This window comes from Vidua chalybeata, chromosome 12 (genome assembly GCF_026979565.1).
Source record: "Vidua chalybeata isolate OUT-0048 chromosome 12, bVidCha1 merged haplotype, whole genome shotgun sequence".
Taxonomy (NCBI): Eukaryota; Metazoa; Chordata; class Aves; order Passeriformes; family Viduidae; genus Vidua; species Vidua chalybeata.
The window spans coordinates 17,688,461-17,796,547 of record NC_071541.1 but is presented as its reverse complement, the minus strand read 5'-3'; the positions used below and the strand labels follow the sequence as shown (position 1 = coordinate 17,796,547).

Here is a 108,087-nt window from a genome sequence, read left to right as displayed (position 1 = left end):
CAGCTGTGGAGGTAAGAGATCACAGCTATTTAACAGTGGCACCTGAAAGGAAAATTAAACCCTAATTCTGCCACCAAATTATTTTTTTAACTACATGCTACTTATGTTGATGTAAAGTTAATGGACCCAGAAGCATTTCTAGCAGTGTCCTCTGATCAACTCTGGTCTTGTTCTTCCATTCCATGTCCGAAGTATATTGAATTTTCCCCTCTGCAGTTTCTACTGATCCCACCAGACAGAAAGAGCATCTATGGGCATTTCCATCCTTGTGATGTGAGCAGGCTGGAGCACACCTGGGTTTCTGCTCCAGTCATCACAACCCATGAGCACTGTGCTGATGTGGAGAGAAAGCAGAGAGACTAAAAGCAACCAGGTTAAAAAACAAAACAAAACAAACAAAACCAACCATACATACACACACACAAAAAAAAAAAAAAAAAAAGGAAAAGGAAAGGAGAAAAAGGAAGATTGAAGTGGTGAAATGTGTGCAGTGAAGAAAGGAGAGTGAGATGAAACAGGACAAAATGCTAAATGCCAAATAAGTCTTTAAAAATGCAAGCAATGTTGTGACCTTAGACTGGGTCATTAAGAATGAGGTTAGGTTGCAATAATTTACCATCTCCCTTTATTCTCCATCAATAATAAAGCAAAGTTACTTTAGGAACAGCAATCTTGCTTTCACAGAAGATGAAACCCAGACATTTTTAATGTGACAAAGAAACCCACAAACCAATACAAATTGGATTTCCTTGTCACTAGGTCAGTAAAAACCAGCTGACTTCCAGGTAAAAGTAGAGGGCAATGTCCAGTATTCATTAACCTGAACATGCCAGTGATTCAGGAGGCACAGCCATTTTTAATACTGATAAAAATAATTTTCTGTTAGCTGAATGCCAGGAAGTTGGTTCACTTCAAAGGACTCCTTACCATTTTGGTACAATCCACTAGTGCACAGGAGTTACACAGAACAGCTATTTATAGTAATTCCAACTAATACAGAGTTATCATGAACCAGCTTTGGGTTTTGTTCATAGTGTAAAGATGAAACACACAGGGCAATGGAAAAATGTGCTCAGCGAGTCTCTGCTCTGCCAGGCTGTCACTCCACTGTTTGCAGCGTGTGCCCCGTTGTTCTCAGCACTGCAGGCAGCAGCTCCTGCCCAGCACGGGGTCAGGACAGCCAAGGCTCACTGTGCCTGACCCCAGGGAGGTGCAGAACAGCCAGGTGTGCTCAAACCTCCAGCTGAACCAGACAGAAACATCCCCAGCACTGCCAAAGGTGGGCTCTTCCTTCCCCTGCCAGCAGGTACAGAGCGAACACTGAAACACTGACAAGCTCTATTGGGTATTACAAAAACTAAAAGCCCAACTGTTTTCAGTCTGAAACTGCTTCTGCATCAGAATAACTCTCCCCCAATGCCCCAAACCTGTCAGCACCACAATCCAAACAGCTACTGATGCTCAGCACTGTCACATCTCAGGTGTCTCTGGCTGCTCCTGATCCATATGGAGTCTAAGAGGTGTCTTCTTCAGAAACCCTGAGGAAGCAAAGTACTCTGAACTCAAGGAAGCAAGAGTCAGGAGATGAAGCAAATTTATTGTTCCAAATGTTGAAATTAGGGAGTATTTGAAATCAACAGCCACACACTTGATGAAAACCCAGTGAGTATAAATGAACAAATCCAGATAACCCTTAAATAAGTTACAAAGCTGTTGTGGGAGGGTGGATATATATCAGAGAGCCTTGTAGGTAAGCCATGGTTTAGAAAAGATGCCCTCTGCACAAAGGACAGGCAGAGAACAACATCACTGAGGTACAAGTCCCATTTCTCTCAGGCAAATTACTGCATAGATATCTAAGGTTTCTGAACAGCTTTTACAGCATATTAAGATAACATAATGAAAATACATTGTATTTGAAACCAAAGAGCAGCATATTAGACATGCACTGGTAGAAAACATCCTGTGTGCCACTAAAGATGTTAAAAGTACCATACACAACTTGGATGTTCATCTAAAAGCATAATAATTTCCTTTGACTTCATTTTCTGTGGAAAAAAGTCTACACGGTCATACATCTGGAATTCTCAACATTCAGCTGTGGTGGGTATGACATGAACGTAGAGGGTCTTCATGTTCAGGTTCTTCATAGAAACATCCTTTGTGATCTCTGAATGAAGGAAAGAAGAGAGAAACAACAGAGTCAGTGCTCTTGCTTACCAGGAGAACTATGAACTTTTTTTTTTTTTAATTTGCTTTATTCAGACATTTTTGCTGGTTCCACCACAGTGGGACTGGGACAGAAACTGCTCAGCTCAAAATTCCCTTCTGTTAAAGCCCAGGGCATGAAAGGAAAGGTCACTACATGTCAGGAGTGTCCCTGCAAGAGCAGGAGAGCCTGTTTTATGTTCCAAAGTAGAACTTTTTGAAAGTCTACATCAGCCCACAGCTCTCACATCCTGACAGAGCAGCAAACTAGTTCAGAAAACCCTAACACCATGATATGAAGTCAGTATCAACAGTACAACACAATGCACTGAAAGCCAGAGTCCCTCATAAACAGTTCATACGTAAAGCAAGGATTGTACCAGTATCTGCTGAAAAACTACTGCTGGAATCTTGCTGAGTATGCCTGAAGACTTTCTTACCATACAGGATAATTCCCTAAGTCTTCTCACAGCTACATGCACAGAGTTTGGAACAGGAACAGGATAAAAGTCCCAACAAACCTCTGAAGGACAGAGCACGCTTCCAACAGACTGACTCAGGGGTTGTAATTACTCAAGAAACACAAACACAGAGTAATCCCAGTTGTGTCTAGGGAAAGTCACCTGCAGAGCTTGCAATCTTTCACTATTACATTGTGAAATGTGAGGTTTTCCCAAGAAGCCTGGTGCTTGCTGATTTTGCTTTCAGCACCCATCAGCTGCCCCACTGAGAGCAGAGTGTCTGAATACTGGGAGGTACAGCCTTGGAACAAAAGTCACCCCAGTATCAAACACCCCCAGGGCCTCTGCACTAAGGAAGTTGAGAGTGATAAGAAACTTGGCAGGTGTAAGCACAGGAACACTGGTGAAACCCAGATTAGCCAGGACTGACCGGGGTCACGGTGTCACTCTGCACCCCAGAACCCCTGCAGACAACCCCAGCAAACACAAGATAACATAAAGATCTGGCACCAGTGTTAGCACAAAGGACACCTTAATAACACCCAGACTGGCTGGGGGTTTTCAAGAGGAACCCTTTTGCAGTGCCCTGCCCCATCCTGCTTTGAAAAATGTTTCATTTTTAGACTAACCACACAGAATCTGCACTGATTTTAAAAGCCATCAGTTAATCAGAAAACTGAGAAGTCCTCATGGATCATGGTGTTTTCCAGGAGTTCTCTTCCATTGTAATACCACCCTTTAAGCAGCTGAGTATCTGTCCACAGAGCTATAATCCAATTCAGCAATTAGGGCTTTATTCCCTCACTAACCTTCCTTCCCAGGAACATGTTCCATCAGGATGTAAGAGTCTGGTCTGCAGAAGCAGCCAAGCAAATTGTGAACTTAGGTCTCCAGGTCTCTTATTAAATATTTATTTTTAAGATCCTGAAAAATGAGGAACTTGCATGAACCTATTTCCAACAGTACTTATCACAACAATTAGTTTTAAAAACTGGAAATTTGATTTATCAATAGACTGTAGGGACACCTTCCTTTCTGTGCCAATGGCTCCACGGAAGGGCTTTGCAGGGAGCAGTGAAGTCTCCCCACCATTCCCAGTGTGGAACAATCAGGTACCTGGAACCTCTGTCTCTCCAGCTCAGGAATAAGCAACATTCACCACCTGGACATTTATTTTTGGAATGTTTTCCAACATTACAAAGGGGGAGTGAAAAACACGTTTCTTTCTGAAAAGCTGGTGAGTTTCTGTGCAATAGACAGCAGATGCCCAACTGCCTGGACTGAAAACATTTATAAAAATAACCTCTTCAAAACCAATAACTCATTTTCCAGCAAGTGATTGTTTTTCCTTTTTATTGAACAGGCACCAACCTTCCAATTTGTGGGTTATTTTCATGAAACATTTCAAACTGTTAACAGCAAATACATTTTTATTTTTAGAATAAACCACAGAAAAGCTACTCAAGAGACTGAACTTAGTTGTTCTGAAGGTAAGACCTTGAACAGATTGATCAGAAGATTAATAGGGGATTACAAAGCTGCAACAATATAGATAAACACTAATTGACCTAATGTTTTCTAGAGGCATCAAAGTGTTTTGTATGCAGCACTCATTTGTCATACAAAGAGATGTGAAGATAAAATACATCTGTACCAGTGCTTAAACTTAAAAAGTGTTATTCAAGGAGGTGAATGCTGCAAATTAAATCTGAGATAGCAGAAATGTGGCTACAAGGCATTAGCTGCACAAATAAACCTGTGGAACCAAGATCTCTGTGTTCTGAGTTTAAAAGAGACCAAATCTGTTGTTTTGGCCTTGGAGGAGTTATCAAATCTGATCTTTCACATCACTGTGAATTGTCACTTCATACACTTTAACTAAAGTTTAAACAGTTTTAGAGAATCCATGCTACAAATGTTACAGTGATTTAACCCATTTCCCTTTCATGTGAAAGCATTTTTAAAATCCTCACTTCAACTGAGCCTTAAAAGCTGTTTTGCCTGTCTGCAGATTTTCCTGTCCTGTCAGCTCCTTGCTTCTTTCAAAGCTCTGCAGTTTCCTACAGTGGTTATTTCAGTGTCTGAACAGAATCATCTGGTGCTGAACCAAAGAGGAACTGTGCCTAACATCCCTTGCTCCTGATTGCCTGAATCCCTGAATCCCCAGGTGGGCAAGGCTGCACACAAAAATACCTTTCAGTTTATGCAAACCAAGTGTGGTTCACCTTCTTGGTTTTTACCCTTTGTGCTGAAACACTCCAGGCTCCAGTTCTCTGTTAACACCACTCAGCACATTATTTTTGGCATTTGCTCAAACTATCACTAGAAAGTTTCATCAATGTCTGAGATCCATTTGAACTACAAAAATGGCTTTTGAATAAATATACTCCAGGTCATATGAAGTAAAAATTTTTTAAAAAACCAAAACCAAACAGCCAAAAATTCACAACAAAACCCCCCCACCCCTCCTTGCTCAGATTTCCACATATCCCACCTGAATCCTCATGGGCAGCTGAGTGACCCCAGCTCTCAGCAGCTGCACCAGAGCTGCCCCCTCCTGCCCTCCCCACTGACAGCACCTCCTGAGGAAGCTCAGCCCACCCTGAGATGGGCAGTTTGAGCACATGTCCAACTTCTGGACAAGGTAACATGTGATAATGCAATAAATGTCATGGATCCCTCCCAAACAGCTTGTAAACCACATCACTGTGACACACTGCAGACAGAATCCTTAGCATCATTTCATTCAGAGAGCTGAATTCTCCTGAATACAGGAATCCCTGTTTGGAGTTTTTACCACGTAGTTTGCAATCCGTTCTCTCTGTCAAATGAAGTCCCAAATCACTTTGGTCCAATTTTCAGCACCACAGGTGGCTCAAGCTTCAGTCACACCTTCCTCATGAATCAGAGATTTTTGTTTCCCATCCGTCAGTGGTTTTGGGGGGTTCTTTAGCATTTCAGACCTGTGAGCACATGCTGAAGCTTTCTGCTTCCCAGGTATCCCAAATGGCTGTGCCCTACAGAGTCTGACCTACCCACACTGCTCTAAGAGAGATCCAACACTCTTTTCCACCCACTCCAATGCTCCAAGACAATGCAACAATATGAATGTTAAAAGTTTGAACAGATGCTTAAAATATTCCTCCTGTAGAGCCACTTCCAGGAGGAGATTCACTATTCAGTCACTCAGCAGGGCACTGCCATTCCCACTGCTGACTGACCTTTACTGCAGGAGGAAAAAGCTTTCACAACTTGCCTTGGCCATTTCATGAAGGGAATGCATTACAGCTTAGAACTTCTACATCTGTATGTTTGCTTAAAGGATTTTACCATGCTAATATTGAATTGCTGGGCAAAATTACAATCCAGTGTGTGAATAGTGTGGATTTAGTAATTAAACTGGATCTCAAGTTACACAAGTTGCTTCTCAACAACAAATTCCAAGGATCCTCAGATGAGCAAACCACAGGTTTGTGCTTACCATGAGTTAGTGCTTCATCCAGGAATAACTTTAGCCTCCTGCTTCTGAGCCCAAAAACTTTTGCTGTCTCATGCAGAAGACCTTTGTAGGTTAATCCATTCTGACCAACAGGGTTTTCCATTAGTAGAGTTCCCACTGTTCCTTTCTGGCATTCTGGACAAGACAGAACAGCTGAGTCACTACTGGTAAGAAATGAAATTACTTCTTTTATCTGGGCAAATTGAAATTTAGGATTTCTTCTTCCATTTCAACTCTATTTCTTCATGATACTGAGAGACAAATTAGCAATACCAACCTATAGATAGTCATTAAGTTCATGAATTATAGAACCAGAAATGTAAGTGATGACTGACAGCTTGACCAACAGAAGAAAACTTCTTTACAGGATAACACAGAGACTGGGAAACATGAAATATTTCAACAGGACATGGAAACCACTGTGTGCAGAAGCTCACCAAGCACCTACTGATGATCAAATCCCCTGTAAAAACTACATTTTTGGCTCCTGCAAGCTCTCAGTAGTGTCAGAAAGGGCTCAGACCAGGGCAAGTTACTAAAACAACTCAGCTGCTCCCATGTGAGCTTTCAGAGTGCCAGATTAGCAGGTGGGAAGCAGAATTACACACACATATATTTATACCCGAGAAAAGGTGAATACTACAATTCATTTGGCTTTTAAATAGCACTAAGACATGTTTCACAGGCTGTTTCCAATGTCCTGGTGAAGAGCTGGCTTTTCATTCCAACTTGGTCTGTTTTAGACTCAGCCTTTTCCAATAAGCTGTACAGGTGAGCTGATGGTCAGAAACAGGGAAACAATGCCCAGGGGGCTCATGTTTAACTGCTGCCCTGGCTCTCCTTTTTCTCTCATGAACAGAGGAAGAAAATCTAAGTATAAACGTTGTTTTTATCAGAAAGTACACACTAGATAAAAAATAAACAAAATCACCATATCCCAATGAAAACCTACACCTGTGCAGCAGAACTTGCACGACAGCAAGCCCAGGCTGTGAAGGAGCAGCCCAGCAGCCCACATACCTTGTGGCTTTGCATTGATCAGCTGCAAGTTGATGTACTGGCAGAGCAGGGCACTGGGGGAGCTGGGCAGGGCAGGGGCTGACCCTGCTGTCACGTGCAGAGTCTTCCCACTGAGGCCCAGCAGGTCTGTCTGGTTGATCAGCTCTGCAACAGAAAGTGACACCAGTCAGGCCAGCCCAGGAGCTGACAAGGAGGCTGTCTCACTCCTGCCCCCACTGCAGCAGTGTCTCCTCTCACCAGCCCGTCCTCCAGAAAGAGCTTCTCTGGAAAAATGGCATTTGTGCAGAAATATTTGGTTTTCATAATAACACAAAGGGGGTGCTTCGTTTGCTGTGAAAATTAGCTCCTATATAACATTTCCTATACACATAGTGACTTATGCAATAAAAATAGTTAGCTAACTTCAAACAAGCAAGAGATTATTCACCCAAGCCAACCATTCCTACCTCATTGCATGAAAAGCTGTGATCTTTGCTTGCACCCAGACTTCCCTGGCCAAAGCAAAACTGGGAATTTGTTACTATGCAACACCAGGATATTTATTAAATATATTAAACTTCAGAAAAAACAAAAAAAAAAAAAATTCAAGCCATGGCTCATGAATAAAGTCCCCTACACGAGTATCTGTGTGTAAAGCCAGCACAGCTCATGATCCAGCACATGACTCCAGCCAGGCAAATGGAGAGACTGGGAGAAGGCCAGACCCAAACCAGCAGCCCTGTCTCCAAGGACATCAGAAGCAATCCATGAAGTGCTGAGAGGAGAAGCTGATGAGGTTTCTGTGACAAAAATGAGTTCTGCAGCACTGCCTGAGCCTTGAGGTCAAACAGAGCCACTGATGGGCATGGTATTAACGATACACAGGAATAATTTCACTCTCTGCTGCAAAGAGCTCCAGAAATCAAATCCAGGGAGAGCTGATGCATTTAGTTTCTTGTCAGAACTGTGTGTTCCTGTACATATGGAACAGGCACACCTGTCAGCTCCAGCCAACAGGTTTTCATTCCACAGCACCTATTCACATGTCAGGGAGCCTAAGCTGTACAAAGCTCATTTTCTATCAGTTCACATGAAAGAATCTCAAGGGGAATAATTTATAAATGTATACATTTCGTAGGTTTATAAACTTACAAATAAAAAAAAAACCACCTAAACCAACCACCAAGTTCCCAAAAAAAGCCCCAAACCCTCAAAAAACCTAACCCCACAAAAAGATGAACAGTAATCACTACTGAGCTACAAGCTCTCAAAATTCTGTCAAGTGCCACAGAGTGGCATGCACTGGGAGTGTTTACAAGACTGCTCAAGGAAGCAAAAAGACCTCAGGCTGCACCTAAGATTCTCAAATGTGTATTTTAAATATCAACTTTTATGCATTTATATATAAATTTATAACAGCTTAAAGAAAAAAGAAACCAAAAGCCAAGCACTGCTCTGGCCTGTCTCAAGCACAGGAAGGGGATTTGCTTTTGGTTTTATTTTCAGAAAAGCAAGAAAACAACTGAATTAACAAGTGGAGAGGAATTACCAAGATTCCATCCAATGGAAGGGAGCCAGGGGCAGGTTTTTCCTGAACCAGCACCATTTCAGGCCATGGGAAGAGAGAGCAGAGGGGGTGGCAGAGCTGGGAACACTTGGCCCCAGTAACTCCCAGTTTGCCATTCCCCTGTGGATCCATGCAGGGCAAGGAGGCATGAGCTGCAGTAATAGGGGTTTGCCCAATTAACAAATTAGCCTGTGGCATTCCAGGAGCACTGACATTCCCCAGGGAAGAGCTCAGGCACAGGGCTGTCAGAGAAGTCTGTTCACAGAACCCTCTCATAAGAGTAAGAAAAAAATGGATCACTTTTTCCTAGATATCAATAGACTTGAAGGCAAGCAGGTATTACAAGTGCTCATCAAAATCACTTTAAATGTCAGTTCTCCCTGCAACTGGGGTTTAAGTGCTAATGCTCTCCCCCTAAAGTACCTTACAGCCTCACAGCCTTTTAAAAATTGAAGGTTAAAAGAATCAGCCATTTGAAAATCATAAAGATGAAATAAGGCATGGATCAAAAAGTTTGTAGGGGGATTTTTGTTCCACCTTCCTTGCCCCTCCGTTTTTTTAAGCCCTACATGATCTACAGATGCATTTCTTCCCATAAGCACAGTGAAAGTGTTTTAAATAAATCTTTTTCATTATGGGCTACTTCCATGAAAGCTGAGTGCAAGTCCACAAGCTTTCCAGACAAGAAGCTTGGACTTTTCAGTAGTATACAGGAAAAAAAAAGTCACAGATAACTTTTTTTACCATCTGACCTGAGCCCAGGTTCTTTCCTTCAATTTTTTTTTTTTTTTAATGTAGAAAGAGACACATTCTATTTTCAGTTTTTGAAAGTCAGTACAAGTCCCAGAGCCTTGTTTGGGGCCTGCAGTTACTCAAAATACCTTGACACACTGTTAGGGAGGAAATGTTTATGCCATTATTCCAAATGCTGCACTGAAAAGCAGGGACAGGACCCATCTGAGCCTCCCTTAATATAAGAACTGCCTGATCCTGTGCCACGGCACAACCCTAAGGAAACCTTCATTACAATTAGAGAACAAGATAATAAATTACTGCAAGTACAGTGGACAGCCCTGGAAACCACAGGAAGGGAATGAGGAGCCAGAAATATGGTTTTACTGGGTCCCAATTTTATTAACACACGTGGGAACTATTCAGAAATTATCTGTCTGGAGTGCACAACCTTTCTCTGCAATTCCTCTTGGGCACAGCATCTGACTCCAACCCCTGCTCACCTACAGAGGCCCTGGAGTCACCATGAGACCTCACCTGAGGTTACCCACACCAAGGCTGGGCAGATAAAGCAGATGGACTCTATCCAAAGCAAACACTGGAATTCTGGTTCTGTTCTCTGACACCTTTCTGGACTGCTTTGCTGGCACATCCCTTGAGCTGTGACTCCCCAGGGTGCCACATCTGCTGACCAATACTTGGTTTGAGATGTGACACACTGCCACAAAAGCCAATCTGATGATCTGATCTTTCCAAGGGAATTTCCATATGTTTAGTAAGTGGGCAGGGAAAATACCCTGCTCTGCCCAGACCACTGACACACACTGAAAGGTGAAAATCAGCATGCCAAGATGGAAGTCCCAAAATGATTCCTAAGGAGTAAAAGTGACATGGAAAGGAAAGGAATAAAGCCTTTGTTACTACAGCAGAGGAAGAGGGAAGGTTTCAACTTTCTCCACCACTTCCCTTTAGAACTTCAGCATTAATGGACTTGTGCTGCATCTTTTTTGTCCTATAAATGGCAGAAAAACCCCAAATATGGGGTCAAACTACTTCTAAACTTAATGAGATGGGAGTTTTCCAACTCTTCTGGGCCTTCTGCAGGTCATCTCTTCCTACCTGTGGTGACAATGAACAGTACAAGTACAGACCCCCCTCTGCAGGCACACACACTGTTATCCCTCCTACTTGGAAAAGGATTTCAAGGAAAACCATTTCCTTCTTCAAAACACAAGTGGAACTTGAGGGAGATACTAAAGGATTTCCTCTAAATCCCCTCTGACTGAAAGCAAAGATTAATCCTTTTGTATGACAGGACTGTTCAGCTGAGCTGAGCACGACCTGAAAGATTTATCACAGGGAGCTAATGGATAACACCAGATGGGAAACCCCCAGAAATCCTCCTAGAAATATTCTCAGGACAGGACAATAAGGAAACTAAGGACTGAGATGGCAACTGTGATACAAAGACTGTTTCTTTATGGATGTCATTGTTCATTGACATGAACTGGTGATCCTCAGCAGCCTTGGGGGCACTCCAAATCAGCCAACTCAAGTACCTCCCCCTCAGATGTGCTTCAGTAATATTTCCATGAAAAAAACACTAATAAAAGGTTTTGTAGCCATCCAATTACCATTTTTATAGTGTTTTGGATTTTTTTTTTTACATTCTTGTGCCTTAACAAAGTTCAAGCTGCAAGAATATTCCAATAGGTTTTTCTAAAAAAAGAAGAAATGCAGAGCTCCTCAAGGTTCTCTAGGGTGGAAAGGCAACATTTTTCTTCTACAGATCACAGTTTGCATTCAGCTTTTCACCCTGCCTACTGAGGCATTAGGGAAAAGAAAGCATGGAAAGGCTGATGGCAGCTCGCCATCAAGATCCAGCATAGTCTGGGCCCAGTGGAAACACTGAAATAAATCACATTTTGTCCTGATGAGAACTGCAATGGAAGCAGGATAATAGATGAGCATCATTTAGCAGCAGCTTTTTGGGAACATGTTTATGTGACTATAAACAGAGTCTCATAAGCTAAGTATTATAAAATGGAATATTTCCTTACCCATTTTCTTGTCAATTTGATATAGCTAGCTAGATAGATATAAATTACACAGTAAATAATTATACAGTAAATGACTCCTAGCTGGTGCTAGAAACACTTTCAATTTTCCTTGTCATACTCCATTTACCTGTGTTTCCATTAAAAACTGTCAGTTTGGAATTTTTAAGACCAAAAATGCAGGAGACAGCATCTACAAGTCCAGTGAAGTTCAAGGTATTATCTCCTTTTGGATTTTCCAGCAGCAACACACCATCTAAAACCAAAATTAAGAAATTAAAATGCAGTTTGGAAGCAATATCCAAGTTCTAATGATTTTCTAATGATGCTAATTACTTCCAGTGAGTTTCTAAGCCAATTTAAAACTGGCAACACTGCATCTTCCCAATTTTTTTTAGTGGGAAAGGGGAAAGAAGTAAATAAAACAATAATAAAGAAAAAGATAAAAAGATAAAACGAAGAAATGGACTGATGGATACTTCAGGTTTATGGTGTAGAAGTTCTATTTGCTTTTATAAACAAGGCAGGCTCATTTGTGTATTACTGAAGTACCACTCAGTATTATATTGGTTAAAAGCTGACAGTCTGTGCCCTCTGAGATGGTCACCAGCTTTTCCAGTTGGATTCATTCTCACTCAGGGAACAGCTCTGTGACCATGTCCAACAAGGCACACTTATTTCCATACATAAACTGTCAGTACATGCAAGAAAAACCTCCCCAAGTGCATTTAGTTTTTTCTCTTTGTAATATATAACTCACCCTTGTAACAGCATGACTGCACCCATGCCCACTGCCCAAGACACGGGCCATTATCTAGTTTTAAGTATGCATTTCATCTCTATACTTCATACCTGAGCTTTTCAAACCATCTCCTCCACATCCAGGCCTCACCTCCTGCACAGTGCTACATACAGCAGTAATTACAAATTCTCAAGCACAGCCCCGAATCCAGAGAGTGCACTCCCCACAAAGACACCCACACACAAACTCTCCCTGGAGCAGGAGTAACAACTCCTGTGCCCACGGGAGCGTTTCCCTCAGAAGAAATCATGGACAGTGTGGTTTTGCTTTGAATAAACTTATTTTCAAGAATAATTTCAAGCTCCTATTGGAGGAGAGGCTGCACCATCTTTCAAATGAATTCAGGCTCCAGCATTCAGCACACCATTTCCAAACTCCCTTACAGCAGCCCTGAGAAACCAAGCTGGGGATGTTCATTCCTACCTTGCTCTGTCCCATTGACACAAACTTTGAGGTTGACATAGGCACAGGCTGGGCCAACAGACTGGCACACCCCCCCTCTGACCAGTGTGATTTCCAGCTCTGATCCCTTCAGCTGGGGAAGGAGAGAGATTAGCATTATTTCAGTATTGCTTATTAAACAAACACAGCAAAATATTTTCCTTCAATAAACAACACTAAGATCTTGCCTTGTTATACTAAATGTGATTTACAATAAAATAGGGATTTTTCCTACATTTTCCTTCAGTGACAGTGCTTCACACATGAATCTGCCTGTACCAGAGGTCAGAAAAGCAGTCTGATTTTCACAAGTGATGAGTAGTGATGACACCCTCCCAAAATACAATCCCAAAGCAAATCTGCCCAAGAGGAACACTCTTCCAGAGAAATTCAGAGTACTGACCAGGGCCCTGCTCTCAGTCACTGCCTGAAGAAACCTTCACTATCCCTGGGGGACCACTGAGAACCCTCTGGGTCACAGCTGCCTTGGCACCACCAGCCTTTGAGTATCTCCCCAGGAGGTACCAGTGACCCTGACAGACCTGGAGGCACTCCAGGAAATCCAGCATGGATCGTCCAAAAAAAGATCCAGAAATCACCCATATGAACAATTGGTACTAAAAGACCATTTAAGCAATTTTGTTTTATAAATTTAGAGATGGTGTTTGGCAAGAGACACAGTCCAAAGGGTGACAGACAAATTTGGAAGTGTCATTCTTTAATGAAGTCCTATTACAAAGTAGGGAAAAACACTTATGCAGCAACAAATGCCATTCTGTGTTTATCCATTCTACCAACAACTCAAAATTCATTTCTCAAGTACCTGCTTTTCTGCCCCAATAGTTTCTGAGAAACTGCTTTTTTTTTGTTGTTGTTGTTGTTGCAGCTTGGAGCAAGTCTTTGGGAAAGGAGCTCAGAATTAAAGCCTTGTATCAAAAATTGATCCAGGATAATTTCCCAGAAGTAATGTAATCACAATAAATGTAAAAAGAACAGAGTGCATTTCATTTTTCTTCCAGTCCTCACATATATTCAACATTAGGCAGACTACTGTTACTCTTCTGAGTAACTTCCAGAAATTTGGTGCTATGATCCTGCCACAGCTGACTGAACTGACACACTCACATGAAAGGATTTCTCAGGAAGGGCTTTCTCATGTCACTGCTCTCGGTGTGACAAAGGAGCTGCAGCAGAACACGGAGTCAAGCACCTGCCCTAAGCAATCCATCTCTGCAGGCCCAGCAACAGAAACCTCCAAGGGGCACTTGACAGTTGCACTGGGATCTCAGTCATCTGTTTCTCTCTGCAACATCTATTTTGAAGTCTAAGTGTGTGACAAACAGTTCAGAGGCACATCCAGCCCATAAGCACAGAAAGGGCTGCAGCAGGCACAGAGCTCCTCCACAAGGAGGTTCTCTGGGGTGACCGTCCCTGCCCATGGCACGGGGTAGAACTACATGATCTTCAAGGTCCCCTCCCAAACCCAACCCATTCTATGATTCTGTAACTGAGACTCCTTAAAATAAAATAATGATGAACAAGTGCATGAGTTCTGTTCTTCTGTGCCTCCATTTCCCACACACAGACTGCACCCCCTCAGCACTGAGGACTGGCAGTGTTTCATAGAATCCTGGAGTGGCTTGGCTGGAAGGTGCTTTACCTTGGTGACCATCTCATCCCACTCTTCCTGCCATGGGCAGGGACACCCTCCACTGTCCCAGGCTGCTCCAAGCTCCATCCAACCTGGCCTTGGACACTTCCAGGGATCCAGGGGCAGCCACAGCTTCTCTGGGCACCCTGTGCCAGGGCCTCACCACCCTCCCAGGGAACAAGTCCTTCCCAGTATCCCATCCCTCTGGCAGTGGGAGCCATTCCCTGTGTCCTGTCACTTCATCCCTTACCTCAAGTCCCTCCCCAGCTCTCCTGGAGCTCCTTTAGGCACTGGAAGGGCTCTGAGCTCTCCCTGGAGCCTCCTCTCCTCCAGAGAGAAGAACAATCCCAATTCCCTGCTCATGGTTTTGTCTGAAACACTCTCCCTGTCAAGGTTTCAAGGTGGCAGGAGGCCCTCTCAGCTGGATGCCCACAATGAGACAACTGCATTTCTCTAAACTGAGCTATCAACAGCCCCACAGAACTGGCTGGCAGAACAGTGCCATTTAGTTTAGTAGATTTTCTCTGAAATTCAGCATTTGTGCAAATGCATGGCCTGACCTACAAACCTTTCCCAGGGTCACACACTAACTCATCATCTCCACAACAGAAAGGACTGCCTGGTTTTGCTGACATCCAGACGACAGCCATCAGTTCTATCCATAAAAACCAGGTCAGGTGCCTGCTGTCAGGGTAGGATTTTGTCTCTACACACAGATCATTATTTATGACTAAACCAAAACATTCATCTTTCCACAATGGTTTTCTTCACTAAAATATACTAAATTAGATTTAGGTAAGAGCAAAATAAGCATGGGGGAACCATATTTGCACAGGCATGAAAGTTTTCACGGAAAGCAACACTGACCAGCACTAAAGCTCAGGTACAGGTGATTTGAGGCAGGCAATCAGACAGGTGATTCCCAGCACTGTATTTCCAGCTGCTTTCACATTCCAATTCAGATTTGATGTTGTCCATCAAAAGTATCAAATAAGTACTTGAAGATTTTCAGTGATTTCTCAACCACAGTATTTACTTAGTGTTTTCCCCGTCTGTCACTAGATGAAACTGATAGTTTTGAAAAAGGCCAAACAGGGCTTTGTTTCAAATCTGTACAACTTCAGAAGTGCCATTAATAACTATAAAACATTTCCTTTACACACACTATTAAGATGGATGAAATGTGCCCTTTCCTTTCAGCTATTCCCTGCCTTCTCAGCCATTCTGTAAATCAAATTTCAAGTCTGATAGATCCTACGCTCTTGTGCGAATTAATCTTTGTGGTGCAGCAGGACATTTATATTGAAGAATAGTTCATTCACAGCTCTGTTAGGAATGTCTTTTGAATAGAGTAAGTTTCAGTAAAACCACAGCAAAACTATCATCAAATATGTCAGAAGAAGCAATCAAAGAAAACAACAGAAATTGCTGCTGATTTGAAATATGAAACTACACTTTTACAACAGACAACTTCAGCAGCACAGGGCAGAAGAACAAACATCCTTAAATATTAAACAAGTTGGTCTTAAGCCAAATTTAGCCTCAAAGGAGTAGTTTTAATACAAGTCTATTAATCTAAGAAAATCAGAGCAACAACATTTTGTCTGTTCAAACAACACACTAATCCAAGTACAAATAACTGTGTATTAAGTTCAGACAAACAACTGCAGTTATTTACTTTGGTATCCAAGCAGCTTGATTTTCAAAATCACCACATATACAGAATCCAAGTCCTTTCTTTTATAAACCAAGAAAGACTAATACAGAAAATTATAAACAGAAAACAATATCTGCTCTATCCCACAAATAAATATTGACACCATTATTCTTTAACTGGAGCAGCTTGTTGGGTTAAAAGCAAATAAGATGAACTGTGCAAGCAATGCTTTTCCTCCTTACTTGGGTTGCTTCCTGGATGAGAACTTCCTTTGAGGTAGGCACCGGGTAAGGCTTCAGGTCTGCCTTTATTGTGGCAAAAATGAACTCAGCATGTTGTTGGATGACAGTGTCCAGGTATTCCCCCTCTGGCAGGGCCCTGTAGTACACTGTGATCTCATCTGTGGGGACCAGGTTCCTCTGCAGGACACACACACAAACACCATTAGTGACAGCAAAACCACACATCAAGAAAGGAATACTTGTCAAGTTAAAAAAAAAAAAAAAAAAGTATTTATCAAGCAGTTGTTAAAAGCTTCCACAAAAGACTTAGAAGAAAACAATCCTTCTACAAAAACACCAAGAATCTTAAAACATGGAAGTTTAGGCAAGTTTAGGTTTCATTATAGTGAAAATAAATTATAGTTTTATGTCATTACAGAACTGAATCTAAATCCAGTAACACATGGGAGAGTTTTCATGGCCACAATCCTTCCTGGTTATATTTTATACAGAAATAAATCCTCAAGTTTTATATATGTAAAAAACATTAAAATACATAAATCTACATCAGTGTATGTATGTATATATATGTATATATTTTTTTAAAACTACACACTACATAGGTGTGTATATGTATATATATATGTAAAATCTACACAGATTTTTTTTTAAATACATATAATGTAAAAAATATCTATTTTGGTAAAAATTTGTAGTTTTTCAGTCTGATGCTGAAGAAAGGTCCTTTCCAACCCAGACTTTTCTATGAGTCTGTGATTCATGCAGCCTTAACTGCACCCATCTCTTCCAAAATAACATGTCCCATGAAAATTTTCTCTACACATCCTTTAGAGCTCTTGCAAGGGAATCCAATCAGAAAGCCATACATGAGGAGTAAATGATACAGAGCTTCATGTTTAATTAAAAATGCAGTCTCTGCATATTGCCCAGACTGCTGGAAAGGAAATGAAAATGCCTTGTCCCAGCCCACTGACTGCTCACCTTCTTGCGAAGCTTCTGGATGCGATTGATCACTTCCCGGGCAACCCCTTCATCCACCATGGACTGGTCTGGCGTCACATCCAGCAGCACCAAAACCTGAGCAAATGCACAGAACATTGATGAACAGGTGACAAACTGGAAACAAGGTGGAAGTAACACTCTCAGGAGCTCAGGGTGCCTTTAGAGAGCTCCTCACGTACAAAATACGATAGCGGAGAGAGTGTTGAAGAGCTCCAGGATTCACACACTCCTGGAATGTGCTGAACTACCTGAACTAACAAACACAAGCCAGCTTTTACCTCACCGTTTTCCTACTATTTCCTGAGGAACTCTTCCCTTAATCAAAAAAAGAAAGAGAGGAAATAACCAATAAAATACCTGATCATCGGAGTGTGCCTCGAACTGGGCAGATCCCTCTGTCATCTGATACATGAGACGGAGATCTTCCCCATGCAGTTCATGTCCTTCCACAACAATGCTGCCTGCAGGGTTGGCAGATGGAGAGCATCTCTTATCATCCAAGTAAAACCCCCAATTTTAAATTCAGAAAGCTTTAACCAAGTTTCAGACTTCAAACATGTGCAACGTATATATTGGCAATGCAGTCAAACAGCAGTTAAGCACTAGTAAGCAGCAGTGAATTATCCCACATTTCCATTTTTCACACAAGCCCTTCTCCAGGCAGCAGAGCTCACTAAAACACAGGCACTTCGGCAACTGTTTGTGTAGAACCATCTGAATGGAATAAAACTTAAAAATAACCTCTATACTCCACCAACTCCGAATTTCCATTTAAGCAGTTTGCTAAACAGATATAGCTGCAAAATTCACACCCACTTGTAACTCTGGAATCAAAGGACTGCTTTTAGAATAAAAGCTACTGCACAAATACTCAGTTCCAATCTGATTCAGCCTCACAGAAAGCTTATTCTCTGCTTCATCTTGGCTTTACTTAAAATCAGAGAACATCCTGAGCTGGAAGGGACCCACAGGGATCACCGGGTCCAACCCCTGCACAGACCCCCAACAATCCCAGCCTGTGCATCCCTGGCAGCGCTGTCCAAACTCTCCTGCAGCTCTGGCAGCCTCAGGGTCGTGCCCATTCCCTGGGGAGCCTGGGCAGTGGTTGACACTCTCTGGGGAAGAACCTTTTCCTATTACCAACCCTAAACCATCTCTGACAGGAGGGAAGAATTTAACAGGAGAACAGTGTAAAATCAATGTCCATGACCATTTTTCTTGCCAAAAAAAAAACGGAAATAATGACCGCAAATTTCCTCCTCGTAACAGCTGAAAAGGGATAATAAGAGAGAAGGAGGCCTTAAGCTGCCCTAAGCCCACAGAAGGATACCCTGCCATCCTTGAGGGGTCTGTCCCACTACAGACCTGTCTCCTGGAACCTCTCCAGCTGCTCGCTGCTGAGCTCCTTGATGGCAGCCATGACGGGCTTGAAGGCGCCCTTGAGGCGCCGGCCCAGCACGGTGTGCTCGGGCTCGGCCCGCAGCCGCACGCCGTACTTGCCCTTGTCCGCAGACAGCGTCAGCGCCCGCACGTTCAGCTCCTGCAGGGACACACAGCACAGCAGCTCAGCAGCAGGGAAGCTGCAAGTGTCAAGGCGTGAGGTTTGTACAGGGTCGTCTCTATGGACCGAGTCATTGGGAGAGCAAACAAACCCAACCCTGAGCCCACCTTCAGCAGCAGAGCCCATCCCCACCCTCCGCCTCCAGGGTGCTCTTTGTTATTAACAGGCAGCTCTCACCTCAAAGCAGCTCCTACTCAGCAGCCCTTTTGATTTCCCCCTCACAACTGCTCGAAGAGCTAAACCCATTCCCTCTGTGTGCAGTGGTGGAGCCAATGGCCTGGCAGAGCTCAGGAGAGAAAATTCTGCTGGAACAGTCCTTTCAGAACACACAGAGCCAGGAAATCATTACCAACCGTTTCACGGTTCAGGCTGTACAAAATGGCCCCATTTTGTCTCCTCCTTACCTGTTCATTCCAGCTCCTCACTGCACAGAAAACCACCCTGCTCAGAAAAGCTTCTGGCTGTGTCCTTCAGCCAAAACAGCTTTATAAAACCTGCATGGACTTTAGGAGGGGCCCCAGACACTGCAGGAAGGTGTGTGCCCATTTTTCTGAGTTGCACGTGCAGATTTTATTCCCATATCTGAAGGGAACATACTGGTGCTGTGGGAATTTTTACACAACTGATTGAGAGGACAAGGTTATTTTCATATGGGGAAAGACCAAGGCTGGAACTCTTTGGAGAGGAGAGAGCTGAAGGGGGACATGACAGGTTGGAAAACATGAGGCACAGACATGCACGTACATTTCACCGCAATCCAGCAGGTGCTGTCTGCCAGGCTGCCCAATACTTGGAGCATTTGGTGTTTAATGCCCACTGGATGGTGGTGAGAGCTCCCATCACCATCCTACAGCACCACCAGGTGCACTTGGCAAACAAGCTGCTCCAAGGCATTTAGGAAGCAAAAGTAAATGGCAGCATCAGCATGACAGGACTAGCAAGTAGCCAAACATTTGGATTGAGAAATAATGCTTAAATACAACCTCTGAGCCGCAGCCTAATTTCCTAGGAAGTCCTACTGTCATGAGGAGCCAAGAACACAACTGAATCTAATTTTATTTAATACATCTTTTAGGAAATCTAATGAAAATTATGCACTTCAGAAATTCAGTTTCAATGGGGTGCTGCTGGAAATGAGCCCATGAGTTGTAAATGACAACCTCGTGGGGGAAAAGAAATAATAATTCAAAAAATAGCACAAATTGAAAAATTACTTTGGGCCTGATTAGATAAATCAGAGAAGCCAACTCCATCAGGACAAGTTTTCTGTACTAATTAGATTAGGAAATTATTCTTTCATACACATTATCCATTTAAAAACCCAGAATGGAGTCTTAGAAAAACAGGCAAATCTCTATCTTAGGTCTGTTTACATCAGTCTCGGAGCTTTGACTTAAAATAATTCTTAATTTTATCTTCCTAATTACTCAAAATTAGCTCCTTAACACATCTTTCAAGTCTCATGGGGACATACTGAGGCAAGCAGCCCTTCCCATGACCAGTGAAGAGCTGTACATGGAGTGCCTGAACATACAAGAGCCTTTAGCTGGTGCCATTTGCCCCAGCTATGCCCAGTCCTCAGAACAGAGACAGAAATGTCAGAAATGCCGTGCTTCAGCTGGGCTGGGCTCTCTAAGCAGGCAGCCTAAAAAGGAAAATAAGTACTCATTATGTAATAGTGTAAGAAATGAAAAACTGCTGGGCCCCCCAGCCACAGCTCCTGTCAGATAATGCAGCCCTGTCACAGGCTCGGTTCCTGGATTTGATGGAGAAGTCAATTTTCTGCTTTACAGCAGCCCTACACAGGGCTGGGGGTTGGAGGGAATACAAAGGTTGGATAGAAACAAGATTCTGACTGTGCACAGAGTCAAATTTACAGAGAAAACCTTTCCCTGGAAGCAGCTGGGGAGAAAAGTCCTGACCCAGGTTTGTAAAAGGCCTCAAATAGAAATGAACAAAATGCAACTGTGTCCAGTTGCTAAAAGCCTTCTGGGTTTATTTCATTTCATGAGCTTGGCTATTTTTGCATAACAACTCTATAATCTGGCAAGTTCTAATATTAAAATCCATTTATTTAAATGATTTGCTGTGTTCTGAAGACGAGAGAGGAGCACTGCAGATCAAAGACTACAGCTCCTTCTGCAAAAGCCATGAATGAAATTTCTGAAGAATTGACAAGTATATTTTTCCCATTCTTTTGTCAGCAACTACGGAAAATTAAATGGTGTAATTCTCCTTACCCATTACCTCTGGCATCTGCAAATTTACTCCTGGCAATCACTGAAGGTTCTAAAGCTCTGAATAGGCAGGAGGTTGATGAACAAAGCTGCAAATGCAGCCCAAGCAATGCTGCCCAGCCTGCCTGTAATCACTGACCTCTTTAGCTCTGCACCATCCAGTAAACAACAGGATTGATTGCCATGCAGTACAATAAAACATACACTAAGCTCCAGCAGCAGCATGTTGAATTTTAAGACACATAATAAAACCAGGAGAATAGACAGTACTTTGTGCTTCCACAAAGGCGTCTGAGCTTGTTTTAACTCATCTCTCCAGAAGACACTTTTGTGTGCAGTAGCAAAGGACTACAAATCAAAACATACTAATGTACAATCCAATTATGTAATAATTTAAAAATTATTAGCTTATTTTGTTACCTTTCATTAGCTATAGAAGCTGACAACAAATTCTAGCAACTACTCTTTTGGAAGTAATTTGAGGAAGCAAACCTCATCTCCCTCAAAACTCGATTCTCTACAATTTAAAATCCATTTTTCAGAACCAAAAAAATGGGACAGACATTAACCTAAATTTCACAGAATTCTGCTGTTGAAGAGACTTAGATATTGAAATGATTATAATTAACAATAACAGCAATTCTGAAGCAAGAGATCATAACTGCCAAATCTAAGAGCAATAATCAATAAGTTAACATGACAGAAAAGCTTTACAGTTCCACTTGCAAATCAATTACTATTTTTTAAATTAAAATTCCTCTAGTGAATAATTCTTAGGCATTTAACTCCCACGGTAACTAAAAGCAAGCAGCATACAGCACTGATGTAGAGGTCCTGTGCACTGAGCTGTGACTTCCTGAGCCAGTGCAGATTCCCCCAGCAGAATTTGTAGAGACTTTCCTTGGATGTGTATTTAGGCTTGGGGAAAGCTCATGTTGCTGGAATTATACGTAACACAAGTTTCAGAGGCACTCCTGTGCTTCATCTCCTGAATTCCCTGACTGGCATGGCTGCCCTCACTAAGACAAGTGAGGTGAGTGATCCTCTTTGGGAAGATGCACATTTTTGTTCTCTTTGTCAAGGTAAAGCAGCTGACCTCGACAATGGCAACTTCAACCATAACAGGATGGCATATTTTAAGCACATGAGCAGATGTGCTGTTACAGGTGCCTCACTGAAGGGAAGAAAGGATCCTTAAGCTCTCAAGAACAGGCACAGGATAATGAACAGGCACAGGATAAGGGCCACACTGTTTCTGCACAAGGGAAAACCCCCTCAGATCCTGTACTGCCAGTGCTCAGTGGGAACAGAACAAGAATTTTGCGTCACTGATCCTTGAAGATGGATTTCATGGCTTTAGAAAATGCAAACAGGTCAGATTCTAACAGCCTCTCAGTCCAGTGTGGTCAGTTTGTAGGATTAAGTATTTCTCAACACTAAACTGACTGGCACACGATCCACTGACATCCCCTTCATTACAGCTCTCCTGGAAATTCATTTCACCTGTGAGATGTTAATACAGTCAACAGGGGAGGTTGTTCAGGTAACCAACAGACACAATCCCCTTAAACATGAGGCTCTTACCAACAGACACAATCCCCTTAAACATGATGTTCTTACCTCAAGTACATACTTCTCTAAAGACCTGATGTTTTCCAGAGCCTCGGGATCCTGGTGGATAACTACTACTTCTTTCAAAGGATACTGGGGGAAAAGAAATCAAAACACAAACTTAACTACTCCATTTCCCCAGGTTCATCCCAAAGTTACAAAGCTGTTACACATTCCCAAGGCGATGTGAGGAGTTCTAACCTTGACTGGGATGGTTTTCCTGTCTCTGATCACTCGTCCCAGCTCAATCACAGACTGCAAACAAGAAACGGCACTTTCAATTTTTTTGTCGATGAGATCCTCCCTAGATTAGAAAGGAAACATTATAATTGCTGCATTTTCATCACATCTCTTTTGAGCAGATGGAAAACATTTTACCCCCTTCTCTGACATTTCCTGCAACAGACTCAATTATGCCCTGGCTGGGGCAATTTGAAAAATGAACAAACAGGCTTTTCCTCTCTCTTTGTGGAGAAAATGAGGAGGAAGTAACTTGCTGAAAACAAATAACAGAGCTATTTTTACATCTTTTGTTAGTACCTCTCACAAGGTGCAGAGGATTGAGTCATACAACCTATTCTAGTAATAGCCAATAAAAAGTACAATTTACATTAATAATATCATAAGAAGATGCAGAAAGATATTATAAATAGGGTACTTATAGCAACAATTAATTCCCTGTAACAACAATTCACTGCATCTCAATTTATCATCTTTTCCAGAAACTGCATTTGAGCTTGATGTTTTAGAGTTTTAACAACTTTCTGGGCTCAATAATTTTAACACCCTTCCATTTTGAGGTTAGGCAGGGTTGGGTTTTTTCTTACCTTTTGGGGCTTTTTTGGGGGTGGGGTGGAAAGAGAATTGGGGTTGAATTTTTGGCCTTTTTTTTTTTTTTTTGAGGCAATTAACATTTACATCTTGTTTCAAATGTACAAGCAGTTAAATGTTATGAAAATGTGTTTTTCCTGATTTGTTGAGTAGATGCACTAATTGGGCAGCTCCTTTAAAACCACTCAGGTATCAAAGCAAGAGCAGAGGTACTGCTTAAAAAGACAGATAAGAATAAAATTAAATGAGCACAAATACTTGCTGTAATCTAAGGAGCAGAAGTACTGGGATGAAAACCACAACTCCAGTAAGGACTGGCCAGAAAAACAGAGCTGGTGAAGCAAAACTTACAACTGAAATATGCCTGTTGCAGCATTAAGGCTTTGAGTTGCTTCTACCTCTTTTGAAGCTTTTGCTCTTCCAAAAGCCAGTCCCTGAGGATGATCCTCCAACAGCTTGGAAATGTGGAAATTACAAGATGGAACATTTTGTTCCCAGAAAGCTTCATACAGGATTATGTGACAGTATTTCAGTCTCACCGAACCACATTGCAGAGCCACAACACACGAGAGTATTTTTCAAAGACTGAATGCAAATCCACAAAATTTAATGCAACCCATCTGTTCAGACACTGAGCAACCAACCAGGACCTCGGTGGGGTTTTAACACAGGTGTTGAGTCAAGCTCAGCTGTGAAAGTGGCCACGTCCTTAAGCTTTATCTGCACTCCTCATACTTGTAAAGTGGTATTTTCTGTAACTGCATCCAAAAATCTCTATTCCTATTAATTGACAATATTGTCCTTATGCTGTATCAGAAAGTTTTCAAAGTAAATGCAGTGATGTGCTTTGCAACTCCAGGTGAAACTCTAACAATACTCTGGATTTGAAAAGGCTTTTTTCTATGGGACAAGGGAACAGCTGATACACAGGGGATCCAATAAATTCCACAAACTAGTAACAGACAGAAACCCAAACAAAATGCAATACAGAGAAGAGTGGTGCAAGCCTCAAATACATCCCACATTTGCATGATGCAGCAGCAAGTCAGCACTAACTGCAGTGAAGAGTGACTAAGCCACTTTTAAATGCTTCTGCTACGCCCATGCCTGAACTGAGTCCCTGCAAACAGCTCTCCATCCTTCCCTGACTCCATTCTACAGGAGCCCAATCCTATTCCTGGCAGCTCCCTGATGAGAGTGGCATTCCTTGATTACATATTCTTCACAGCACTTGCCCAGGGAACAGAAAATCAGCACCATCATTATGTCAATCTCCAGCTCCCTGTTGCAGTAACTCTCACTATTAAAGCTCTCACAAAGACCATACACCCTCCTCAAAGCATGCAGCAGCCATAAAAAGATACACCATTAGAGAAGGCTTAAATTTTTAAACTGTAAAGTATCAAGGTCAGGTCCCCTGTCCTTGAGGGTTTTCACACTGAGCTGCAATGCTGAAGGCAAGTTTTCTCTTTTATTTTCAGATACCCAGAGCAGACAGTGCTGCAGGAACTTAATCCACTGCAATACCAGTGATCTCTCTGATCCTTTAGGGCCTTTCACAGTTAGGCACTGCAGCTTTGAGCCAACATACAGTTTGAGGAGTAAAAAAGGATATTCCTGCCCACCAAAGGAAAATATTATGAATTGGGAACATGGATTCCTCCTAATTGCTTTCCTTCCCATCTCCAGTCCTTTAAGCTAACACCAATCTACTGCCTAAATATGGAGGGAAAATTCCCAGCTAAAATTGAGGGTGGAGTGTGAAGTGTACTGCAAGGGAAATGTTCTCCTACAGCAAAGAGAGTAAAATTCATCAGATTTTAATCAAAATATAAACATTCTGTGCTCATAGAAAAGAACATGTTCACTAGCATCCTAAAGTTTTTTCAGAGACAAAGGCATATCTATATTATTAAAGCAGTTTGGTTTCTTGTTTCGCAGTTTTAAACACAAGTTTAAAAAAAAAGTTAAAAAAAAAAAAAAAACAAACCCACAAACCCCAAAAAAGAACAAAAATCCCCCGACAAATGACCAAACCCCAATTTTGCCACTTAGGAGCTGCCTCTTACCTGACTTGGGGGAGCATGAGGTAGTGAATGCTCTCAGTGTTCTTCTCCTGGACCGAGGCTGGATCAATGAGTGTTTTCAGATTCTGGTACATCAGCTCAGTGATAAATGGAGTATATGGTGCCTGTAATGTTGCATTCAATCACCAGCTTTCCTTTATTGCTTGGACATTATAAATCAGTAATACCATGAATTACATATGGGCAGCTCAGCAAAAACAATGCTTACACAGTGTCTGCGACTGTGATGTTATTGAAAATGCAGACTGAAATAAATAATGGAATTCAGACTACTTATTTACCTCCTGCCTGATATTTACATATTATTTTTGGGCATCAGGGAAGAAATTATAATGTGTCCTTATCAATAAGGTGATACAGGCCTTCTTTTTACTACCATGGGGCAGATAAGAAAAGGGAAAGATGGAAAATGAACTGTGCTACACAAAGGTGCTTTTCTATTAACTGCTTTAAAGTGCTACTGAGAGTGGGGTGTAATTCCCTTACCATGAGTCTGCACATGGAGAACAAGACACTAAACAAAGTTTCCAAGGCCATAATACAGTCCTCAGTCCCATTCTCGCCCTAAAGGAAGAATTCACCAAGAAAAATAGCCATTTTAGGATCAGGAAATGCTCTTCAATAGGCTTCAAAAGTTTCCTATCTTAATGCAATACAATTGTTTTCCAAACTGTATTAACTTTGGCCAATTCCACTGAGCAAGTGTAACAGAATTATTGGGCATTTTGGTCAGTTTTTCCCACAAAGCAGAGAGGAGAGAGAACAGTTAATTTTTGTGCCACTCTCAGGCACAAAGTGACAGCATTTAAAGCCAAGATCTTGTGTGGAGCTGCCATGAATGCCATTCCCAGGGACTGCCAGGACTTTGTTGCCAGGGCAGGAGTGCAGCAGCTGATCCCTACCTTGAGCCTCCTGCGGTTCATTCTGACGTACCAGTTGGTCAGAACATCCACAAACTTCACCAGCTTGGGCACCACCGTGTACAGCCTGTAAGCTGCAAGGGAAAATGGTTCCTGCAGGTGAAATCTGCCCTCTGCAAGCTCCTCACTTAGAAACCACATCATGCTTTACAGCCTTGGTCTTAAACACAGCAGAAAGCTCTAAAAAATGACCAAATATTGCTCATTTTACAGCTGTATTTTGAATATGCACAGCATCCCTTTCATGCTCAAGACAAACACATTCCCCCCTCCCAAACTGCTTCCCTAATCCCACACAAACAGACATTATGGGAGCCTTATGCTTTTATCTGACTGGTAAAGAGGATAGTGGATAAGAGACTATTAATGGCAGGGGATTGGGCAAATCCTCCATTTGCACATGCTGCAAACACAGCCAAGGCACTGCAAGTTGAACAGAAATTATTGCAGAACCAGAAAATAAAATCTTCTTAATTACTGCCAACGCTTCCTCCTTTTGCTCAGCAGATTCAAAATGAGACACCTACTTCAACCAAGCCTCTCCCTGAATTAATTACAGTTTTCCACTATTTTTCTAAGTAACAGGGTAAGCTGAAATGCGAAGTAGCAGCGAGGCTGATGAGGTAAGAGATAAATAGAGGTGTATTTTCAAGTTCTGTGTAACTGAAATCATGGAAAACTGCCAGCACCAAGGTCATCCCCAACATCACTACACAACAAGGAAACAAATTTCAGCTGTACCTGAGAAAACTGGGGGATAAGGGGGACACACCTTACACAGGACTCAATTTTCTAAGGAAATTTTCTATGGAAAACTTTCACTTTTATGTAACTTCTCTAAAAGCCAAGAGCTTCTTGAGCTCCATTCTGAAGCAGTTTCATTAATCAAGCAGCTACTGAGTAAAATGGATCTTGGCTTTAAAAGCTCCACCACAATTTTCACTGTTTTGTAGAGCAGAAGTGTTTTTAAAGGCAAAGAACTGGGATTTAAACCTAAAAAGGAAATGCCCGGAAGATTCACACCATGGTGGGGAAGACATTATTTATGGGGAAATTTGTATTTCTAAAAAATCCTAACCTTTCCTCTAGCTATGCATTATTTAGTTAGGAGAGTTGATATAAACAAATTTTAAAATAATCAAAAAACCCACTCTTCAGAAACAGTGTATCTTTAACAAGAAATACAGTATTAACCTGTAAAAATGCATTTCTGTTCTCAATAGCTGTGACCAAATTGTGAAATCTGCTTTTTTGTGACTCAGGAAAAAGCCATGGATGTACATGGAGACACTACACACTTCTTTTCATTTCAGTCACCAGGAGAAAAGATGTTTTACTAAAATAAGTGCTTGTATTGGGCACTTCAGTAGAAAATAAAAGCCTAATAAGGTTTATTGATTTTTAATACAGAATATTAACATCCCTGAAACACATCAGCTTTCAGCACAATGTAGCTTGTGCCATTTTCCATGAATATTGGAAATGGGGCTGGGCCTCCTTTTCTCCAGCTGCACACACTCCTGGAAGGCAAAGCTCTCCCCATGCAGGACCAGCAGAGAGCTCTTCCCTCTCTCTGGAGTTTTTCCAGGCTCTCTCAAGCACCCAGAGTTGGAGGGGGCACAGGCTGAGCCCCTTCCCTGCCCCTCAGCCCATCCAGGTGAGGTCAATCCCACACTGACCCCACCTGGGCTGACACTGCCACCTCTCCAAGTGCCAGGACAAACTGGGGCAGAATTACCATAAGCTGGACTTAATGGAAACATTTTTCCAGAGGCAGGAGCTGGGTGTAAAATTCAGCTCCGCTGAAAGGCACTGGATGAAATGGAAGAAGCAGAACCCAGCTGCAGCATTTCCCTGGTCACTGGGGTCTCCAGCACTGCCAGTTTCAAATCTGTGTGTTCTTACACCCCATGACCTCCAGCTGCAGGAATTTATATTTTTATTTATCTCCTTTCTCAAGCATTTGACATACCAGTCACCATTATAATCTTCCCTTGTCTCCTCCTAACATTTTTCCTACTTGAAGTGATACGAAGTAGAAAATATTTTCAAAAAAAAAAAAAATCCCAAAATAGGTTTGTAAAAAAGATTAGAGTATCATGTCACAGTACACAAATTCACTTCATCTCATTAAGATCTGCCTGACTGAATCCAGAGTTTATGCAGAAAAATAAATTGGAAAATTCTGTTTATTAATCCCTTCCACATGAGACTGCCACTCGTTTGATAAGCACATGATGTTATCTTCATCTAACACAAGACAACAGAATTTCCTACCAACACTACTGCCTTGGAAGTCTTTGCATTATCATTTTCCAACAGGAACTCTCTTCTCCTGCTTGGAAGGATCTTCTTACTTTATAAAGATGGTCACTGACACATCCCTTTTTGTCAGCTTCATCTTCCTCTCAGAAGCCCAGAGCAGATAATTCAAGTTTCTGTCCCCATATTCACCTTCCTACAAATATTTCTGTTTAAACCATGCACTGATCCACGATCCCAGGTTCACAAACACACAAATGAATTTTCTGCTGTCCCTCAGAGTATTTTCCTCTTCACAAACAGCACATAAACTTGCATAGGCTCTGCTTATTTCTGCTTGGCAACACATGAAACTCAACACAAACCATCATCAAATTTCAAGGACAACAACTTGCAAGCCATATTTTCATCAATGAGAGCCAGCTTTTATCATATTGCTAGGTTGGGTAGCTTGAGGATTTTTTCTTCCTTTAATGAAATGTTTTTAGATGAGCTCATATGAATTCTGCTTGTACCAAATGAGCTGGTTCAGGTGTCACAGCCAGATAAACTGTACTGCTCTTGGTGAGAGTGACCATCACATCAGTCAGGGGGGAAAGCAAGAGATGAGTGCAGTGCAGGACTGTCCTGTGTCCTGCTGAACTCACATCTGGCATTTAGATATTCCCTTATTACCTGGTATCCCACTTAACACCTTCCTTCCCAAGCCCAAGGCTTCTAAAATTCTTCTGAGGGTAACTTAAGATCACAGGCATTGAGGGGGGTTATTTGTTTATTCATGACCAGGAGTGACAATGACCAAAGCCATCTTCTTTCCAGTATCTGGGCTTCCAGTGCCCTCAAATGCACCAAAACCTCTTCAAATCCCATCTGCGAGTTTATCAACTACTTCAGGGGGTTCTTGCAGCATCTCCTCTTTGCAATTAAGTGTCCCAATGTAAAGTGAGCATCAAGAGGTATGGGATGATGAAAAAGACAACATGCAGGAAAAAAAAACTGGACAGTATCTTCTTACAGCTATCCTAATACACTTATCCTAATTCTGCTGCACACACTCCCACAGCATGATTCCAAAGAAACCTTCTCTGTGGAACTATACCAGGGAAAAATTTATTGCCAGTGCTCATGTACCCATCAAAATTATTTTATTCAGCTGACTTGAGCACTGCCCATTTTATCCCTTTTTTTACAGCTTCTCCAAATTCTATTTGGCTTCCTTTTCACTGCTGTCTTTCAGTGACTATTACAATATTATTAATTGCTCCAAGCACTGCAGACGTTGTTACAGCAACAAGCTCCATCACCGAGCTCACAGGATTAGCTGTGACAAAAAAAGCCTCATCATTTTTGAAATCTCATGAACAAGCACAGCAAAACCTGACTTAACACCCATGAAAGAAGCATTCCATGGATTATGGTAGCTGCTAAAAGATTTCCTTCCTTTTATCAAAGTCTCTGACAGAATTTGGGAATCTCTGTGTGGAAAGGAAAGTTCTGCAATGAAACATGAAACACCCCCAGACCCCCTGAGCAAAAATGCATACCTGCCATTTCAGCTTTGAAGAACTGGATGAGGGACTGGGTGAAAGAAAGAATCCATTTATCCATGATGTTACTGCTTTCCTTAACTGTGTTCTCATTGTAAAGGAATTCTCTTCCCTCATCCTATCATCAAAAACACAAAGCACATTTCCAAGACATCAGGGTATGTAATCAAACCTCTATATCCAATTACCTGTCAGCTACCACTCTTTTGGCATCTTCCCTGAGTTACACTGGTTTCCTACCAGCAAACATTAAATTCCAGACACAGGTATGTAAGAGAAGGAGCTGTGGAAAACCTGTCTCTCTGCTGCCTCACCACCACCTTTAACTGCAAAGGAGGCTGGCGATTTGGGCCTGTTAAAGCAGATAAAAAGCAGTACCAATCCTCTTCCCAGCCTCCAGACACAGAGTAGGATGCCTGAATTTACACAGCTCCTTCATCCAGGAAGGTCTGAGGCATTTCTAAGGAATTCACTATGCAGATGGATTCTCTTTGGAGAGCAGGCCCAGAAACAAGACCATTACTCTTTTAAGAACATGGGACAATCTCAATGCATTGAAACACAGATGAATGTAAAATGAATGAAAAAATAGGTAGAATTTTTAGCATCCAACATGCACACAATGCATTTTTTCTGCTTTCCAGAGCATTGATGTTTGCAGCCATCTGAAAAATGGCATCACTTTGCTGCTTCTGCAGGGCCTTGCAAGCAAGACCATGTATGACTCTTTTCCACGTTCTTACAACAGGCTGGAAACATCTTTTTGTTTTTCTTTTTTTAATTTACAAAAAGTATTTAACAGCTGGTTTTAAAAGCCTTTAGACCTTCCCTTCCCTCAGAGCCCAGATAAAAAAAATCTTTTTGGATTATTAAACCCAGACACTACAGATCCACTTTCACAGTATAAAGAAGATTCATAGGAAAGAAATGCAGAAGAGGAACAATCCCAGTGTGAGGTCAGCAGTTATTAACCAACTACAATTAAAGGGGGAATTACAGTAAGCATTAAGTCACTATTATACCTGATCCAGGACACTGGGATTTTACTTTCTCTCTTGCAGGAAGCAGAACACAATGATGAAGTTGCTTAAACCTGTGCATGAAATCTAATTTAAGCATTATCACATCCAATACCACATTCTTTTGCCTAATATGGTGCATGGGAAGGATTTCACTATTTGGAAAGAAAAAAATCCATCTGCTGAATTACCAAACCTATCTCCTTAAGCACCTGGATTTTCCACTGGGGTCTTCCATCCTCAATTGAGCTGACATTGCAAGATTTAATGGGATCAGAGCAAAAAGCTATAAAGTTCACTTTAGACAATTCAAAGGTCACACAAGATAAACAAGTGTATTTTGGGGGTAACATCTAAGTTACAAATGACAAATGCTGTCTAGGGATCCTAAAAAAAAAGACTTGTTGAATATTAGTATCTGGAGTTAGCAAACTTTCTTCCCCAAAGAGGTTGCTAAAACAGGTAAATCCAATTGTTTAAGTCAGCTGTTTACTGTACTGATTTCTGAATTCAGCTGCCTTTATTGAGTCAAATGACAGCTCTTCACAGTGGCCAGGCTGCAACTGCATTTGTACTACAAGGTTTGCACTTTTCATTTAGCTCCCACTCTCCCATAAAAGTCTGCACTAAACCTGCTGTCATTAATTTCAGCTGAAATATTAAAATTGGTTTCAATAGAAACTATATAAAATACACATCAAATCTTCAATTTTAATGAAAAATTACTATAAGAAAGAAATTTTAATCTTGCTTTCACACTGAAAGTGTAGAAACTCCTGTCATTCATCCAGCATTTTTAGCAGACTTCAAATGTAATCTACAAGTCTAAAGCATTATTGCTTTTGTGATTTGCCTTTCTTTCCATTCCATTTCAGAATCTTTTTTCTAAGTTGCATTTAAATATAACTTTTTAAAAAATTACTGTCATGTTACAGAAGACAATCTCCTTGCTGTGGCTAATGTATTCAGGACTGAGTATTCCCAAGTTAAGCATTTTAATGCAGATTCATAATTAAAGTTCCTGTAAATGAGTTAGCTCAAGAAACTGTCACAGCAGCCACTACTGCAAATAACTTTGCTGACTGATTTGCACTTCTGCTCAGTGTGTGGTGCTGAGCACTGATCTCAGTGCAGAGGAACCTGCAGCCCAAGTGACAGATCCTGCTGGACAGGGGCTGTGCTGGCCTCACCACACAGAGCAACAGCAAAGAAAAAGAAGCAGCACTAAAGCAGGATCAGTGGGAACTGCTGCCTCCACCTGCTCTGGAAACACTGCCAGGAAAACCCACCCAGGTTCAGGAGGGACATCTCAGAAGGATCCCCACATGGCTTTAAGTGGTGTTCCCAGGGGGTGAGGAGCAGCAGGTAATTGCTCAGTGTGCCCTGACCCCACAAACACCAGGTCTGGAACTCCAATTCCACAAGTCTGAATGCAGCAGCAGCATCCCACAGATGTGAAGTAAACAGCATTCTAATATGAGAAATGAGAGCTGTCATGTCTTGGCAGTCCCTCACCTTCCTCTCCTCCTTTCTGTTTAATAAGTTTGGTCAAGAAGAGAAAGATGCAAGGGATTACAGCTTTATAAAGCATGGTACAAACAGCAAATAACAAATTAAGAGCAAGTATCATATACAGCCTGATCTAACTTAGAGCAAGGAGGTAAAAATCAGACGACCTCCAGAGTGCAGACCTCCCTTCCAGTCTGAATTTCCCTGCAATGCTGATTCCCTTGAACCCTGAAGAAGCAGCAAGTCCCTTGCCCCCAGCCCCCCAGAGCTGTACCTTGTGCTGCAGGACCTGAACGTTCTGCACCAGGAAGCGATAGGCGTTGTACCAGGGCAGGAACACATCCTTCAGGATATCCCTCACCCCCTCCTCCTTAAACCTCAGGTTTTCTGCTCTTACCACGGGAGAATTGATCAGGTACAACCTGCAAAATAAAAGCACAATACTTCAAACCTTAAAACTGCACATACTGATAGGGTTTCACAGGAAAAACTCCAAAGATGGCTGTACTGTAGGCATGTAAGAAACTGAACATAAAACCATTTACTAGTAACTCCTCCAGGAGTTTTTATGGGATGCTGTATACAGAATTTGAGTTGAAATTTTCTTTTTTACTCTCTGTGTTAACACATGCTCAGATGCCATCACAGTATAAAACAAGCAGAGAGTGCATGGTTCATCTTTAGGATAGTACCTCTGGTTTTGGTAATATTTTGAATTCCTTAACCACTACCCAATGTCTTTCCACTCAATCTTGTTCACCTCCTCAATTATGAAAAGCTTTGGCAGAACTAAGGAGCAAAATAAACCAGGCAAACCCAAGGAAAAGAGCAGAAATCAACATTTTCTGAAAGACAGTCCCAAAAGGTAACAAAGGATGTACCTCCTACAATACAAATTGTATTATATCCAGAGGCAGCTCTGAGGGACCAAAGCAGAGGATCCAGGTGACACCAACTACTTACACAAAGGACAGAAATGTCCCTCAGCTTCTTTGCTGCCTCTGAGTTAAAAAAAAAAAAAAAACTTTATGTTTTATCCCACCTTCTCCCTCAAATAAACATTCTCTCTTCAGAAATAAACTGGAATCTATCAAGTTAACTCAAAGAGAAACCAGGCCTTACTCAGGTGTCAAGAAAACTTGAATACAAACTTGATTAAGATACACTTCATTTAATTTTTCAAATATGAAAACCAAACCAAACATTTTTTTTCGTTTTAAAGATTGTGGCATCTTTCAATCCAAATTTATTAACCCATTTTCTCACACATTTAACCTTTTAAAATCATGATTTTAAACTAATATAACTTTACAGGCACTTCCTTTAGAAGGCTTTAAAATCTTAATGGGGTTTGACACAGCACATTCAAGAATATCAGACCATAAATTCTTCAGGAGAGAGGGCTTCTTGCATTAAAACTAATAGATAAAAATAGAGCTGCCAGAATAAACAGACAGTAATGCAGCACAGAAATGGGCTTTTTCAGTACTGGATTAAAACAAAACAAAAAATAATTTTAAACACATATTCATAGAATGGCTTGGGTGGGAATGGACCCTGAAGAGCACCCGAGTGAATTCATACCTGAATTCAAATTATAAACTTACAGAAGTACAGAACAATTAATGGCAATGAACTAGTAAGTCCTAACAACACTACAATTTAGGTCTATCCTTAAATCACATCTTCCTTCTATCACAATTATGTGCCACAGTTTGGTGGTGGTTTAGTATTGTTTTTGGGGGAGTTTGTTTGTTTTAATAAAGCAGCCCTACCCTGCCTTACAATACGTAAATGTTACAAGGAGAGTAATTTCCTCAGTTACTCCAATTCAAAGACACATTTATTGTATGGGCAGAGAAATAAGGCCCACAAGAAAACCAGAGTTCCATCAGTTTAGTTACAGCCATTCAGTGACCCACTGGGCAGAAAATAAAACCTTCCTCAGATCAAGCCAGTGTTACTGAGTTTGCTGGCAATGCACGAGAAAAAAGTGAATTATCTCCTCTTCACCCCTCTGAACTAGCAGCTTGTTGCATTATTTCTTCTGCATTTGAAGACCAGGTTGAGAGGAGGATGTAACTCCTCCCCTCTAACAGCAATCCTCACCCCAGGACAGAGGAAAGCAAAGGCTGGAAATACCAGGACCAGCAAATTCTTTCTGACACAGCTCAGCTTGGACAGGTCGCCAGCCCAGGTCTCAGCAATACTGAAATGTAGCTGGTTTGGCCCTTCTAACAGATTTCACTCAGGATTCAAATTTCATGAAGCCTCAAGTTGGGATGTTAAATTTACTGTGCTGTTATTTCTGCTGTTTGCCCTTTCTACTCAATTCCATATTCATTTCACCAACTTATATCTATATTTTCTGCTGATCTATTTATCAAGCTACTGCTGAGAATACTTCAAAGCTGGAGTTAGAATATACATATATATTTGTGTACTGCAAAAGCTAAAGTAACTCTGCAGGGAAACAGTGCCAAGGAAAAAACCTCAGTTGTAGCTTTTGCTATAAACAGAGAACATCAAGCACCTCAGAAAAGGCAGAGAACTGAATTGCAGAGCTCCTTCCAGAAATGAGCCCAGGCTGCAATGCTTTTTTACTCTCTGTGTGGGTGTAGGTATAAATAAATGTGACATTAAAGAATGAGTACACTGGCAGAAAAATGAATTAGCTTCTTAGAAATTAAAAAAAAAAAGCATGAATAATGGAAGTGTAACTTCTGGTGTTTGAGATTTTTTTTGGTTTGTTTATAAAAAAGGCAGGTTTTTTTTTTTTTTCAACAGAAACATCACCTATGATTTAAAAATCTCCAGTATGAGTAACTCCAGCGCTTTTCACTCTCATTGCAGCTACCAACTCAGTGCAACCCTATTTATTTGTAAAGAGCAACCTTGATTAAAGGTAAGAACTCCACCCATCTCTCCATTGTAAATATGTACTAGGTCTTTCAAATGCTGAAGCTTGTAACAATTAGAGCTTCACATTGATTGTGTTAAATTATCTAGAAGCAACAACCATCTTCCCCAAATAAACATTCAGCTTCCATTCAGCCCATCAGTTCTGTGTGCAGCTGTAACACATAATGCGTGAGAGTTGCAGGGTTTCTTATATGCACAGGGCTCTAGAGAAATGCCCAAGTAGTGCATTCCTGCAGTTATTAAAATGTCTTTTATGTACTTTTACCTCAAGGTACCACCTGATGCATGCAGTCAGTGCACCAAGCCAGAGTACCAAGTGACTGTGTAATTACTTCATGTGTTCCTGTAATTTTAATGAACCACTTGAACTGTGTTTAATCTCTGTTTGACCAGGACAATTTATCTACACACATTAGGCTGCTCCACTTCTGCTCTTCTGGTGCCACTACTATTAGGTGCAAATGATGAACTTACATCCACAAAAACAAAGCACTTTCTCTCTAGAAAATGTACAGTGCAAACAGGAGACAAATGTTTTGTGCATTATGCACAGACCCTTCTCTAAGCCAATGATTTAACAGTGACCTTGTAGTGTTGTTATCAGATATTTTATTCCCATTTTCACTGGCTCAGCTCAGGCTATCAGTGCTGGAAGAAGCAGATCCCTTGGGCTTTAGGGAGGGAGACATGCACTGCATCTATTGCCACTTTTTAGAGTCATCCACTCTTGCAGCTACTTTTGTCACAGTGGTCTAGAAGCTTCTAAAATTAACTTTTTTCCTGCTGCTAATTGTCAAACCCCCCACAAGCAGCCTCTTGGTATGGATCTGCCATGAGCAGGGAGCCAACACATCCCACAGAATATCCACCAGAGAAACCCTACCTGAGTGCATCAGCTCCATAACTGTTCACAATGTGCATCGGATCGGGGTAATTCTTCTTCCTTTTGCTCATTTTTTGGCCATCACTAGAAAACATCAGAATGTAGGCATCAATTCACAGAACTCTTCTAACACTTTTAACACTTATTTTAATGGATAAAGGAAAAAGACCCTTCAAATCCAGCTCAATTTTTCTGTCCTAGTATGTTCCTGGTGGCACAGATGTAATTCTATGTAACTATATATTAGCACATCGTTTCTGTAGGACTGTTGAACCTACAAAAACAACTGAAAAAACCCAAAACCCAACCCAAGAGGCTCCCAAGTTACAAATCTAAGCAGGAAATCTGTCCTTCCTACCCAAGCTGAGGAAAGATGCACTTGTTTTGAATTGATCCCTCCCGCCCACTGGCAAAGCTTCATTCAAAAATAAAGGGAAACAAATATAATTAACTTTAAACTACATCTAAAACTACATTTATCATCCCCTTTACTCTGCATAACAGGTATAATTTCTTTCCTATTCTTGTTATTCATCTTCTCTCTCCAAGAAGGACTAACCCTGCTGGAAAGGGACTAACCCTCCCAGTGCAGCAGATGCTGGGATATGTGAGCCTCTCACTCTCAGATGCTCTTATCTCCTGCAGCACAGATATCACCCTGGCAAGTCTTAACAGCTCCAAAGTCCATTTCACATTCCATTTACAATTTGCAGGTCTTATCTGAAACGTTCTCTGACAAAAAAACCTGCTCAGGAAGGAGCTGATTGACACCAACCTGGCAAGGACAAGGCCATTCACAATGACATTCTTGAAAGGAGGCCTCCCAAAAAGAGCAGTGGACAGCACCAGCAAAGTGTAGAACCTGGAACAAGAGACAACACAAATGTGACTTTATAAATACACCAAGCTAAAGCCTGCATGTCTTCTTTACAAAATTAATGTTGCATTATGCTGCTTTCCTCCAGCAAAGATAAATTTTAAGTCTCAGGAACATTTATGTGGCAAAGAGTCAGAAAAGGAGCTTATGGAAAGTAGATCTTCCTATTTGAAGCATATCATGCTGTTTGCTCTGCTGGGATCAACTAGTCCAGGAAGGCAGAAAAATAGGAAGCATTAGGAAGATCATGAGGAAGAAAACTGCAGCATTCTCCCTCTTTAGTAGAAAAAAGGGAATTCTGCCCCTGAACAAGTTTCCTGCTTGCTCATTGCAAAGCTGTGAGCATGACATCAGCCAGGACAAAACAGAGCACTCAGGACCAGCATACTTGTGTGTGTGTGTTTATTGTGTGTTGAGCCTGACAGACAATGGAACATAGTTTAAAAGTATAAAAGCAAGTTACCAAAAATGGGAGAAGCCTCCTTCCAATCCTGCCAAAGGTTTGACTGGAAGGAGGTTGTGGTTGCCTTCTTTAATCAGCCATCACTAGGAAATAAGAGAATGTTCCCACAACAAAGGGCAGCAGTGATTCCTGCCCATTCTTTTTGCTGTGTTTACAGTCACTCTATAAACTTGGACACACTGGAAATCAGTGCTGGAGCAAGCACAGGCACCTGTTGTTCACAGGCTGATATATGATTATATCTGGGAAATTAAGTGGAAGTACAGGATGATGTGATAATTTCACACTCAGGAGCCAGAGCCTTCACCAAAGGAGAGCTGTGTGAGCTGCTGGAACTGCACTGCTGGTAATTACTTTTAAGAAAGTAACTGGAGGGTGGGCCACAGCTTTCCTGGTTCAAAACAGGCATCACACTGACAACTGCTTAGCAACCTTCAGAGAGAAGGTGATTATAAAAAAGCTATAATAAGGCACAGGAGGTTATGTCTCAGAACTATGTATTTGCATGAAGATTTAGTGGAGAAACACTTCATGGGGAGGTGAAAAATCCATCTGTATGTTCCAAAGTTGTTTTTATCAAAAAGCAGCCTATAATTGCAAAAGCATTATTCTGACACTTGAGGGTCCTCTGCAGAGGTTGCTCTGTGCATTTATTAAGTGACTTCCATGACAACTCTGATGTTTATCTCAGACAGGCCCCTAACTCTCAAAATCACCTCAATTCACACTGCAGGATGTAAATCCTCTTTATTAAACTGCAGTTTAATTTCATGAATTTTAACCAATACTCCTCCACCTGCACACAAACATTTGCATTCAAAATCTCTGTCTTGATTTTTAACTTTCTTAAGAAAACCCCTAAACACAAACATCTGACTATTTACTCAGGTGACTGACACCTCAAGCCTACAGGGCTGAAAGTTTGTTACAAACACAGCAGTTTTTCCTCTGTACTTACTAAAAAGTTCCTCACTGACAAACTCCCAGCACTTTCTGCAAATTGGTCACAACTTCTCTTATTAGAGCACCTGAATTTGCAGGTAAAAAGCACAAAGCAGAACCAACTAGGAGAGATTTCAATGTTCTTTAGGAATTCCTAATTCCCTGTATTATGCAAGTTGTACAGGCAGACAGTGGGCACTGAAAAAAAGGATCCATGGATACATCACAAATTTTATGTTCGAATTGTCAAACCCAAAGAGCCTCAGCACAAGGTGCCTTAGCTGATGACAGCTACAAGACTGTCTCTGAAAACCTGTGATCCACATATTCTGATGGAACTCTTCCTCAGGTTGTGTTTTAAAATTCACTTCATTCACTCAGAATATTTTAAAGCAGTGTCTTTTTTTGACTGCACCTTATTTTTGAAATATCTTGTCCACAGACACATTTGTTTCCTGAAAGCTTCCTCAGTTCCTCTGCTGCTTCACCTTCCAGTCACCAAATCTCAAGACTGTTCCTAGGTATGTCCTTGCAGATAAACACCTTCACTCAACCAACAGCAAAAAGGCCATAACAGGGACAGAAATTCACTCCTTTGCTCTACTTTCCACCGAGGAGAAAACAGAGAGGGAATCTTTTCTCTTTTTCTTCTTGAATATGTGTGGGTAAATTCATGATCCTGTGGTTCATGCCAAACCCTCCAGCTATGAATTTCCCGTGGGCCACCACATTCTGACCATGAGCACAAATCTTGCCACATTTCCCTATACAGAGGGGAATAGGAATAGGAATTTCCCTATACAGAGCCTTTCCTACCACTCTGCCTGGAACCCAGGTCTTGCAACCCAGCCACTCTAAGATTTTGTCCTGTGGCTTTAACAAATATAGTTCAGCTGTTTCTCTATCCATGCAGAAAGTCATCAAAAATATCACTTTCCTGGACAATCACCTTTGTCACATTAATTTTCCCCTTGTCTCCCTTGATTTTTTTGTCCTCTTCTGTGGAGTGAAGCAGAAGCCACCAGACCTGCACCTCCTGAGCCTTTCCCCACCTCCCAGTCCTCACTTCACAGCAGCTGCAGTCTCTGACCTGACACAAAACCAATCTCCATTCTCAGTCTTCACACTCTGTACAGGATGTGCCAAATACAAATCACATCCTGTGCTCCCAACACTTCAGAACTCACCTGCTCATTGTTCTCTTAGACCTCACATCTTAATTCCTTCTGTCTCTCACAAATCAGAAGTGCTCTACTACAAATCACCCAACACTTGCTGGTAGCAAAGCTCCAGCTCATTAAAAACCTGAGAGAGGTGGGAGCAGCAGGAATTGAGGCAGGTGTTTTGATTTCCCACCACAAACAGGTAAAACACACCTGGCTCTGGGTAGGAGTCCCAGGAACTCTTACAGTGATAAGAAAAAAAAAAAACAATCTGCCCCAGACTGAAAAGGGAAAGCCTCCTCTTGCACCCAGACTATGGCACACAAGTCTGAGGGCACACAACAAATGTCTTCATCCTGAGTGCTTCCATTAAAAAAGAAAAAAAAAAGCAGTTTTCTATTTTTTCCAGATAAAAAGAATAAAGAGGGAAAATTAAGTTTTTCATTCTCCTTTTGCTACCCAACAGTATTTGATTGTATACTGAGGTATTTTTTGCATCACAATTAAGGGGTTGAAAAATGAAGACATTTCACTGCAATCATGAAATTTAGTTGTATTTGGCATCCTGCCTGCTTTGCTTGCTTGGTTTGTTGGGGGGGGGGGTGGTAAAGGAGGGGGCAAAGAAAAGTGCCAACTGTATTCCAGAGGAATTTATTTAGCTCTAATACCTCAAGTTACTGGATGGAAAAGTTCTGCTTGGACACAGTCACGAATCCAGAAAACACAAAAATTCATCTTAATCTGTCAATTTTCAGAGTCAACCTCAAACTTCAGACATGGACTAAACACTTTGCAATGCTAGAACTAAAGCTATGTAGGCATACAAGTATGTATGAGAACATTAACCACAGAAAATCAGACAAAATTTTTCACCAATGATTGAAAAGGATTTATCCAGAGTGAAAGCAGCAGATGCAGTTTACAGCTAAAAACTTTGACTTTTCTGTAAAATATATAATCTAAACAACCTAAGGTTTGATTTAATTTTTTCTGCACTCACATCAACCCAAAATTGAAATTTAATCTTGGGGTAAAAATTACCAGGCTCTACATTGGCTTCAAATCCTCAACACACTGACTTCCATTTCAATCAACTCACCTGCAGCTCTGTGATCATTCAGCTGTTGAGATTACCAGGCCAAAAATGTGCCCTAGTACCTAATTAAGTCTTCTATAAAAGCTGAGAAGTTTTCTTGCTAATAATGTATTTCTACAACAACTTTTTTTTTGTCACCAAGCTTTAGACTACCTTGTGTTTTAGTTTAAAAAATCAATTATACACCTACCTGTACAGAAACAGTCAAGTTATCTGTACAGCATTAAAGTCATGAAAGTATTGAAGTAAATTAATCACAAAATGCTATTAAATAAATATATTAATTATTAAGGTAGATAGCAAAGCATTGAAGTATTACACATAGGGCAATAACCTGGTGTCTGGGTGTGTATTCAATTAGCATCTGTTAAAGGTGGGGCAGTTATCCTCTGCTAACTGGGCAGTTTTCTTTATCTCTGCCACAGCCAATCCTCCCTCCAGGAGATCTCTGCTGTTCATGGCCACTGAGTGTCCCTGCATGGCTGAGAAAATTCCATCATCCCATGGGGAGAGGCTGTGCCCAGGGGAGGAGCCAAGCATTCCTACCTGGATCCAATCTGAGGCTTTGGGACACCACAGCAGCCTTTGCCCACTGCATTCCCAGAGGAGCAGCTTTCTGCCCCACTGCATTCCCAGAGGAAGCCCAGGCCCATCTCCAGCAGCCCTGGAACTTCAGAGCAAAACTCCAGCCTTGTCCAGGATCCTGCTCCAGCAGAAGCACAGCTGGCACTGCAGGAGGGCTGAGCCCCCATGGAATGGGACTGCTGCCACCACCCTGAAACATAGGGGAGTCAGGGCGTATTCTGACTCTGTCAGTTGGTTGTTTTCTAGTTTTTGTACTATTGCATTTGTATTTTTTAATTTTCCTAATAAGAACTGTTATTCCTACCCCTATATCTTTGCCTGAGAGCCCCTTAAGTTAAAAATTATAGTAATTCGGAGGAAGGGGGTTCACATTTTCTATTTCAGGGAGAGCTCCTGCCTTCCTTAGCAGACAGCTGTCTTTTCAAACCAAGACACCTGACATAATAAATGGCAGGAAATTACCATCCTCGTGTCTGGTCGATGCCCTCGGCGATGAAGTCGGCAGGGAAGGCGTCCTCGAGCTCCCTCCTGTTCTCGAAGGGGTAGTGCACCTGGGCGTAGGGCATGCTGCCGCTCTCGAACCAGCAGTCGAACACCTCGGGCACGCGGCGCAGCGCGCCCTTCCCGCAGCGCGACGGGATGCTCAGCTGGTCAATGCTGCGGCACAAACACCGCGTGAGAAACGACCGCTCGCTTCCAAAGTTCTCAAGGTTTATATAACGAAGGACTAAGTAAGGAAAAGCAGTCCTGGGAGCTGCCCTCGTGGCTGGCTCCTCTTCGAGATGGATGCTTTGCCTTTTATACCCCTTGGGGGTGCATCAGCCACCCCTGGCCCCTCCCAAGGTCTGTCAGTCAGCTCTCCTTTGCCGTTTATCGGTGGAGATTGCTTTCTTGTAAAGTGATTGGAGATCAGGTGTTGCCGTGCCACACCCCCCCAGCAACAAGCTTTTCCATTCCCAGCTGCCCCATGCAAGGGGCACATGTGCACACCTTTTTACCTGTCCTAGACAACCCAGGCTGTCTGATGGCAGAAATATGGGGGGAAGGGAACTATGGGAAGAACAGAGGACATCTAAACTATAATAACATAACTTACATCACTAAAGCTTTTCTTAATATTCACACAATAGTCATCCCTTAATTGCGAGAGCCAATTATCTCATTGTCCATCTATAACACCCAGCAACCCCCAACAAAACCACGCTAGGAGAAGTTCATGTCATGCTGGTATATTAGGATGACAGCAGTTTTGGCTTTCATTTGAATGACTTTTCAAAAAGGTCCTTCAAAGCATTTCCTTTGACAATCTCTGTAATTTTTGAATTAAGATTGTTCAACAAGTGTTTTTCAACAGAAAAAAAGAAAATTTCTATGTGTTAATTACAAGTCCTGTTACAACTTTTCTCTTCCCTAAATCTGCTTCCCAGGGTTTGGATAAAAAAAAAACCCAAGGTTTTTTTATGTCTGCTTATCTATTTCGAATACCCAGTGGAGAGTCTCTGTGACCCACCTTTCTCGATGCAGATCCGTCACTTTCACTCCAGACAGCTCCTCCAGTTCTGCCACTGAACCAACACAAACCACCTGTAGGAGAAATTACAGAAATTTAGCCAGTTATTTGTACACAACAGCTATTTTTTTTAATGTCAGACAGGAGACTTGCAATATCTCTTGTAGTAGTTGACAGAGCTGAAAAAAACCAATAAAAATTTTGTACAAGGCTCTCCTTCCTCAAATGATGTTAAAGACCACTGCCCTGATTTAATACAATTCATGTTACAAGAACTGGAGACTTGGAAGCAGCAGCATCTTGGCAGGTTATCAAAAAAATGTGGGATTTTTGGGGGTGGAGGGGGCTTCTCCAAACCAGATACAACCAAAAACCTCTTAAAAATCTGACTTTTGAACCTCTGAAATGACTGAGTTTTACACAAACAGGAGTTTCAGATCCCAGGTTCCTCCCCTAAAGCCCATTATCCATAAGTGTTCCATCCCAGGTAGACAAAACTGTACAAGTGAAGAAAGTGTCACAGCTACCAAAGGGGTTGCTAAGAAAGATTTTTCTTGGTTTTGTTGCATCAACACACTATTAAGAAAAATGCTGACTTCCACACCAGACTTGCACTGACATCATGAAACAATGATTCTGAAAAACTGTATGAGAAAGCAGAAAAGCAAAGCTTTCTTTTCCTTTAGGTTTTACTCAAATTGAGCCCTCCCAGAGCCCTGTGGCCTCTCTCATCTGGCAGGACTCATGAGCCACAAGCTGCAGTACAGGCCTTGATTTTGGAGATGCTGTCCCACATGCCATCCTTCCCATTTAGAATTGCCATGGAAAAACCCCAGGGTCTGACAGATCTGACAGGGAAGGAGTTAAATGTGGCACCATAAAGAAGCTGTAAATAGGCCAGACGTTTTTCACATGAAGTAACTTCTGAAGTTGCTCTTAAGATACAAAAAATCAGAGCACTGCTCAATTCCTTTAGCTAGTCTTACACATATGCATATGTATACACATGGAAATTGTGACTAACTGAAAGGTTTTGGTGTATTTAATTCCAAAAAAAAAGTCATGAATTACAGAAAAGACAGAAACTCAGTCTGATTTGGGTTTTAAGACATGATTTTCCCAGTCTGATCCAAGTGCTGATCTGCATTACTAATTACCATTTGCTATTGTTAAAGTACTTTGGAAATGTGATGTTTTCATTGCTTATCTGTCTTTTTTTTTCTGCAGGAAGTGAGGCAGGACAATGACTCCACTAGCAAGGCACAAGAGCCTGCAGAATGCACACAAACTACACGAGGGGCCTGATCCCAGGTAAAAATACATCTTCATCAACAATTTTTAACCCAGATCTGTTCTTCATTCATGTAGCCTCATAAGTAAACACACAGGCTCAAGTGAGCAGCAGCAGGTGCTTAGTTCAGCACTGCTGGAGGAAGAAAAGGTATTAACAGAGAAATGGGTAAAAAATGCCCTTGGATACCAATTACTTCACCTTCACGAACCTTTGTATTTGAATATACTTTCACACTAAGCTCTGGGAGAAAAGCTGCTCATTATTTGGTGCTTCTTGAACAAGTACTTCAATGCTAAAGCAAAATTCTGAATATTGATGCAGAACTGCACCCAGAAATCACTCATGGAAAAATAAACCGGAGTTCACATGAAAAATCCACCAACCCCCAGAGTAACACAGATGTCCCCCACTGAGTAAGACTGCCTCTGTCCAAGGCAGAAGGAAGGAGCTCCTCTGTCCCAAGGGGAGCTCGTTAGATACTGAAAGGCAAGAGGAGAAAGCAGCAAACAGATGCTAATCAAATTCCATGCCTCATTAGGCCGCACCCATCATTTCTACAAGGAGCACACACAGGCTGATGCTCCCCAATTAAAGCTCCTGCTCTGGGTACATCCCTTCAGGAGCCATGGCTGCCCCAACAGCCCGGGCCCTCCCTCTCCTCTACCTGCCAGGCATTTGCTCCTCCTCCATTTTATGGTTCACATCATAAAAAGCAGGTCTACCAACCATCATACAAAAGCAGCTCTACCAACATCTAACAGCAGCTCAGACTGCAGCAGATGGGCTGTGTCAGCACCTCCAAGACCTAACGTGAAAGCACAGGTCAAGGTTAACCCCTGCTAACAAAATGAACATTAGATCCAGGATTATCCATGTCCAGAGGAGCACAAATCCATCCAGCAGCAGTCATGGATCTCAACGTTCCTGTGGCACAGCCCTGCAGTCCCTGCTAGATAAAAATGTTTGTTTTTGTGGGTTTGCCATTTCAGCTCTGCCCAGTAGCACAGCTGAGGAGCAAGGAGTGCCCACAGAAAGCCCACACAGTGTCAGAGAGATGCCTGGATCCACAAAGCATCCCATGAATATTAAACAGGAGAAGAAATCACTGCTACAGTCAGCCAGAAGTGGCCCAGAAATGCACCTGGAGAGGTCTCCTCACCCTCAGGAGACAGAGCCAGAGCCCTCTCCTTCTGCTGGGCAGGACTGAGGGCACCCAGCCCAGGGTAGGGTTACCATGGGTGACAAGCCAGGAAATGATCAGGGAACTTCCACAACATCACTGAATAATGAACATTATAATTTGTATGCAAGTCCTATAAAATGAGCCCATAACTGCTTTACCAACTTGGGCGTTATATTAAAAAATTTTATTATCTAATCCAAATGAGATGTGTTCCTCCACTGAGGAAATCATTGGAATTTGAAAGCTTAAAATGATAAACTGTCTACAAAAATGTGGCAATAAACACAAGCTTCAAAATTTAACTTCCATTATGTGTCTCTACCTGATAATTATGCTAAAAGAAAACTAAAACAAAATTGTGCAAAACCAGTTATTGATCTGTAATAAAAATTCACTTTAATACCAATTAATTCACCTTACTGTATATTAAATAAGGAATTGTTATTACTTCTCCAGGATTTAATATGCAAAGCATAACTGCATGCAACAAAGTGTTCTTCTGAGAGCAAGGCATGAAGAGGCTGCTGTGCAATCCCACACCAGGCTGCCGTAACACTGGAGTCAGGGATTCTGAGGGAGTATCATTACTGAGAGAGCAGATGTCACCTAGGCTTTAAGTTCCACATCAGTTCCAGCCCTATTTGTTTTTCAAGCCATATCTCACACACACAAAAAGAGAGAATATTTAAAAAGAAAAAAAAAACCTAACTTGAAATTTAGCTCTGTTCAGAAGCTGTACTCAGCTATTGAAGCACAATATTCAGACTCTGGAGCAAACAGAAATGTGTAACAGCTATGGGCAGAAATAATAGACCTGTTGGTATTTCCATCATTATTCAGAACACCGAGCCCTGAGGAATATTTGCAGCTCGTTTCAAAGGAAAGGTCAATCTTCCAAGTTAGACATCATTTTGTTATTAAAATCTAACAAATCAAACCTACAAAAGCAAAAAAATCAGTACACACAGGAATACAGATATGGGGAGACTGGACAGAAAATGAAATATTATTGGAGTCAAGGAGTGGAAGTAATGAAACCTTTACACAATCTTTTTCAGCTGTGGAATGAAATACTCAGCCACAACACTGAAAGCCTTTTTATTACCTAACAGAAACTGTTATATCAAACAAGAGACTTAGCAATGTTGGATGAATGTGGAAAAAAGTGTGTATAAATTGTGAGTCCTCAAACGAAACTGTTATATGAGAGACAGAAGCACTTGGTTTGTCAGTAATTTACAAACACACTCACAGCACAAATAGATTCCAAATGCCAAGGCTTTCTTAGATACTTAAATCCTAATTGCAGGAGTAGCTCCCTCCCTCTCCCAATATCTCCCTGCCTACCAAGATTCCCACTGAAAAGCAAATAAAAAATGCTTTATGGTGCACATCTAAGCAGTGGCAAGTTTAAGATCATAAAATAGTTCTCTAGCAGATGTTTTCCTACTCGAGGTCTTTCAGGTCTAAAATGAAGAGTAAAACTTGCAAATCAAGAGAGAGAAAAAGAAAGGCTTGGGATGTTGCCATCAGTATTTACCTTCCCTGGACACCCTGACACTGATTACCATTTCCTACTTCCAGCATGAGGGAAGCTTTTCATGTGTATTTAATGGAACTAACCCAATGCAAAAAAAAAAAAAAAAAAAAAAAAAACCACCACATAAAAAATCCAAACCCACTTTACCTTCAGAAAGAGTTTTAAAACCATCAAAACTGTGTTAAGTGTTCACTTGTGCCCTCTACATTATGCTACATTGCAGGGTACCTTACAACTTGACAAAGCTCATTTCTAGCACTACCATTATACGTTTTCATCATTCCACTAGATTCATATTTTTACAGTCTGCTACATTCACATTTGTGGCACTACAAATATGTATCTTCACTGTTCTGCTGTGGTGGACTTGTTTTTATGCCTTCAGCAACTCATTTGGCTTGAACTAACCAACCACCAGAATATCAAAAGCAGACTTAAAGGAGTTTAAAAAAAAAAAAAAAACAAAAAATCTCCTCCTTGCCATTTTCTCACTGCATTTATTATTTCCTTTAGATTTGCCATCACTGCAAATTCTTCTGGGAAAGACAAGATTAATTTTAATGTAAAAACCAAGAAAAACTGCTTGCAGTTGTCAAGCACAAGCAAAGAATACCTGTACAGGTACACAAATGCACCCATAAATATGCACAGACCTATCACCTCTTACACACATATAGATGGGTTATACAGATCTGCTGTTACAACATGTAAACAGGACTTCAGGCTGCAGCAGCCAAAGAGACACCAAAATAAGCAAACCACAAGTAGAGGCAGGGGTTTTGCCAGCTGGAAGCTTTCATGTTCCTCACTCACCTCTTCCAAATCCTCGCTAACCCACAGAGGGATGGGGGTGCCCCAGTAGCGGTTCCGAGAGATGGCCCAGTCTCGAGCGTCCTTCAGCCAGTTCCCAAAGCGCTTCTCCCGCACGAAATCTGGAACCCTGGGCCAAAAAAAACAACAGCATTCACGTATCACTAGGTTCCACTTATAAGAAACCTAGGAAGAATTGGTTATATTTGATTTTATGCACCAAAGTTGTTCATTTCAGCATTGATTGACTTGGAGCACGTTCATGTTACAGCACTGGCTGCTGCAAGGCCTGTGGAGGTGCCGCCAAAAAACACAACACTGCCTTCTTCTGATCTCAGGTAAGCTGCAGGAGTGAAAAACACCAGATTTATTTTACCATAAAGGAACTCAGGAAAACATGTGCAACATAAAATAGATTCATTAGGGATGAAACAATGGCTGAAGTCCTCAGGACAGTCCAGCACTGGAGGATTATGGCTAAGGGTGATCACAACACTACTGTTAAATTACATACAGAAAGAGGAACAGCCACTGATTTTGAGGTTGAATGAAATTCCCATTATTGAAAAGCCTGGAGCAATAGCATCAAAAGGAACTTCGGATTATGTGTGGGCATCCAGGTACATGCACATTAATCAGGTTGATAGATCATACGAAAAATCCTTTCCAAGCTATTTATCATCTCACTTTGAATTACCCAATTAAGAAACAAAACACACCCCCAACCACAGAACCCTATCAATGCTTGCTAAAGCCTCATTTTGAGCACTAATGGGCACTGAGAGATGTTAAAGACAAATTTTCATTGTATGAAAGTGTCTTGGAGCTCAAAGGTTATCGCCAGAAGGCACTGCCCTTCGAGGTTCCTGGCTGTGCTAAGTGGCCTGGTGGTTTGATTAGAACCATTAGAACTCTTTATTCCCAGGAAGTAAACAAACAAACAACTATCTACCCAGTGATTATATGCAGATGAAGGAAAGCAATGGGTTTCACAGTCAACAGTATGCTCCCCTCATGCCTAAAGGTGCATTTCAAAATACCAAATTCAAATGAAACTCACAGAAAAAGGAACCTTAAGACAGTGTGAGACACACAGAAGCTGTGAATGAGCAGCTCACAACAACAAAGCAGCTCTGGAACTGAGCTTTGAGCAACCCATGGCAGGTTTTGCTGGGCTTGTTTTTCCAGTCTAACTAACAAGGTCCTTCCCAAAGTCTGAGCTGGATTAGGAGAGCCACAGTTTCCAAAGGGGGAGCAGCCAAGCTACAAAGCACACAGGGTCTCTTCCACCTTTTCTTTCTGAAGCTCTTGGTCCTCTTGTCAAGTATTTCTTTTTAAAGAAGAATTTTAATCACAGATCAGTCCCAAGAGTAACAAAGATGAAAGGTTCCTTTAGAGGAAAAATTAAAAGAAGGGATTAAGGAATTCACATAACACAGTGAGGTAGGATTTGGCCCATTAGCAGGACATTTACGAAATAAATGTGAACCATAAAAAAAAAAAGGTAAACTACTGATGAAAATAAAAGCCACTGTCTTTTAAAAGTTTTACCCATGATGAAGGCATGCAGAGATCTAAAGCTTCTTGATGCCAGTGTTGTCTCAAGTGGATAAAAAGTACCCTTAAAAGCCTCACTAAATATCAGCCTCAGGTTCCACAGCTTCCCTCGCTATTTCTGGAGTTACTTTCAGCTGCAAAGTTGTCTTCTGTAACACTTCTCGAACAAAAATCTAATATAAAAAAAATTTAAACAAACTCAGTGACTCATGTTTCACATGACATCTGTAGCCCTGCTTTGAAATTTAGAACGTATACAGGCTTTCCCGATTTGGTTCAGCGTGGGACTCATTACTATTAACTTTCTGCACTGACCTTAGGAGACCCTCTCTCCAAACACAAGTGGAAACTGTACAAAGTTCATTAGCATTTGCCCAACATTCCACTAATGTGGAAAACTTCTCTTTACATCACTCCTAAACTAGTTTCCATTTTTCAGAAGTTGTTAGACACTGATTAGCTGAAATTATTAGTCCCATTTAACATAGCTAGAGGCTGAGACAATCCCCCAATGACATTAAAATGCTAAGAGTTTCAACTCTGCCTCCTCAAAACACGCCTGAAAAATTAATTTTATCCCCAAAGTGGACATTAACCACAAAAATGTATGTGGTGTGATCTCGCTCTCTGAGCTATGAAAGCATATAATTTACCTCTTCTGGTAAAATTGTCTGACCCTGCTGCCAGTTTTCATTGGGACATAAAACACAAACCACTTCATCTCCTCAAACCACATTTGCAACAATGAGCTGTGGCTCTTTAGAGGTACAAGGCAGGAATAACACTGGCACAGCCATCAAGTCAAATAAAAGGAGCCTGTATCTCACACCCATTCTGAGCACATCACTCAGAGGAAGTGTTACTTAAAGCAGCTGGGTTTTGCCTGTGCAGAGATGCTGCCCATGGGTGCTGCCCAAGGGCAGACACAGCCTCCAGCTGGGATCCAGCTGGAAGAGGGATCTGCAGCAGGAACAGCCCTTCAAGTCTGGAGCCCATTGCTTTTACTTATTCTCACTAGATTTCGCTCCAGATAGCTCAGCTTAACACTTACCTACATCTCACATGGGAAAAAAATAAAATAAGAGGCACCTTCTACTCAAATATTTGATTAGGCTGGAAAAAAACAGAAGAGTATTCTCAATGATGTTGTTATTAACACCTGATCTTTATTTACACCAATTCCAGGTTAGTGCTCTTATAGAGTTTTTCAGGTTCTTTTCATCCTACTCTGAGATATTTTCTTGGTATATTTCTCCTTTTAAATTCTCATAAAGACATCATCTTGCCACAGGCATGTATTAGTTGAGGGAGCGTTCTTTACTATTCCATCTACACAAAGCATCTGGAAGATAAATGAAAAGCCCTCTCCCATATGCCAATGCACACATTCTTCATGTTTAACCACATATCCATCACAAACCCCCTTCAGGCTGAAAGCACAAATCTCAGGTTCCTGCTGCTGACCACTGAGTTTGCAGTCAGGTGTGACCAGAGGGTGCCCAGTTCTGCATGTTCAGACCCCCTGGACTGGCACTGACACCTTCACATCTCAGAGAAGATCAAGCCCCAGCACCCAACAGCTCCATGAGGCTGCAAGTGAAAAATCAAAGCAGCCCCATCTCCCCGAAGCCATCGTGCTGCAGCTCCTCAAACTGAGCTGTGAGAAACAAGTTTTTTTATTTCCCAACTGGCCTACAATTTGTTTGACCTTCAGATTTCTCTGCAAAATGACACAGATAAGATTTCATACTTCTTTCTCTGACATTTAGCAAGGTTAAGGAGACTGCTGCCTCAGCAGGTCAGGGAGCTCTTGATTCATGGGTGTGGGACAATTGCAATTTCTCCTCTTGGCACCCAGGACAGGGCACTAAATAAACTTCAGCATGCAGACACTGCAGCAGTTGGAAAGTTCAGGGAACTGAACTCCACAACACAAAGGAATAAATATTGTTTTGCCAAATCATAAATTAGGAAGATTCTGAATTAAAGTACGTCAGTTCCAACCTGTTTGAATGCCCATGTCTATCTTACTTTCCCAACATCAAAACTCTATCATACAAGTTAGAGATAATGAAAATTATTCATTTGCTGCGAATTTCCATGTCCATTTTTTGACTGTTTGTTCCTATTTTTGAAGCAGATGTGGGATTTTGCTTAATTCATGCATTGCTAAGTCCTCTGCACAGTCAACTCCCACATCCTTTCTTGGTAGCTACTCATTTTCTTCATGTCTAAAATAAAAATTCCATTTGACAAGCCAAAAAAACCCATGTAGAGCAAAGCAAAACCCAGTCTTTTAACAACATTTATTAACTTATTACAACAGGAACCATCCATCCTCTTTGCCTTCTCAGTCTATGCACCACTCAGCACCCAAGTCACACAAGCAATGTGGGCATGGATTTAAAAACAGCAAATATTGACCACCTTCAATCCCAGAGCAGAACTGAGTCTGCTGACAGTGAGCCACCACAGGCTGAGCCAATGTGTTCTCAGCACCAATAAATACTCAAGGAACAGCATCAATTAAAAGAAATAAATTTGCTTTCTGACTCTTGTCTCCAGAGGAAAAAGGTACAGGATGCAAATAAAAAAATATTCTAAATTATCACATAATCCAGAAGGAATCTTATTAAAAGGATGAAGACATCTGCTCCTTTTCTGTAGATATATTTTGAAGCTAATTTCTTGTGCTCATAACACAATTGCAAATACTGAACTCAGCTCCTTATTCCATCTGAGAGCTCAGATGTGCTCTGAGCTGGCTCACGGTTCCCCAGTCACAGGATGCAGGAACTGTCTCAAAGCAGCACCATCCCTCTTTTCTGTAAACACAAACAGCACTGCCAAAATAAAACACTGCCCCTGCACAAGCCTCGTGTTTTATCATCAGCTCAACATGAAAAGCTGTTTCAGATACTACATAAAGATAGGCTAATCCTTTCTCACTCTTCATTGTTCTTCTCACCAGCTAATTTTATTCATAATATTCTCTGCAAAACCACAGCACCTTTATGTGTTGGGTAAGATTTACTTCATAATTGCTAATTAAAGGAGTTAAGACTGTGAAGTTGATAAACAAAATACTACCTTAAGCAGTGGGAATTAGGGGACCTAATACCAGATTAAGAACGCTAATACAGCTTTGGTTCTGCGAGGATGGTCCCAGATCTGTCCTGCCCTTTGGCAAGCTGGTAACTTTTTAAGTGCCATCTGAAATCAGGAATCAGTTCTAAGTCTGGAAAAGAGAAACTCTTCCAGAAGACAGCCGAGTTGTATCAGCAACACTAAAGGTGATGAAGTAACTATTCTATGTCATCTTACTAAAAATGTACAGATTTATTTAAATTCCTAGCATGCCAACTGGGGGGGTTTATTTTAAGTGTAGAATTTGGCTTTCTTTTTAAACATTAACCAACCCTTAGAAGACAAAGGCTTAAATTCCATTATGTTAATTTACTCTAATAACATGCCTCCTTCAACATGCCCTCAAATTGATTTTTAATGGTTTTTAATTCAAAGAGATAAAATAAGCAACTATTCATGCCCTTTTGACACTTTAATTAGCGCCAATCTATATCATGGACCTAATTAAACATTGTGGGGGGCGGGAGGGAGGAGAGGGGAAGGGAGGAAAGGTCAGTGTGTGCCAGGCAGAATTTCCACTGCAGCAGCTCTGCTCCTCAGCCTGGGAGAGCTGCTGGAATGGTGCAACCCCACACGAGCCTGGGCTGCCTCCACCGCTGCATTTGCTGCTTCTGGTGCAGCTTACAGGGGCTAGATGAGCTGTGCTTTCAATCATTTTGATCTCCCAATGTTTCTCTTGCCTCTTTTCTCCTGGTTCCCATGGCAACCCCCACGTTGTGGTGTGACTGCAATGCTGCTGCAGACGCAGCCCCGTCACCGTCACCGCGCTCGGACGCGGCGGCGCAGCCCTGACCTCCAACGCTGGCACACACCCCACTAAAAACCCTGCTCCAGCTCCCTTCCACGACCCAGGCACCCTGCTAATTGCTGCTAGAACTCCTTATCTTACCAACAATCCCTGCAGCTCGAAGCCAGGGAGAAGGGAAGCTTCCACTTTCCTTCTCTCTGCACAGTTTCCTTGGGAATATTCTAACATTTCCTGGCACAAAGTACTTTTGTAGGGCATCAGCACTCAGGATCCATTTCAATCCACATACATCAATACATTTGCATTCCTATGACAGTGGCAGACATTCAACACACTGCTCGTGTCACAGATTTATCAGCTGCCCAAGAAAATCGTGCTGGAGTTGCTTAGTGAACTGGCATTTGGGGGGTTTATTTCATAAGCTTTTCCTTGAAGGAAAAAACAAGCTTTTGGTGACCCTTCAGTGGGACTGGAAAGGTACCTCTGCATTCATGGCATCATCAGCAATCTCTGCACAAGAGGCTCAGAGAGGAAACAGCAAAATTAAGGTGCAGAAGACAAGCCATCAAAATCCAGTGAACAAGCCTCCAAATTCACTTCTAATCCTCAGCCATGTCTGATAACAGACAGTAATAAAACCTTCTTTAAATTAGACAAACACAAGGCTAACCCTGCAGCATTTTTTTCCACCTCCTGCTGTAGGCAATGGCTCTAATTTGGGTTTTTCCTCGGGAAATGTTGCCATCTAGTGACTCCACGTTTCTGTACACATCACAATTGCTACTAGAGGGAGGATCTCATTTGTAGTCAAGATTCCTCAGTAAGAAAAGTGTGACTGATGACTCAAAAAGAAGAGTTACAACTGTATAGTGATACTAAAGAAAAGAAAAAAATTAAAAAATCTACACAGACCATACATTTAAAACTGTTCAGATGAAATGTATTAATATTAACAAACAAAGAAAGAAAATGTCATGAGACTTTCTATAAAACAAAAATAAGCAGCAGAAGAAGGATAAGGGACTCACTGATTTTCTTCCATTGCTCTACAATCCTGTCATTATTTAAAATTCTGTTGCCCTGCTACAGACTCAGATTCCTCATGTGAGCAAAAATGATCAGTTCAGTAAAATAAACATTTTCTTCCTATTGTGGATGGGCTCCACAGCCTCGGGGTTTCTGACACAAACAGGCATCATTGCTGATCACATCTCACCTTTTCACAGGTGGGAGACAGTTTTGTGGTCAAAGATTAAAATGACCAGGATGAAAAGCTTCTCCAAAGCTTGATGGGCTCGATGGACACATAAGAAGACACCTGGGCTCACCCAGGAGCTGCAGGGACTGTGTGCAAAACTCTCACTTCAACTGCACTCACAGAAATGTGCTGTGGGTGGCATTTCCAGCAAGTGATGGAAGTCAGGAAAATAATACCTTCAACCATGCATCAAGCTCTTTATTACAACCTTATTATCTGAATTCTTCAATGGTGAGAAGATGCCAGAACAAAAGGTTTGGCTTCTTTGAAGTCCCTGACTGTCTCCCATCACTGCTTTCCTTCCACTGATGCTCATTTTTCCACTACTCCAAGTGCTGCACATCTTATGCAAACAATGTCAGAACTGCACAATGTCTTTAACATTAGAAACTTGGCAACAGTCACAGGTCAATGTTTCAGGAGTTACTGAAGGATAAGGAGTTCAGAGCTGATATTTAAATACAAAGTCTTTTCTATCAGTCTGCAAGAATGGAAATACAACATCCACAGCCAGAAGGATGAGCTACAACAGTTTGGAATTCTCATTGTAAGTTGTACAGATTTATTGCTTACAGTAACTTATAAATTTTCAATTTACACCAACTTTGAACACTGATGACAGGAATTAGTCCTATATTGTAATTATAATCTAAGGTGGCCTGGTTTAGTCTGTGGGTACATAAAAAATGCTCTTCAAGAAACCATTTGAGAAAATGATGGTGACAACAATTAAGGCTGAAATCCAGACAGCACCTTGGCGCTGCATCCAACTCTCCTTATCAAGAGAATAGAAAGCCAAGGTCTGACAAGCCTGGATTTTACAGCAGCCAAATCTGCCTCTCTTCATCTTAAATACAGCAGTAGTGGGTGCCTGAATGCCAAACAGAAAATAACCTTTTTGATTTAAATTTTCTTTAAATAAAATCTCAGTTACACAGTAAAGAACATTCAGTAAGGGAACTTCAATTAAAGGCTGAAGCACAGCCCCCTAAATACTGTTCCAATTGTGCATTTTCATCAACATCCAACACAAGTTAATTCCCAGTCTGACTGCAATAAGGATGTGACAGAGCAGAGGGGGTTTCTTGGCTTCTGGTTTTACAAAAACGCTGGCATATTACTCATGCAACCATTATTGGAAGTGATAGTTAAATTCATTTTGAAAAATGAAAATAGAGTTACTGGTTTTAATAAATTTTGAATGACTGTGGCCTTATAAGTTGGGTAATTCACTAAAAAACTAATTAGAAATGCAATCAGGTTGCAAAGTTTGTCCAAGTATGTTTAATCTATTTCATCAGAAAGGATATCTATCAAGAGGGCAGCTATTCTTAAGGGACAATATACCTATCAGTCATTTATAGGAATAAAAAAAGCAATGCAGTCAAACCCATTTTGTAAAGGTTAATATAGTCTGAAAAGCATTTATCCCAAATTTTCTCATTTTCAGGACATGCTGAAACCCCAGAGAGTCCAAAAATAAAATTTTAAAAAGCTACATATTATTCCTGTGACACTTTCAGAGATCAAGTCCCTTCAAAAGCAGAAAAAGTAGGTTTTGGGAAGGAAGGAGTTCCCAAAATTTAAATAAATGAATACTGCAGAAGGCCAGCAGTCTCAATGCCAACTTCAGAAGCTACAGCCCAAACAAAACTGGCATCAATGGAGAACACATGAAGAAAACCTCAAAAACACTCCCTTATTTTTTATAAAAGCTGGATTTTAAAAGCCAACTTCAAGATTACCCAGTATTCAAATTACTAAGAAATCACATAGTGGAAATACATATTATTTATTAATAATTCTGTGATCATCCATCTCTACTTGTAGCTATACTGCCAACAAAAAGCTTCCCAAAATCCTTAACATCACATGGCTTTAAGAGGAGTCCTGAGGAATCAGTTTTATGTTCAATTATGGAATTGTGTTTAGACTCAGGAATTGTCTAAAGGACAAATGTCTCCTGTAATTCCAAGCATTTTGAAAATTGCTAAATGGTGTCATTGCCTGCTCTTCTCACCCAACCTTTGCTACAGAAGCTCCAACATTTGCTTCCACTTGTATCCCCTGTACTCAGCACTTACAAAATGTACCATTGAAACCCAAGTATGTGCATGAGGCAGGGTTCAAACTGATCAGTAATTCTTACTAATTAGTGTCTCCTGGATGAATGGAGGCCACTTAGCAGCTTCTTCCTCAAACTCTGCTTCTGGAAAAGCAAACCCCATCCATTCAAGCACTTCTTAACAGGATCATTACATTTTTTCTTCTGTTCATGTGAAAATTAAGTATGCAGGTCTACTGTCATCCCAACAGTGAAAGCATCTTGAGGAAGCTAATTAAAGCTAAGAACAAACACTTTCACCCCCTCTCCAGCTTATTTTTGCCCCAAAGGAGGATCACAGTATGTTCTGCTGTGGAAAACAGAAAACAGCACTTACTAATCCCTAAACTCTCCTGACACAGCCAGACTGGGCATGTGCTGCTTGGCAAAGCCAGGCTGCAGCATTTCTGGGCAGGCTCTGTTCTGGATCACTGACTTTTCCCACAGATCCCAGGATTTACACTGCCTGCACCACGTCAGCAGTTATGCAAAAGCTGCTCATGGAGAATTTAATTGCCAGCTACTGTCCATGAAAAAAAGGCAGCACAAGCTGTAATTGCTCACTGAAGGTTGAGTCACCTTCTCTACAAGAGACAAATGAGGTGGGAGAGGGGTGGAATCCCAGCTCTCCCTGCAGTCCTCATAAGGAAAGACTGAATGAGGTTGTAATCTCCAAGTTTTCCTCACTCACTGGGAGGTCTCAGCCTCCCAGGCACAAGTGATGGATGACAGGAAGGGAGATAAAAATGCAGCTTATGAAGGTTCAGAAGATAAGTTCCTTTTGTTACTAACCCACCACAAACCCAGGACTGACTCCCTAAAAGGCCACCAGCACCAACAGTTCCCTTTGACTGCACATAAAAATACATTTAAATTGTTATCTAAAGCTCATCTGCTGTTTTCTACACAGATCTCACACAAGTATTTTTCACACTCCCCATATACATGTCAAGATTTCATTTCTGCCATTAACAGAATTTTTTCTTTAAAGCTGTGTGACTGAGCTTACCTACAACAATTAGGGCAGCTGGGTTGAGCTTTTTGTGGCTGTTTGGGGGGGAGAGAGTGGGCATGGATTATTTTCTTCAAATGCACCTATGATGAAGTAATCAACCTTATCTGTAACAACTAGATGAAAAAACCCACAACTTGTCTAAAAATTAGTTTAATTTGGAACATTATATACACAGCACTAAGCTGCCTCTATTACTGTCTCAGGTGGAGCCTTTTGGGAAGCACATCCCTGCTTCTGCAGGAGGATTCTCCTCTGCAGTTTCTCTCATGCTGAATTGTTGAGGTTTGCATAACATGATTGGAGGGCACTTTTAATGACCCTGTAGTGTATTTCCCGGTAAATTACTGGGGAATATTCAACATTGATAAAACTGAGATAAAACACTGTTTAGAACTGGTCCCAGTAGCACTGGCTGAAAAAGAGTGGAAATACAAAGCAGAGTGAGCACAGGAACAGTGGAACTGCTTTGGAGAGCTCCAGCACACACCCCCTACACCCCCAGCTCCAGGGAAAGGAATAAATCAGATTTGTGAAGGACACTTTACCAGTAGCACTGGGCATTATTCTCCAGCAGCTTCTCCACCATGTGCTCCACCCTGACAAACCAGCTGGGCACAGCTTTGTAGATCAGTGGAGTATCTGACCTGTGCAGGGAAGGGAATAAAACAAACAAAAACATTTTTAAATGCTACATTATTTATAAAGTGTTCTTTAATATTTATTTTTGCACATGACAGTCCCCTTTCCACAGACTGAGCTCATTGCTGCTGAAATATTACCACAGTTAAAGGTTGGGATTTGTTTGGTTTGTTAAATTACATAAACTGTTACACTTATGTGAGCTACTATTTTGAAATCCAGTCCTGAAAAAAACTTTACAGCCTTCAAACCCAGTAACTCAAGGAATTTGTATAGCAAGAGCAATCATGAGAATGTTCAAACAATACTTGAATTTGAAATTTGTGCTCCTACATAGTACAACATGATGAACTTCAGTAACTATTAAGATGTGTCATATTTCAGTCTTCCACATGAGCTCATTCTGCCTCACTTTTCATGTGTACATGAGCCTGAAAAGCCAGGGAACGTTATGCTGTGCTTTTACTACTTGCATTTAAAATAATAATCACAAATCATAAAGAAGTAACAGCACCTAGGGTTAACCAGAAGAAAGTTCCATTCCAGGAGGAGAGGGAAAGCAAGAAATAAGCATATAAAAGAAGTTTTAAATATATTTTAACATATTCCTTACTTCAATAAGAACTAAAAGAAAATCCTTATGGGAGGAGAGCAGTTTCACAACTTGGGATTGCTTAGAAATGCAAGCAGGACTGGCCAGAGCACAGATTGAGCAATTTCCTAAATTACTTGGGAAAATCAGTATCTCCAAGCATCTGACTGTAGTGCCCCAACCCAGTCTGATTTATCAGTTCCATAATAACTGCTTAAGGTCTTGAATAACTGTCCAGGCAGCACATCCTTCTAAATGTGGGAGCCAACAGTGGGCACAGGTCACTAGCAGGAGCTCAGACATTTCTAATCCTACACATCCATCCCATTATTCCGTGATGAAGAGGGAGTAGAGCCCTAGAGGATAGGATGTGACTATGGATACAGAGAAGCAAACAACACTGAGACAAAAAGCTCATTCTCCTTTAGCATCAACCCACCCCACAAAACGCTTCTGAAAAATATTACTTTTATTTAAGTCACTTTGGTTCAGAACTTGGCAATACACAAAACTTCACCAGCAAAACCCCTGAGAAACTCCTGTTATCTCCCATGTGCAGTCAGCACTACAAACAGCCAAAGTTTAATCCATTTTACTTATATCCACAGCAAGAACACATTTGAAATCCACCAACTACTGCAGACTATGATGTAAATTAAAATTGCTACTATGCCAGCACTTGCTAAAGGTGTACCTGCCTGACCCACAAAAGAAAGAAAACCCACAGCAAAAGTTGTTCAGACCTTAAAAGCTGAACTCACAGTGCACAAAGCCCAACAATAGAAAATACATTGTTTCTTTTAACACTATATTTCAAAAGAGTTTTCATTTTAACTACAACCTGTATGTTTCCATGTGCTTAAGTGTTAAAGTGCCTATGACCTTAAAGGAAATGGTGACAGCTCAAAGCAATAATAATGTAGTTGTGTCCTAGCTATTAAATGCAAACCTACTGATGGTTTGCTACACAAATTTAAGTCTTAACAACTAAAAAAATGAGAACAGTTCAGTTCACTCGTCACACAGCAGCAAGATCCCAGTAAAAAAGAAAGCATTCCCCAAGCTACAAGGTGTTTTGGTTTCACTGAGTGTCTGAAGAATGATGAATTGCCATCACAAGATCTGAAGTAACTGGAAACAAGAAGAAAAAAATGATATTAAAAATTTCTCACATGGTCTTAACATGTTGGGGAATGGTGGCAGCCCAGCTCTGTGAGCAGAGCAGCAGGTGGGGCTGGCTGAGTGGCTTCAGGCAGGGAGGATCCATGACAAAGGCCCAGCAGGGGAACCACTCCCCACCCAACACCGAGGTTCTAACACCTGATAACTCCAAGCACCCACAGGGCTCTGTTCCTCCTACATGAAGGCAACAATAAAGGGGAGAGGGCAAAGTTTCCCCGAATATTTTTCTTTTGGCTGTACTACCAAGCAGTGCCTCAGCAGGAGACTGCAGAGAACAAAACAATAAAATCTACCCAAGCAGTGATACACCCCACATTTCTGCCCCTCATGACTGGTGAGAAGGGTGAGGAATCCAGATTCAACTGGATTTTACTGTAGAATCAAATCAGAAATACCCATTGCTGGGTTTTGTTTTCCATCAACACAAGGGGAAAACCACCCAGAAAAAGCTTGATGCATACAAAGTCCCTGCCTAACCATTCCTCTCTGTCCCAACTGACAAAGTTCTGCTCCCCTTACAGACAGATTCTTTAGGAACACATCAGAACAATCAAATCCCATTAACTGTGATCTCATTCTGTTTTCTTGTAATTTAGGACAGAAATGATCAATAATTGAGCCCATGCTATAAAGATGCTTCTTGGCTTTGCCTTCTCTGGCTGGGAAAAGTCAAAGTTCCACATTTGCCAGTGGAAGAACTTCCCAACACTGTTCCCAAAGGAATGGCAGGCAGGAGCTGTGAGGAACTGTCACATCCAACAGCTGCTGAACTGCTGCCCAGACCACACAGACACCCAAGATCTCACACGTGCACAGAGCAGTTCTGACCAATGTCCTCCATTTTCAGCAGTTCCAATAAAGACAAATTTAACTGAGAACTATCTATTGTGTCCTTACCAAGCTGTTGTGTTTTTCTTATTTTAAAGTTTAGTTGACAGCAAATTACTACCCAGAGAAGGACCCTGATTTCATGATATGTAAAAAAAAGAAGGCAAATTTCTCAACATCCCAAGGATTCGACAACTGCTTGGTTTCAGGGAAAAGCAGTAGTACATTAAGAACAGTCTGATTGCAAAGTTTTCTTACATTAATCAAAATAACTTATAACTATGCTCAAAGTTAAGAACTACTCTTCTACTTTTAGCATATTCCAATTATGGTTTGATTTGTGATGGCAGTGAAATGAGCTTTTCAAGTAGAATCCATTGTTCGGCTCTTCCCACCAGATAATTTGCTGCTAGGTGCTGCCTGCAACTTATCATCCATCAACAAAAATGTCAACAGAGTGGCAGGATTAAGGATCTTCTACAGAATCAGCACTTCTACATCCCTGCTTTTGTCTCAGAAGGCCATGACTGGATATTTGAGTTGCTACATAACAAAAACACAAGCTTTGCTTGATTTTGGGCCTGCCATTTTTCAAAAACTGTCCCAAATCATCAAGGACGTAACACTTGAAGAGCAATTTCCCTTCTTCATCTAGGCAGCTGCTAGAAACAAACCAATCTTGCTGTTCAAGAGCAAGCAAAGGTTATTTTTGCTATAAATTAAAGATAAATGTACCCTGCTAGAACACTTCACCTGGCAGAGTCAGAGCCAGACAGAGAGATGAGCTTTTATCACAGCTATTTCAGTACAGATGTTGTACACATCAGATAGGACTTAAAATCTTCAAGCTATTTCAGATAATTTGATATTTTAATTTAAGTGTGTCTTTGCTCATAGTAAGAATTTAATACTCTACTAAAAGATTACTGAAGATTTGGGTTTTTTTAATTTGATATTGTTTGGTGAGTTTTTACAACAGCAATTGTAGAAATTTCAAACCTGGGAGGACACTAATAAAAACAAGCTTCATTTCTAGATTAAATCTGTCTAGCCTGTATTCCTCAGAACCAAAACTTGTTTTATCACTGATACTGAAGGCCCATGGAGAATTCCACATGGAGACTTCCCCCAGAGACATCCACCTAGGCAGATGTTTCCACATTTTAAGCAGCTGGGTTTCTTTCAAAGAAATAAGTCATCTTCCAAGGTTCAAAAGAGCTATATTTTAGTTATACAAAGCTTTAACACAAACATCTAAAGACCTTCTGTGATATGCTTATTTGGATACAATTCAAAGGGTATCAAAAAAATCCTTTCCCATCACTCAGCTGCTTAAAAAATAACCTTTTTTACAAGAGGTGGTTAGTTAGGAGCTCTACACCGAGAAATGAGCAACACAAACTACAAAAACACACATTTAAAATCATAAATAGAAATTAAATTTCAGCACTACACCTAAATTCATCAGTTTTATGGCAAAAAAAGAAAAAATCCTTGATGACTAAACCAAAACTGGAGCTCTCCTGAATTAATAATCTCGGTTTATGTTACTTTTACTTTTGCCAGGAAAATTAAGCAAGGGAGGAGGAAAATATGGGAGAAAGGTGAAGAATCTCTCTGTTAGAAAGCTCAGCTCAAGGCAGGTGCAGGTGTGTGCTTACCTCCAGCAGAAGGGGTAGCTGTGCTGGAAGGTGGTGCTGTGGATCAGCCGGCCCTTCTCCTTCAGCCATCTGATGATGTGCTTATCTGCATCCTAAAAACACACATTTGCCTTGGAATACACATCTCACTAAGCTACCACAGGATTTGTCTCAGATACTCAAATTAATTAAAAAAAAAAACTATGCATAACCCAGCATTTACACACACACACACAAAGTTGCCATCAAGTTTATTCATTTCCTGCAGGGGCACTGAAAAACACTAAATTTGCAAAGTTATTTGCTCTCCAAACTCTGTTTGTTTACAGTGTCTTCAATGTGTCTCTGCCATATGGATAAATTAAAATTTATAAATTAAAGCATCAGTCCTTTTAAACACTTAACTTTCTTTCCATATACACACAACTGTGTGTAAAATTCAAATTTTCTGAAGCACCAATACAAGCCAGAAACTACATTATTTAATATCCTAATGACTGAGTCTTCTAATTTTGAGGCAGGAAATCACACAGTGCTTTTTACCTAATATTTGAACCTCCTGATACCACATTCCTCTAAAGTGACTGAATTTCAGAATTTGAAGCATATTTCACAGTACCTCACTAATTAACTGGGATTTACATACTAAGCTGGAAGTGAAAGCTGTATGTTGATAATTTAAGACAATCCACTGAGCATACAAGTGTCAATACACCATTAAGGGAAAAAATATACAAATATCTACATGTGAAAAATTCAGTACCATAAGAAAATTCTCCAAGAGCTTTAAATTCAGATTTTTACCAGCAAGAAGCTAAACATGGAGCTTCCAGTGTCCTCTTATTTGCCTTAATGCATAAAGCAGGAAGGAAAGATAGCTGATTGAATCCTCAACTTAATTGGAAAAGACTTTAAAAACTTGTATTGCATTTGTTTACAGGAACATGCTTTGCTACCAAACTGTAGCAGCAGGGCTAAAAGCAATTTTTCTCAGGACATGGAATTTAAGAGGCACTCCCTGCTAGGGATTTGCATCTAGAGCAATATGCAGCTTCTGTAGGTTCCTTTTCCAGGGATTCTCCTGCATCTACTGGCAAGTAAATTCCCACTGCAACACAGCTCACAAGTGGGGAAATGACTGCATTTCTACCTTCCAGGGGGTCACGTTACATCAACTGGCTGGGAGAAACTTAATGATGGCACCTGGAAATTCAGAGTTATCCAGAGGTGAGGGAGGCCCTGCACATGTGCCTGGAGACTCTGGACATGACATTTCTGTCTGGAGAAAGCTCAGAGTGAGAGAGAAGCTCTCTGGAGCAGCTGCAAACAGGATACTCCTCTGCCCTCTCACCACAGATAGGCAACATTACTTGCATATCAGCTTTTTTCTCAGCTGCTTAATAAACAATTCCAACCTTGTTGCAAATGTTAAAACACGTTTTAATTTCACCCAGATACCAGTCACACATTGAAAACAAGCCCACACAGGGAAAGGAAAGAAAGCTTCTACCATACATAAAATGTATCTTGAATAAAGTAGTAATTTACTGTCTCCAGGCCCACTGACCTTCACATACTGCCCAGCAAAGTCAGCCACTTCTGCTGTGAAGCAGCCTGATGCATCAACAGGACACACAGGCACAGAGTCCTTCTGAATGATATTAAAATCCATGCAGACTCTGTAATCATCCTGCAAAAGAGACAACCACCAAGCTGTAAGAATACAAAATGCTGGGTAAGATATCCATCCCTCAAAACAGAAATTAAATACTGAACAGAAAATGTGATGACTGGACAAGAATAGCAAAATACTCAACCTTCACTAATCCCAAATACTTAAGAGAAAGTCCTTTTTTATAGGATTGTAGTTTTAGTCATGCAGAAAATTATGATTTCTTCAGACTGTCACCTAGTACAGGGGATCTGTGCATGTTTTTCTATGCACATCAATGCACATACACACACATGCATTTTACATGTCTGAGTACACACATACACACATGGAGTGAACAGCTTCAGGCAACCATTGCATGGCAAAGGAACTCCAAGCACTCCATCCTGCTCCTGTCCCAGCCAGAGCCTGGATCTGCCCAGCTCTCCAGCCAACAGGGCGTTTTTCAGAAAGCAGGTTGTTTTAATCAATCTAACTCTGGCATTTCACATAAGCAGTCCCATCTTCTGAATGTCTTAACAATCCAAAGCCTTTAAAACTGTATTTCTCAATCTTTTTTGGCCCATAGGCAATGCTACTGACCAAGAACCACACATGGACAACATCATATTCTTTTTCCTGGCCAGTTTCCACTTAAATTTTTAATTTCCTGTAGCAATAAGAAGAAAAAAAAGAAAAAGTTGCTTCAGAGTTGCCTGAACACGACTGAACAAAAATGGCATCAAAGAACAGATTAAAAGAAAATAAGTAAGGGGATAGAAAAGTTCAGATTTTACCTTCCAGTCTGAAGTGAGAGTAAATCTGTATCTTACCCAGTCACAGCAATGGCTGACAGGATACACAGCAGCTGTTTCACAGGAGCTGCACCTAAAGCACCACTCAGGCTGCCCAAGGACAGCACCCCAGAGCCAGTGTGCAAATACACATCTCACAGGCCAGTGCTCCACAGCTCCCTGCATTCTCCTCCCCTGGCACTCACCAACACAGGTGAGCCAGCTCTGGAGTGCCAGGGCAGGGCTCCCATGCCCTGTCCCTTCAGCTCTCCCCACTATCCCTGAGGCTCCCAGCTCCCCCAGGCCAGACCTGTTCTATTTTAAAGGATGAAATTCATCCACAGACAGGGAAGTTGGCTGCTTCACGGACCAAAGCTTTACACATAGAAACAAATCCCTGCAGCTCCAGCACTGCCACCAGAGCACAGCCCTGTCCAGCAGCTGCAGAAAGCATCACACAATTATTGCCCCTGCCCTTGTCACCCAGCTCCTGCAGTCAGGACATGGCTGAGATCAGCCCTTCTCTGCTGGCCTTCGCTCAGAGGCGCTGGGAGCTGTGGGTTTGAAACACAGAGCTGATGTCAGCCCTGATTTGGCAGTGAGCTCTTAAAGGCTTTGAAGCAGCAGCCAGCACTCACTACAAAGCCTGGCACACTCAGAGCCCTGCTGAGGAAGGCAGCAGAGCAAACCCTGCCCCGCGCAGCACCTGCCTCAAGGTGCTTCAGCTCCACTTGCAGCACTGCTGCAGCCAGGGGCACACAAAGGGCTGTGCTGCTCTGCCTGTGTGCACTCAGCTCCCTGCTCCTGAACAACCTGAGCATGAATGGAATGAGCTGCCATTCGATTTAATGAAGATTTCCCTCAGGAACCACAAAGCAAGAATATATTCAGGCACATACAAGGAATCCATAAGTGTTAAGCTCAAATAAAAGCTAAGCTCAGTATCAGTTTTTTCCAGGATAGGAGCTACAGTAGTCATTCCTGTACCTCAAAATCCCTCAAAAGATTACACACAGAAGTTGTAATATACAAAATTAAGAAGTAGAAATTATTAAACAGTTCATTTGTGAGAAATCAAAAGCTTTTTTATGTGAAATTTTAACAAAACAACCAAAACACAAAGTCAGATGTTCACCTTCAGCACCCCTTAGCAAAAACCAGTATCACTTTTGCCAAAAGTGTCAGGTACTGAAAAAAAGTGCATCAGTGACAGATCTATGAACCTTGTGTGTCACAGCCTGAGCAGGCACTAGCAGTATCGCAAATTAAAAATTTGTATGCAAATTCAAGTGTTACTAAAGCTTTTTAAGTTGACTGCAGGTACATCTACATATGATGAAATGCCTGAGCAGCTGAATTTTAGTGTCATGTAAATCTGGAGGTACAATGAGTTTACAGCGTTTTTAATACAGGTTTGTCTTGTTCTGTGAGCTTTAATTTTGATGTCTTTTGAACTGAAATAATAGAGTACTCTGATATGGTGTGGCAGCTTTTATTTGGCAAAGGCAGCACATGAGACAATGAAACTACATCTGAAACTAAATGAAAGTGAATTTTTACTTTCAATTTTTTGGAGACATACACTGCTGAGCTATCAGCAATATAGAACATGTATCAGTAAGTAGGATTTTAAATAAATAAAGAAATAAAACCCTGACTTTCCAGCTTTATTTATCAAAGGGACTTACTTATATTGATGGGAAGGAACAGAGACAAGACTCAAGGCTTATTGCAAAGGATTGTGCTTTATTTCTTCTCCTCTGACAATCCTGGTCCAGTTATTCCTTTTCTATTCACCTTCACCTCAGCAGGAAGGTGCAGAAGAGCCAATTAACCAGGAACACAACCCTGTCTGCTGCCATGAACCATCTCCCATCTTTCAGCTAAGTTTGTCTAAAGGCCAACATGCAACACCAGCAGTATTCCACACAGAGTCTCCTATATAATAATGACATCCTGAACTTACACCAGGACCTCTGGGAGCTTTTCTGAACAGAAATAATCTCAGGGCTGTCAAAACTGAATTACATGCACCCCAAAAAGAAGGCAGCAGCTTTAAGTGCAACATACACTGTGCACTTTCCTTCTGAAGGCAGCACAGCCCATTGACTCAGCCCCTGTACCAGAAGTTATCTACTCAAACCTTTCCTTAGCTGATGACTGCCATGTTTCATTTGTGATGTCTGTGCACTTTTTCCTCTCACAATCTCTTATGTATTTTTTTCTTTGTGAAGCATTTAACTGTTATTCTCAGGTTTTTTTCTAAAAACAAATGTTTTATAAGTAATTGCTGATTTCCCAGGAGAGAGAGAATTTTTTTTCCTCTGTGTTTACAAAACTCAGTGGGCTTATTAAAAAAATCAAATAAAACAGGGCAGATCATCCTTGCTCTAAGAGGTCAGTCAAGCTTTCCAACAAGCTGTTTCCAATAAGTTTAACTGGACTGTGCAAATACACAAACCACTCCTAGAGCAGCCCAGGGAAAGCTTTTTCCAGAGCTCCTTCCCTGCTGGCAGCCTCTTCCCCTCCTTCCCTCCATCTCCCACACCAAGAGCTCCTGACTCTAAATCAACTCTCACCCCTCTGGAACATCCAAGATTCAGCTGCAGGGGAGAGCCTGAGGAGCAGAAGAGGGACAGGATTTACCCTCCTGAGGACACTTGACCAGCCACCACCATTTTCTTTATTAACTGCTAAAACAGCCCACTCTAATTTTCTTTATTCAGAGCTATATTAAGCTGGAACATCTTTTCATATCAACCATCATCCTGACAAGGGAAACACCACCACAATGGATGTTCCCTTCAGCAAAATGCAGGGAAAAAAGGACGGAAGAGGATGGGCTATTTCACATGAATACAAAAAGGCCTGTTGCTAACGCCAAGTTTCTCTGGAAATTATGACAGAGCTCGTGGTCCAGGGATTGCTAATTGCTAGGCACTGCAAGTTTTTTGAGGGCATCTTTGGATAATGGCTGAAGACAGGACACTCTACAAAAAGGACAATGAGCCCAAACTAGTGCATTTAATGCAAGTGTCTAAAAACTGAAATGATTAAATCCATGACAAATTATTCCTCCTAGCCTTAAAAAAGAACAGACTGAGGGAAGGGACAATAAAGATAGAAAAAAAAAAAAAAAGAATGGAATGCAACAAAATCCTTTCACACTAAGGGATAAAGTCTCAGGACAAAAGCAGTGAAAGCATTTTCTCATTCTCTAAAAGCCCAGTAATGAAACTGAAATGCTGAAGAGGGGCAGTGTGCTGAGCAGAACTGCTGTTCCCAACCAAAACCATTACTTAGCAAAGCCCGTTTTCACTACCAGTGCCACAGATCAGCCCTTCCCAAAGCTATAGCTTCAGACTCTGAGAGAAGCTGAGCTCAATGACATCCAAAAGACCCAGTGGAGAATTCAGCTCACACAGCACCACACAAACCAAAGCAAGGGACACAAAAATCTTCAGCCTAGCACAGGCACCAAGTGGAAGAGCTCATGAGAATACAAAGCTACATGATATTCTTACATTTTTAAGCAGCAAATAGGAAGATTTGCTTGATTCACCCTGAGAGACTCTCCAGGAGCTGGAAAGTCAAGCAATGTGTGCTAGCCAGAATTAGCATTAGAGATGTGTAGTTCATACTTACAGCACCAAAATAGGGAGCCTGATGGACAACGCCTGTGCCTTCCTCCTCCTTCACATAACCATCCACTACCACAGTAAAGGCACCTTTTTCTTTGCACTGTAACACAAAAATATGGTTTTATATAGATATATTTACACACATACAGCAAAACAGAGCTGTTCAGAACCTGGCAGAGCCACGAGCCACACAAGAGAGGGAAGAACTGCATCAAAAATCAGTGACACAGTAAAATGTGACATCCCTAACATGACTTAATGACTTCCCATAGCCCAGACACCTGTGTACTTCATTTAAAGAGTGTCAAGTATGATTAAATCTCACACCTCTCCAGAAGGCTTCCAAGTCAATTACTCCTCAATCCACAGATCTTCACACAGTCCTGTGCTTAACAGACTGCAAATCAATACACTCCTGAATGTGAGGACACAACCAAGAAAGGTACAAAAGTTTCCCTGCATTTTTGTATGTCCCCTATACCTCTGAATTAAATAAAAAATCTGCTTTTATAGTGTCAAATTTTCTTTATTTCCTCCAACTAAAAACAGAGAGAAGAGAAAACACAGAAAAAAAATTGCTAAGAAAAGATATGACAATTTTCAGTGTGTTCAGTATACAGATAATGAAAAATAAATGGTTATTTACTATTCCTTAAAACAAAAATAGTAAAAAAAAAATACTGGAGTCACAGCTGAACCAAATATGTTACAAAATATTAGGTTTGGCTTGTTCTGAAGGGAGCTATTTTGAGATAAGATTTCCATTCTAAATAAAATATTGTAGATGCCCCCATCTGCTCCTTACAAGTACAGCAGGACTCACAACATTTATCCATTCCAAACCTCAGATGCACAGTGCAATTTTCCAGATTCAGCTGTATTTGACTTGCCTCTAGAAATACCAGAGCTTGCTCCCTACAGAGGTTTTCCTACCTTTGCTGACTCCTGCACTTCTTTCAGAACAGGAAGTGTCTCAAATGGCCAAATCCCTTACAGGAGTTCCCAGCTGCCTGGCCAGCAGTGCTGCACCTCTCCTCTTTGAAAAACGTAATCAGTTTTTACTCAGATTTTTTTTTTACAACTGAGAAAAATTCTCTAGGTACTCTCCTATTGCTACATATTCTTTTATCACCAGTGATGCCAGACATAATGCAGTGCTTAAAAGCTGCATCCAGATAAATCTGATGCATCAGCAGGTTTTTAGCAAAGGCTTTTAACTCTTCAGTGGGAAACATGACATGTCTGTGATTGTTATCCAGGTCATTCCCTTGTGAAGACAAAGCTGCACTTAGGAGGTAGACAACACTCACCAGATGAGAAAATGAGAGAATATTTGTTAATATGTATTTGTTAATATGTACTGAAGTTTCTCTGCAATCTGAAATCAAACTTCTGTTTATCACCCAGTGTTTACTCTGAGTGAATTTAAAACTTAAAGGAAAAAAATAGAGAAAAAAGTCAACACTGTTTTTCAAACTTTCACCAGGATTTTAAAGTACTTTAATACAACCTGGAGTTTGTTGTTAGAACCTAAGATCTTTTTATAATATGAACAAGGAATACTCAGAATGGTTTTTTGTCTTTATATCCTGTATCAAACACCAAACTGGTTCATCTTACCTGAATAAAATATTCAAAAAGTGGTTTGTATTTCTTGCCTTTAAGAACAATACCAGGAAACCTGAGGACAAAGATTTACAAGAACATAAAATTAACAACTTGAAAACTTGGGTTTTTTTCTTATTTACTTCTTCACCTTCCTGACAGAATTTGATTTCAGAAGATGAAAATCATTTCCTTAAGTTTAATTCCCACCTCTGTGGTAACTTGGAGAAAAAACAATGTCTTTTCATGCATCTCTGCTACCAGTCAACAACTTGTACCTGATGGACTTCAATCAATCAATGTAAATTCATAAAGGAATTAAGCATTAATGACAAGCTCCTTATGGTAAAGCTGGGCAAGAATCTTCTGGATAAAACACAATAATCCTAACAACAAAGCCCTAAAGCTCAGCATGTCCAAGAGAACTAAATAATGACCCAAACCACCTGAAGTTTTATGTACAGAAGATTGTGACGCAGGGTATTGCAGCCTGTGAAGCTCAGATGCCTCAGTCCTTATTCTAAACTGGGCATCCAGACTCTCCACAGGCATCTCAGGGAATGATCCAACACAGACAGGACCAGCTGAGCCAGACAAGACATGGAAGGCAGAATGGAGCCTGCAGGTCTGGCTCCCTTCAGGCCCCTGACAGCAGCTGACAAAGGCAGCTGATTAGGTTGGGATTTGCAGCTCAGAACTCCCCTGAAAATGCTTAAATCATCCCATTTCAGGGGGAAAATCCAGCTAAAACATAACTTCATCTAATAGATGGGCTGGCTCTCTGACTGTCTCCCAGCTGTGGTCTCTCCCTACTCTGTCCTTGATCTACAACTTCCAAACAATGGTCAAACCATAAAACACTTGACTCCTTCAAAGTGGGGGGCTCTTCAAAGCTGTTTCACTGCACAGGAAGGACCTGCAGCAGCATTTACTGCCAGTTCAAGAGCAAGACTCCTCAGCTCAGCACACACAATATCCTCTGGGAATAGGGGAGATTTCTATTCTGAGCCTCAGCTTTGCAGATAGTTTATAAGTTTTTATATTACAAACAGCCTTAGGAATGTTTGAGGTGCTTAATCAGGATCAGATGAGAGAAAAGCATCCCAGTGCTCAGCCACACAGATGTGGGAATGCTCAGATACAGAATGTGAAGCACCAGAGTTGGCTTTAAAAAAAGTAGTTATACTCTTATTTACCACAAGTTAGAGAATGGTAAAGGTTGTGGATCACATTCCTGATTCTCATTTTGGGATCTGAAATACTTTGTTTGTCGAAGTCCAGAAATTCAGATTGAAAATTTATACAATGGTGCCTTCTTGTGACCTAAGTTATAGTAGTAAGATTTGTTTAATATCACCTCAGCAATCATTCACTCTCAGATCAGAAACCTCTGGTTTGGATTCTTTAGAATCCAAAAAGAGACAACAAGAGAAAACAGTGTGAAGAAATTAAATGCTTAATATGCCAAAATACTGAAATCTAACACAAGGAGAGGGAAATGCTCAACAAGCACATCCCATCTACCAGTGGTAAATAGAACAGGAAGCCACTCGATGGCCAAAATTGGGGTAATACACCCAAACCAACTCATGAGTGCAAAGCAGCCAGTTCAGGGGACTTCAGACACTGAATATTTTCCATCAGACCATTCCCTGACCTCAGCATGATGCCTGGTATAGATTAAGTTGCATCAATTTCTCCCTCAAGGGCCTGACTGCTTGAGAATTTAAAAGTGAGCTAAAAGAAAAAAAAAAGTTAAGAGCAGAAGTGGTGAAGCTCATTTCCATGAACTTAGATACTCACAGATCTAAATCTTTCACAGATCCATTCAACTACCAGCTACCTTTTAATTGTCTCACATTTCACATTTGAGAAAAATAATTATTACATAATAGGAAAACTAGAGCATGACCAAAACCAGAAAAGAAATCAGCTTGAGAAGAGACCATAGCACTAATACAAAAAGAATTAAAATATACTGCTCTGCAAAGAGATGTGCTAGCAGCCTTATAGATAGGCAGAGGTTAAAAAAAGAGGAAAATTTAAAAAATAATCCAAGATTGGGCGGGTGAGTGGTGGTGGTAGAAACACCATTAGTCAGGGACATAAATACAACACCTGAAATGTGTATCATTGCCTTAAAGAGCAGGCTCTTCAAATTTCTGATGAAGACACCACATCAGAAGAAGGCCAGAATGTTCTGTGCATTCCTGATATAGAATGACTGCAGCCACACTGAAGTTAAATTTGTAGTATTGCATTAAAAGAAGAATTTGGAAACAAAAGACAACAGATCAACAAATTTAATACATGAGCTATATATTGTTTCTTTTTTAAGCCTAGAGCAAGTGTATTTAAAATACTTAAGAAAATAAAATGGTTTTGATAGAAGGCTTAGTTGTTAAGACACTCTGAACAGGTTTCAAAAGACCGAAAAGGAACAGAGTATCTGTATTTCCCAAGAGAACTGAAGCACTGATGCACCTAAAACCCACTGAGACAGGTCCAGCAACCTGATTCAACTTCCAAGTGACTGAGAGTCTTTAGTAAGAGAAGTGCTGAAGAACATACAATGTGAATTTGTCAAGAACACACCACACAAAGCCAGAATTCTCTGGGCAGACTTGCTAGCTTAGATAGCAAGCAAGCAGATCAAATTTAGGTATTAATGTTAGTGAGAGTTTTGAAACTTTATCATTCCAATTCACACCAACAGTGGAACTGGAGGATACACCACCACTTCAAGAGAAAGCTGTTGTTAATTCAGTATCAGACCAAAAGAAAATTCCCAGTGGTGTCCTGGCAGGACCATCCTGACACTGACACTGTTCACTGGTTCCACTGATGACTCAGAGGGGAGGAAAAAGCTCCAGAGATCAGAAGTTCAGCCAAGCCTGAAGAATGAGAGCACTGAACATCATCTTTAGAAACTGAACACCAGCTTAAATTGGTACAGACCAAATGACAGATTAAGAGCATTCTCATAGAGGGGGGAAGGACAGAAAGCAATGCAGAAATAGAAAATTATTCAACTGTCACAGTGTGAGCCATCAGAACAGGAAATATTTTAAACATTCCAGGTCTGTATTTCCCTAATTTAATGATTACATACAACTGCTTGGCTGAAATATCCTCTATTTTTTCAATTTACAGCTTTCAACTGCTTGATAAAATACAAAAATAGAAATAACTGATGCCAGTGAAGATGGGGTGTTATTCTCAAAAACATTTCTAGTCTTTATTTTTTATTGTGGTTATGTGAGGTTTTATAGGGTTTTCTGAGTTGTTTGTTTAAATAAAGTGAGCAAACAAATATTTGTTTTATTTGACCTCCAACAGGCTGCTGGTTTGTACAAAATGTTTAAGAGAAGCCAAGACAGACATTTTGTCTAAAAGAGCTACAGAATTTAACACCTGCACCCCCTGCCCAGTCTGACTTCTTAAATAATTCCTATTTTTCCATCTAATCAAGATGAATAAGCACCCTGCAGAAAGCAATCACTGCCACTAATTAGAGAAGTAATATTTATTTGCTAAAAACAATGGGATTGTTTTGCCCATTTCCCTTTAAATCTTTACATGATGTGTAGAAGAAGGCATCTGGACCACACCTCCAGCATTTTCTCAAACTTTTACCTTAATGTAAACACAAAGGAGAGGGGTGGACTATGGAACCTTTTTTTCTCCACCATAATAGAAGGACCCAATGAAACTTTTTTCTCTTTGTAGCTTCTCATACAAGACCAATTTGTTCCAACAAATTTCAATTCCTTTTATAGATTTTTGCAATATAAACACAGATGCAGGGAAATCCATCTTCTTAAAAACACTTAAATTCTGATCTAGAAAAACACTGAAAGCTAGCAAGTATAACAATTGATGTACTTGCCTGTCAAGTATCTGATATTCACTGTCAGATTTGTACAGTGCCACCAGCCTGGACTCCATCAAAATGTAAATCTTCCCTGTGGCTTTATCTAGAATATAAAATAAAACAGGAGTTTCACAAATCTCAGTTTAATCCCCTCATTTGCATCATTATGAAACCTTTCAATACATGCAAGGTATTGTAATAATAAAACTGCCCAGAATAATCCTTTACTACTTCCCAGCTACCTTTTCCCCACACAGCCAGTTAAGGAACACTTTCCAAAGGCTAAGTTTAAACAGAAACCACAGGATAAAACCCAGGCCACTGATTTTCAGTGTGCTTTGTTGTTGCAGAGGCAGAAATACCTTGTCTATTATTGCTGAGTCAAATAAAAAAATCAATTGAGAAGTTACAGTAAATTGTAACTGAAACAGAGGGAAATGATTGGAAGCTGGACAATGATTGCATAAAATCAATATTATTAAGTTGTAAGGTAATTATTGCACTTTATGCAGCCTTCCTGAGATTTGCTATTTCAATTACATGCTTGGATTTCTTTATAAAAGTATATGCCAACAAAGGAAGTTAACATCCAAAATGAGTGAAATGTTATGAAGAAAACTCATTTTCTATCCCAAACCACCCTGATTTCCTAACTTCAATGACAAATTTTATTCAGGTTGCTACCCTGCCAACTTGAGGTCACTATCCCACAGCACTGAGCCAGAGACATCCAAACCCAACTCAAGGCCTCAGGCAAGTGAGGTTATTTCTGAAAATACACAATATTTCTTTTTAAGATGACCAAATTTATGTTAAAACTTTTGAAAACTGAAACATACTTAATTCTCTTCAAAGAAAAAAAACCTGAACACGTGGAGTTCACTGCAAAGGCCTGCACAAGCTCATGTTTAACACACAACAGATTCATGTGGCTATGTTGAAACTGGAAATTCCTACTCCCTATTTGACTTTATAAAAAAAAGGGGAGATGAAGGTATAATTAAAGACTACAAACACACACAACTATTTTTTATTATTCTTTATATTATTATTTTTTATTAATATATTTATTATTTTTTTTTATTATTCTTTATTTCATCTATCAGTATTTTGTAAGGAACAGTACTCTCAATGTTAAATAACAAGAGCAGAGCATCATTAGCCACATCCAAAGTGGATCTCATCCTTCAAACTATCCCTGATTCAACCCCAGGAAAGTTCAGTAAATTTAACATAAACCAGTCTAAAATACAAAATATAAGTACATATCCACAGGCACTGAAGGAAGAGGTGTTCAACACTTGCCTCTCAGTTTTACATATTGCAGTTCTGGGTTAACACAAAGGGCCAGATTGCTGGGCAAGGTCCAGGGAGTCGTGGTCCAGGCAACAAGAGCAACACTTGGATCTTCTTCCAGTGGGAAGCTCACGGTCACTGAAGGATCCTGAACATCCTGAAAAACAATTTAGTATGCCATGTTCATCTGTCATGTAGAAGGTGAAGTGGCAGCATTAAAGTCAGAATAGAGCACCAGTCACTGAATGTCTCATTACACCAGTGCAGTCTGCCAGTCCAACAAGGCCACAGGGTTAAAATCTCCCATTAGCAGGGAGATTTGGGGGATTTGCTACCAAAACACCAAAGGAAGACAAGTGCAGGTCCTATAGGCACCTCTTATAACCCCATTTTTGAAGTTTAGAACCAACCTCAAGGGTTAGGAAAACCAGCAGTTTCTCAGATACTGCTAAATAAAGCCTTTTCCACGTTTTCTTCTGCAGCCGGGGATTAGGTAGAACAGCCATCACATAAAACGATTCATCTCTAATTAAGAAGCTGTTGTTAACAAGGGGGAAAAAAACATTTGGGGTACTTAAAAAAAAGAGCATGTCAATATTTAAAAGTAAAAAAACCTCAAGGAAGGAGACCTTTGTCAGCTACTCTATACAACTTCACCTTCAACTGAGTCCTGAAAATCCCCTGAGAAGAAGTTTTTCTTTCGGCCAACTACAACCCTATTCAGTCACTTCACATTTCACATATGATGAAAAGCTGCTTGTAAAAGCAAGTCTAATCCTGCAAATGTGAAATTTTCCCTATGAAATTCTACATGCCAGCTCAGAGGGTGCCATGCACACCGACCCTAAGCCCTAACATAGGTCCTGTGGCCTCGGCACGTCTCGTGCGAGGCGCTCTGCTTTCCATCCAGCATCATGGAACAGTTAATGGCATCATGGGACAGGCAGCTATTTATGTCTGAGCTGAGGGCTGCTCCAGAGGGAATTTTCTGTGAACATCTGGTGCAGTCAACAGTAAAACATAAATATTACATAAGCCATGGCCCGTGCTCAATACCAGGCAGAGATGGAGCTCTCGGTTCTGGCGGTACCGAGTGCGAGGCAGCACTGCAGGCTCCTCACTTTGCTTTCTGAAGCACTGAGCTCACCCAGGAGACAAAAAAGCATAAAAACTAGCATGCAGGCTGACAGGTAATGGTGTTGTGCAGTGTTTTAGCTGTAAGAATTTCACCTGCAGACACCATTTCTTCAGTTGAATGCAATACCAGCTGCTGGCATTGATAACTCAGTTGTGCTTCAGCTCTGGTTCTGAACGTGTTTCTTGTGTCCCAGCGCTCAGAGGATCAATAAACAGTAGCCAAAGGCTGCTTTCCACTGTGAGAAAGGCAACAGCTGCCTCACACCCAGAGATGCCTGTGCTCACCAAGAATAAATCTTGTCAGCTCACAGACCCACAACTTCCAAACACCATTTCTGGCAGATGAGAAAGGTAATTTTTGCATGGAATGGCAGAGCAGCATCCCACCCACCCACACCTCTGGTTCTAGAGTAAGAAACAGCATCTAAATATTTCATTAAGACTCAAGAAGAGAAAAGAGCTTCAAGCTTTATGGAAAAACAGAACATAGATATACATACACACAAACCCACCAAAAAAGTCTTTGTTATAAAGAAAGCTCATTTATCTGAGTCTGTGTGAAATGTCAGCCAATAAGGGCAAGAAAAGTAATTATTTCAGTTGTCAGACAGTCACAAATATCAAGATATCTTTGCAAATCTCTCTTTCATAAATCACAAACTGTTTTTTCTTCAGTATAAATACCCTTCAGCAACACTGAAAGCTCTGGTATCTCTCTGGTATCTGTGGGCTGCATTGTACTCCAAGTCTATTTAAACATTTGCTTTAAAAACACTATTTTTGGCTAGAAAACGGGCCTTTTTTAGGCAAGATATAGAGACCAGATGCACAATCTGTGCTAGCTCTCTGCTCTCACAATGCAAGATTTACAATATAAGGATATGGAGGCCTGGGTCAGGATTGGAAAGAATACAAAACCTCTATCTACAAACTAATGTGGCATTTGGAAAATTGGGACACAAGTTCTGCCTTCACATACCTGAACATGAGTTTGTTCCAAGTCAGAAGTTGCACTTGCTTCATCTTGTCACTCATTTTTAAAGGAACATTTTACAAACCACAGTAAACCCTGCATTATATTGGGTAAAACATTTTCTGGTGTTTCCCAATATAAATTAATGATTCTTAGAATCATTATCATACAGCTACAGAGTCTTTGACATTCCTTATGAATCTCCTCACAGAAGATTCAAACCCTGCCAAAGACCCTCTTCTTGTCAGATGTGCACAGACAGAGACAACTGCAGCTCTCCTCTGAAAATTCAGCATGAAAATCCACCACTGCAATAAAGCCTTGACAGCACAGAGAGGGAGGAGTTTACCACAATAAAAACAACAAAAAGTGTGTACTTTGAAAAGTAGTAACCAAGAAAGAAGTCTAAGATCAGGTGATCCAAACAAATACAGCAAAATATGATCAAAATTAACCTATTTACCTAGATTTTTACTACCAATTTGGAGTGTAGCGACATGCTTAGGTACCACCAAGCAAAAAGTGCCAAAGCTTTTCAAGTTCAAACAGAAGAAAACTGAGAAATCCAGTTGCAACTTACCTTGTAGTTCTGATGGGACTCAAAGTTGGACAGGGGGGTGTTGCATGCAGTTGAAAAAGGCATGACCTTAACCCCTCTATACACCAGGCCTTTGTCATAGAGCTGCTTGAAAACCCACCTGGAAGTACACAAGGAACAAGGAATGACTTGGTGTTTCATAATTAGTAAATAAAGTGCAAAATGGGGTTTCAGCTCTAGCTGTAGTTTCTTTCTGAATGACGCCTTTTTTTAAAAAATCCACCATAAACTACAGGCAATATTTGCAAGTCAAAAGGCAGAGAGATAATTGATTGCAACTGCATTTCTGGCAGATTTTTAGCTTTAGCTGGTACTAGCAGCTTGGTATTCCATGCACTGGCTGCACAGAGATTAACCAGCAATATGGATTTGTGTTCCATCCAAGTACCTTCTCAGATTTCCTGAATACAAAGATCACCTGAAATTTGAACCATTTACAAGGCTGAAATCAGTCATAACTTAGACAAGAGCTGTAGTGACATGGCTGCTCACCTCTCACATGATCTTAAGTTTCTGCTGCAGCAACCAGTGCTACAGCAGAGACACAGATACAAATCAGAGTCACCTGCAACCCACCCCAAGTAAATCCTGATAATCTGACAGCATTTTCCACAGAAGGGCCCAGAGAACCACGAAAAATAATGAACTCAGTTTTCTGGTGCTGCAATTTAATGTTCTACTTTGAACTCGCCAAGACCACAGTCTCACACTTCTGCCTAGGAAATCATCAGTACAGCCTGGAGCATAGCTGGATCCTTATGTTTTCTTGAAATAATCAACACAGCACTTCACATTGCAAGTGACAAATTGAGTCAGTGCTCAAGGTGAATGGAAGTGGAAGAGAAACTCTTCACACAACAATTCAAGGTGTCCATGTGAGGAACAAACTCTGAATACTCCAGGGTTTCCTTAAGGATCATCAACATTTATCAGTTTCTCATGTCTCGCTGACTTGCACACTCAGTGGCACAGCCTGCAGGCTGTAAGGCAGGAGAGGGCAAGCCTTAAATAATCCTGCCAGCTTCAACTCACAAATCAGAGCTGCTGCAGAGCCTCGTCATCTTGAATTTCACAGAAAAACTGTTAAACTCTGCTGACTTTAAAAGCTCCTTTATTCAAACTGTGTTTTCAAACCATCCTGATCCCTTTTCTGGGTCCCTTTGCAGATAAATAGCTCATTGCTAAGCAACCAACCCAATCCTGGCAAGCAGCACTTCTTTCTGCAGGCTGTCATTTTGTGCTAGAGAAGCTCGACCTGTATTTCAGTCAGTGTCTTGTCTTTGATGCTTGAAATTATCATCTTCAACAAAAAACACAAGTAGACTATTGCACTGATTTTATATGTGGCCCAAAATAAGAATATCAAAAGACATGCCCTGGCTTGCTGACATGGAGTCCTGTGATGCCTTAACAGAATAATTATTATACTGCAGACTAGGCAGCTGGAGAAAATACAGAATGTCACACAGAAAAGATGTGCAGTCCACTCAGATCCATCCATGGGCCTCCAGTAAAAGTCCAAAACTCTCCTATGAGCGGTCACTAACATCAGAAAAATTATATGATCCAAAGCCTGAGATGGAAAAAGCCCCTGAGACCTTCAGCAGCATCAAGTTCTACCACAGAGGAGCCAAACCCAGGAGTCCCTCAGAGCTGTGCACTCCTACAAAGAACTTCCTTACACACAACTCCAAAGAAACCTTGTTCAAGCAAGAAATGTCACCAACAGGCAAGATGTGGCTGCCTGACCCCAACCCAAATCTGAAACATAGCAGTGAGTGACTGTTTTACAGTGGAGACTTGAAGTTTATCAACTTAGACTTGTATAAATCTAGACCAGTCTTTTATAAAAATGATCCCTGAATATAGTTTCACCAGCTTTTGGCATATAAATTTAAGCTGGCTAACTGCAAAAGTTTTTGTGAGAGTTATAGTAACTTTAAATGTATGCTTACCCCCTCAGAGCATAATCAATGCAGCCTGTGACAAATGACAGCATTCCTACTGAAGGTGTTCTATTTGCCTTTCAAAAACAGTAACTAAAACACCTATAGAAAAGGGCTCCACTTTACTTTCTATAGAACACTGCCTACTAACAGCACACAGAAACTACTCAGAGAAATACTGAATATTTAATTCAGCTGTAAATATAACTGTAAACTCAGGGAGCTGCTCAGGGAAGGTGAGCACTAGTGGAGCTGCCAAGCTCCCAATGCAGGCCAGCATCTCCCTCCTGTGGCAATCCCATCCCACTGCACTGCCTGGGCTCCAGCTGTGCACTCAGAGCAGGGATGGGCTTCAGAGCACATCCCTGCCCTGATCACCTCCCTGCCCCGAGCTCCTCACTCTTTGGAGTTTGTAACAACCTGTCCCCTCACACAGCCATTCCAGCAGAACAAACAGAATTATAGTTGAGTCAAGACTGCTGTTTGATGCCATGGCCCTCATTACCACTACAAAAGCTCTTTTGTTATCTTAAAAAGCACCTAAAATGGTTTCTTTAACTAAAAAGCTGCTGGGAGCTGCTGGTGTGTGACCAGCAGAGCTGCAGAGATATTCCCAAAGAGCTCCCTGCAGCAGTGCCCACCTGAAACACAGCGCCTGCCAAAGATGAGATGGTTCTAACAGTAAGAGTCACTTACAGGTGGAGATCATGTTTTCAGTAAAAAGTCATCACAATATTTTAGACAATAACCTCATAAAACATGGTTTAACCCTTATGTTTGAAAAATGTTGACACTTTGCAAGAAAGGGGCCCCAGGTTTTTAAGCCAAAATTGAAAATGCGGTGCCTTCTGAAAAAAATAATCTAAGGAAACCACAGAGTTCCTTTCTAATGAGAAAAAAAGCATCTACTCACAGAAGTGAGAAATCAAATCCTGTTCCTCTAATTCTGCTACATTTCTCCTCATATATAAATAAATTTAGTTGCATCCTCTTGGCTGTGGGAGCAGCACTCAGACCTTTACTGAAGAAAAATGCAGTTTGGGAAAAGGTGAAATTCTATGCATATTTCAGCTTCTTGTAAAGAAAGAATCTTGGACCCTAAAGGTGCAAGGAATGTTTAACTTTCAAAATGATAAGAGTTTGCTGTTCCTGAAGTGCCATGAGGTTCGAGCCCAGCCAATAACAAAGCCTTGCTCTCCCCAGAACTCCCAAAAAACCAGAACCTTCCTGCAGAGTTTGTTCATCCAACTCACACACACAGCAAACGGGTATAACCAAATTCCTGCAAAGGGAGCTTTTGTTTCCAAAAGATACTGAATCAGTCAATGCAGCACTGCAAACACCCTGGCATCCCACACAGCATCCCACATCTCTCACTACCCAAAAGCAAGCCACTTCTCAGACACCAGCATCCAGCTCACATCAAATTTGATCTTGGAGCTTCCCAAGTCCTTAATGCCATTCCTTTAAGGGATCAAGGGGCTCTGTTTGCAATGATCAGTATCTAAGGATTTTCTTAGGGTTTAAGAACTCCAGTCTTTCCAGAGAACTAACTCATAACTAACACTGACATATATAAAGTGCTTCCCCCCTTTTTTTTTCTCATTAAAGAAAAAACAGCAGGAACTGTGAACAGTTCTGTGGCCATTAGTTCAGCTGGATCTAGAGGTCTAGGACTTCAACATATCCATGGTACTTTAGGTAAATGGACAAAATTATTGCTGTGTGACCTCACATCAGTTCATATCAAGAGAAAAGGACAATTTTATAGCCTCTGTAGACCCACCAAACAAATCCAGGCACAAACACCACACCATGTAAGAAGGTCTGCCATTTTGAAGTTCAGCAAACACTGCATCCTAACAGCACCATGGGAAGCAGAGCTCCTGCGGAAAAGGTTTTCCTACAACTCATGGACAACACTTGAAAAACAAGAGGAAATTAAAATGAAAGCAACATGCAAAAACAGATACTTAGGGACAAAAAAAAAGTACTCAAAAACACTGGATGTGAATCAAAAAAGCATAAGTTTAAGTGGAACATGAATTCCAATAACAAGCATAACCTATCTTTAGAATAGCAGCTTGGAAAGACAGCTCCTGAAGAAAGTCACAAAAAGTATTTCTTTGTTCCAAGGCCTTGGAATTGTTGAGTACAGAAATTGTCAAATTCTATGTTAAACTACCACTGAAAGCTTTAAAGTCCTGGCATACAAAGATCATTCTGTTCCAGGTCTACCTTCCAAGCTGTAATCTTCAGAACTATGTGTTTGTTGAGAGATTCTGGATCAAGCCAGAAATGCAAAATACCTGTATAACAGAAAACTTGAATATCTAAAACTGATGTTAGACTTATCCCAAAGATCATCCCTAGGACTGCAGTGTTTTCCTCCTCCAAAATACAGGTAAGGAGATACAACAAGACTGGAATGGTGAGAAGGTAACAAGGGGACTAGAGAACTTAATGCACAAAAGAAATACAAGAATGAGGGAAAAAAATACAGGTAGCTCATAGAGAAATGGACAAACCACATTTCTTATCACCAGTATCTCTCTAGAGAATCACTAGTCATGGAGTACACAGAATGCAATAGTGATTTCTACTAGGAGAAATCTATTGGGAGAATTTTTGTTCAGAGATCTGTTGCTCTGAGATCATTCTGGTTTAGTGCTGAGTGCTGGGCCTGTCTCAGGGCAGGCTGGGTGTGAGCCCAGCTCTCCCTGGCACCTCCTCCCAGAGCTCTGCCACCAAGGGCTGTCTCTACCAGGCTCAGCCCGCAGTTGCTCATTTGGGCACTAGATGGTGACAGGAATCTGCTCAAGCCACCCTTCAGAGGAGCAGGAGGAGAGGCCAAGCCCTGGCATCACCCAGAAACAGCAGAGCATCCTCTCATCCCACCGGCTGCTTCCCAGGGAGAACTCACACCCAGCCCACACCTGTGCAACAACCCAGCACTGAGGACACTCATTTATAGTTATCCCAACTCCCAAAGGTTTCTTTCAGACCACCTCAGTAAGAAGTTTAAGCCCCCATCAGGCTCCTCTCCATTTCACTGCATGTGTCTTGTGACTGTACAAAAAAAGGCAAGAACATATTTCATGTTTGTGCCATGCCAGCTCAACATCACTCACTGCACTGTTCCAGTGAAGGGCACTTTTTAACTGAGATTGTCCTGGCTGCAGGACAAATGGTACAGAATTAGAACTTGGAAGTTCTATTGAAGTTATTCAATATGTGCAGTTGACTGAATCTTAACATGCAAAACCAGTGCAGTTTCACCTCTCACTAACACCAACTCTCAATCCTCCCCTGAAAAATTCTGCCAGGATACCACAATTCTACCAATGAATGTTTTGTTGTAAGTCAAAATTTAGCAGGCTGAAAATTTAGTTTAGTCAGTCATCATATGACATTACATCAAAATGCCAACAAGGTAGTCATTTCCACCAGACCAATTATAAAGATGAAAAAGAAATGCTCTCTAGCATTCTGAGCTTATTAATATTGTTTTGTAGAGATACTGAACAGATGTATTTGGTGTCTGAGTCCTAAATACTTCAAATCTAAATAATTTGGATCACATCAGCCACCACTGAAAACAACATTTATTACAAGTATTAGGTTATCTCACTGAACTCAACAGAAACAAGGAAGAAAACACCACATGCCACAAAGAAATTCCAGTTGAGGCCACTCCAGAGCTGCAGGAAAAGCTACAGACCAGAAAAAATACAACCTAAACAGACTGGCTTAGCTGATCATATGACTAAAGACAAACTCCTCACCATATTTTAACCACAAAACCTACAGCTGCCATGCCCACTACCATTTTCATAATAAGTTGTTGGGTTTTTGTTGTTGTTTTTGTTTGTTTGTTTGGGTTTTTTTGTTTGGTTTTTTGTTTGTTTGTTTTTTGGGGGTTTTTTTGTTTTGTTTTTTTCTGGGCCTAAATTCAGCATTGTACTCCCACAGACAGAATAACAACAAGGTAAAACCACTGGACAGGTGAATATGGTCTCCAGGGCAGTCAATGCAGAAATTAAGCTGCAATTTCTCTTTTGTACATAGCTGGACACCAAATTTTAGTGTCCATAGTTTAGTTTTACTGGACACCTAGAGGTTTTTTAAAGAATTTTAAAAGGAGCTCAGAAAAAATTGAATAAATTGTGAGAGAAGCATGCTTGAACCTACATCTCAAATTAACATTCCTGATGGACATGCAAAGTAACTTCAGTAACACCTTGTGGGTCTGATGATTGCCTGGCTAACCATCCAATTTATTGAACTTTTGGGAAATTTTGCATTACCCTGCCAAAAGCACCACTCTAAATACAGTGACAGAGCTCTCTTTAAGCATTATCTCCTTCAGCCCTGAGACAGTCCTAGGAGACTTTCCAAAAAAAACCTAATTTGTAAAAACAGAAAATGCATTTCATGACATGATTTAACAGAAACTTAACAGTATCAGGAAGCAAAAAAAGTACAAAATTAAGTATGCCTACATACTTCCTGAAATCTCACTGAGTTTTCAGATCCAATATAATTTAGAGTTTGTATCAAAGCAGGCATTAGAGGAGGTGATCTCTGTAACACAGGTCAAAGACCAGAAACTGCCTTTTAAAGAAGTGGTGGGAGAAACCAACCACCAAAAAAAAGGCTTGGGCTGCTGAGAGAGACCCTGCAACTAGCTCAAGGCAGGTTTGGTTTTTAATCCAGTTAAACAGGATTTGAGGCGCCACTAAGTATTTTTGTAATTTACAAAATGAAGGTTTCTTGTCAGTTTTGGCTTTATAATTATGCAGGGTTTCTTCAGCTGAGTGAGTTAAACATCTGCTGCCTTCCCACCATCTTTCCAATGCTCACTGAAATCTCACTGGCACTTCAGCCCTCTGCAGTGGCTTCAGGGACATCTAAAAGGTCTGTCAATCCAGTGTCACAACTTCATGAAACTAACTACACAATTAAAGCTGATTAGTAATGCTAGTATTACCAAATATTCAGTAATACTTTATTATGCACATAATTTGCTTTTTAATGGCTTTTTGTCAGCATATACCCTACTAAGCCTCTGCCTGAAATTCACCTTATCATTCTATCACCCAAAGGATTCACAGCTGCCATTGCTTCACTGTGTTAAACCAACCTGATCATCCTTAACCTGTAAGGTTGTCTTGTCTTTTGAAATTCCAACAGGCACCCTGAATACATTGCCAAAACACCCAAACTTTATTAAGCTCTGCACCAGGAGTCCAAGACAGTTGTCAAACTGTGCTGCCAAGAAAAAGATAACAGCAAATTCACAGCCTCCAAAATCAGGCTTGAAGAAGAGGTTTGGAGCTAAACTGAGCTTGGACAGTTTGCCCATTTGCAGCTGACAGTGTGAAGAACATCAAGAATGCAGAGCTAGAATGTAATTTCCTAAACCAACCAAGAACCATATTAATAGATCTTCAGAACTGCTTTTCAACTGGCACAGAGCAGTAAGATTTCAGGGCTTACTAAAGGCAGTGTTATTTTATTTTATTGCACTTGATTTTGCAAAGTCCTGATATCCTGGAGAAGGAAAAAATGGGACAGTTCATTCTGTCACTTGGACATCAAGAGATTTCACATCAATTTAATTACTCTGCCTGATGTTTTATCTGCATTTGGCATTTTCTGAACAGTTCTAGGGCTACATGGACCAACACATGTTTGCAATGAGTGAAGCCTTTCTCACATTTCAAATCCCTACAGCAATGTGTGTTCACTTACCACACAGACTCCATGAACTCGGGGTAAAGAGTTTTATAGTCATTTTCAAAGTCAATCCAGCGTCCTAATCTGGTAACACTGAACTGTTAAGACACAAAAACAGAGATTGAAAGGCATCTTAACAATGCATTGGCACAATACATTACCAGTATTTATTCTGTAAAATAAAAATCAGCTGGGTTTTAAGTGCACTGTTTGTCCCATCTCAATGAAATACATCTATAAAATATTTTAGCCTGATAATAATTCCAAACAGTGTATTCATACAGGCAGAAATAAGGAAGGAATGAAACCATGAGCATGGTTATTTAGAACCAAAGTCACACAACAGGCAAATGTGTTCAACACAGCAAAAACGGTAGATCACATGGATCATTCATCAGATAGAAATGGTGGATCACTCAAGGTTCAGCCAAGGTTCAAATGCCTGAAAATTGCTTTTCATTACAGTGGTCTCACTTCTATTTTTAAGACTACTTGTTGCAGAGACAGTGAAAACCCAGAAGTCTATCAGCTTTCAGTTCCATGAAAACATGATGTAACTTGAAGACAAAGCAATGCTGAAAGAAATTGATACATGACAAGTTATCAAACTATTCCAGGGCCAGCTGCCTTCTCTGACTTCCCAGAGCCATGAGAGGGCTGCCAAAGCCACAGGAGTGACAGGTGCCAGCCCCTGTCTCAGGACAGGTCATGGTCACATCCAGACACTAACGAGGAATGAGCCAGCTGTGGGATTCACTAGGACAAGTGGGATTGCACAGCCATCCAAGCCCCCCAGCTCTGCAGACAGCCAAGCCAGGGACACCTGTCCTGACAGTGTCACCCACAGCCCACACTGAATGTCAAACCAGCCAAGTGAACACAAAACACATGCATTCCCTCAGCTCTACATTTTCACACAACACCTGAGCTCCTGACATGGATCAGTTTCCATCCTGACCTTTAAGCCACTCTGACACACCACTAGTAAGATCCATAGCCTAGGACTGATTAGCACAAGGATTCACAAAGTTGGAGCATTATGTTTGGTCTCAGCATTGTAAGATCTCACACAGCCAAGGAACCTTTTCTATTTTTTCATAAGGCTCAAATATTTGCTAACCACTCCAGGCAGAAAAGAAACACTATCTAACAGAAACGTTGGTAATTCCTCTCCCGGCACTATTCCGAAGTATTTGAATTTATTAGAAGTCAAAAGATATTTAAACAAATTTCATTATTTTTATTTATCATCTAAAATACACACATACATGCACAAGTTTATGAACAAAACAAAATACAAAATCCATTCACCACCCAAATTATCAAGTGCTTAGACTAACCAGCACTGCAAAAACACCAGTTGCTGAAGCACAGCAAGTTAAAAGGTATGGAAAATGAACCACAAATGTTCCAGGTTTGGCTGGGATAGAGTTAATTTTCTTCTTCACAGCCGGTACAGTGCTGTGTTCTGGATTTAGGATGGGAATAATGTTGTTACCCCACTGGTGGCTTAGGTGCTGCTGAGTTGTGCTTGCCCTAAGCAAGGAGCTCTCAGTTTCCCAGGCTGTGCCAGCCAGGAGCTGCACAAGGAGCTGGCTGGGAGAAGAGCCAGGACAGCTGATCCCAACTGGCCAAAGGGACATTCCATAGCACAGGACCGTGCCCAGCAGAGAACTGGGGGGTCTTGGCCAGGAGCTGTGAATCACTGGGCTAGATATCACTCAGCAGCCAGACTGGGCATCACTTGGTTTTCCTGGCTTTTATTCCTCCCTCTCTCCTCTTTTACTATTATTATCACTAGCATCATTAGATTTTATTTTGTTTCAATTAAACTCTTCTTATCTCCACTCATTGGTACTTGGCTGCCAGCTGGGGTTAAACCACCACAACAAACCAGAACGTATCTTGCTATTTTTATTTCTAAAAGCAACAAAGAATTATCAATGATGGGTTTGAAATACGACATTTCAGAGTGTAATTTGAAAAAAAACAAACTGTCTGCTTTTCATCCAGCCACTCACTTCAGAATGCTCCCAAGGGCAAGAGGCAAGTGATGCTCAAGTAAGAAACTCCTGTTTCCATGAAAAGAAACACAGCAGGACTAGAAACATGCAGAGGAGTGTGACGCAGGAGGAAAAAATTAAAATAATTAGGACTGTTCTGCCTAGGAAAAAAAAAATATGGTTAAGATAAAGCTTTATTGGAAATAATTTTAGAGAACTACCATTCTTCAAACTTGCAGACACCAACACTCTCCCTGTATTCCTGGGATGCAAAGCTGACACCAATATTCTCTGGGAAGACTGAGGGTTTACCCACACCTCTTGTGACAAAACCAGATGTGAGAATTTCTGTTCTTCCAAAAATACAAGCTGCTGCCCTGCACTCTGGCAATGAAAAGACTGTGGGGAAGGAGGAGCAAAAAAGCAGTGAGGTTAATGTTAATTTTCTTCAGTGGCTGCATTAGAAAACCAAAGTCAGATCTTTCAATTTTTTAGACAAGAGAAGACACAAAGAAAGAGACAACGTTCAACATATCTATTATTTGTTCAGTGCATCTCATTAGACACTTTGAGGTCCAGGTAACCTGCAAGTAACCTTCTCTTGCCAGCACAGCAGTGTCTGTTCCGAGCCACAAAGTTGCTCTTTTTGTTCCCCTTTCAGGATCACATGGGGGAAACACACGAGCTTAAAGCCAAGAGATTTATGCACATAATCAGACAAAAGGATCAAGTTCCCCCACCTGAAACAGTTCTGCAAAAACACATTTAGAAATGCTCAGCAGAACGCGGACTGAGCCTCCACTCACCTCCCACTCCTTGGCATATCTCATGACAATCCCTCTGCACTCTTTGTTGTAAGCTGCAATCCCCATCTTTGCCACATCCTCTGGCCCTTTAATGCCTAAAGTCTTGTCAATCTCATATTCCTGGGAGCATGGAAAACAACAAAACAAAACATCCTCTTATCAAAAGCTTTCAGGATTTCCCTGGATGCTTTATGTGTCCTATAGATTCTAATGAGGCTCGGGGGCCTCCTTTAACCTTTTGAGATTTTGTGAGAGCTGCACCTGAACTAGGCAGGGATTTCAAAGGCTCACCCTGGTGTGACTGTTTCTTTAGAAAAATAAACAAAACACCAGTTTCTGAAATATGACCCAAATAAATACAGGTTCATAGCAATGACCAGTAGGAAGCTCCTGAACTCACCACACACAAAAGCCAGAGAAACACTGGACAAGGAACTTCCATTTCTCTCTTAGCAACAATGTCGGGTATAAAAGCAACAGAAATATGAGTGATAAGCAGGGAACAACAGGGAAAGAGGAACCAGCAGAAGTATCTGCAGGTAAATTCATGACACATACCACAGGTAAGCCATGGCAATCCCAGCCAAACCTTCTGTCAACATGAAAACCACTCTGATGAGCAAACCTGGTCACAATGTCTTTGATGGTTCCTGCAAGAATATGGCCATAGTGGGGGAGCCCCGTGGCAAATGGGGGGCCGTCATAGAAGTTAAACCTGCAACACAAAACATTCCTCATTAAAGCAGAAACTGAGCAGCAGGCAGGGTGACTCCATGCTCATACTACTTGTGTTTCACTTGGAAAATATCCATTCCTTCCTCTTCCACGATCAGTCAGCACAGGTGCCACACTGGCAGTGGGACTGAAAGGACATTCCAGCCTGTTCAGTTCCTACCACTGCCAGTCCTACCAGGATTCCCATGGCACACCCCAGCACACTGCTCCACCGTGGGAAGAGCTCTTTGCTTACCTCCCCATTGCTCTTACAAACCCACCAGGCAGGAAATTACAGGTTTATTACAACTGTTTGAACACCGCTGATTCTTCACCAAGTGAAATATAAAGGGACAGCAGCATGAGCCAGGCCTGCTGCTGGCAAAGGGAGGGTGCTGCTGTTTACAGAACAAGGGAAAACAAAGAGTAAATACAGCCAAGCCAACCCTGCACTGCCACACACAGTTGCTACAGCTTTTAAAGGATTCTTACCTAGGTCTGTTCTTTGATTGCTTCAGGCATTCCTTGAAACAATTAAGATTTTTCCAGAGCGTCAATATCTTCTCTTCCTCATTTGGAAAATTTATGTTTTCTGGAACTTGCTGAACCATTCTTTCCCAACAGGATCAAGAAGAGAAAAATACATACTGAATAGAAGTGAGAAAAAATAACTCCACATATACAACTTATATCTTTCAAATCCATGCCACCAATCCAAAGAGCCTGATTCACTGCAAGCATGGAAGCAAGCACACCATTCTAAAAAAAGCCTAATTTTGACTGACTCACACCAAAGTTCTGTAACAGGAAAAGGATTCTCCATTCATTCAACTACGATTGTTCCCTTTTTTATTTCTGTTTCCCAGAGAAAACAGTCAAAGGGTAAATTATGTTTTGGTTACAGGCTTGGAGATTTTTCTTCAGGAAAAGCTTCTGAGTTCAAACTGACCCTTCAGCACCAGTTTGTATCAGAGAATTTCACTTTAAACTACTGAAGAAGGGGCTCCTTTTCACTGTACATTTATTCACACTGTTTAGATGTTTCAAAGAGCATTTTCCATCAGGCTGTGCCAGCAATCTCAGATGCCCCTAAAAGCAGCCAGACTGCAGAGAGCACAGCTGAAAAACACTGCAAAGATAAACATGAGTTTTTTAAGTACATTAAAACTGAGGCCCAACACGCCACTTCCATGCTGTAAAATCAACACAGGGAAGAGGAATTCTCAACATAATAAGGAATACACAGCAATTGCCTGGTCCCAGACCTACTGTGAGATAGAAAAGGGTCAGTTTTCAATAAAATGCCACTGCAAGAATTAAACAAAGCTCTGGGGAATAAGAGTGTTCTGAGACAGCAGCTCCCTAACAGGAGAAAATTGGTTATGAAGGTTGTAACAGATGATGCTAGAGAATAAAAGGGTTCTTCCACCTCTCACTTTAGCTGCTGCTCCTGAGCACACTTACACCAGAAGTAGCTACTACAGCCTTGAGCTTCACTCGGCATTAGAGAATTGCAAGTAATGGCACAAGGCCTGAGTCTTGGGATTTACTCAGGTTTGTAAATACTAACCATAAAGCAGCAACAAAGGCAAATGCACAAAGAATTCTTTCAGTTACAGCTGAAGCTCCAAAACATTTGCTTAAATGGAACCCAGAACACCACAAAAATTGCCAGCTCAAGGCTTGAACCCCTATGAAAAAATGTTCTACAGACCAACTCCACCACTTTTGTATTCATGACAAATCATTCTCTCCACCAATAAACCCAAATTATCCTTTATCATATTATTATAATTGAGAATCCCACAACCTGGTGCACAGGCATCACAGCATTTGGAGGGGTGGCAAGGCTGACAAGGAACACATGGACATGGCCTGGATATATTTTAAGAGGTAATAACCAGCCTGAGCACAGTGAGTTACTCTACACACAACCTGTAGGAGAGTTTTCACCATTCTGCCTTGAAGCACTGCCTAGGCTGTGTCCTTTCTCAAGGATTTGATCACAGAGACAATGGAAATGATAAAAGAATTCAGCCTTAAAGCTTTTATCTCCCACAAGCCAGCTGACCTGAGGCTTAAGGATGTGCATGTTCTACTCAGCTCCAGCTCAGCCCTCCCAAATTAGTGATAACTGCAAAGGGTTTGCAGACTGGCCAGCTGTCAGGTGTGTGTCTGCAGAAAGCAGAGGCAGGCTGGGGTTTGGGGTGTGCCTGTGACAGGGCTGAGGAGGCTGCTCACGGGTCACAGCCTCCCTGCGTAAGTCACAGGGTCACTGTGGGCCCATCCTCCCAACTGAAGCACTGCACGGGCACAGCAGCGTCCAGCAACCACAGGGCACAAACCCACCCACACACAGCAACAGCACCAGCTTCCTGCAGCAGGAGCAGGGGCAATTAGATACTTTGGAATTGGGAATAAATATCCTCTTGGGAATTAACATGCAACCATCACTAGCGGTTATTTTTTCCAAGTTACAAACCAGAATTTTGTGGAAATCTAGAATTTTGAACAGAATTTTAAACAGACTGACTTAAAAGGCAAAAGCACATTGAAAATCTTGCCATGGTTCAACCTCAGAGAAAAAAAGCCAAGATCTAACAATCATTTTATAGACAGAGGTATGAATATCTCTACAGCACAGAAGAAAAGCTTGTTATAAGCAATCTAGATATTTTAAATCACAAAATAATCAAGGACAACTTCATTACTTCAACACAGACTGAGCAAAAACATCACAAACCATATTACAGAAATGATACAAACATGTCTAATGAAACCCCACTTTCAGACAACACTTCACATTTACAGAGATCAGTAAACACATGAAGGGTTCTCTGTTCATTTTCTGCTGACAAGAAGTGTTAGAGTTTAAGACAATGCACCATTAAGCAAGTTCTTATTAAGTACACTTACTTTTCTAGAGGGCAACAACATTCACTAGCGAAGGTGTCAAAAGTCTGGAGATGGTACTACAGCAGTCTGAGACTTAAGCTGGGCTTCTTATCTACAAGAAAAAAAAAGCATGCATTAAAACCATAAAAGCAAGTTCTCGTGTGCTTTTTAAAACATTATTTTTTAAAAATCAATAAAAATTCAAATAAAATACCACTATGAATGAAGTGAACCCACATTTGAGAACTAGTGTTCTACTTTCCATATATCAGGTATATGATTAAAACAAAGTGGATTTCATGATATTAATGATTTTGTCGACTGAGAAATGGTAAGTATAAAAACACAGGATGAACTAAAGGTGGACAAAAGGTTTCTGATTTCCAGGGGTTTATGATCAGTCTCTTCCTCTTGTTCCAGTCACCTTCTCCCACAAACTATTCTGTAAAAGAGACCAAAATTCCTTCCAAAGACAAGGAGCTTCCTTTCTCCTCCCACAGCTGCCTTCTCCAAAGTTAAACACTGCTCTATTTTCCATGCACACCTGGCACCCCATTTCTGCCTTTTTAGGTACTGTTCTGGGGTAACATCAGTTTAAACTGATCACCTGCTAGTCACAATTCTCCATTTCTAGAAGGGGTGGAAACCACCAGGTTTAAAGCAAAAGCAAGGATGGATGGGAACAGAATGCTGAACTACAGAACAAACGTTGCTTCTGAAAATCTTGTGCTAGTGTCTTATACGAGGAATAAAACTGCAACACTAGCCCAGCTGTTCCCCTGCGAGGTTTTCCTTTAATACTGAAAGGCCAATTAAAACACTGCTAAAGCAATAAGCACACTCATTAATTAATGCTCTCTTTAGATACAAAAACTTCATGCTATCAAGAGCCCAGTTTTACACTGTATCTTGTGATGGCTTAAGAAATTCTTGTCGTCATCATGCTACCTTGATTAAAAATGTAACATGCCATTGTGAAAAAAGAAATCTAGATTATATTGAAATAACTTTGAACTACGTCTTTTTAATAAAAACTCAGAAACCAGTGTCAGCTGAGTTACTGAGCACTGCTTTTATGTGACAACTGAATTCTATTACCTGACAGCTGCTTTCTAAGCATGTCACCACCAAGCCGAATTAAAAGTTCTCAAAAGGCTCCCGGGATGTGGAAGCCAATGTCTGCTGGAGATATCAAAGTCACCGCAGCTGCGGCAATAACAAGGGTGCATTCATCAACCCCCCCTATTAAAAGGATGCTGAAGGGAATGCTTAAGACATACTACACATTGTAAGGGGCCTTATGTTCTTTGTACAAATAACTAACGAAACCAAGACTTGCTAAGTATTAAGCCCTGCAATAAAAGCATCTGGCTAACTTGTAATGAGTACACCCCACAAGTAATCCCTAAACTGCCGAAAACGCAAAGGATCTGTACAGCACCCAGGCAGTAAAACACACACACACACGAACGCGACGCTGTACACACAGAAATCGAGCTAACAAGGCCAAACGCCGCAGGGGAGCTGCCAGCCCGGCCGGAGCCCGCTCCCGCGGAGCCAGCACAGGCACTGCCGGGCCACGAGCCGCCGCTCTCCCGGGACACCCTAAAGGTGCCGCCCAGCACCGGCTCCCCCGCCAAGCGCCCCGGCACGCCGCCGGAGCCGACCCGCCCTCGCGTCTCGGAGCCAGCCGCCGCCTGCATGAGCCAAGCCCGGCTGGCCGGGCCGTGAGGCGCCGAGGGGCCGGGCCGGGCCGGTCCGGCCGGGGCCCCCCCCTCACCTCCGTCCCGCCATGATGCAATCGCGCCCGGCGCAGCATGACCGGAAGCGCCGCCGGTACCACGGCCAATCAGCGCGCGGCTCTCTGCGGCGGCACAGAGGAGCTTTGTAAGGCGGCCGCCCATTGGGCAGGAGCTCTCCCGGGGCGGTGCCTCACGGCGGCGCGAGGCAGCTTGGGAAAATTTTCCCGCGTGCCCGCCCCGCGGCCCCTGATTGGGAGGGCGGGGCCTGGGAAGGGCCCGGGAGGGGCCGGGGCGGGGCCGGCAGTTCCCCTCACGGGCACGGGGGTGAAAGGAGCCCAAACCCGGGCAGGAGCTGTGCTGGGTGTCCTGGAGAACCCCCTCCGGCTCCAACCCCGCGAGACCAGGACACTGGGCTTCTCCCAGTAACTGGAGACCAAGGGCCTCTACCGAGCTCCTGTCGGGAGCTCGACCTTACCTCCGTTAAAGGGATACTCTTCAGTATCTCAAGATACCAATTGTTAAGGCTGTAACTACAACAGAAGTCCCTCCTCTACTGCTAAAAAAAAACTTAAAAAAAACAAACTTGTAGACGGGTTCCCCCATGTCAAAGGAAACTTAAGGGTTTGAAAACAATACTATAGCTGGCTGGCAACCACTGAGAAATTACAAAGCATTTAATGATACATTAAAAAACATTGCCTCCACTTTTCCAGTGCTGAAAACAGCTGTGAAATAGAAGTGAGCCAGGAAGGTGAGGGAAGGAGATTTCCCAGCCTGCACACCTGAACCCTGCCCAGAACAGAGCGTGGGGAAAGAAGGCCAGGTCAATCATGGCACAAACAATTCAGCTGCCTCCAGGTAATGATTTCAAATTGCTCTAAAAACTTATTTACTCATAGAGGTGTAGGTACCAATACAGGTTTCAATAAAAGCTTTCATTTTTGATTTGCAGGACTGGGTACAGGGTGAATTAACAGGTCTCTGCAGGGCAGTGTCAGTGAGTGGATTAGGGATAATCCAGATGTGAAGAGAGACACATTAACTGGAATTCTCTCCTGCACAAAGCAGCACAAGACTCCTTTCTACACAAAATCTCCTACATCCTTCTAGAACAGCTAAAAGAAATGCAGACTCGACCTGCCCCAAACTCAGAGAAACAGAAGAGAAAATGGGAACTGAGGCCTGACTGAGCTGGGCTGATCAGCCAGGCAGGAGAGCCTGGGTGCATGTGGTTGCCAGGGCAGAGTCCTCTGTACAAACCCAGAGTTCTGGGATGTTCTGTATCCAGGAGGGAAGTTTGGAATGCCAGAAGTTTATTCAAGCCACACTGCTGCCTAATACATCTGTGAAAAAGCCTGTGACAACTCGGGATGTGGATTCCACCGCATGATGTGGCATTTCTTGATAAACATCCTGATGAACTCTGAAAGCGCTGCAGCCTCCCCCTGTTCTCACGAGCCCTCCGATCTCAGAGGCTGCAGACTTTAGACAGCTGCTGCTTGCTCCAGTGCCAACTCCTTCCATTTTGGCCTTTAGTTGGTAAAACACACAGGTGGTAACACCAGCTGAGCTTAAATGCAATACCATATAATTCCTGAATGGAATTTGAAACAAACACTGCTTAGAAATACACACTCTAGAGCAGTGAAACAGACAAATGTGAGCAATTTGGTTATGGCAACGTTAACTTCTTAACTTCGTTCTTAGCCCAAATCCAGACTTTTACCTCGTCTCTCCCTGTATATTTTGTACTTCTTTGCCCTTAACTGTTAAATTGTAATAACATGTTACCTGCATGGGAGTTGCTACCCTTGTTCATGAACAGCCTTTTACTTGGGAGCGTTTGGGCAACACTGAGCTTGTTTTCCATGAACAGATTGGCCATGGGGAGGGGGTGAACAGGGAAGTCACTGTCAGATTAGTACATACACGGCAGAAAAACGCCACACAAAACAGACTGGAAAATCAGGGGAAATTTGTAGTAGAGGGACCAAGGCCCAGCACAAGTAATTGGGGCATTCCCCAAACTACAAGAATGAATGTCTGTGCTCTCATTTTTCACTCTAGACTGATGAAAAGGCACCGATACAGCCGGAGAGGTTAAAGAGGAAAAAAAAAAAAAAAAAAAAAACACCACCAGCGTGAAGCCTCAGGAGAGAACATCCCTGGCGTGAAGCGGCTGAGGGAGAAGGCGCGGGCACCATTTTGTGGGACCCGCGGGAAGGTCACCGCTGCCCGGCGGTGGCGCCGGCCGCAGCCTGGAGCTGCAGAGGAAGGGCGGCCGCGGGCACTGGCACTGAGCGCCGCGGCTTCTCCAGCGCCCGGTGCCGGCCTCAGGCCGCTCCTTCTCCCTCCCCGCTGCCCCCGCGGCCATTTCACCACCACCACCCCCCAGCGCCCCTCACGGGCGGCGTACGCGCTTTGCGTAGGGGTTTGCGTAGCGCCGCTGCAAGGGACCGGCGCCTTACGCGGTTTGCGTAGCGCCGCTGCAAGGGGCGGGCGGGCAACGGTGCTTGCGCGGGGAGCTGAGCGTAAACGGCCTTCGTGAATAGGGGATGAACAAAATGCGCCCGCAGCTCTGAGCCAAGCCAAAGCGCGCTCCAGGGGGAGGAGAGCCCGGGATAACCCGGGATAACACGGGAGATACGAGCGCGCGGGCTGCGGTGCCGCGGAGCCCCCGCGCTCCCCAGGCGCGGAGGGCCAAGTTTGGCGGGGACAGGCCGGCTGAGGAGCGGCTGTGCTGCCCCGGCCTCCCCCCGCGGCGCGGCGGCAGTTGGACTGCGCCGGAGGTGATAAGTAGGAGTCGCGCGGGAGCGCGTCGGCAGTGGGCGGCGGGCGGTGCGCGCTCGCTGTGCGGTCCCTGAGTCCCGGCGCCTTCCCCTCCCCTCGCTCGCCTCGCTCCCGGGCCCTGCCCCGGCCCGCCGTGCCCGGCGCAGCGCTGACAGCCCGGCAGCGCCCGGCCGGGGAGTAGGCGAGACCATCTCCGAAGAGGCGGCTTGGAACCCGTCAAGCTGCCCCGCAGCCCGCAGCCGTTCAGCCAGGCTATGCGCTGCCAACGGGCTCCGCTCAAGAAAAAAACAGAGCGGATCGTGAAAAGGTAGAGGCGCCCGCAGAGGCCCCCGCAGGGCTCTTGGGAAACGGCCGCTCAGCCCGGAGAGAAGCGGAGGACGCGCCGGAGAGGCGACGGCGCAGGAGCAGCGCGGCGGGGGCGTCCCGGCGGCTCGGAGCATGTGACAGGCCGGGGGGCCGCGATGCTGCGACGCGCGGAGTTCATCGTGTGCCCGCCCTGGGAGCCCGCCCGCGGCGAGGGGGTGCCGGGGGGCGCCTCCCCGACGCCGCTGAAGGGCGGCGAGCCCCGGCGGGGCGGCAGCCGCTCCCGTTGGCCGCCCGGCCGGCGCGGGAGGGTCCCCGGCGGGGTGCGGAAGCTGCTGGGCAGCCGCACGCACAGCCACTTCCAGCACTACCAGCACCAGCAGCTGCAGCAGCAGCACTGCCGCGCCTTCCGCCGCTGCCACCGCCCGGCGCGGCCGCGGGTGCTGCTCTCCCTGCGGCCCGTCAATGTGCTGGGCCGGCGGGCGCCGGGCATGCGGGCGCCCCGCAACACCAACCAGTTCCTGATGCGGGAGAAGTACCAGCTCATGCACCTGCGCTCGGACTCGGTGGGCACCGAGAGCGGCGGGTCGGACTGCGAGATGGACCCGCTGGACATGGACTCGTACCTGGGGGTGCTGGAGAACGCCCGCGGGGCGCTGATGGAGTGCGCGGGGGAGCCCGGACCCGCCGCCCGCTCCCCGCCAGCCCGGGCCGGGGCCGGGGCCGATGCAGCCGCGGGCTCCCCGCAGGAGGAGAGCCAGCAGTACTTCCCCTCGGAGGACGATGTGATCGAGAGCGAGCTCTTCATGGAGAGGGACTTCGACGAGTTCTGCAGCAGGATCGCCTGAGCCCCGGGCCGGGGGGGAGCAGAACCCCGCTGGCTTGGAGTCTTTCCGCCTCGGAGGGTGGGAGAGGTTTATTTATTTCTGAGCCATTCCTTTGCGTTTTTGTCAGGGGGGTTGGCTAATTTTACAAATGTGCGTGTGTAAACAGGGGGGAGCCCCGGGAGCCCCCCTTGTAAATAAAGTGAACTTTTCTGAGGCTACATCAAAGCGGACCGCGCTTTTTGGGTTTTGGGGGGAGCGGGGGCTGGGGGGCCGTAGGGACAACCAGAACCGCCGTCGGGGGCAGTGGAGAGACCGGGAGGGAGGGAGGGGACGGGCAGTGACCGGGCAGGGGGGCGGTGACGGCCAAAGTCGCGGCGGAAAAGTTTGACGCCTCTCTGGCACTCGCCCCGATTCTGGCTTACGACGGTAAAGTCGTTTAATTTCCGCGGCGAGCGGAGGGCGGCCGAGGAAGCGGCCCTTGGCACACGGGGAGAGCGACAACAGCTCGAAACGCAGCAGCTCCGAGCGGTCCGGGGTGGGAGCCCTGCCCGTCCCCCCGGCTCGGCTCGGTGCGGGCACAGCGGGGAAGGGAAACGCCAAAGCCATTGATCGGCCCTGCAGGTCTTTATTGGCCCTCCCTCGCTGGGGAATGCTGGGGGCACTTTGGCCGGAGCTTCCATGGCTGCCCCCTGCTCCTGACAGCAGGTTTATTTCTCTTTTACCAACTACAGCAGAGGGAGAAATGTCTAGAAAGAGGTTTAAAGGGCCACCAGCTGAAACAACTACACCAGAGCCAGTTAGGATTAAATTTAAGTACCGTGCAGGGAGCAGATCTGATCAACGCTCAACTCACCAGCTCCCTGAAAAGGGAACGAGGAGGCATCAATTCCACTACACACGGTTAAAAATTACAGCAAGTAACACATTCCTGGAACTTGTTGCCAGGGCAGAAGAGAGGGACATTGTTTTAACAGGTCTGAAACAGGAGATGCGGGGCCATCATTGCTCATGGCGCCTCCTGCTCCCTCGTCTCCCTTGTGCTTTCCCCCCCGCAGACACGGTGAAATCTGTGTGCCAGAAGGACAAGTGGAAGATAATTTGCAGATAAAGGTGTCCCTGCCCGTGGCAGGGGGTTGGAACTGGATGATCTTTAGGGACCCTTCCAACCCAAACCATTCTGGGGTTCTGTGGCATGTTTCTTGCAATTACAGACAGAGAGACAGGAGTTAACTGTTATCCTTACAAAGGAAACTGTATTTTAAGACAAAATATTCGAAATTTGTAGTACCTTAGTTGCAATCCTCTGGAAGAAAATGTCCAAAGACACCATTTTCTTCACCCTTCTTAAGAAACAAAACTGCTGAACACGTTAAGACCAACATCATGTTTATTTTCTTTGGAATTAGCCAAGTGGTCTGTACATACAAACTTCAGTTTGTTTGATGCAGGGTTGCATTACAGCCATGCTTATTCTGGGAATCTCACTCCATGGGAACTTCCTGGAGAGGCACACAGAGAAATAAACCTCTCTCATGGGTAAATGAAACCTAAGTTTGCACCGGTTTGGTCATCAGCAAGTTTGTATTTTATTAATGAATCCAGATCTGCACTAACATGTTAAATTAATGGTTTGAATGCATGTTTTCTTTTTTTTTTCCCTGACTCGTGATTTGAACAAGTATGACAAAACCTCCCTTAGGAACACTTCCTTGGAACTTGGCCTTCATGCTGCTGGTGAATTTGCATCATAATATGGATGTGCTTGGACACAAGCAAACTAAAGCAGGAGTGTAAATTTAAAAGAGCAGAGGGCCACAATTACAGGTCAGACAGAGCCTGACAGAATTACAGAGATCTTCCACTGGGGAAGGGAGACCTGTGTTCTCTCCACCAGAGATTTGCCATGAATGATCCATTTGTGTGGAAGCCCTGGAAGTTCATCCAGGCACCAGCCTTGCTCCCCTCCCAGAGGGAATTCTCTTACAGACCTTTCCTTGGTGTGTTACTCAGATCTGGCTTAAGTGTAATTTTTTTTTCCTGTTTCCTTCCTTTCTCACTTGAATTAGGAATTTTGTGAGTGTTTGGAAAGTATCTGCCTTGTAATGGCTGCAGACACAAATAACCCCTTATAATTAAGTTTGAAAGTACTTAACAAAGCTGAAATTCCAAATATAACCAAGTTCCTCAACATCAAGGCTGGGAAAAGAAACCAAAAGCTGTTGCTCCAGAAGATCACCTATCAACCCAGTGGCCAACAAACCTGCTCAACTCAAACTTTACAAAAACGAGTTTTATATGTTCCTAGGATTTTTCCTTTATAGACACACTTCTCATACAGGTGAGGTTTACAAATTTACAGAAGTGTGATGACCAGAACCTTATATATCAAGTCTTTACATCAGTGAATTTTTGTTAGGGGTACAGCTGGAAGTCACTTATATAAATAAATACAAATGACTGGGAAGTCCAAAGCAAACAGGAAGAAAAATTAAGGCCTTTGTTACAACACAAGGAGTTCTGCTGTAACCTGTGTAAGGTATTTTTATGGCCAGTCTGGGCACAGGGTGACTTAGGATTTTGTAAATGTTCCTGGAGAAAATAAGGGTTTGGTAATGTTCTGAAGGGGGCAGAAGCATTTATTATTTATTATTACCATTTCAGCACACAGCTGAGCAGGTGCATTCACAGTTTGTGGGGCTGTTTGAAATCTCCAGCACAGCAGAAATGCTGCTTTTCACTGAGGAACAGTGATGCTGTTTTCTTTCACAGTTCCTGAAAAGTTTTCAGCCACATTCCTAGAAGAAAAGTAACCGTGAGTGGAAGAAAATGGTCAGCCTGTCACCTCTCATTTCCAGCTGTGCATTTGTCATGGATCTGAGGATGTTCCATTCAACATGAGTTGATAAAAAAAAAAATTTAACTGTACGCTGTAAAAGCAGTGACCATTTTGCTGTCATATTTTCCAATTACATTCAAATGTCTCTGGTTATTTTTTCTTAGCTCTTATATTCTTTTCCGGGCAAAAACTGATGGCTAATAAAATTCACAGTAGGTGTAATTTATTTTAGCTGGGTGAAGATACCCTTTTTCACCATACAGAAAAAAAAAAAACCTTAAATCAAACTGGGTGCAGCTCACCACCACTCCTGGCTGTAGTGCTGCTACATCACAGCCAGCCACAACAGGCCAGTTTTAGCTGAGAAACAAGAAAAGTACAGTCTCATATGAAGAGAAGCTCCCATCTCCTGTCAACAAACACTTTTGCATTTCATATTATCTTTAATGTTAATGATCCTTGTATCCTGAAATTTTACAGCGAAAAAAGATCAAATGTTTTATGCAATTCAGAACAAGGCAATTTGTTCAGAATAAAATTTTGATTTATGTGGCACTCCTCCCCATGTTTCTTCAGGAAAAGAAATCCAAAGTCTAACAGCAGCAGATTTGAACTGAAATAAATAAACACACAGTCTAGCAGTTATTCCCAGCCAGTTAAAGTCTTTTCCAGATGATGACTCCTTTTTTTAATAGCAACAATTTAATCAAAAGTTGATTCAAAATAATTCAAATTCCAAGCTCCAGAATAGTTCTTTTAAATATAACCAGCAACTTCTGCCAAGAAAAAAAAAAAAAAAGCTTCCTTCTGGCATGCCTGAGCACTTCAGTCAGGGTGAGGAGACTCAAAGAGGGAAGTGCTACAGGAGCTCTGTCCTACCAACATCCCTCGAGAGCCCAGCCCAGCTGGAGACTGAGTCACTGATCCTTGCTTCAGTAAGTGTCCAAGGCCCCAGAATATCAAGGAAATGTGCTAATTTTGCTGTTTCCAGGGCTCTTGCAAGAGTTAAGTCAGGGGTAAAAAATGTGCCGGATCCTCACAAGTGAGTCAGGGCAGCAGTGTGCTGCTGCCAGGAACAGGGCAAAGTGGAGAGTTTCCTCCTGCCTGCTACCACAGACACTTGTCCAGGCCAGCATTTCCTAATTATCGTGCTCCACCCCTTTTCCCTCCACAAACGAACTCTGTCATGCAGTTCCTGTCCTTATCAGCCCCAAAGCAGGAATCCTGCAGGCTGTGTGCTGCTTCCAGCCCCAGGCCAGCTCCCCGAGTGCCCCTTGGGCCATCTCCAGCGAGGTGTGCCCACTCCCCACTTTGGGAATCGCAGAGAACATCCTCTGCCTCCTGTGTTTGCACAACTTGTTGCCACAGGATCCTCAGCACAGCTTTGAATGGAGCAGGGCTGTCAGCTTAGCCCATTTACCAGATCAGTGAAAGATTCTGCTGTTCCCCTGCCAGGCACAGTGAAACCATCCCTGTCACCCTGGGCCTGTCCACAGTGCCCACCCTTGCTCATGGAATCTGTCAGTGGAGCAGGAAGATGGATGATCACACCCCAGCTATGTGGCACCTACTTGAAGTGTCACTCTGTTTACTGCAGTTCAAATGCCCAGCAGTTTTTCTGCACAGCAAAACCAACAAAACCATGCTCCAAATCAGCTGTGTCCTCAGCATATTTCTATTCACTGTAACACCTCACTCGCTCAAAGCAAGGAGACTTTGATATCCTTTGGGAATAAGCTCCCCAAGTTCACCCTTGATTTCCCCACACAATGACTCCATCAGGCTTGTGCAATGCCTCCAGAGCTCTTGAATTAGAGGAGCTGCTGAACAGCCAGTCTTTATCTTATCTCACCAATGGTTTTATAACCTCTCCTGCATTCCAAGCTGTCTCTTCTCTGAACTGAAGGCTTCTGGCATAATCATCTCTCTCTCACACTGATCAGCCCTGGGATCCACACAGAATTGTTGCAAGGGTTGCATCTCTTCTTGCAGACTCTCTAATCAGTTTCTCCCTGAGTCACAGATGCTATCTAAACACTCATTATCTACAAATGCAATCTTTGTGTTTTGTCCTGTAAAAGTACAGGTGACTTGTACCTGAAAATGTCTTGCTCCTAGGAAGGTCATCTTTTAAAACTGAGATCACTTCATTACAACCAAAAGTTACTTGGTTGTTAAATTAGTTTTACCTACCTAGTTTTAATTGATCTATTGCAATGAATAAATGTTTCCCCTTTTTTTTAACTGTCTCCAAGAAAATGCAACTAAATGCAATTTTAAATAGAGAGAATTTTGGTTCAGTATCGGGAAGGAAGGAATATTTCAAATGTTGCATGCTTGCCAGGTGGAAAACTTCTTGTGGTTAACTGAATGTGGGTGCTCAGTTGGATTTACCATCTTCTATGTAACAGAATAAAATCGGATCCAGCAGTTTGTAAACAAACAAAAAGGACTTGCTTCAGAATGGGAAAAACAGCAGGAAGGACAATAAGGTCACAACTCTCAGGTACTCCTTATCAACACCCAATATAGAGAGAAAACACATTTATAATGATTTGAGAAGCCAGAGGGGGAATGGGGAAGGGAGGGCAACACTCCCCTGTCACACTACAGTGCTAGAGTCACATCACCCCCGCCTCAGCAGCTGGAAGAAATGCAGTGCTGACCAGAGTTCCAGCTCAAATCCACCCCTGGAAACAACAACCACTGAAGCCTGCTTTCCAGCAGACTCGTGCCTGGTTGTTGACTGAATTATTTTCAATGTTTTGATCACAATTCTGCACCATGAGTTCATCCCTCTCTGAAGACTATCTGAAAACTGACAGAGAAGAGAAACTTTAACTCAGAGGTAAATCTGAGACTTTCTTTTGTGGGTTCTTTGATGTACAGGTTGAGTTCATATTGCATTCTTTAATGCAGCACCAGTCTGTGTATTCCCCTGTACAGAACAGAAATGGCTGATGAGTCCTACCTTTGAGATCTCTACACTTGGCTCCATAAATTATTATGAGGGACAGATGAAAGGACACATGGAGCAGCATGAGTCAGAGACAAAGCTAGGGGAAAAAATAATCAATAATACATATTTCAAAACATCTGCACAAGTGTCATTATCCTGTAGCTTGTGTTAAAGCACTTCCAGTGTTCAGCTTTAGGAGCACACACAAGAAGGTGCCATCCCTACTGAAACCTGCTTTTTCCATGGATTATTTCATTATTTAGTCCTGATCCACCTACACCAGCACTCAGTACCAGAGCAACTGCATGAGCACAGGGACACCACATACAGGATTAAAAAAATATTCTTGAGTGGGTCTCACAAATACCAAGGAAACAAATTCCAAGGAAATGTTGGATTAAAAGAGATTCTTTTATGCTGCTTACATCAGTTTTCCTGCATCCCTGTTTCATTGACATATGTTATGAGAAAAGACAAATCATATTTCCAGACCTGCTTCAATCCATTTTGCAAATAAGAAAAGCCCAGTTGCACATTTCAGACCATCAAGAAATTCTCTCTGTGCACAAGAGAACACATTTTTTCCCCTCCTGTAACCAATTACTACAAAATTCAGCAAGTATCAGATATCTACCTAAGGATATCTACATGAGAGAGCAGGGTAAAGCTACCAGAACATCAGACAGCCTCACACAGAGGTTTGATGTTTCCCATTTTTGTTCAGAGAGGAGAAATGAGTCAGGCACACTTGACTCTGGTTTGCCTTTGGATCTCAGACATGTACTATTTAATTATGATTAAAATCATGCAGGCATGAAAGAATCCATAAGCATGCATGAATTATTTCTTTGCTAACACTTACATGAGGAAAGTTGGTCCTAAAGGGCTTGGAAAAGTAAAGCCAGAGATTTACTCCACCTTTGCCATTCACACAATACAAGTGTTACTGTGTTCTGATCCCTTTATAGGCCAGGATGTCAATCAAAATTCTATTAATTACAAAAAAAAACCTGAGCTGGACACTCACAAAATGAGAAGATTTCCTTTTAGTAATGATTTTATACTCACTGATTATTTTGGGGTACACTTGAAGAGGAACCTTAGAAGTAAAATTCCCCCCCTTTCAGAGCTCTCTTGAGGGATAACTGCCTAAATGTGTGCCATTGTAAGGGTACAAATCCAGCCTTAAAAGGCTGAGGCAATCCTTCTCACTAGTGATCAGAAGGATTCCTCACATTTCTGTTTTCTAGAAATCCTTTCTTGTGGTCACATTACTCCATTTGCTTTAGCATCCTCCTGCTCCAGCCTTCTCCTTTCCCTTCTGTTCCTAAAGATCCCATTTCTTCCCTTTCCTCCACATCTCTCATTGTCTTGTTCTCCTTACAGTTCCTAAACCCTTCTCTCAGTGGGACTGTAAGAGAGGGTGATCATCAGAACAAGAAAGAGCTTCCACTTCCCAGTGTTTGGATGTGAGGATCAAAAATAATCACAAGCCAGCCAAGTTTAAGCACACAAGAAACACTGCTGGTGAGAGCAGGGCTCCTTCCAGCTGGTGTCTGGCTCCAGGAGGAAAGCACACATCTGCTTCCTACCATTTGTCCCCTCATATCCCCCCAACATGCACATTGTTATGCTAAATGTTCCCATTAGTTTATGGATCTGTCATCACCAATGTGGCTCATCCCTGATTAGGCCAACTGATGCAATCTGTCCCCACCTCTCTTCCTGGGGCAAGGAGCAGGGTCTATGTGTATACTACTTTCTCTGAACTAGTCTAAATTTGAGCCCCCGCTGTGTTCTGCTGTTTTGTGGTTTAACACACCTGATAGTTCATACAACAAACACTAGAAACATTTAACAACTATCAAAAACATGGAACAATTCTAAAGCTGCTTAATTATCACCCATGTTTCCCTCAGTTTCTTAGGCCAGGAAAGCTTTAGCACTGGCTTGCAGCATAACCTTGTGCAAGGCAGGTCTGCACTGGTGCTATGGCAGCCTCACACCAACACTTTGAACCTCGTTCAGCTCTGCCAGAGCAAGGCAGAGGCAGCAGGAGCTGTGTCTGCACTTGTCAGGACAGAGCCTGGCCCTATATTCCTACAGCTCTCCAGCCTCTGCAGAGTCCTCCAAAATTCTCTGGGGCTTGGGCTGGTTTTGACCAGGAGGTGAGACCTTGTCCCTGTGTCTGTCAGCACAGCCTATGAAACAAACACCACTGCAGAGCCCTACTTTGTCAGAGAATATACAACTAACTTCTGCTAGACTTTTTTTTTTTCTCTTTTTAGAAATAAATCCATACTTACATTATATTCCCAACACCTCAGGTTCTACTTCAACATATTTTGTATTTCTCCCACATTCAGGAAATATAAAAACTAACGAAAGTAAGAGCTTAATTGTGCAATAGTATAGCAGGAAAGGAAAAAAGTTAGAGGTCTACATTTAAGCACTTTCAGGTTAAATGCTCTCTGAAAAGCTTCTTTAAATCAAAATTCTTGCACAAACAATGAGTGTAGGTGCCTGTATTCTAAACATTTGATGTTGGCCTATCTAGTAATATTAGAATTACAGAAGAGATCGAGGCAAATAATTTTCTGGAGCAATCTCGAATTCTGTTTATCTCTAAACTACTGCTCTGCTTTTCCTTCATAAATAAAGTGGCCAAGCCCAAGACAAGCTAAATGTTTCACACATCAAAACAGAACCTCTGCAAAATGTACCTGGAATGCAGAGCAGTTTTACATGCCCTGGGGAACAGAAGGGCAGAGTGGAGCAGAAGCTGCCCCCGGCACTTCCCCGTTCAAGGTCTGCGCAGTGCTGCAGGCAGGACAAAGCTGTGGGACACCGCTGGCAGCACTTGCTGGGTGCAGGATTTGTCCATCTGCACACAGAGCAAATCCCTGTCCCCTCTCAGCAGGCACCGCATGTGTTACAGCTCAGTTTCAGGTCACAATCCACTCCTTCTTGTGGAAACAACCCGTGTGTAACACAAACAAAAGAACAACACAACCTCTAATTTTAGAAGGTGGCATGCCTGGGATCTGCACGCACTCCTGAGAGGTGACCTGCTTTTTATGTGCTGGGCCAGTGTTTCCTGAGCCGCTGGATGTTGTTTTCAAGAGCTCACTGAAGTGAGATGGCACAGACGGCAGGGAGGCACCAGGACCCGGCAGAGCTGAGGAGTGGGAAGGGATGATCTGCTCCCCCAAGAGCTGCAGCTCTGTGCCTCCATGCTGACCCACATCCTCCAGCCTGTGCTGGGAAAAAGGGGGAAAATAGCCAGAGTGCTTTAACTTGCGTTAAAATATAACTTTAAAATCTAGTTAAGCACGAGCAAGAAACAGTTAAGTTCACATAGAAAAAGAAAATTGGCTTTTGATCAGAAGGAGGAGCTTGGCTTTCAGTGATTTTGAATGAGAAATAAATCCAGGCTATGATGAAGCTTCCTGGCCGAGCCTGGCCGCCTCGGGGGTCCCCTCAGCAGCCCCAGGGTGGCTCCCAGCACCCCTCTTTAGCAGCCAGCACCCTTTATTTCCATGGCCGGGGGGACACAGAGTCGGCAGTGCCCCCAGCAATCCTCACTGCCGCAGGCAGAGGCACATTTTCAAGCCATTCCAGCTTTGATCACTAATTTATTTGACTTGTGTAAATTGTGAAGGGATTGTTTGTGTTGTAAGGGGAGCCTGCACAGAGTCCTCGACTTTGCCAAAGCTCCCAGGATGGCATTTTGTGAGATACATAAAGATCACACGTTTTGGAAGAGTCCAGCAGGTTCCAAAGGGCCTCTCTATTGCAGATTCGCAGAACCACTGAGGTTGGAAAAGAGCTCTGAGGTCAAGTCCAGCCATTTAACCCCTGCAGACATGACCCCAGTGAAGTTCAGTTTCAGACGTGGGGTCAGGACCCTTGACACTGGGCAGAGCAGCACCAGGGGTTAGGAAAGGCTGCTCTTGCTGTGCCAGTGGAATTAAAATCCTGCCATAGGGATTCCTGTCTCACATACAGAATGCAACAGAGCTCAGTGCTATACACCATTTCACCTCCTGACTCGCTGCCTCTGCCCTCACACCAGTGT

The 108,087-nt window shown here is 42.2% G+C and overlaps 1 protein-coding gene and 1 non-coding gene across 5 annotated transcripts; both read right to left on the bottom strand.

The window, feature by feature from the left end:
- Positions 1-1,577: 1,577 nt before the first annotated feature.
- IARS1 (isoleucyl-tRNA synthetase 1) lies at positions 1,578-94,380 on the bottom strand. Of its 4 annotated transcripts, none has more exons than XM_053953664.1 (35): positions 94,333-94,380; positions 92,574-92,664; positions 90,150-90,269; positions 89,502-89,658; positions 88,944-89,063; positions 86,150-86,232; positions 78,432-78,549; positions 75,751-75,898; positions 74,461-74,548; positions 70,587-70,647; positions 68,971-69,066; positions 64,448-64,570; positions 62,902-62,993; positions 58,545-58,643; positions 48,174-48,300; positions 43,344-43,417; positions 42,296-42,490; positions 37,483-37,569; positions 36,708-36,791; positions 33,177-33,324; positions 30,372-30,492; positions 26,548-26,639; positions 26,132-26,209; positions 25,628-25,749; positions 22,929-23,031; positions 22,737-22,820; positions 18,684-18,858; positions 17,676-17,779; positions 17,298-17,393; positions 16,317-16,493; positions 12,749-12,860; positions 11,654-11,779; positions 7,189-7,332; positions 6,151-6,303; positions 1,578-2,170 (listed from the first exon to the last, which is right to left on the bottom strand). In XM_053953664.1, exons 3-35 carry the CDS (start codon positions 90,266-90,268, stop codon positions 2,088-2,090), a joined length of 3,789 nt encoding a protein of 1,262 aa, XP_053809639.1. In that variant the 5' UTR covers position 90,269; positions 92,574-92,664; positions 94,333-94,380; the 3' UTR covers positions 1,578-2,087. The 4 variants fall into 4 exon arrangements, with proteins under 4 accessions (XP_053809639.1, XP_053809641.1, XP_053809638.1 ...); XM_053953666.1 differs by lacking the exon at positions 94,333-94,380 and adding an exon at positions 94,040-94,184 and having other exon boundaries at positions 92,568-92,664; XM_053953663.1 differs by lacking the exon at positions 94,333-94,380 and adding an exon at positions 94,040-94,184.
- On the bottom strand, positions 91,863-91,996 carry LOC128794405 (small nucleolar RNA SNORA84). The gene has a single exon (XR_008433084.1). It is a non-coding gene; the product is annotated as a small nucleolar RNA SNORA84 (small nucleolar RNA).
- Positions 94,381-108,087: the final 13,707 nt, after the last annotated feature.

Bases quoted from the DNA above. Each gene is read 5' to 3' on its own strand.
- IARS1 (XM_053953664.1), bottom strand. From the start codon at position 90,268: ATGGTTCAGCAAGTTCCAGAAAACATAAATTTTCCAAATGAGGAAGAG. The intron at 43,418-48,173 runs GTGAGTGAGGAA...TTTCTCCTACAG, and splicing joins TTAGCGAGGATTTGGAAGAG to GTGGTTTGTGTTGGTTCAGT. The intron at 37,570-42,295 runs GTAATTTCCTGC...CTCTTGTTCCAG, and splicing joins ATCGACCAGACACGAGGATG to GTTCTACACTTTGCTGGTGC.